A 144179-nucleotide genomic window follows, 5' to 3' on the forward strand; every position below is an offset into this window, starting at 1 on the left:
TCTCGTTATCTCCTCTTACTCGCCATATCTTAGTTATTCCTCCGAGATGTCCATAATGGTTTACATGATCTTCAAAGGACCAATACATATATTCACAGGTACCTCCAGGAGTACAGTATACCCATCTTCCTATGTAGCTCCTGGGGTTTCTTGGGTTCTCGATCTTCACTGATGGTGGGTCTAGATGGTTGGTGATTATTTGGGTGCGCAGCTTCTCCCTCTCCTGTATTATTACACCTGTATGCTGGCCGTCATCTGCTGGCATCAAGGGGTGCATTCCCACCATTTCCAGCAACTCGTCAGTAGTGCGTGCCTTCCGTGCCTTCCAAAATCTAATTATGATCAGGGTAGCTCCAGCCAATATAGTACAGCCCACTATTATTTTCAGTCCATCTGACAGCCAGGATGGCATCCATGACCATAATAGTGAAAACCAGCTCTTATCCTTGTTCACACCGTTGCTTTCATCCATCATTTTGGAGTGCATCTGGGCCAATTGCCAGTGTACCATTGTCAGCATCATTGGCAGGTATGAACGTGCAGCATGATTGTCCTATCCTTGCACAAACTCCTCCTTCCATTGCTGTGAGAAGGTCCAATACATATCTGTTCTGGAGTGCTACCATCCTTACAGCTCGCAGCTCCTCTTTTATTGCGTTGAACCCATTTACTGTAGAATTGATGGTCATCATTAGTTCCCATCTAGTTATTTGGAGCCATTTTGCGTTTGCGTAAGCCTGTAGTCCCGGGTGTATTATTGAGGAGAAGAACATTGCTGCTCTGCTAAATAGTCTGTGTTCTGGCGGTATTGATGTTAGTGCCGTTTCCGACCTTCCCCACAGGTAATTTCCTGTCAGTGGCTCTCCTTGTCTTTTTCTTCTATTTAGGACAGTGTCATTGCTGTTGGTCCTGTTCCCTTGCTCCTCCTGGAGTGGTGCAGATCTCTTTCTTCTCTTATCCCCTTCATCCATTCTAGGAAATTTCGCCACATTGACGTGCTTCTTAGGTACCACTAGTGATGGTACATTGACGTGTACCATTGTGCACACACCATTCCACAGGGGGGGCAGTGTATGGTATGCCTTTTCTCCACAGGCCCAATAATGGTCCATTATTACTGCTGTTCCCGCTCCCCCCTCAGGTAACTCCATCACACTTGCACACTTGCACAATTGGTGTTATATCCTACGTCCACCTCTCCTTTATGCTGGTAGCATACCTTGGGCGCAGTCAACGGTAGTATCGTTATTGGGTCTTCATCTTCTTCTACCCACGTGAGCATTGGTACATACTTGATCCACGTCGTCCAACATCGGTGATTGTGTGTCTCGATGGTTGAGATAGTTTCTTTTGTTACCATGTTGCTGCCAATCACTCCTATCTCCCAGCTGTTGTCCAGATACACCTTTCCTGTTATCGTCAGTAGCGGCCTCTCCCAGCATCCTTGTTTACCCGGAACTTCAGTGGCGTACCAATCACATGGTAGATACTGCAGTGTTACTTTCTTTGTTTCTCCTTTTGCAGGGCCACTTGTTATATATTTGAATGCTTCAGCATGTAAACTGGTCTTGTGATAACTCAAGTAGGTCTTGAGGAAGTTGTTTTCATATGGGTATGAGTCTCGTGTTTTCCATGTCATGTGCACTACAGTTCCTTGGAATCTTCCTTTCGTCTGGAACAGTGCCAAGTATATTATGCACTGCGCTATCTTCTCATTTATTTCTGTGGCAACAAATGTTCGTGAAGCACTCATGGCGTATGGTATTAATGAGCAGACGTAGCAGCTATCCTCAGTTGTCTGCTTACCAATGCGGGTCATGTGTTGGTACCATATGTTGTTTGTGACGTGTGCTGAATCTTGTACATAATTATCAATACCTTTATTGTCTGAGTATGTGCTGCGTTTAACTCTATTTTGCTTGGGTGCAATGTTACTACTACCACCTGACGTAACACCTGTTGCAGCAAGGAACGGGGGTATATTAGGTTTGGGTGCAGCAATAAAATTGATAGCACAGCTGTACTGCCAGACAGAGGCAGCCAAAAATCCGGTGATCATCAAAATCCCTATTATTTTTATTACAACTGCTAATCTCACCGGCATTTTGCTCTTACCTTGCTGCAGTCCTGGCAGCGTATTCTTGCGACGTTAAAGTTGCCCGCCTAAAAATTCTCAAAATGCTCGTTTTTAGATGTTAGTTTTGTTTTATTTAAGCTCTCCCTATCAAATAGTCATTCAGTGCCCAGGCGAAGAGCTGCTCCCACGCTACTCTAAGTGATCGGTCTCTTAGGACCGGCAAGTATGGGCGGATTTGGGGCATGTAATATTCTATGGCCAGGAGGAAGGTTGTGTAGTAGACACGTACCCTTCTTCTTTTTAGGTATGTTGGCCTTTTTATTTCGTATACAAATTGGTGTGACAATTCTTCTGGGTAATTATCGTCTGGGAGTACCATCTACGCCTGGACAGTGGACTTGTTAATTAGCTCTCTACTTAACAATACAATAATACGCAGTTCCTGTATGTGCGAGAGAAAAAAAAGAGAACATTCACGTGTTTACATGTGTATTTGTGCGAGAGAACATTCAGTTTATGTTGCAATTATACAATAATACGCAGTTCCTGTATGTGCGAGAGAAAAAGAGAACATTCACGTGTTTACATGTGTATTTGTGCGGCCAGTGGCTTTCAGTTTAAGTTACAACTGTCCTTGGGAGTCAATGGGCGGGGGGGGTTTTTTGCGCTCAGATGGCGGAAGTATTTTTACTCTTTGAACGTGTGACCATGGGGTGGGCAGTATAGGGATCACCCCTTTCTTCGTCAGTTGTTGTCTCTGGGGTAGCTGGGTAGTGACACGGTAAGGGAACAATTGGGTCGTTGTCTGTGGTAGAACTTCCTTCCGCTGTCGGGGATGTTGTTGCTGTTCTTCCAATGGACCTGTCGTTGGCGCTGGGGCGGGTCTGCAGTTTGTAGATCTTTACATCATGTAGGTGGTTCCAGGCACGCTTGTCCTTTAGTTTTACTGCTCTTGGTGATACGTCCTCTACCAGATGTGGGCCGGTGAACCTTTTGTCGTTCCACTTCCTATTGAAATTGCGAAGTAGCACGTGGTCACCTTTGGCAAGTTTGCACAAGTTCTCTTTTTTTAATTCTGTACTGGCGCCTTCTTCTTGATTTCTGGTGGTCCCGCCCCGCGTGCGCTCGAGCTGTTGAGACACAAACACAACACTAGTAATCAAAGACGACACATATTGATACATTTAATCACCTAGCACACTCGCTGAACTTTCGTGGTCAGTGAATGCCCTTGACGTTGGCGTTAGGGGAAGGCGCATTTGACGTCCAGTAACCACCTCGTGTGGGGTGAGGTGGTGGTCGGACCCTGGCCTGTTCCTTAATTCGAATAGGGCTAACGGAAGGCAATACAACCAACTTTTCTTTGTTGTTTGTTGTATCTTTGCAATTGCCTCCTTCAATACGCCATTCAGGCGTTCACATACACCGTTAGCCTGTGGGTGATATGCACATGCAAATTTGTGCTTTATGCTCAGCAGGGCTGTGATATGTTGGAACATTTCGTTTGCGAAATGCGGGCCATTGTCTGATCTTAACACCTCGCACACTCCCCACCTGGGGAAGACCTCCCTTACTAGGAATTTGGCTGCTCTAAATGCATCTGGGTGTGAACAGGGCCCTGCTTCAATCCACCTAGAAAATGGGCATACTACTACAATCATATACCTATTACCTTGACATATGTTGATCATATCAACATAGTCAATGTGAAGGTGCCGAAAAGGTCCTTCTGGCCGGGGTATGGTACCTCTTATCACTTTTAGGGTATGACCGGCCGTAAACTGTTGACATGTGAGACAATTGCTGATAAAATTTGACACATGAGAATTTAACTCGGGACAGAACCAATCTTCTCTAATTCGTGCTGCAATTATTTCCTTGCCTGTATGGGCTGGGTGATGTAATTGGCTCAGGGCGGTATTTAAAAGTACCAACGGTATTACAACTTTCCCAGTACCACCCTGGCGCCATAGTGCGTCGGTTGGTGACATTGTACATCCTCTTTTTACCCATATTTCCTTTTCGGCCACTGGTGCAGCCGCTTGTAATTCCATAATCTGTGTGGCTGGGAGATGGGTGTACCCTTCTCTTATTAACATCTCCCTAGCCATTCCCCTCCCTCTCCCTCTCTGTGAGTCTGTGGAGTTCCATATCTCACCAAAGTATGCAGCATATTTCGCATGTGCGTCTGCTGCTGCATTCCCTTTTGAGACGTGGTCTTCACCATTGGTGTGTGCGGTGCATTTTACTAGGGCTAGCTCTTGGGGGTCGTTTATTACTTCAATTAATTCAGCCAACAAGAGGGCATGTTGCACTGGAGTGCCATCAGCTCTCCTAAACCCTCTTCTTCTCCATTTTGATAGCCCTGAGTGGACAGTGGATGTAACATATGCACTGTCGGAATATATTGTTACACGTTTGTTAAAACTTTCCTTTAATGCCAATATTAGTGCAACTAGTTCTGCGGCTTGAGCAGAGTAATGCTGTGGTAACTGTACACACTTCATAGCCACACACACCGGCGCCTCCATCATTTTTACCACTGCTGCCCCAGTCCTCCGTATCCCATCTCCTTGATCAATAGTTGATGACCCATCAATAAACAAAAGCTCACCTCCCTCTAGTGCATTTTCTTCAACTCTTCTAGTGCATGAATATATTTCATTTAGTTTGGTGCAGTCGTGGGCGTAATCTCCCTCCTCAATTATTTCTGCTAGGAACCTTGCAGGGTTAACAGTGCTACATCTAACAATCGCTAGTTCAGCCCTAGACAAAATGATCTCATAACCTGATGCCCTTTGTGTCGTTAGTGTGGACTTGGGTTTATTCAATATTGCAAATAGTGCATGTTCCACAAACAGTGTAGTTGGACACCCCATGGTTATTGCTGATGCTTTTTCTACTGCAAAAGCAGCTGCAGCGAGACCTTGTTCGCAAGGGAAGTGGCCTAACATCACGGGGTCTAAGTGACCGCTGTAAAATGCTACTGGTTTATAGCCCATGCTTGTTTTTTGGGCCAATACTGCTTTCATTACTGCTGAGTCGCAATGTGAAAATATAAAAAAGCGTCGCTCATAGTCTGGGGATGCCAGTACTGGAGCTGTTGATATCGCGTCCTTCAATTCGTCAAATGCCTCCCTCATTTCCATAGTCCACCCCAACTTTTTCTCCCCTTTATTTGCTTCCTTCAAACCCTCAAGCAGGGGTCCTATGTATGAACTGTAATCAAATACCCATGCTCTACAGTAGTTGCACAGCCCCAGAAATTGCTGCAGTTCTCTCACAGTCTGTGGCATGGGAGTGCTTGAGATGGCCTGTGCTCTTTGTGGTGCAATCTTTCTTCCATGTTGGGATATCAGTTGGCCAATGTAAAGTACCTGTTCCTGACAGTATTGTATTTTTTCCATGTCTACCTTGTACCCCTTTTCAGCCAATATAGTCAACATTTTTAAGGAGTCCTCTCTACATTTACTTTCGTTTATAATGCAAATTATTATGTCATCCACATACTGTAACACTGTGCTTTCCACCTCAACGTTACCCAAATCCATCTGTATTACTCTATTGAAAATTGAGGATGATTCACAATACCCCTGTGGTAACCTGATATGTTTCCATTTTGTATTTCGGTAAGTGAAACTTGTCAAATCTTGTGAGTCGGGGTGTAATGGTATTGAGAAAAATGCATTTTTAAGGTCTATTACTGTAAATCGTGATGCTTCTGCTGGAATGCCACACAATATTGTGGCCGGGTTTGCTGTTACTGGATATTCTGCTTCTACTATGTTGTTCAAGGGCCTGAGGTCCTGTATGAAGCGCCAAGACCCCCCTTTAGCCTTGCGCACTGGGTACACAGCCGTGTTACATGGTGATTCTGAGGGGACCAATATGCCATTGTTTATAAGGGCCGTTATAGTTTCATATATGCCCTCATCTGCCTCTTTTGACAGTGGGTACTGCTTTACTCTTGGCAGTATGGCACCTTTTTTCAATTTTATCCGTACACCCCCTATGCTTTTTATGCATCCTACGTCATAAGGGCTAATGGTCCATAATGATTTGGGCACCTTTGACATATCCTCCTTAAAGAAAGGGACTGGGGTGCATGCAGGTGCCTCAAGTGCCATCGCAATTTTCTGCGCTATTTGTTTGTGAGCCACTCTTAGCCATATTTCTACACTCATCATGAACACCATTTCCCCCTCCTCCTTTTCTTCTGAGAACAGCTCCTCATCTGACACCTGGGTCAACCTACATCCTTCTGCTAGTGCTATCACTGCCCTCCATGCTCTTCCTTCTTTGTCTTGGGCGTGCACAGCAATATAATCAGCTGTTGCAATAATGCTCTCAATGTCCATTACAAACACCTTTCCTTCTTGTTCATTAACAGGTGTTTCTGGTCGGAACAGATAAGCTGCTGGCCTCCTCCATATTTTCCCTTCTATCCCTGGCATCCATGCAAATGCCATGTCTGTTCCATACTGGAATAGCTCGCCATCTACTGGTTCCGCCCTAATCGCTGTCTGTCCGCAGTATGCTTACATAATCTGTCGTGCTGCTAGCATGTTAATCCCTGGAGTAGAGCAAATTATACCATCCTCTGTAAAGGAGATCGTCATATTCAACCTATTCATTATGTCCCTCCCCAGTATATTTACTGGTGAGGCACTATAATACAAAAGTGGAACTGACAGATCATAATCTCCGATAGATAAGGGAACGTTATCAGTAAAAGGAACCAACCCTTTAGCCCCAGAAAATCCTTGGGTGTTCATGGCTTCGCCTGACATCTTAAATTTACCTTCCCTTATGCAAGACCGGGTTGCCCCGGTGTCAACAAGGAATGATTATTTTTTGTCACCTATCGTTACCTCTATGCGTGGCTCCTCCGCACTATTAGGTGTTACTGACAGGATGGGACACACCAAGGCCGTCTGTGGGCTGTCCTATTGGGGGTACAATGATTGGCCATTCCCTGTGTAAGGGTTGTGTCCCAAGACCGTCACCCTACCCAATTGCGTTTGTTGAGTTTGGGGTTGTTGTGTTAGCGCTACTTGTTGTTGTGGCAGTGGCTGTTGTTGTGTTATTTGTTGTTGTGGCAGTGAATATGTTTGTGGCTGTTGTTGCGTTATTTGTTGTTGTGGCAGTGAATATGTTTGTGGCTGTTGTTGCGTTATTTGTTGTTGTTGGTCACTACCTTGTTGTAACATCTGCTGTTGTTGTATGCCCTGCTGTTCTTGTGAGGGCCTAGGTTGTGCCTGTTCATTCCATGCTGGTGTTCCTGGCCTGACCCTACACGTACGTGACATGTGTCCTAATAATCCACAACTCCAACACACGGGTGGTTCCCTGCTTTGCCATGGGAAGCTCCCTGTGTTGTTCTGGTATACCGGTTGCCCTGTGGGGTAGGAATTTCCAAGTCCCCCCACCTGCTGTTGGGTATTATATCCGTATCCTCTCCCTCTCATAAATCCTCCTCTCCCCCTGTTATAACTATAATACCCAGCTCCTTGCATTGGGTACCCTCCTCCCATGTTTGGTGCGTGTAATTGCAGTGGCGGCACTTGCTGTATTATACTTTGTGGAGGTGCTATTTGAGCTGGATCTTGTGCAGCCACTACTTGTGTGGGGCTTTGGGCCATTGGTGTGGGAGTAGTTATTAGTGCCCCTTCCATTGTGTATTTAGTAAGTTTTTTCTGTACTAGTTTGGCCTCTTCTGTTTTCCTGTCCTCTTCCTTTTGTTTCATTTTTCCTTGCCATATCCTGCAGTGATGTACTATAGTCAGCTGTATTTCTGGCCAGGTTTTGCTTCCATTCCCACTACTTTCTTTAGTTGTTTCTGAACTCCTTCTGGGAGCCCTTGTACTAGTATATGATAAAATATGGCTGGTGTTTTATCCCATTGTTCTCTAGTTTCCATGCGCCACTTCTCTTGAATATCCTGGATATAATCAACAGGATCCTCATTCTCACGCATCTTACGGGAAGTAATTGCTCCTATGTCTGATGTGTCTGGGTACTGTACTCTCAGTGCCTGCCATAGCGCATGTCTGCAGTTTGCAAATGGCGCCCCATCATGCGATGTGTTCGTTATTGTTACCCCATTGAATCCCGCTCTCTTCCAAATGTCGTCCGCTCTATCCCCTAATATTGATATTAACAGGCCCTTCACATCTCCTACTGCTAGTTTCTGTCCTGCGGTGTGTTTTTCCATTTCATATATCCACTTACCCGCACCTCCACTTAGTGATGGGAGCCTACATTTTATATTTTCTTTATCCGTATGCTTCCAAGGTACATACTGCGGTCTAACCCCTCCTCTCTCCAACAGTGGCATTAAGTTGTGTCTTGTGTCACCCTTTACGTTCCATAATATTGAGTCCTCACACCCCTCCTCTTCCCCCGTTTCCTTTACCACTTCAAATTCGTCCTTACTACCCCTGCTCCTACCTCCCTCTCCGTCCTTTCCCCTTTTTTCGTCATTTCCTGTGTTTAATGTGGGTATGTTTATTTGTCTGTCTTGCCTGCGGCTAGGGAGGTCTCTAAGCCGACATTCATAGGGAGTCAATTCGTCCATGAAGGGCGCAAGCTTTATTGTGCGCAGCGAGCGTGTGGCGGTTGAGCATGTAGGGTGCGATGGGGGAGGGCGTGATGGAGATGGCGATGGTGTGGCTTCATGGGTTTGTTTTTCCACTAGTTGTTGCACCCCCTCCTCACTTCGTTCCAGCTCCTCCCTTCTCTTACTGATCCATGGCGAGTCTATGTTTGTTCTAGTGAGGTACAGCTTATCTAAGCTTTCCCTTTCACTCTTTCTTCCTCCCCTCTCTACTCCTTCTTCCTCCTCACTGCAAAAATCAGTCATAAATGGTATCCCCCACTCTGCCTTTTTCCCTTTTACTGTTACTGTTTCTAAGTCTATTAGCTCCATTTCTCCTCTTCCTTTGTTACCAACTGCTCCCCCTGGTGTTGATGTTGTTGCTACTTCTCTACTTCTATATACATCCCCCCATTTTTCACTCTCCCTATTTCTCCCTTCTCTTTCCCCTTCACTCCTCTCCTCCATCTCCCTACTATTTTCCTCCCTTTTCCTTTTTAGTTCCTCCATCACTTCGTTGCTCATCTGTTCCAATATTCTTTCATCCTCTTTCTTCCTTTCCCATTTCACCCTTTCTCTTTCTATTGCTTTCCCCTCTTCATATTTCTTAGCTGCCTCTGATAGTACCCTCCTCCTCCATATTTCCATTTCCCTTTCTTTATCTTCTTCTTCCTTCTTTTTTTCTCTCAGCACTACTCTTGACACCCTGTCTGCTGCTGCTTTTACCCTTTCAGCTTCTATCCTTTGCTCCTCATTTCGTTCCCTTAATTTGTCCAATTCGTCTTTACCCTCTTTCCTTTTCCTCACTCTCTCTTTTTCCTCCTTCTCAAGCTGTTTTATTAATTCATTCTGCTCATCCCTTAGCTTTGCCAATTTTTCCTCCAAAATCTCTTCTCTTTGTCGTAATAGCTCCTCCCCCTTCATCTCACTCTCCCTTGTACTATCCTCGTCTGTTCTCTTTACTACCTCCCTCTCTTCTCCCGTTAGTGAACCCCGTAATTTTAATAATATCTGTGCAGCTACCCACTCATCATGTCCTATCTCTACAATCTGCTCTTCTCCAATCCTCCCCTCCCCCACTGGCATCTTCCTATGAGCCACATATGGTGGAGGGCTGTATGCCGGGTTCGAGTATTCTTCAGCCGCCCTTAACTGTCCTTCTATTTCTCCTAATTCTCTTAAAGGGTACAACCCTCCTCCCTCTGTTTTCACTCCCGGTGTTATGGGTATCTCGTTGCTCGGTTCCTTTTTTATGTTGTCTAATTTATCAATCTTTTCTCCTCCCTCTCCTTCATTCCCCGTATTCTTTGTGCTTTCACACCCCTTTTCCCCATCCGTTCCTTCTTTCTTAATCTCCTTTTCTTCCGGTGTTTCCCCCATAGTGAACATTCCATTTGGTCCTGGTCGGGACCCCTGGAACATCCTCCATAAGTTAAACACCTCCACATGGCTCGCCAACTTCTTCCCCTTGTATGTATTGTGCAGATGGTTTAGCAGTGAATGTTGGGCATATGGATCGAAACTACCATTAGGCGGCCATGGTGTTAACATTTTGTTATCCGTCCCCTGGGTCCACTCTATGCTGTACTTAATTAATTTCTCCCTATGGGGTGGCAGTGTGGTGCATATGTGTTGTAGTGGGGTAGTGAGGGTGTTCCCCCACCCTCCCGACCCTGTCCCGTATGACATAGTGGTGCCCCACTTGTTACTCTTCCCTTCACTATCAGTTTACAATTTACAACCTTATATTGTTTACCTGGCCCCGTAAGTGTGGGGACTTACGACAATCCTTTGACAAATTATGCAATAATAATAAAAAAAAAAATAATAAAACACAAATATATATATATGTATGATTTTATATTGTATATTCCTCCCCCTACGGCCCCCTGCGGCCGAGGCGCACGCAGCCCCCTGTGGCTGCGTACCCCTTAAGATGATCTTATACAGTCGTCCTGATTCCTCGTTCTCCTCCCCCTTTTACACTTGCCGTGGCCGGCGTTCTCCTTGCGCAGCCACGCCCCTCTCCCCTTCTCCTCTTCCGATCCACTCGTTTATCGTTTATCTCCGTATCCGCTCCCTTATCATGTTTCTCTTCCCCACCACTCTCAAACCCAAAGTTCCTTGTGCTCGCGATATCCTATTAAATCCCTACTGGTGACGTCACCGATGTCTTGACGCTACTGGTACATTCTCATTATGAGTTTCAAAATACACTTGCAATCTACCCCCGCTAACCCTACAGCTGTCTTCCTGTCTCTCCTGGAACAAGGTAATCACATCAATAATATAATCGGACTGCGCACACTGCGTCGCCTCGCGTGTGATACGCCCCTCAACAGGAGGGCTTAACCAGCCAATTATCTTCCGTATTGGGCAACTATGCAACTAGCTACCGCCTACAGGGAAACGTCATCTACCTATCGAGTTTCTTGCTCGAACAATAGGGAACCTCGTCATCTACCTATCGAGTTTCTTGCTCGAACAATAGGGAACCTCATCTACTCATTGATCAATAAATGTCAAATCGTAGGAAACCACACACACCCACCCCTACACGTTAGTCGCGATTTAGGCCAATCAGTGTCTACGAGCGGCCACACGTGATGTTTTCGTGCTCCGCCCCCCTCTTTCGCGTGACGTAGCCGACTGCTCTCGCACTCGTCTCGTCACCATTCATTCCATTAGCAACACTCAGTTGTTAAACCTTCGCCGCGCATCTGTACAATACCTCCCTCCTCCCTTATTTACTTCCTCCCCCTCCCTCACAATTTCGCATTGCTCGTTGTGCGTGTCATGCTCACCAAGTTCTCTCGATGCAGGGCCGCTCGACTGCGTGCACCCCTCCAAGCGGCTCGCCACCTCCCCTCGTCTGGACCACGTCTGGACACTCGCCAACCGCGGGCGGGATACTTCTCAACCGGCTCCCGAGGGCCAATATCCGGATTGCGCTGTCCGGTCTTCTCGCAGCTCCGCGATGGTCCTGTAGTCCTCAGAAGGGGGCAACGGCAGAGGGGGCCGCGCCGCCGGGCCTCCTCGCAACGGGAGTGCCTGGAAAAAGTAAAAATAAAAAGTCGATCTTAAACAGATCTCAGCAGTGCCTCCAACTTGTCGGGGGGAAATCCTGCCGGGGTCGGCCGGGCCGTCCGCGGACCTCCAGGCAGGGAGGCCCCAACTCCTCCCGTGTATATCCCAGATGAGATGAGATAGAGTATGAGACGCACACAAGGAGAAAGGTGACTCTGCTGTTTATTAGACAAAACGGCAGGGATGGGTCAAGGAGCGTACGCGTTCGTCCTGACACACACACAATCGTGGGGCTCGCAGGCCCTTTTTACTGTATTATGACGCGCTACTTGCGTCACTTCAGAAAGTTAACAAAAAACCTATCGCCACTCTTAATTGGGTGTTCGAGTGGTAGGGTTAGTATAGCACACATATAGAGAATGATATTAGTGGACAAGGTGTAGTCAGGTGGTATATCTGGGTTGTCCCTACAATTAGATACATGAGAATTGTTACATGAAGACTCCTGAGGATTGGCTAATATTGCTGGCGTCAGTGATAAGAGCCCCATGTTCTGATTGGTGCGCCCGTGAGCTTCCCAGCCTGGGACCACCGTTGTTCCCAGCTCTCGGTGTACCTGTAAGTTGCAACAATGTTTCACTATGGGTACGTGCAGACAATGTGAGGACTTATTCATAGCTGGACGGCGGACCGCTCCCACTGTTGCAGATGTCCATTGAGCCTTTCAAGTGTATATGCCAGTGTCTCGTAGCGAGGGATCCAGACGCCTCTGTTCTCCTGGGTTTGGCATCTCATTAGGTTCGGCTTGGTCACGTGGGGAGGGACCGTGAAAGAGGCAGAATTCTGCACAATTAATATTGTTTTTCTACTGCGCGTCTGGTTTAATTTGTCGGTGTGACTTTAACGTTGGTGCGCGGAGTACGAGGTTGCAACATCGTGCCTTTGATGATTTGCTCTTGGAATGTGGGTTTGCAACATTGCGACCTTGGCTGGTTGCTTCGCCGAACTCATTCTGCAGGATCAGCAACTGACTCTTGCTTTGTTAATGTCCACGGGAGCTCTTGTTTGAGGCCTACTTGGGCCTGGTGCATAAGTTGTCCGTTTGGTGCACAGGTGCTTTAGGTTATAGGAGCATATAATTTCATGACCAGTATTGTGTCTTCATTATACTTCTCATGGCGGTAACTGGTTTCAAGAGAAGCGTGAGCAAGCTAGTAGAAGAGTTCATGACGCGTCTTGCGTTTCTGCATTCTGAAAGCCTATGTAAAAATAATAAAGATGCACGTCCGTGAATATGCCTGTCGCCTACGTCATAGCACTGAGTATATTCTTCGTGTAGGTTGGTGTGGGAATGTCCAGTGTGTACATTTGTACAGATGTGCTTCCCGTTGTCTAGGTCGTCATGGCATCTCTAACGACGTGTAGATTTTAGTCTAGTTGATCCGTGCCGCAGGTGTCGGCATGGCCAGTGCGGGCTGCTGGGCAGGCAGATGGACACATCCGTATGTTCCTGTACCAGGGTATCTGGTCGTCTGGTAAATGGACAAACTCTTCTCGTGGCGGGTGTCTGGGTCGTGACCCTCTAGGCCAAGCGCGAGAGGCGAAGGACGGGAGCCTGGTCTTCCATTCTCCCACTTCAGGTGAATGCATTAAGATCTGTTTAAAAACTTTGGCCTTCCCTCACAACAATGAGGGTGGGCTGCATGCCCTAATCACAACATGACAGAAACCATGGTAGACCCAATAACATTCTGAAAGATAGTTATGTAATTCCTCTAATCAGAGGAAACAAATATATTGTTTCTTTACATTTGAATTGAAGCCAATCGTGTTATTATCTGCCACTTTATGTAAGAACTGGCATGTTTGAACAAGAGCAGCCCTGTCCAAATGACAAAAAGGTGTCAGTGCTTTGTCTTGTTCATCAAAATATTACTAATGTTTCTGAATTCATGTGTTCTTCTACTATTGTTTAAATAATACTGCTGGGATGTTGCTGCATGCATGGCAATAACAATACTGAAAGAGTGACCAAGCACAGATTAAAATAAAATAAGATATTTTTTGAAAAAAACATACCTACCTATTTGTGCAGTTGTGCAGTAAACTGCTCTCTTTCCCAATGGTCCTGAATTCTGCCACTATTCTTTCTTGCATCTGACATCCAGCCACATATTTTTATGTTATTGATCTGTATACTGATTTCTTTTCTCTGCATATTTTCTCATTTTTCATAATGTGGTCCTTCGCATATTGAGGATTCAACACACCCGGACTAGGCTGCCCCATATATTGACTAAGTCTCCTATATTTATTTATTTGTGTGTTTATTTGTTTATGTATTTATTTTTGCATTAGTAGAGTATACAGAACCCTCAGTCATGAAGGCACTGCTTGAGCAAGAGGGAGGGAAGGGTGGAGTTGGGAGAATGTGGCAGGGAGGTGGGAGGTTGCAGCAGTACAGAATCAGGCAAATAATTGTTTGGTAGGAAAAACATTCACCTGTTAATAATGAAGTCATCAAAGAGTCAGTGGAATAAAATAGTTTTTAGTTGTCTTCCGAAAGGTCAGTATGCATTTTTCTGCACTCAGGTAGAGAGGTTAGTTGTTCCACAGTCAAGCAGCAATGACTGGAAAACTAGAACCTCCAGCTCTGGTGCGCTTGAAGCACAGTGGAGAGTCTGTGGCTGTAAGAATGTCTTGTGGGTCGGGATAAGCTAGTCTTAGAGATACTCTGCGACAGGTAGGATGGAGCTGAGTCGGGGAGACAGCGACAAGTAATGGAGAGTAGCCCCCCCTACAACTAAGATGGTGCTCTGCTCTCTATCTCACCAATCTAAAAGAACTGTTACTCTTTCACCTATCCTATCTCCCTCACTACGTCTGGAACAAAAAAGCTTTAGAAAACCCTTCTGATCTCTAATCCAGGCATACCTATTGCTGACACCTACGTCAATGCTACTTCAAGGCAGACTTTTACCAACATCCTCTTTTCTGTCCCCTCCCCAGACCTATGGACTCCCCACTTGGTCCCTACTCTCTACCCTTTCTCCTCTGCATCAATTAATGGTGGCAGTAGATGGGAAGTACTATAGACATTCTGCTCATCCTCTAGGTGCATCATTAATGTCTATCACCAAGGTTCTCAACCTACACTTCTCCTTCTTGACCGGTGCTTGCACTCTCTCATTAACTTCCTTCCTTCTTCTACTACTCCTCCTTCCCCCCCTCCTCTAACATCTCCACCACCTCCAACAGGAGTACGGTGCCCCTCTACTTCTTCCCAGAAAACTTTCAAAGGTGGTAATATGCTTCACTTAGCTACTCTGAATGCTCGTTTTGTTTTCAAACACTCTTCTGAAATCTGTCTCCTTCTTGAAGACCTTGACCTCAACGTCCTCACCCTTACTGAGACATGGTTCAATGCCAGCTCTGTCACTGCTCTTGACACTCTCCTCCCTGAGGGCTACAAACTCCTCTCCAAACCCAGGGCCAACTGGTGGAGTGGCCCTGATTTTCCCTCAGTGGGTCCCTGATTCTATCATACCTACTCAATTTTACTCCTCTTTTGAATGTCTCATCTGCAGGCTTGGAGTCTCTCCTACCCTCTCACGCACCCTTGCTACCAGCTACACCCCCACCCAGCCCTATCTCTCTCTACCTCTCTGAATCGACCAACATCATCACCTCCCACTTGACCTCCACTTCCAAACTCCACCTCCTCCTCTGTGACTTCAACATCTACCTTGACTCTCCTGAATGAGCCACTTCATTGTTCCATGACCTCTCTAACTCCTTCTCTCTTACTATTCTTCCTTCCGGTCTGGCCCACTCAGCCAGAAACACTTTGGAGGGCTTCATCTCTGGAGACATCCCTATCTCCTTCCCAGTCACCACCACCCTCTCCTGGTCAGACTACTACCTCCACTCCTCCCGCTTGGGGCTCCTCGGCCCTCTGTCCAAGCCACCTCCCGCATTGCCAGCCTCCTTCACTGTCATTTTACCGATGAAGCAAGTCTTAGTCTCTGCTTTTGCTACCACTTTCATCCCCCTCAAATCACTGCCTTCAACTCTTCCTCTGACTCTGTCCTTGCTAAACTTCATCTCTCCATCTCTAACACCCTTACCATCCTTGCCCCTGTCATGAGGATCTGCCTGAAGCCTGCCTCCAAGTGCATTTGTCTGATATAGCTTCTCTGAAACGTAAGAGCAGAGTTGCTGAATGGAAGTGGCAGACCATGGGTTCATCCTCCGACAAACTGGCCTGACGCTTGCTTCAAAGGCAATATAGTTTTTTTCTGTCAGCTCCAAGACGAGGGTCCACATCCAAACCCACATCTCATGAGCCACTAACAACATGGCTGAACATTTCAAAATCTGCAAGAAACTCGCCAATCCAATTGCAGTCTCCACCTCTATCCTTCCTTCCCAGTGTCTCTGCACCACTTTGGCCTCCCATTCCACTTCTAATACTCAGGACATCCTGTCCTCACTCTGCACCACCCCCATCTCCACTCCTACCACTGCTCGACTGCATCCCTTGGTTCCCCTCCATCCACCCCCACCCTCTCCTCCCACCTGCCCATTGCACTTGATAAGCTCTCTAAAGTTGTCTCCTCTATGAAGGTCTCATTCAAACATGTGCTCCCATGCTCTTCCAGAACCATTAAGGACAACATCTCCTCTCTCGCTCCGGCTCTTGATGATTTCTGTAGCCACTCGTTTGACCACTGGCTCTTTTTCTGCTATCCCTCAAGCACTCCCGTGTACACCTGCTCCTAAAAAAGACATCTGCTGACCCCTACTGCCCAACTAATTATCTCCACCACACCCTTCCTGGGTGTACTCTTGGAGAAGTTGGTCCTCCCCCAACTGTCCCTTCATACTGAACTTTTTGGTTGCGTCCATGACCATCAATCTGGATTACGGGCATCCAGAGGCACAGAAACCGCTCTCCTGAACACCCGTGAAGACATGCTCACAAATCTAGTGTTGTTATCATTCTCCTTGATCTGTCATCTGCCATTGACACAGTCAACCATTCTATCCTCTTAAAGTGGCTCTGTTATACCCTCAGCATCAGAGACCGGGCACTGGGCTGGTTGACTTCTTTCCTCACTAACCGCCATTCCCAGCTGCAACTGGGTCCTTTCTCCTCTACCGCCGCACTCTCTACCTGTGGTGTCCCCCAGGGCTCTATCCTATTGATGTGGCTCTTCAATATCTATCTTACCCCTCTTGCTCACCTAATTTCCTCCTTCTCTCCTAATTTCCAGTGTTATGCTGATGACACACAGCTCTCTTTCAAACTTTGCTCTACTACCTCGTCTTCCTCCTCTCTCATCCCTGATTGTCTAACTGCTATTCAGGCATGGTGTGTGGTTAATGATCTCTGTCTTATTGCCAGTAAGAAGGAGATTCTTCTTATTAGGACACCTTGTCAGGATTCTGGCTGACGGGTACAGGGCACAGGCTATTTCTCAGAGTATGCACTGTAGATTAGGAGAGATGCACTAGGTAATGCCTGCTTATAACATAAGCAGGGAAAATTCCAAACTGATGTGAGTTGTAAAAGGTATTCACAGCAACTACAGAGGCTGGAGCTGGCTGTGAGCAAAGAGACACAAGGAAAGCAAAGGCAAGCATATATACTGAGCAACACAGATTGATCAGAATAAAGGGTGTACTGGAATATGATAAGGGGTCTCCAGTGATTAGGGAAAGCCCTTGGGATCAGTACCAGCAGATTACTCTTAAACAATGTCATACAGCAGCGTCATGAGTTAGGCACGCCAAAGAGACTGATGTACTCATATGTTTTTCCCTTATCTGATCTGAACAGAGACCAACCCAGGGGTCACACTGTAAACTGATATAGAGCGGAGGCACAACATTGGACCAATATGTAATACAGGCGGAAAGCAGCATAGAAAGATATACCCAGGTACAGGACAGTTAGAGAAACACAGTACAAAGCAGAGACTGGAATATCAGGAGACACAAAACAAAGGACTCAGACAAGATAGGTCACTGCCAACTCAGCGAACACGAGAGGTTCAGGAAACTCAGAGTACGTAAGAAAAGGCACTAGAACAATTGACTGATGTCTGGTAATATCGCAGGCAAGGAACAAACAGGAAAACTTCTAGAGACTGGAAATGCAGAGAGAAAGAGAGGAAAGCTATGCAGAAATAGGACAAGCGTGGAAAGGTGAAATGCTTACAGAAAACAGGTTGTTTGCAGAAAGTTAGAAAGGCAGCAGAAATATCAGAACAGAACTGGAAGGCCTTAATATCAAAACTGGACATGTGCTATAACACAGCAACAAGGGCAGACAGGGTTTCACAAGTCAAAAGCTGGAAAATCAAGGAGAAAAGGTTCACAAACAGGCACAATGCAAAAGCAGACTGGAAAGGGTGCTGCAAGGCAGCAACAACAAACAGGATTCAAAAGTCAAAATCAGGGTATTCAGGAAAGATTCAATATTTGGTTACGAGAGCACAGAATGAACTCTCAGTGGAAGCAGTTGACTGAACAACTGCTTCCATTCAATGTCAGTTTATAAAGGCCCTCACATCCAAAATACCAACAGGGTGGAGCTGATTACAGTCTCAGGCATCTGTGTTCTATCAAGCCCAGCCCCGGCTCAGTAGCCTGCAGTAGTGGGTTGTAATTAAAGTATCTTGAACTCTTAACAGCATAGCCTGCAGTAGCTTGGAACAGGTGAATGCTATCAGGGTCTTTCCAGCACTTAGTAGCTTGCTGAAAACAAAGGTACTTGGTATGCCTCCCCCAGCACTATGCCTCTTAGACGGCATACATATACCAGAATGCATCTGCTGGTTGAACCCAGAATGGAACATGAAATTAGATTGATCCAAAACTGTAGTGATAAAAGAAGTACATGAATGCAGGGGCAGTTTGTAGGTTTTAACTTCACAATTATGCCATAAACGGAGTCTCTGAATGTGTACCTGCACCCTGTTTCTCTCCTACCCTCTGGCTGCCATCCTTGTGCCCTCTATCCTCACCATCCTGTTAGGCCAAACACCCTTTGGTCACCTTCCACTCCTCTCTCTCCTTCCCCCCTCACATCCTGGACCTTGCCAAGAAGGCCTACTTCCAGCCTCACCTGCTTAGAGGCATTCTCCCTTTACACACCTTTCCCCAGAAGCTGAATGTCTATAGAGCAGAGCTCTGGTCCTCTCTAGGCTAGAATACTGCAAGAGCCTCTTCCCCAATCTCCCCCTTTCCTCGATATGCCCCCTTCAGCTAATCCAGAATAGGACTGCAATACTTTTCCTTGGCCTCAAGTCCAGGGACTGTATCTCTCCAACCTTAGACTCTATCCACTGGCTTCCGGTGGCCACGAGGATCAAACTCAAGACCCTCTGAATCATCCACAAGACTTTCTCTGGCCTGGCTCCACACTATCTCCAACTTTCTCTCCCTAAATACCTTCCTGCTAGAGCCCTCTGCTCCTCCAACTCCAACTCTCTGATTGTCAAATGTTTCTCCAAGCAAAGAGTGGGGGGCAGGTCTCTCTCTTCAGCTGGCGCCTTTCTCTGGAAAATCCTCCCTGACCCTCTCAGACTTGAGCTGGAGCTCCTTAATTTCCAAAAGCTTCTCAAAACTCTGCTTTCCTCTACCTCTTTCCCTCTTTCCCTTTCCTGCTAACCACTGCACTGCCTCTGAGACTGGTGGCCTGGTCCCAGGCTACCAGGCCCTCTGCCCAGTCAACACCAGTACCCTCTCCACTCAGCACTGCCCCTGTGAGCCCCCTCCCTGATGGCTGTGCTTACCACTCTTGGAATTCCTCTGCCCAGCACTTAGACAGTTGCCTCCTCTTCTGGCACCCCTTGGCACTTCCCTCCCGGGCTCACCAGCACTTGCCCATACCTTGCTCAACCCCCCTCTCTATCTTATCTCCGGCACTTTTATTCACTACACTTGCAAGTCAGAATGTCACAAGTCCTATTAGGACCACATTTTTATATTTAAGGTTCTTTTTTCCATTGTATTTACTCCCCTTGTTCCCTCCCCACTTACCTTGTGGTGCTTGGAAACACCATTTTGTTGTATAAATGCCTAACAAATGCTCAATAAATAAATGGAATGAATAAAGTTGATCCTTTCTCTTAATGGGAGCCAGTGAGCAACTTATCTATGGGAAGTCACATGGTCACGTCAGGAGAGGCCCATGGCATCATGGATGGCATTGCTCTGTATGGTCTGTAGCTTGGTCCGTTCTGAAGTGCTTGCGAGAAGGGAGTTGCAGTAGTCAAAGCGTGAGCCTAAAGCCGCTCTGGCGATGGTTAGGTGGTCTTGTGAGGAAAGGGGGAGTTTAGTTGCATTCAAGAGTTTTGTAGTGAAGGCAGCTGATGAGGCAATTGCATTGACTTGGTGTTTCATCAAGGGCTTCAGTCGAAGTAGACGGCAAGTGTTTTGACTGCCTGTGAGAGAGGGATGGTGCAGGCGTCGATTGTGATAGTGCAGTAAGCAGGGTCGAGTTTGGCAATGCTGATTGGCAGACTATGATCAAGATCTCTGTCTTCTCAGCATTGAGCAGACGCCCCTCTCTAAAAAGAAAATGGCATGATAACCTGTTCTGTGGTTTTTCCCACTTTGAGAGTCTGCACCCATCGCTTTTTGCTCACTGTACTTTTCACATAGCAGGAATTACCATTTGCATATCAGTCTTTGTCCCGCCCACAAGGGCAGTCCAGCACCGAAATGCCAGATAAACCTCCTTTGAATAAGAGTACCAGTAGCAACCCCAGACACGTGTTTCAGCCTTTTTGGGCCTCATCTGTGAGTTGGAGCTGTGCCTCTCCGAGCAGAGTGAGCAAGGGGTCCATGTCGGGGCTCCCCCAGGTAACTTAGGGTGACCAACCCCAAGTTCCTTGCAAAAATAGACATGTGTCTGTGGTTGCTGTTGACTCACTACTCTTATTGAATTGGAGTTCAGATTCACTGCCCAACCATCAGGCTAGGTAATGGCTCTTGATTATCACATATACCACTAATTAAATATGTCCCCCTTTCATTTTGGATGGGTCTCTCTATATGTTGCTCTAAATGTTGTACCGCTCATTCTTCCCGCAATTCCTGAACATCTGTAGACACAGGTGTTACACTATCACATTCCTCCTCACTAAGCTATACATTCTTTAGGAATTTTCTCGAATTCATCCTGAATTGGTTTCTCCTGCCTTTTTAGGTAGCTTCCCCATATGAGTGTGCTCATTTCCTCCCCTTTCTCTTACCATCTGGTTCTGATCTTTATCAACTTGTGCCTTCCCATTTACCCCCTCACCCTTTCCCTAACCCCTTCAGTTGGATCTTTTCCTATGTTCTTCTCATCCCACACAACACTAGCATCCGTACCCATCTGCTTATCCAACATAACAACTGTGGGCTTCTTCACCATAGTGAGCCAGTTGCTCAAAATGTCAACTTTTGAAATTAAATTTAGTAGTAACGTGTGAACTTTAGCTTCATTTCTAATGTTATCATAGAGTTCAACTAAACACTTAATATGGTATTCAGTGCTGAGATGGAAGGTGATGTTAATTTGATTTGGTCATCTACGTCTCTTAGTGTATGATGCATTGTTCTATGTTCCGTCGTATCCGGACCTTGCGCCAAGTTGCTAGAGGAAAAAAAGGTCAATAAGATGTGAAGGTGATCCAGGTGTGGTTTCATAATTAATTGCTATGTGGAACCATCAAGTATTACAACATTCCTGTTTTTAACGGTTTATGCGGACATTTCCCTATTCTATCCTTCATGCTCTTGTTCAAGCTTGAGCTCTGACATGTGACAACCTATATTACCTACCCCTTCTAATATATGATGATCCATCAAGTTCCCACCACACCCCGTCAGACATGCCTGTGATGGCTCCAGACATTTAATCTCTGTGCTGGAACCTGCACGTGAAAACAGATCTGTAATTTTCTGACAACCTATGGGAGTTGGGCAAGCTTTGGCCACCCAAATGACATCAGTCCTGCAGTTCTTTACATCTCTTGCTGCTCCCTATGCTGTATCCCTAGTCGTAGCTGAAATGTTAGTAATGTCCTTATTTGCTGAAAATGTTACAGACATCGGTAATGGCTGCAAAATAAAATCAGCCACCTGTAAACTCAGGTCTGTGCAGATTACTTGCACTAACTCATCTTCTGAGTGTGTTAAAGTATGTTTCCTATTAGGGGACTTTAGTACATGCGCGGTAGATTCTATGTCCTTCATTCTCCCTGATCCAGCTGTTGCTGAAACCTAATTCTGTGACACAAAATTAAAATGGTTTTTCACCACAGGTGGGCCCATGCCTTTACCAGATTGGCTTGCGATATTTTTAGAGTTTAAATGACTTCTCAGTTTCTGAGCGTAACTCTTATCCGGCATGGGGAGAGCTCGAGGGCACATGCAAGGGCAAATACGTTGGACAAATCAATGCAAGGACAAGCGTTTCACAAAGTCGGAAATTTTCTTTTTAGCTGCACTGGCACGATAGCTAACAGCTCATCAGCTTGCCATCAATAACAATCTATCTGACTCCCCGAATTCCTGGTCAGCTTTCCGCCCTTTGCTACAATGCTCCTCAGCCCTCCTCTGCCCTCCTTGGACCACCGCAGACCACCAATCTCCGTGCCGTGCTCTGTGTGTGTGAGGGAGTTCTTTGTGATCCTTCCTTGTAGGTAGAGAGACTACTCTTCTACACAGGTAGAACTGGAAACAAGACCTCCAGCAGGTCAAAATCACCAAAGACCACCACTCACTGCTCACTCTCCGTGCCACGCTCTGTGTGTGTGAGGGAGTTCTTGGTGATTCTTCCTTGTAGGAAGAGAGACTACTCCTTTACATAGGTAGAACTGGAAAAAGACCTCCAGCAGGTCAAAATCACCAAAGACCACCACTCTCTGCTCACTCTCCGTGTTCAATTTAGATAGACTGGGAATCTTCTGCATGTTTTGCTGATATCTAAAGATAATATTGGACCAAGGAAAAAATTGCTAAAATCACACTTTATAAAGAATAAAGTTAATAATTGTGCAAAAGCAATGATTTTAATAATTAATTCAATAGATGAGGTTTTTATATATGATCTTGTGTCTTTTGTGAAACAGTCTATGGGTGCAGATATGTATTGTGTGGTAGTACGCTATTTTATGGAACTCCGTTTTAAAAGAAACTTTCTTTTTATAACATGTATTTTCTTTTTTGTGGTACATTTACTTTTATAATATGTATTCAATTGTTTATTTATGCTGGATGTTAATGGTTCATAACAAATGAGAATTGATTGACTGAGATAGACAGTCATGATTTGTCAGAATATTTTACTTGCATTGCAATGAAAACATACTGACCCTGGTCCTGTGGCAAAGCCTAAAGCACATTGGAATTTTTTTTTTTTTTACTTCAACAGAATGGGCCTTGGTACGACCAATTTAGCAGCTTTAGCAGATCAGAGGGTCCTGCAAGGAATATAGTTATTAAATGTTTTATACTGTGAAGAAGCAAGTTACCATAAAGGACTTTTTGAAACAACATGACTGCCTTGAATGTAATCTCTACTGTTATTTGAAGCTAATAAAGGCCATCAATGATGGTAGAGGCCCTTTCTTGAGAGGAAGCATTGAATATGGCATGGTCAAAATTATGCAGGAGCACCTGTAATTGTGAAAATACTTGCTTATGTGACATAGTGAGTAGGTGCAGTTATACTCATCTAAGAGTCAAATAGAACCCTGAAAGTGTTCACTTTATGTAAGGTTGGAATGGTTGATTAATGGTACTGTTATCGTACATAGATTATTAGAAGAGCCAAACACTGCCAGCTTAGTTTTAGACCTAATTGAGCTTAGACAGCTATTAATCACCCGTCTCTTGAAATAGTCAAGGGTGGATGACAATATCAGGTTGTTCTGGCTCTGGTTGTACCCAGGTTGAAAATATAACTGAAGATCCTCAGTGAAACATTGTTTGCATTTGTGTAATTTAGTGAGTAGGTTGTGAAGGCGTTTGGGAAATGTGATAAAAAAGGAGCCCTGCCGCATTCAGCCCTCTAACTTAGTAGACCTAGTTTTGCAACCATTTAGATGTAGTCTGATGTACCATCTTGAGAGATAGTATCAAACCAAGAACGTAGTGCTGAATGTGACACCTAGGCCACCACCCCCAGTCTATAAAAGATGTTGAGGTGATCCAAGGTGTGAAAGGCTAGAGCTGAGTCCAACATAATTATGATGGGACCCATGAACCAACAGTATTTCCTCTTTAAGGACTATTAAGGTTGATCTGTACACAAAGCAGGATGGAAGCCAGACTATATATGTTTTTTTTTCCTTAAGAGCTGATTCTGTTCCATGACGTTGAGAGGTGGCAACCTTCTCCAAGATCTTTGCCAGAACCAGTACATTGGCAATTGTGTGACATCCAGATTGTGAATCAGGTTCAAGTCAAGGTATTTAAACAAAGGTGCAATCTAAATGGAATTTAACTGAACTGGTAATCTACCCATTTCCAAAGAGGAACTGTTCTAGGAATGCTAGAAGTTCTTTGACACGTTCTTTTGCCATGAAGATGGAGCAGGGTTTCCCGGGAATTAAGTTATGTGCATGAATACGTGAATGTATTTATTAGCAATAAATGTTACGAAAAATCAAAAGAAAACAATTGAGGTATAACATGCCTTTTCTTGATTAGAAGATAATGGGCCTCATTACGACTCAGGCGGTAAGGGGTTTACGGCGGCGTAAACAGCGCCGACCCTTACCGCCTGATCCCGAGGTCCCTTAGCGCCATGGAGGTTTTAACACCTGTGTTAAAATCCATGGCGCTAAGGGACCTTGATGTTAATTACGCCACCGTAATTTACGGTGGCGTAATTAACGCCTTCCCCACTCCCATTATGCCCTATGGGGCAAAAATGGGAATGGGGAAGGGTAAATGGGGATTGGGGACTTACCGCCCCGCCAACCTCGGAATGGGGCGGTAAATCCGCCAACCACCATGACGTAAACGTAGTTTACGCCATGGTGGTAAAGGTACAACCCAGGCGGTAACTTACCGCCTGGGTCGTAATGAGGCCCAATGATCTGTAAAAGGCTGTTGAGCGTCCTTGGAGGTTTCAATGTTTTCATGAAAGACTTTTGTTATGAAAGAAACCTGCAATTTGTTTGGAGGCATTCCAGTATTATCGGGTAGGAGGGGACAGCAGTTGCTTTGTTTTGGAAGGTCCACAACATTGTAATAATTTGCTTTGCTGAATTGGAACCCTCCACAATCACGCTATTGCAATGTGATTCTTGATATCCACAATAGAGACCATAGAAAGGACCTCTCTTTTTCCAAGCATTTTATTTTCGTGAGGATCAAATGGGTTCTGTTAAACCAGAATTGGTGTACTGTCCCTGTGTTATGCTTAGTTATTATCAGAGGAGCTACTTTGGAACTGTACAATTGCATGCATTCAGTCGTGATAAGTAAAAGAGGAAGATGCGAAAAGGGTTCCCCAATATGGGGGTAAAGGTGTTCTGATCTAACTAGTTTGGAGGGGACATTTTTTCTAATGAGGTGTGGAGTGTTATTAGTACAGACAGGCTTATTGAGGATTATAGAGCAGTTGATAGCTTGGTGATCGGACTAGTCTATTCTGCTCTGAAATATACTTAGTGGATAGCCAGCCAAGCGTGCAGCCCTTAATATGTATAGGTGCTGTTGAGACAAACTAAAAGCTCATCATTTTCATTGACTCAAATACTTCTTGAGCCCCATTTTCGTCATCATTTTCAGCCCATAAATGAAAGCCCCCCAAACTGAGGCAGTGGTCTTAGGTAAAGGATATGTTAGGAAGAGGTAATTTAGGCCATCTGAAAGATGATCTGATCTTATTGCTCTTTGTTTGCTTACAGATTGCCTATCATAAGTCGAGAATGATTTCCATCTTGGTGCATGCCTTGTTCTGAGATCTGCAGAATGAGAGAAAGGCAAGCAGTTACCACGCCCCCCATTCATTGATGAAACTGAAATGTCTACCATCCTACTCTGGAATAAAGGTTCTGTTACTGGCTTTAGGACTTTCTTACATGTCACGACAGGCCTTGCTTTCATTGTCAACAAGACTAGGAATTGGGTGTACAACATTGTCAATGGTTCTCTCTTATTAACATTCAGAAGTTTCAGGAAAATATGTTTGGTTTTGTCTTTTTGCCAGTTACTAATCCTCCTCTGACATATCAATGTGCAGTTTATGGTGGATTAAGGTGACTTAGATGATGACTTTGGTTCTTCATTTCACTCTTCCTTGTACCTCTCTCTCTCTCTCTCTCTCTCTCTCTCGAGATTTTAAGTCATTTATGATGATCTCTAATAAATCCATACGCCTATATCGTCGCCTAGGTTTGCATTTTATCCAGAATAGATATTATCTCCACCCCTTGTTTCACAAGTCTTACCAATCCAATTACTATGCAAGCATTCCACCATTTTCCATAGACTATAAGCATGAGCAGGGGGGTTGCCATATTTTTAAGTTAGCCCCATTGTACCTCAATACTTTGCTCAGACTCCTCTAAGGAATCCTTTCCTCTGAGTGCATCTAGCCATGCACCATCTCTGGCTTGCATCCAATAAGTTATGGATTCTTGGTTCACGTCTCAGTATGGAAAAGCAAATCTCAAGAATGGTAATGAGCGCCAAATGCACCATCTTCCTCTTTTTGATCAAGGCAGATCAGTCTGTGCCCAGAGCTTTGTCACTCGTATCTGTTCTCTCATGGGTGTGGTTGGTATGGTCATTTTAACAATCTGGATTGAATCCCTGTTCTTGTAGATGCTCACTCAGACTTCCAATTAGGGATTTAAGACCCTTGAAAGAGCATTAATGGTAGTAGCAGTTGCCTTAGAAAGAGTTGCAGTGATCACTTCCAAGGTGGGTCCCATTAGTTCCACTCGATGGTAAGTTCAGAGAAAATGTACTTTCCTGAGCTGGGACTGTTCAAGGAGGGTGCCCATGGCAGCTACACTGATAAGGGGTGTGAGTAAAGCGTTCACAATGAAACACGACTCTCGGTCTTTTGACATATATAAAATAGTCACAAGAGTTCCCTGATAAACGGAAACATCTCGTCATCTGCCCCTCTCATTATTGAGGTCTCCATTTTGATTCTGTTGAGACAAAAGAAGTTTCCGTTCATCCAGTAGTTTACATTAGAGACACTTACCGTATGATATTCACTGATTAAACGATTAATTCTTTAGATAAATGTGAATTTGCATACCATAGTCGTATATTTGAAAGTACACCTGATGTTTTTCTGGTACCTTCGTAACTGGGCGCATGTAAACGTGGAACAGAAGGGGAAAAACCTAACAAATCTGAAACATTCTGACAGACACCTTTTGTATAGACAATTCTTCTGTCATACGGGGTCATCACGAGTTTGGCAGTAACCATTAAATGCAGAGGAATGCTATTACCGCCACATTTAAGGGTCCGCCAAATCACGGTTTTGCAGCATTTACTGGGAATTTGCCAATTTTCCGTGCTATTACCAGGCAGTAACACCGCTGGCAGTAATAGTGCCGAAAATTCCCCATTGGGTCCTTTGGGGAATGGGGAATCCCCCAATTGGGCCAAATGGGGAACTACCGATCCGCCAAACCCGTGATCTGGTTGGCGGTAGCGCTATTAGTATGGGTGGTATCCCTGCGGGAACACTGCTGGGATACCGCCCAGCTCGCGATGAGACCCATAGTCTGCACCTGGTGGCTTTGGCTGTGTAAAAGGGATTGGGTCAACGATAGGCCATTTACAGCTCAAACGTGTCGCTTTTACGTGAGGTAGCATGGGTTACAGTGTTCCATAGTCACACACAAGTCAATGGGCATCAGGGCAGCTTGGTGGTCTTCATTCAACGTGATTTATTTTATTTATTGGAAATTTGTATGGCGCCTATAAACAGTTATTTACAGGCGCCACAAGACAAAAGGGGAGCTGGGGACATGGGAAATCATAAGAATACAAAGACACAGACATGGTTATATTGGTCTTGTGACAATCCTACCGTGCAAGTGCATGACAAAGGTGATAAGTGCAAGGGGGAGGGCATAGAGGAAGAAGTGCAGAAGTGGGGGCCCCCATGGGTGGGGGAGGGCAAGTGCTAGTTGAGCCGAGGTGACAAGTGCCAGGGGAAAGAGGGGGTAAGGGAGGAGTGCAGTGGTCAGGAAGACTAAATTGAGATAGTCTGGGAAAGGGAGCCCAAAGGTAAATGCTGGCAGAGGATCCTGGGGGGAACTCTTGGGGGGTGGTCTGGTCTGAAGGGAGCAGGCCCCAGTCCAGCGGCAGATATAGAGTTAGCATGGGAGGGGGAGAGGGAAGGAAGAGTTGAAGAGAAAGGTCTTGAGAAGTTTCCGGAACTTAAGAAGAACGGGTTCAAGTTTGACGCGGGAGGGTGCCTGTTCCAGAGGGAAGCACCAGCCGAGGAGAGGGATCTACCTCCTACTTTCTGCTTGGAGACATGTTTGCCCTGCAGAGAGTTGGCACCAGAAGACCAAAGTGCTCTGGCTGGGAGGCATGAGCATTGTATCTCTAATACTAGCCAATGCAATCTTTGATTACCTTAAGCCTGGCTGCTGCTAGTGCAAGATAGTGTTTTTACCATATGTATGCCTCTTTTTCCCGGATTTGACTGGGATAAAGAACGTTGACATCACCCAATGAATGCCTTGTCAATTTGGATTTTCTTTGATTTGGGGGATAGTGATAATGGAACGTTTCATGTGGCTTTAGACAATTACTTTTGCAAGTCAGGTTTGTGAATTATAGGAACACGTTTGTTCACACATGAAGCTGGGTATGTTTCCACTGGCAAGCAGGAAGGGTCCATTCTTTGGAACAGTCTCAACAAACATTTCTGTTCCAACCCTTTTTGAAGTGGTAACTACTATGTTTGTGATGCATTTGTAGAAGTGTGTTACTTTAGATTAAATAACATCACACGTACCTTGTAGCGTTGCTGGACTGCACATGGGTAGTATTTGAGGGCCTCCTCAGGATGCAGAAGTGTTGTGGAGGTCCAAGTTGTGGCATGCATTGAATATATGACTTGAACAAGCAGAGAAGCAGCCTGTTCTGTGTTGAGTTGTTTAACAGATAGTGCCACTTCTGGACTACTGGCACACATTTCAGCCATATGACGTTCTTTGGACACTTTCACTTGGACTTAGACTGGCCAAATGTGCAATATACCACCAATATGTGCGTCCCTTGACATGTTCTCATATATTGGTCACAAATGTTCAATCATGTGTTCTTGTGAATGGCTTGAAAAAGTTGTGTGAAAAGTGTCATGTTCATTGGTGTGTTAACATCACTTTCTATAATCCGGGATGACAAGATGAGTAAGAGAATACTTTGTGTGCTTAGTTGCCGCATCCCTTCAGGGTGTTGCATCTCCATGATGCGGAGTAGACTTTTGTTAGGCTTGTGTCAGCCAGAGAAGAAGGCACAGCAATGTGTGATGCATATGTTAGCATAACAAGTGATGTGTACACTGATGCTGTGCTGAATTTTCCAGTTCTGGAAGATCTGCTCTCTTTCGTTTGGAGAAATGTGCAATAGTTTTGAGTTCTAAGGCACCAAGTGTATGTCTGGGTTGTTAAAACCCAGGTGTCGTTGCTTCTGTATTCTTGAAGGATATTGTTGGGCAGAAATGCTGGACTGCTGGTAACTTAAGCGGATTACCATGAAATTTTCAAAAATAAAATACCTACTGCAAAATGACCGAATTTTATTTGCTCAAATTATTTTTTTAATAATGCGGGGGAGACCCTCATAACCCCCCACCTCTTCCTACCTTAACCTACATCCTTACTCCACCCCATCTATTTTTTACAACACATCTACACAAATCCCTTACAAATTCGAAAAATATTGGGTATTTTCGAATTCGATCATTTCTGCAGACACCAACTTAAGCATTGGACTAATAGCAGTGCTAGTGCCAATGGTTGCTTCAGTGTCCTCCACAATCTCTTCAATGTGGTGCTGTTGGTGAACATTAATATTAGCTGGTTGTACATAATATTAGTCGTTGTAATGTAATGCAACGTGGTCTTGCATAGCGCTCTTCTGCCAATAATGTTGGCCTCGCTGCACATTGCTATGTGGAAAGGAGGGGTGGGTGTGTTAGTCGGATAGCGGGAAGGCAGGCACAGAAACCTTTGGTTTTGATGGATGCAGGTAAAAAGTACTGGTTACCTGTGGGTCGATATGAGTTGTTTGTTGATGGTACCGAATGGGCAGGTTGGCTAGATGGGTAGCCCCTGGATTGTGTAGTACAAAAACTGACAGCATGGTTGTTGATAGAAATTATACTCTAAGGATTGTGGTAGTTGTAGTGAAAAGTTTTTTTTCTGTTCAGGTGACCAGCAACCAACACCCCTCCAATAGCACAAGTCCTTCCCAAATTTGGGGAGAGGAGAGAACCATCTTTATGATTCTCCAAAGTGGGGCACAGTCACTCCGTGGCGCTGCCTCTGGCGGACTGAGTGTGCGCGCCTTAACCTTTCACGGGGTGACTGTGCCCCACTTTGGAGAATCATAAAGATGGTTCTCTCCCCTCCCCTAAATTTGGGAAGGACTTGTGCTATTGGAGGGATGTCGGTTGCTGGTCACCTGAACAGAAAAAAAACTTTTCACTACAGCCACCACAATCCTTAGAGTCTAATTAGTTACACCTGCTATAGAAAACACAGCCTCCCTGATGATTATTTGAGATAAGAAAGCGCTTGGAGGAGAACAGCTACAGACCACAGAACTGCAGCTGATGGGATTTAACCCTGTGAACACTGAGTACCTGTTTTGCAGCAGAAGGGATCTAACCCTGTGAATATTTGTCCATTTTGGGATGTGACCCAGCTATTTATTTAATTTTTGCAACAGGTTTAAACTGACCAGGACCGGGAGTGGGCGCCTCACCCTTCTTTAATTTTGCACACAATGCTATGAGAGTCCCGGGCTCCAGAGGCAGCACCACGGCGTGACTGTGCCCCACTTTGGAGAATCATAAAGATGGTTCTCTCCCCTCCCCCAAATTTGGGAAGGACTTGTGCTATTGGAGGGGTGTGGGTTGCTGGTCACCTTACCAGAAAACACTTTTCACTACAGCTACCACAATCCTTAGAGTCTAATTAGTTACACCTGCTATAGAAAACACAGCCTCCCTGATGATTATTTGAGATAAGAAAGCGCTTGGAGGAGAACAACGACAGACCACAGAACTGCAGCTGATGGGATTTAACCCTGATAGCACTGGGTACCTGTTTTGCAGCAGAAGGGATCTAACCCTGTGAATACTTGTCCATTTTGGGATGTGACCCAGCTATTTATTTAATTTTTGCAACAGGTTTAATTGACCAGGACCGGGAGTGCGCATCTCATCCTTCTTTATTTTTGTTCATAATGCTATGGGAGTCCCGGGCTCCAGAGGCAGCGCCACGGGGTGACTGTGCCCCACTTTGGAGAATCATAAAGATGGTTCTCTCCCCTCCCCCAAATTTGGGAAGGACTTGTGCTGTTGGAGGGGTGTCAGTTGCTGGTCACCTGAACAGAAAAAAACTTTCACTACGGCTACCACAATCCTTAGAGTCTAATTAGTTACACCTGCTATAGAAAACACAGCCTCCCTGATGATTATTTGAGATAAGAAAGCGCTTGGAGGAGAACAACTGCAGACCATAGAACTGCAGCTGATGGGATTTAACCCTGTGAGCACCGAGTACCTGTTTTGCAGCAGAAGGGATCTAACCATGTGAATACCTGTCCATTTTGGGATTTGACCCAGCTATTTATTTAATTTTTGCAACAGGTTTAACTGACCAGGACCGGGAGTGCGCGCCTCATCCTTCTTTATTTTTGTATATAAAATGCAATGAACATAACAAATATCACACTATTACATAACTAAGGGCATCTGATCCGTAGGTGAACCAAGATGCATGTTGAAGCTAACACTAAGTGAATCCAAAGTGGTAAATACATTAATGCTCATAATCTCTGAATTTGGCAGGTGGTCCACAACGTCTAACCGGACGACCCACATCAACGCAAACCTCTTCTAACATCCTCCTGTCTTTCCTTGCAGCCGCGCGCTCCACAACTGACTCATTCACACCTCTATCAGACTCCCTGTCCTTTTGAAAATCCATCCTCTCAGGGGAAAAATCCAACACATCACCGACCTCATCAACCCCACCTTCATTGGCATCCTTCTTATTTTTCCCAAGGACCACCACACGTCTCTTTCTCCAAGTCGAACCATCCTTCAACCGTACACACCCTCTCCCACATTTGGCCACCTTCCTGGCAGGCATAAATGCGCTACCCCCTTTCTGAACAAACCTGGGATTTTTTATACAAACTGTGTCACCCACCACAACTTGCAACTCCTTCCTATTGCTCTGGGCGTATTTCATTGCCTCCTGTCGTGCCAAAACCTTGCGATGTACACTCTCCAAATCCAATTCGCAGGGACCACCCCCTCCCATTGCCAAAGACCTGATGGTAGTTCTGGGTTTTCTCCCCCTCATGGGTTCAAAAGGGGACCTTCCCATGCTTACTGATGGAGTTACTCCGAAATAACCTCCTGCTAGTCCAGTCCATTCGCCAAAGCTAATTGTATGGCACCTTTAATGGTACCGTTTGCTCTTTCTACCAGGCCATTTGCACTGGGGTTATACAAATCAGTGCGATGGTGTTCCACAACGCACCGTGCCAAAAACTCATTCATGACTCCAGAGGTAAACTGTACCCCGTTGTCTGTAACCAAAACAGCAGGTACACCTTCCTTATCAAAGATCTTTTAAAAAAATGCAATGACACACTCAGAGGTGACTCTTCCAAATGCCGCCACCTCAATCCACCTGGAAGTGTAATCTACAAGAACCAGCAAAAACCTGCATTCTACCTGCAAGCATTCAAAAGGACCCATGATATCTAGAGCTACCTTAGATCAAACTGCAGTGGGAACCTCTACCGGATGAACCGGCTGGGGATAGACCACCTTGCTTTTATCGCTAATGGCACAAGCATGGCAGTTCTTCACCACTGCCTCAACATCCAGATCCATAGAGGGCCACCAGTACTCCTCCCGCAGCCTCCTCTTGGTCAATAAACGCCCTAGGTGCCCCACATGAGCCAATTCCACAATCCTACTTCTTAAACACGCCGGAGGCACCAACTTGGCACCTCTAGACACACCCCATGGGCCTTCAGCCAACTCATCCACCACTTGGATATAGCCCTTGCCTTCAGGTCTATCCTTGACCGCCTCCCAGCCCTTGCTGAGACCCTCTCTGATCCAACTCAATTCTATATTAGTGTCGCTCTCCGCATCCCACACATACTTATCCACAGTAGGAACGACACAAGCAATCTGACACTCCAATAGCTCCTCCTCCTCTTTCACAACCTCTCCACCCTGACAACTAGCCTGCTCCAGAAAAGGAAGCCGTGATAAAGAGTCAGCTACCACATTTTGTTTTCCGGGAATGTACTGCATAGAGAAATTGTATTCTTGCAATTCCACAAACCACCTAGCAATACTTGGAGATACAGCTACCACGCCCCGGGTGGAAAACACCTGCACTAGAGGCTTGTGATACGTCCTAACCACATATGGGATTCCCCAAAGAAATGTCCTAAAATGTTTTGAGGCCCAAGCCACAGCCAAAGCCTCCTTCTCATTTCCGGAATATCTTTTCTCAGCTTCTCTCAATGTCCTAGACGCAAATGCCACAGGTTTACGCTCCCCTTCATTCAATTGCTCCAGAACCGCACCCAGCCCCACCTCACTGGCATTCACAGTGAGTATGGTTTTGTATTTGGGGTCAAAGGACCTTAAACATGGAGCATTCTCCACATCATTCGTCACCGCCACAAACTCCTCATCGCACTTATCGGACCACACAAACCTAGCAGATTTCTTTATCAAAGCCTTCATAGCCTCGGTCATCTCGGAATAATTAGGTATGAATTTTACATAATACTCTGCTAGACCCAGAAATGCCCTCCACTGATCCTTGTTAATGGGAACAGGAGTATTTTTCAACATCAGCACCAGTCCTGCCTGTGGACTAACTCCTTCAGCACTGAGGGTATGACCCGAATACGTTACCTTGTCCACCCCCACCTGACATTTGGACAATTTCACTGTAAGACCCAAAGGGAGGGTTGCATGAGGTGGGGCCCTCCATTTGGGGTGGGGGGTGGCTGAGGGCCACCCCCGTTGCAGTACATCATTCGCTGCCAATTTAGGGTGCCTCTCAGCCCCCCCTAAAAAGCAGCCTATGAATTTGTATTATTTTTTTTGTTTACCCAACTTCGCTTGGTGCAGATGGCCACATTAGTGTGGCAATCTGCCCCCAGGGTGCCCAAACCCTACTGCCCCATCTATTGGGGGTCCTGCCCCACCTTTTGTGGTGGCCCTCTCCCCCCCACCCCAAATGGAGGTGGGGTGTACCTCACTCAGCCGTTTGTAGGAGGCCCAGGGAGGCCTGCATGAGGTGTCCCTGCCACCCATTTGGGGTGGGCGGGGGAGAGGGCCACCACAAAAGGTGGGGCAGGACCCCCAATAGATGGGGCAGTAGGGTTTGGGCACCCTGGGGGCAGATTGCCACACTAATGTGGCTATCTGCACCAAGCGAAGTTGGGTAAACAAAAAAAATAATACAAATTCATAGGCTGCTTTTTAGGGGGGGCTGAGGGGCACCCTAAATTGGCAGCGAATGATGTACTGTGACGGGGGGTGGCCCTCAGCCCTCGCCGACCCCAAATGGAGGGCCCCACCTCATGCAACCCTCCCTGGCGGAAGATAAGGGGGGCCCCACCTCTTGCATCCCTCCCTGGGGTCAGATGCCCCTTCCTAGGAGCAGATATCAGCCCCCAGGGAGGGTTGCATGAGGTGGGGCCCTCCATATGGGGTGGGGGGGGGGATTGAGGGCCACCCCCCGTTGCGGTACATCATTCGCTGCCAATTTAGGGTGGCCCTCAGCCCCCCTAAAAAGCAGCCTATGAATTTGTATTTTGTTTTTTGTTTACCCAACTTTGCTTGGTGCAGATGGCCACATTAGTGTGGCTATCTGCCCCCAGGGTGCCCAAACCCTACTGCCCCATCTATTGGGGGTCCTGCCCCACCTTTTGGGGTGGCCCTCTCCCCCCTCACACCAAATGGAGGTGGGGTGTACCTCACGCAGCTGTTAGGAGGAGGCCCAGGGAGGCCTGCATGAGGTGTGTCCCCCAGCCATTGGGGGTGGGGGGGGCACCCCAAAAGGTGGGGCAGGACCCCCAATAGATGGGGCAGTAGGGTTTGGGCACCCTGGGGGCAGATAGCCACACTAATGTGGCCATCTGCACCAAGCGAATTTGGGTAAACAAAAAACAAAATACAAATTCATAGGCTGCTTTTTAGGGGGGGCTGAGGGGCACCCTAAATTGGCAGCGAATGATCTACTGCAACGGGGGGTGGCCCTCAGCCCCCCCCCACCCCAAATGGAAGGCCCCACCTCAGGCAACCCTCCCTGGGGGCAGATATCTGCTCCTAGGAAGGGGCATCTGACCCCAGGGAGGGATGCATGAGGTGGGCCCCCCCCTATCTGCCCCCAGGGAGGGTTGCATGAGGTGGGGCCCTCCATTTGGGGTGGGGGGGTTGAGGGCCACCCCCCGTTGCGGTACATCATTCGCTGCCAATTTAGGGTGGCCCTCAGCCCCCCCTAAAAAGCAGCCTATGAATTTGTATTTTGTTTTTTGTTTACCCAACTTTGCTTAGTGCAGATGGCCACATTAGTGTGGCAATCTGCCCCCAGGGTGCCCAAACCCTACTGCCCTATCTATTGGGGGTCCTGCCCCACCTTTTGGGGTGGCCCTCTCCCCCCTCACACCAAATGGAGGTGGGGTGTACCTCACGCAGCCGTTAGGAGGAGGCCCAGGGAGGCCTGCATGAGGTGTGTCCCCCAGCCATTGGGGGTGGGGGGGAGGGCACCCCAAAAGGTGGGGCAGAACCCCCAATAGATGGGGCAGTAGGGTTTGGGCACCCTGGGGGCAGATAGCCACACTAATGTGGCCATCTGCACCAAGCGAAGTTGGGTAAACAAAAAAAATATACAAAATCACAGGCTGCTTTTTAGGGGGGCCAGAGGGCCACCCTAAATTGGCAGCGAATGATGTACCACAACGGGGGGTGGCCCTCAACCCCCCCCCCCCACTCCAAATGGAGGGCCCCACCTCATGCAACCCTCCCTGGAGGCAGATATCTGCTCCTAGGAAGGGGCATCTGACCCCAGGGAGGGATGCATGAGGTGGGGCCCCCCTATCTGCCCCCAGGGAGGGTTGCATGAGGTGGGACCCTCCATTTAGGGTGGTGGGGGTTGAGGGCCACCCGCCGTTGCGGTACATCATTCGCTGCCAATTTAGGGTGGCCCTCAGCCCCCCCTAAAAAGCAGCCTATGCATTTGTATTTTGTTTTTTGTTTACCCAACTTTGCTTGGTGCAGATGGCCACATTAGTGTGGCTATCTGCCCCCAGGGTGCCCAAACCCTACTGCCCCATCTATTGGGGGTCCTGCCCCACCTTTTGGGGTGGCCCTCTCCCCCTCGCACCAAATGGAGGTGGGGTGTACCTCACGCAGCCGTTAGGAGGAGGCCCAGGGAGGCCTGCATGAGGTGTGTCCCCCAGCCATTGGGAGTGGGGGGGGCACCCTAAAAGGTGGGGCAGGACCCCCAATAGATGGGGCAGTAAGGTTTGGGCACCCCGGCACCAGATTGGCACACCAATGTGACCCTCTGCACCAAGGGGAGTTGGGTTACCAAAGGAAAAAAATTAAAATGGTGGAACGCTTTTTAGGGGGGGCGGTGGGGCACCCCAAAGGGTCAGGAAATGTTCTAATGGGATGGGGCGTTGACCCCCTCTCCCCACCCGCAATGGAGTGGGTGCCAAGTCATGCAGCGCTCCCTGGGACCAGATATCTGCTCCTAGGAACGGACGCCTGAGCCCAGGGAGGAGTGCAGGACAGCCCCCCTCCTTATCTGCCCACGGGGAGGGCTACATTTTGCTGGTGTGACCGTAGGTAACACATGTTCTTTGTTTTGTTTACAGCTTTTTCTACCCGAGCAGCTGCAATGTTATGTGAGTACTGTTTTTTATTATTCTATGGTTAGGGCCCACTGTCAGTTGGGTGGGTGAGACTGGGGCTGGATTGTTGGTGGTGTGGATGGGAATGGGCCGTCTGGGCAGATCAACTCCAACTGTCCTGGAGTTGCGGCTGGGCTGCATTACAGCTTTTCCCTTCGGGGAGGTATTGGCACACTGCCGAGACTCCTTGGGGGGGAGAAGCTGCATCGCAGGACAGCCAGGGCTCCAGCAAAGTCGGCGGTAATATCCCTGGCCTTGGGCACCCTTCTCCCATGTGGGTCATTGCTGGTGGTTCTGGGTATTACATTCTGGGCCGATTTGCGTAAGTCAGACCTCTGTGGATTCCCACGGGTGTCCTCTTTTGGGAAATGCATGGGGTTCCCTGTTTTCCTTGCTGGCTTCGACACCCTAGGCCCAAATCTGTAGGTTGCCCACATGAACAAAATGGGCAGTGGCGAATGGCTTGGGGTTCCCAGTCGGTTACCCTTTTCCTTTTGCGCCCCCGGTAGGTGCACCCACACATGTGAGGTACCGTTTTCATCGGGACACGTGTGGGGACGCGGGAAGGTAGGCCACATGTTGTTGGCGGTGTGTTTCGGTGGGTGGCCAGAGCGAAATGTCTGAGAATTGTCTTCATTTCCGGCCAATTTCAGAGACATTTCCCTGTGTCCACTCACCGAAACACGTTGCCAACAGAAGATGTCATACCTTCTCGTGTTCCCACAGGTGTCCCGACGAAAAAGGTACCTCGCATGTGTGGGTGCACCTACCGGGGGCGCAAAAGGAAAAGGATAACCCGCTGGTAACCCCAAGCCTTTCGCCACTGCCCATTTTGTTCATGTGGGCAACCTACAGATTTGGGCCTAGGGTGTCGAAGCCAGCAAGGAAAACAGGGAACCCCATGCATTTCCCAAAAGAGGACACCCGTGGGAATGCACAGAGGTCTGACTTGCGCGAAGCGGCCCAGAATTTATTACCCAGAACCCCAGACAAAGTGAACATTGTGTTTTTTCCCCACCAAATATCACACTTTGTCGGGGATTGTGGCTAATAAAAACTGGGGCAATTTGCGCAAGGCAGACCTCTGTGGATTCCCACGGGTGTCCTCTTTTGGGAAATGCATGGGGTTCCCTGTTTCCCTTGCTGGCTTCGACACCCTAGGCCCAAATCTGTAGGTTGCCCACATGAACAAAATGGGCAGTGGCGAATGGCTTGGGGTTCCCAGTCGGTTACCCTTTTCCTTTTGCGCCCCCGGTAGGTGCACCCACACATGTGAGGTACCGTTTTCATTGGGACACGTGTGGGGACGCGGGAAGGTAGGCCACGTGTTGTTGGCGGTGTGTTTTGGTGGGTGGCCAGAGCGAAATGTCTGAGAATTGTCTTCATTTCTGGCCAATTTCAGAGACATTTCCCTGTGGCCACTCACCGAAACACGTCGCCAACAGCAGATGTCATACCTTCTCGTGTTCCCACAGGTGTCCCGACGAAAAAGGTACCTCGCATGTGTGGGTACACCTACCGGGGGCGCAAAAGGAAAAGGGTAACCCGCTGGTAACCCCAAGCCTTTCGCCACAGCACAATTTGTTCATGTGGGCAACCTACAGATTTGGGCCTAGGGTGTCGAAGCCAGCAAGGAAAACAGGGAACCCCATGCATTTCCCAAAAGAGGACACCCGTGGGAAAGCACAGAGGTCTGACTTGCGCGAAGCGGCCCAGAATTTATTACCCAGAACCCCAGACAAAGTGAACATTGTGTTTTTTCCCCACCAAATATCACACTTTGTCGGGGATTGTGGCTAATAAAAACTGGGGCAATTTGCGCAAGGCAGACCTCTGTGGATTCCCACGGGTGTCCTCTTTTGGGAAATGCATGGGGTTCCCCGTTTCCCTTGCTGGCTTCGACACCCTAGGCCCAAATCTGTAGGTTGCCCACATGAACAAAATGGGCAGTGGCGAATGGCTTGGGGTTCCCAGTCGGTTACCCTTTTCCTTTTGCACCCCCGGTAGGTGCACCCACACATGTGAGGTACCGTTTTCATCGGGACACGTGTGGGGACGCGGGAAGGTAGGCCACGTGTTGTTGGCGGTGTGTTTCGGTGGGTGGCCAGAGCGAAATGTCTGAGAATTGTCTTCATTTCCGGCCAATTTCAGAGACATTTCCCTGTGGCCACTCACCGAAACACGTTGCCAACAGAAGATGTCATACCTTCTCGTGTTCCCACAGGTGTCCCGACGAAAAAGGTACCTCGCATGTGTGGGTGCACCTACCGGGGGCGCAAAAGGAAAAGGGTAACCCCCTGGTAACCCCAAGCCTTTCGCCACTGCCCATTTTGTTCATGTGGGCAACCTACAGATTTGGGCCTAGGGTGTCGAAGCCAGCAAGGAAAACAGGGAACCCCATGCATTTCCCAAAAGAGGACACCCGTGGGAATGCACAGAGGTCTGACTTGCGCGAAGCGGCCCAGAATTTATTACCCAGATCCCCAGACAAAGTGAACATTGTGTTTTTTCCCCACCAAATATCACACTTTGTCGGGGATTGTGGCTAATAAAAACTGGGGCAATTTGCGCAAGGCAGACCTCTGTGAATTCCCACGGGTGTCCTCTTTTGGGAAATGCATGGGGTTCCCCGTTTCCCTTGCTGGCTTCGACACCCTAGGCCCAAATCTGTAGGTTGCCCACATGAACAAAATGGGCAGTGGCGAATGGCTTGGGGTTCCCAGTGGGTTACCCTTTTCCTTTTGCGCCCCCGGTAGGTGCACCCACACATGTGAGGTACTGTTTTCATCGAGACACATGTGGGGACGCGGGAAGGTAAGCCACGTGTTGTTGGCGGTGTGTTTCGGTGGGTGGCCAGACGAAATGTCTGAGAATTGTCTTCATTTCCAGCCAATTTCAGACACATTTCCCTGTGTCCACTCACCGAAACACGTCGCCAACAGCAGATGTCATACCTTCTCGTGTTCCCACAGGTGTCCCGACGAAAAAGGTACCTCGCATGTGTGGGTACACCTACCGGGGGCGCAAAAGGAAAAGGGTAACCCGCTGGTAACCCCAAGCCTTTCGCCACAGCACAATTTGTTCATGTGGGCAACCTACAGATTTGGGCCTAGGGTGTCGAAGCCAGCAAGGAAAACAGGGAACCCCATGCATTTCCCAAAAGAGGACACCCGTGGGAATGCACAGAGGTCTGACTTGCGCGAAGCGGCCCAGAATTTATTACCCAGAACCCCAGACAAAGTGAACATTGTGTTTTTTCCCCACCAAATATCACACTTTGTCGGGGATTGTGGCTAATAAAAACTGGGGCAATTTGCGCAAGGCAGACCTCTGTGGATTCCCACGGGTGTCCTCTTTTCAGAAATGCATGGGGTTCCCTGTTTTCCTTGGTGGCTTGGACACCCGAGGCCCATATCTGTATGTTGTGCCGGTCGGCAGAATGGCTGAGATTCCCCTCTGCAAACAGACTGGGGGTTGCTTGCGTTTTCGGCTTGCCCCTTGCCAGCCAGGTAGGTGCACCCACGCATGTGAGGTACCGTTTTCATCGGGACACCTGTGGGTACGCGGGACGGTAGGCCATGTGTTGTTGCGGGCGTGTTTCGATGGGTGCGTCGAGCGAAATGTGCGGAAAAAGCGTTTTTTTCCCCACATTTCGGACTTTGGGGGCTGTCTGGGTAATAAAATCTGGGGCGATGTGCGCAAATCATACCTCTGCGGATTCCCACGGGTGTCCTCTTTTGGTGTCCTCTTTTCGGAAATGCATGGGGTTCCCTGTTTTCCTCGGTGGCTTGGACACCCGAGGCCCATATCTGTACGTTGTGCCGGTCGGCAGAATGTCTGAGATTTCGCTCTGAAAACAGACTTGGGGTTACTTGTGTTTTAGGCTTTCCCCTTGGCGGCCAGGTAGGTGCACCCACACATGTGAGGTACCATTTTCATCGGGACACCTGTGGGAACGCGTGACGGTAGGCCATGTGTTGTTGGGGGCGTGTTTCAATGGGTGCGTCAAGCAAAATGTGCAGAAAAAGCATTTTTTTCCCCACATTTCGGACTTTGCAGGGCTGTCTGGGTAATAAATTCTGGGGCGATGTGCGCAAATCATACCTCTGCGGATTCCCACGGGTGTCCTCTTTTCGGAAATGCATGGGGTTCCCTGTTTTCCTCGGTGGCTTGGACACCCGAGGCCCATATCTGTACATTGTGCCGGTCGGCAGAATGTCTGAGATTTCGCTCTGAAAACAGACTTGGGGTTACTTGTGTTTTAGGCTTTCCCCTTGGCGGCAGGTAGGTGCACCCACACATGTGGGGTACCGTTTTCATCGGGGCACCTGTGGGAACGCGTGACGGTAGGCCATGTGTTGTTGGGGGCGTGTTTCGATGGGTGCGTCGAGCGAAATGTGCAGAAAAAGTGTTTTTTTCCCGACATTTCGGACTTTGCGGGGCTGTCTGGGTAAAGAATTCTGGGGCGATGTGCGCAAATCATACCTCTGCGGATTCCCACGGGTGTCCTCTTTTCGGAAATGCATGGGGTTCCCTGTTTTCCTTGGTGGCTTGGACACCCGAGGCCCATATCTGTATGTTGTGCCGGTCGGCAGAATGGCTGAGATTCCCCTCTGCAAACAGACTGGGGGTTGCTTGCGTTTTCGGCTTGCCCCTTGCCAGCCAGGTAGGTGCACCCACGCATATGAGGTACCGTTTTCATCGGGACACCTGTGGGAACGCGGGACGGTAGGCCATGTGTTGTTGGGGGCGTGTTTCGATGGGTGCGTCGAGCGAAATGTGCGTAAAAAGCATTTTTTTCCTGACATTTCGGACTTTGCAGGGCTGCCTGGGTAATAAATTCTGGGGCGATGTGTGCAAATCATGCCTTTGCGTATTCCCACGGGTGTCCATTTTTCGGAAATGCATGGGGTTCCCTGTTTTCCTCGGTGGCTTGGACACCCGAGGCCCATATCTGTACGTTGTGCCGGTCGGCAGAATGTCTGAGATTTCCCTCTGAAAACAGAATTGGGGTTACTTGTGTTTTAGGCTTTCCCCTTGTTGGCCAGGTAGGTGCACCCACACATGTGAGGTACCGTTTTCATCGGGACACCTGTGGGAACGTGTGACGGTAGGCCATGTGTTGTTGGGGGCGTGTTTCGATGGGTGCGTCGAGCAAAATGTGCGGAAAAAGCATTTTTTTCCCCACATTTCGGACTTTGCAGGGCTGTCTGGGTAATAAATTCTGGGGCGATGTGCGCAAATCATACCTCTGTGGATTCCCACGGGTGTCCTCTTTTCGGAAATGCATGGGGTTCCCTGTTTTCCTCGGTGGCTTGGACACCCGAGGCCCATATCTGTACATTGTGCCGGTCGGCAGAATGTCTGAGATTTCCCTCTGAAAACAGAATTGGGGTTACTTGTGTTTTAGGCTTTCCCCTTGACAGCCAGGTAAGTGCACCCACACATGTGAGGTACCGTTTTCATCGGGACACCTGTGGGAACGCATGACGGTAGGCCATGTGTTGTTGGGGGTGTGTTTCGATGGGTGCGCCGAGCGAAATGTCTGGAAAATGTGTTTTTTTCCCCACATTTCGGACTTTGCGGGGGTGTCTGGGTAATAAATTCTGGGGCGATGTGCGCAAATCATACCTCTGCAGATTTCCACGGGTGACCTCTTTTCGGAAATGCATGGGGTTCCCTGTTTTCCTTGGTGGCTTGGACACCCGAGGCCCATATCTGTATGTTGTGCCGGTCGGCAGAATGGCTGAGATTCCCATCTGCAAACAGACTGGGGGTTGCTTACGTTTTCGGCTTGCCCCTTGCCAGCCAGGTAGGTGCACCCACGCATGTGAGGTACCGTTTTCATCGGGACACCTGTGGGAACATGGGACGGTAGGCCATGTGTTGTTGCGGGCGTGTTTCGATGGGTGCGTCGAGCGAAATGTGCGGAAAAAGCGTTTTTTTCCCCACATTTCGGACTTTGCGGGGCAGTCTGGGTAATAAAATCTGGGGCGATGTGCGCAAATCATACCTCTGCGGATTCCCACGGGTGTCCTCTTTTGGTGTCCTCTTTTCGGAAATGCATGGGGTTCCCTGTTTTCCTCGGTGGCTTGGAAACCCGAGGCCCATATCTGTATGTTGTGCCGGTCGGCAGAATGTCTGAGATTTCGCTCTGAAAACAGACTTGGGGTTAATTGTGTTTTAGGCTTTCCCCTTGGCGGCCAGGTAGGTGCACCCACACATGTGAGGTACCGTTTTCATCGGGACACCTGTGGGAACGCGTGACGGTAGGCCATGTGTTGTTGGGGGCGTGTTTCGATGGGTGCGTCGAGCGAAATGTGCAGAAAAAGCATTTTTTTCCCCACATTTCGGACTTTGCAGGGCTGTCTGGGTAATAAATTCTGGTGCGATGTGCACAAATCATACCTCTGCGGATTCCCACGGGTGTCCTCTTTTCGGAAATGCATGGGGTTCCCTGTTTTCCTCGGTGGCTTGGAAACCCGAGGCCCATATCTGTATGTTGTGCCGGTCGGCAGAATGTCTGAGATTTCGCTCTGAAAACAGACTTGGGGTTAATTGTGTTTTAGGCTTTCCCCTTGGCGGCCAGGTAGGTGCACCCACACATGTGAGGTACCGTTTTCATCGGGACACCTGTGGGAACGCGTGACGGTAGGCCATGTGTTGTTGGGGGCGTGTTTCGATGGGTGCGTCGAGCGAAATGTGCAGAAAAAGTGTTTTTTTCCCGACATTTCGGACTTTGCGGGGCTGTCTGGGTAAAGAATTCTGGGGCGATGTGCGCAAATCATACCTCTGCGGATTCCCACGGGTATCCTCTTTTCGGAAATGCATGGGGTTCCCTGTTTTCCTTGGTGGCTTGGACACCCGAGGCCCATATCTGTATGTTGTGCCGGTCGGCAGAATGGCTGAGATTCCCCTCTGCAAACAGACTGGGGGTTGCTTGCGTTTTCGGCTTGCCCCTTGCCAGCCAGGTAGGTGCACCCACGCATGTGAGGTACCGTTTTCATCGGGACACCTGTGGGAACGCGGGACGGTAGGCCATGTGTTGTTGGGGGCGTGTTTCGATGGGTGCGTCGAGCGAAATGTGCGTAAAAAGCATTTTTTTCCTGACATTTCGGACTTTGCAGGGCTGCCTGGGTAATAAATTCTGGGGCGATGTGTGCAAATCATACCTCTGCGTATTCCCACGGGTGTCCTCTTTTCGGAAATGCATGGGGTTCCCTGTTTTCCTCTGTGGCTTGGACACCCGAGGCCCATATCTGTACGTTGTGCCGGTCGGCAGAATGTCTGAGATTTCCCTCTGAAAACAGACTTGGGGTTACTTGTGTTTTAGGCTTTCCCCTTGGTGGCCAGGTAGGTGCACCCACACATGTGAGGTACCGTTTTCATCGGGACACCTGTGGGAACGTGTGACGGTAGGCCATGTGTTGTTGGGGGCGTGTTTCGATGGGTGCGTCGAGCAAAATGTGTGGAAAAAGCATTTTTTTCCCCACATTTCGGACTTTGCAGGGCTGTCTGGGTAATAAATTCTGGGGCGATGTGCGCAAATCATACCTCTGCGGATTCCCACGGGTGTCCTCTTTTCGGAAATGCATGGGGTTCCCTGTTTTCCTCGGTGGGTTGGACACCCGAGGCCCATATCTGTACATTGTGACGGTCGGCAGAATGTCTGAGATTTCGCTCTGAAAACAGAATTGGGGTTACTTGTGTTTTAGGCTTTCCCCTTGACGGCCAGGTAAGTGCACCCACACATGTGAGGTACCGTTTTCATCGGGACACCTGTGGGAACGCGTGACGGTAGGCCATGTGTTGTTGGGGGCGTGTTTCGATGGGTGCGCCGAGCGAAATGTCTGGAAAATGTGTTTTTTTCCCCACATTTCGGACTTTGCGGGGGTGTCTGGGTAATAAATTCTGGGGCGATGTGCGCAAATCATACCTCTGCAGATTTCCACAGGTGTCCTCTTTTCGGAAATGCATGGGGTTCCCTGTTTTCCTTGGTGGCTTGGACACCCGAGGCCCATATCTGTATGTTGTGCCGGTCGGCAGAATGGCTGAGTGTTGGGATTAGTTTCTTATGACTGTGTAAGGTCATATTAACTTTATGCAAGAAAAGGTTCTATGTATTTACTTTATGATGTAACCCGATTCCATGGTGTTATGTAGATGTGTTCCATTAGAATGTTGTTTATGTTTGCTTTTGAATGAGGCGCAGTTGGAGCCAGCCTCTTGAGGAGGGCGCCTGCTGTGTCATACGGTCTTACCTTTTAAATAAATATTCAGCCATAAATTGCGTCCAGCCTTTAACTTAACATTGGCGACGAGGCTACGGCACCCTGAGGACCTGCGTGTGTGCGCGGTTTCGTTTCCCGTTTCCTGCAGTGCCGGGCCTGGATTTCCGACGCTTCCCTCCTCTGACACAGCGGGCGAGAGGCTGGCGGAGGGAGCGGCTGTTCTTAGTGTCACGAGTGAGTAATCTGCGACTTGCACTTCGCTGCTTTTGGGGCATATTGGAGGGACACGGCAACGCTACTGCTGCAAGGCTCGAGACTTCCTTGCTCACGGAAGCTCGTGCCGGCGACGCGTATTTTTTTTTTTTCCATTCTTCGTGGCACAAGAGGGTTGCTACAACACGCCCACCACCCGCGTACTACTCTCCAGCCCCTATTGTTACGTCACGCCTGACCAAGGCTGTCATTGGCTGATCTCGCCTCATGATAAAACCCCGGATCTCCCTAGTGACATTCAGCATGCTGGAGCATTATTAAAGGAATCACGTTCACCGAGCCGTTTCCTTTCCCTGAGCACCGCATAACTTTGATGTTTGTTTTAAATATTTCCCATTGACTGCCACAACCAAAATAAAGAGGATACTGGCAGTTTTGAAGGAAACTGAAAAGTAGTCAACAAAAAAAAAAAAAAAAAAAACATAATAAGAGAGAAAATTAGTTTTGTGTTTAAAGTGATTCATGCAGTTTAAAAGACATTAAAGAGGATTTGAAAAAGGGAAAGGAGAACACCTTGGTGTTCACACTGCTCAACCCACCTTTTCTAAGTTCAATTGCAGTGGCATTAATCACACACATACCAGCCATTGGTCTTTATTGGGAAATAAAGTGTCTTGTCTCCTGATCTAAACATGACCGCCATCCCACCTCCTCTCCCTTTTGTGAGCGAACCAGGCCGTCCTGCCATTCCATGGGATCGATGGAAAGACATTTTTGAGAATTACTTGGTGGCCATGGGTGGAGACAGATTTCCCGCTGCACGGAAAAAGGCTCTCCTACTTCATAATCTGGGCACCGAAGGGCGCAGGATTTATGATGGTCTTCCTAGAAATCGTGATCTGGGAGCGGGTGATATGGATGAATACTCTTTTGCCCTTAAACAACTTCGAGACCACTTTGAGCCAAAGAAGAACATCAGTTTCGAGCGGCACAAGTTCTTCCAGAGAGTTCAAGAAAAATCGGAATCTGTTGAATCTTATGTCGCCTGTCTCAGATCATTAAGCTATACATGTGAGTTTGAGCAATTGACAGATTCGCTCATCAGAGACCAGTTGGTCAGATGCACCAACAATCCTAGAATTCAGGAGAAGCTACTTGCAAAGGACATGGTCCTTCAGGAGGCAATCGAAATGGCAAGAAGTATTGAACAAACCTCTGAGTACGTGAAGGAACTCAAGAATGACAAAGCTAATGTTGATCAAGCCTCAGTGTGTGTGGTGGATCAAAAGAAGAGGAGTAATTACTCTACAACAAAGAGAGGAGTGTGGAACGGAAAAGGGATATGTGTTCGTTGTGGCAGCTCCAGGCATGGAATGAATTATCCCTCATGCCCGGCCAGAAATGCAGACTGTTTTAGATGTAAAGTGAGGGGCCATTTTGCAAATGTTTGCAAAAACAAGTCAATCAACTGTGTGGAACCCAAATTTGGGAATGGTGAGGAGCTCGACATCAAGACAAGATACTACGGTCATCAAACACCTGCCATTCAAGAGATGACTCCTAAGCACGTCTTCCAGATTTCGGAAGTATCCACAAATACCAAAGGCCCGGTCGACATGTTCCGGATTGATGGTATTGAACTCTCAATGAAGGTAGACTCTTGTTCACCCTGGTCCATCATATCCAGGAACACTTTGAGAAATTTCCTCAAAAAGGATGATGCTGTTATCCTGCCCACCAGCATTAGAGTATGTGGATATGCCAACTCTGACATAGATATCGTCGGCCAATTCTCTGCAGAAGTACGCTACAAGGGAAGGAACTGTCAAGCAATCTTCCTGGTGGCAGAGAAGGGAGCTTCCCTACTGGGTTGGGAGGAACAGAAAAATTTGGGAATAATAGTACAAGCCAGTGCACCTGTTCCAGTTTCCATTGCCGAAGTGGGGGATTTCTGGACGAAGGAATTTCCCGAAGTTTTTTCTGAAGGACTTGGCAAACTCAAAGACTTTGAGCATCACATTAGACTGAAAAATAATGCTCAACCTGTTGTGCATAAGGTTCGTCAAGTTCCATTGAAGATGAGGGCACAACTCAAGGAAGAACTGGACAGTCTGATGGTCAAAGGGGTTATTGAACCGGTGACAGCTACAGAATGGCTGTCCCCCATCGTTTTAGTTACTAAGGCCAATGGAAAAATGAGGTTGTGTGTAGACTTACGCAGTCTTAATAGGAACATTGTGGTTGAGAGACATCCCTTGCCGATAATTTCGGAAATTCTGTCCACTCTAGGGGAACCCAAACTATTCTCCATTATTGATTTGTCTTCTGCGTACCATCAGGTGCCGTTGTCTGAAGAATGTCGGCAATTAACAGCATTCATTACTCCTGAAGGTGTTTTTATGTATAAGCGTATGCCCTTTGGTTTGGCCTCAGCGGCATCTGTTTTTCAAAGAGTGATGGAAACAGTGCTGAAAGATCTTAGCAATGTAACGGTATTTCAAGATGACATTCTTGTATTTGCCAGGAACGAGGTTGAGCATGATAAGGCTTTAAGATCTGTTTTACTTAGGCTTAAGGATGCTGGCCTAACGGTACAAAGAGAAAAATGCAAAATTGCCATGTCAGAAGTTGAATATTTGGGACACAAAATTTCTTGCAATGGTATATCTCCTTGAAAGTCCTTGGTGGACAGCATTGTGAGTGCTCCACAACCCCTTGATAAGGAACAATTACGATCCTTCATGGGGTTGGCGGAATATTATCACAAATTTGTTGATGGGTTCTCTAATATTTCATCTCCATTGAGAGATTTACTGAAGAAAGGTTCCAGATATGTGTGGACGGATGAATGCCAGGAAGCCTTTGTTAAAATCAAAGAGGGCATAATTGAAGCTCCTTCTTTAGGTGGGTTTGTGTCTGGAAGGAAGACTGTTCTTGCTGTGGATGCGAGTATGTTGGGGCTTGGGGCCGCTCTTTTTCAATATGAAGGGAGCATTGAACATGTAATAGCTTTTGCCTCCCGGCCACTAAGGGGGGCGGAGAGCAACTACTCGGTGGTGGAGAGAGAAGCGCTAGCTGTCTCGTGGGCGGTAAACCACTTTAAATTCTTTCTATGGGGCCAATCTTTCATTGTAAAGACTGATCACAAACCTTTGGTTCAGTTGCTGGGCAGTGCTGACTGGACTAAGGGCTCGCCCAGAATATCCCGGTGGATGGTTGAATTATTGGCATACGATTTCAGAATGGTATATGTTCCTGGGGATGAGAATGTCATTGCTGATTGCCTTTCAAGACTACCCAGTCAGACCAGAGATTCGGAGACTGCGAATGTGGAGTCTCCTATCAGTATATGTGAAATGGTGCAGAATGCAATAAGTGAACAGGAATGGGTGTCTGCTGACAATCTTGATGAAGTCTTGGGCCAGGTAAAAATTTGGGTCAAATCAGGTTGGCCTAGAAAGGATCTGGTGGAGCAGAAATTTGATGCTTTCCATAATGTCAAGGAGGAATTAAATTTGACAGAGAACGGGTCCCAGCTCAGAAAAGGGATGAGAATAATACCTCCCTATGGAGTTAGATCCAAACTTGTAGACATAGCTCACCAGGGTCATCTGGGGATGGGTGGCACCAAAAGACACATAAGGCAATCGTTTTGGTGGCCAAGAATAGATAGTGAAGTGGAGAGATCTGTCAGGAATTGCAAGGAATGTGAAAGGAGTGATAAAACTAAAGTTGTTAGAAACACATCCTTAAGGCCGGTTACTGTCCCAGTAGAACCTTGGAGGAAGTTAGCGGTAGATTTGATGGGACCCATTCAGGAGTTAGGCGAAGACTTCAAATATATCATTGTTCTGGTAGACTATCACTCTAAATGGGTTGAGTGGAAACCCATAAGAGAGGCAACCACGTCCCAAATGATCTCTTTCTTTGAGGAAGTTTTCTACAGAGAGGGGTTTCCCTCTGAGCTTATCTCAGACAATGGGGTCCAATTTTGTTCGGACAGAATGGTGGAATTCTTTAAAAGATACTCCATTAAACATTACAGAACAGCGTTGTACCAACCCAGAGCAAATGGTTTAGTGGAAAGAATGAATAGGTTCCTTAAGGGTGGTTTGCAGTTGGCAATGGCATCGGGGTTGAAGTGGCAGATGGTTCTTAGAGAAATGGTCTGGAACTACTGTGTAACTCCACACTCCATTACTGGTGTTTCTCCTTTCTCATCTCTCAAGGGTAGGCACCCGGGGACAAAACTATGTCCGGGTTGGCTTGATCTAGCGAGGAGTGTGCATATTGACAGAAAAAAAATCATGGACCTAGTCAGGGAGTCCCAGGATGATTACAAAGCTCGTTTTGATAAAGATAAGTCTGTTGGAGGAGTAAATTGGTCTGTCGGGGACTGGGCTTACATCAAAAATCCCAGAGTGTCTCCTAAATGCATCACGAGTAAATTTATTGGTCCCAAAAGAATTGCAGTCATAAGGGGAAATGTGGTTATAATGGAGGGTGGTGAGTGTTGGGCAATGTCTAGACTTGCCAAAAGCAACAAGACTGCTACTGAAGGAAGTGAATTATGGGACCAGGATTTGTCTCATGAGATGGAAGAAGATCCAGTGTCTGGACCACATGAGGACAGAGTAGAGGACACTGAGAGTGACCGCAATAGTAACATTGATAGTGGTCTGAAAGAGAGCAGAACCAGAAACAGACCAACCAAGCTTAACGATTATTACTTGGGTTAAATGCTCCTTATTAAAGGAAGGAGATGTGTTGGGATTAGTTTCTTATGACTGTGTAAGGTCATATTAACTTTATGCAAGAAAAGGTTCTATGTATTTACTTTATGATGTAACCCGATTCCATGGTGTTATGTAGATGTGTTCCATTAGAATGTTGTTTATGTTTGCTTTTGAATGAGGCGCAGTTGGAGCCAGCCTCTTGAGGAGGGCGCCTGCTGTGTCATACGGTCTTACCTTTTAAATAAATATTCAGCCATAAATTGCATCCAGCCTTTAACTTAACACTGAGATTCCCCTCTGCAAACAGACTGGGGGTTGCTTACGTTTTCGGCTTGCCCCTTGCCAGCCAGGTAGGTGCACCCACGCATGTGAGGTACCGTTTTCATCGGGACACCTGTGGAACGTGGGACGGTAGGCCATGTGTTGTTGCGGGCGTGTTTCGATGGGTGCGTCGAGCGAAATGTGCGGAAAAAGCGTTTTTTTCCCCACATTTCGGACTTTGCGGGGCAGTCTGGGTAATAAAATCTGGGGCGATGTGCGCAAATCATACCTCTGCGGATTCCCACGGGTGTCCTCTTTTGGTGTCCTCTTTTCGGAAATGCATGGGGTTCCCTGTTTTCCTCGGTGGCTTGGACACCCGAGGCCCATATCTGTATGTTGTGCCGGTCGGCAGAATGTCTGAGATTTCGCTCTGAAAACAGACTTGGGGTTAATTGTGTTTTAGGCTTTCCCCTTGGCGGCCAGGTAGGTGCACCCACACATGTGAGGTACCGTTTTCATCGGGACACCTGTGGGAACGCGTGACGGTAGGCCATGTGTTGTTGGGGGCGTGTTTCGATGGGTGCGTCGAGCGAAATGTGCAGAAAAAGCATTTTTTCCCCCACATTTCGGACTTTGCAGGGCTGTCTGGGTAATAAATTCTGGGGCGATGTGCACAAATCATACCTCTGCGGATTCCCACGGGTGTCCTCTTTTCGGAAACGCATGGGGTTCCCTGTTTTCCTCGGTGACTTGGACACCCGAGGCCCATATCTGTACGTTGTGCCGGTCGGCAGAATGTCTGAGATTTCGCTCTGAAAACAGACTTGGGGTTACTTTTGTTTTAGGCTTTCCCCTTGGCGGCCAGGTAGGTGCACCCACACATCTGGGGTACCATTTTCATCGGGACACCTGTGGGAACGCGTGACGGTAGGCCATGTGTTGTTGGGGGCGTGTTTCGATGGGTGCGTCGAGCAAAATGTGCAGAAAAAGTGTTTTTTTCCCGACATTTCGGACTTTGCGGGGCTGTCTGGGTAAAGAATTCTGGGGCGATGTGCTCAAATCATACCTCTGCGGATTCCCACGGGTGTCCTCTTTTCGGAAATGCATGGGGTTCCCTGTTTTCCTTGGTGGCTTGGACACCCGAGGCCCATATCTGTATGTTGTGCCGGTCGGCAGAATGGCTGAGATTCCCCTCTGCAAACAGACTGGGGGTTGCTTGCGTTTTCGGCTTGCCCCTTGCCAGCCAGGTAGGTGCACCCACGCATGTGAGGTACCGTTTTCATCGGGACACCTGTGGGAACGCGGGACGGTAGGCCATGTGTTGTTGGGGGCGTGTTTCGATGGGTGCGTCGAGCGAAATGTGCGTAAAAAGCATTTTTTTACTGACATTTCGGACTTTGCAGGGCTGCCTGGGTAATAAATTCTGGGGCGATGTGTGCAAATCATACCTCTGCGTATTCCCACGGGTGTCCTCTTTTCGGAAATGCATGGGGTTCCCTGTTTTCCTCGGTGGCTTGGACACCCGAGGCCCATATCTGTACGTTGTGCCGGTCGGCAGAATGTCTGAGATTTCGCTCTGAAAACAGACTTGGGGTTAATTGTGTTTTAGGCTTTCCCCTTGGCGGCCAGGTAGGTGCACCCACACATGTGAGGTACCGTTTTCATCGGGACACCTGTGGGAACGCGTGACGGTAGGCCATGTGTTGTTGGGGGCGTGTTTCGATGGGTGCGTCGAGCGAAATGTGCAGAAAAAGCATTTTTTCCCCCACATTTCGGACTTTGCAGGGCTGTCTGGGTAATAAATTCTGGGGCGATGTGCACAAATCATACCTCTGCGGATTCCCACGGGTGTCCTCTTTTCGGAAACGCATGGGGTTCCCTGTTTTCCTCGGTGACTTGGACACCCGAGGCCCATATCTGTACGTTGTGCCGGTCGGCAGAATGTCTGAGATTTCGCTCTGAAAACAGACTTGGGGTTACTTTTGTTTTAGGCTTTCCCCTTGGCGGCCAGGTAGGTGCACCCACACATCTGGGGTACCATTTTCATCGGGACACCTGTGGGAACGCGTGACGGTAGGCCATGTGTTGTTGGGGGCGTGTTTCGATGGGTGCGTCGAGCAAAATGTGCAGAAAAAGTGTTTTTTTCCCGACATTTCGGACTTTGCGGGGCTGTCTGGGTAAAGAATTCTGGGGCGATGTGCTCAAATCATACCTCTGCGGATTCCCACGGGTGTCCTCTTTTCGGAAATGCATGGGGTTCCCTGTTTTCCTTGGTGGCTTGGACACCCGAGGCCCATATCTGTATGTTGTGCCGGTCGGCAGAATGGCTGAGATTCCCCTCTGCAAACAGACTGGGGGTTGCTTGCGTTTTCGGCTTGCCCCTTGCCAGCCAGGTAGGTGCACCCACGCATGTGAGGTACCGTTTTCATCGGGACACCTGTGGGAACGCGGGACGGTAGGCCATGTGTTGTTGGGGGCGTGTTTCGATGGGTGCGTCGAGCGAAATGTGCGTAAAAAGCATTTTTTTACTGACATTTCGGACTTTGCAGGGCTGCCTGGGTAATAAATTCTGGGGCGATGTGTGCAAATCATACCTCTGCGTATTCCCACGGGTGTCCTCTTTTCGGAAATGCATGGGGTTCCCTGTTTTCCTCGGTGGCTTGGACACCCGAGGCCCATATCTGTACGTTGTGCCGGTCGGCAGAATGTCTGAGATTTCCCTCTGAAAACAGACTTGGGGTTACTTGTGTTTTAGGCTTTCCCCTTGGTGGCCAGGTAGGTGCACCCACACATGTGAGGTACCGTTTTCATCGGGACACCTGTGGGAACGTGTGACGGTAGGCCATGTGTTGTTGGGGGCGTGTTTCGATGGGTGCGTCGAGAAAAATGTGCAGAAAAAGTGTTTTTTTCCCGACATTTCGGACTTTGCGGGGCTGTCTGCGTAAAGAATTCTGGGGCGATGTGCGCAAATCATACCTCTGCGGATTCCCACGGGTGTCCTCTTTTTGGAAATGCATGAGGTTCCCCGTTTTCCTCGGTGGCTTGGACACCCAAGGCCCATATCTGTACGTTGTGCCGGTCGGCAGAATGTCTGAGGTTTCCCTCTGAAAACAGACTTGGGGTTACTTGTGTTTTAGGCTTTCCCCTTGGCGGCCAGGTAGGTGCACCCACACATGTGAGGTACTGTTTTCATCGGGACACCTGTGGGAACGTGTGACGGTAGGCCGTGTGTTGTTGGGGGCGTGTTTCGATGGGTGCGTCGAGCGAAATGTGCGGAAAAAGTGTTTTTTTCCACTCTTTTCGGACTTTGCGGGGCTGTCTGGGTAATAAAATCTGGGGCGATGTGCACAAATCATACCTCTGCGGATTCCCACGGGTGTCCTCTTTTCGGAAATGCATGGGGTTCCCTGTTTTCCTCGGTGGCTTGGACACCCGAGGCCCATGTCTGTATGTTGTGCCGGTCGGCAGAATGTCTGAGATTTCGCCATGAAAACAGACTTGGGGTTACTTGTGTTTTAGGCTTTCCCCTTGGCGGCCAGGTAGGTGCACCCACACATGTGAGGTACCGTTTTCATCGGGACACCTGTTGGAACGCATGACAGTAGGCCATGTGTTGTTGGGGGCGTGTTTTGATGGGTGCGTCGAGCGAAATGTGCAGAAAAAGTGTTTTTTTCCCGACATTTCGGACTTTGCGGGGATGTCTGGGTAAAAAATTCTGGGGCGATGTGCGCAAATCATACCTCTGCGGATTCCCACGGGTGTCCTCTTTTCGAAAATGCATGGGGGTCCCTGTTTTCCTCGGTGGCTTGGACACCCGAGGGCCATATCTGTACGTTGTGCCGGTGGGCAGAATGTCTGAGATTTCGCTCTGAAAACAGACTTGGGGTTACTTGTGTTTTAGGCTTTCCCCTTGGCGGCCAGGTAGGTGCACCCACACATGTGAGGTACCGTTTTCATCGGGACACCTGTTGGAACGCGTGACAGTAGGCCATGTGTTGTTGGGGGCGTGTTTCGATGGGTGCGTCGAGCAAAATGTGCAGAAAAAGTGTTTTTTTCCCGACATTTCGGACTTTGCGGGGCTGTCTGGGTAAAGAATTCTGGGGCGATGTGCTAAAATCATACCTCTGCGGATTCCCACGGGTGTCCTCTTTTCGGAAATGCATGGGGTTCCCTGTTTTCCTTGGTGGCTTGGACACCCGAGGCCCATATCTGTATGTTGTGCCGGTCGGCAGAATGGCTGAGATTCCCCTCTGCAAACAGACTGGGGGTTGCTTGCGTTTTCGGCTTGCCCCTTGCCAACCAGGTAGGTGCACCCACGCATGTGAGGTACCGTTTTCATCGGGACACCTGTGGGAACGCGGGACGGTAGGCCATGTGTTGTTGGGGGCGTGTTTCGATGGGTGCGTCGAGCGAAATGTGCGTAAAAAGCATTTTTTTACTGACATTTCGGACTTTGCAGGGCTGCCTGGGTAATAAATTCTGGGGCGATGTGTGCAAATCATACCTCTGCGTATTCCCACGGGTGTCCTCTTTTCGGAAATGCATGGGGTTCCCTGTTTTCCTCGGTGGCTTGGACACCCGAGGCCCATATCTGTACGTTGTGCCGGTCGGCAGAATGTCTGAGATTTCCCTCTGAAAACAGACTAGGGGTTACTTGTGTTTTAGGCTTTCCCCTTGGTGGCCAGGTAGGTGCACCCACACATGTGAGGTACCGTTTTCATCGGGACACCTGTGGGAACGTGTGACGGTAGGCCATGTGTTGTTGGGGGCGTGTTTCGATGGGTGCGTCGAGCAAAATGTGCAGAAAAAGTGTTTTTTTCCCGACATTTCGGACTTTGCGGGGCTGTCTGCGTAAAGAATTCTGGGGCGATGTGCGCAAATCATACCTCTGCGGATTCCCACGGGTGTCCTCTTTTTGGAAATGCATGAGGTTCCCCGTTTTCCTCGGTGGCTTGGACACCCAAGGCCCATATCTGTACGTTGTGCCGGTCGGCAGAATGTCTGAGGTTTCCCTCTGAAAACAGACTTGGGGTTACTTGTGTTTTAGGCTTTCCCCTTGGCGGCCAGGTAGGTGCACCCACACATGTGAGGTACTGTTTTCATCGGGACACCTGTGGGAACGTGTGACGGTAGGCCGTGTGTTGTTGGGGGCGTGTTTCAATGGGTGCGTCGAGCGAAATGTGCGGAAAAAGTGTTTTTTTCCACTCTTTTCGGACTTTGCGGGGCTGTCTGGGTAATAAAATCTGGGGCGATGTGCACAAATCATACCTCTGCGGATTCCCACGGGTGTCCTCTTTTCGGAAATGCATGGGGTTCCCTGTTTTCCTCGGTGGCTTGGACACCCGAGGCCCATGTCTGTATGTTGTGCCGGTCGGCAGAATGTCTGAGATTTAGCCATGAAAACAGACTTGGGGTTACTTGTGTTTTAGGCTTTCCCCTTGGCGGCCAGGTAGGTGCACCCACACATGTGAGGTACCGTTTTCATCGGGACACCTGTTGGAACGCGTGACAGTAGGCCATGTGTTGTTGGGGGCGTGTTTTGATGGGTGCGACGAGCGAAATGTGCAGAAAAAGTGTTTTTTTCCCGACATTTCGGACTTTGCGGGGCTGTCTGGGTAAAAAATTCTGGGGCGATGTGCGCAAATCATACCTCTGCGGATTCCCACGGGTGTCCTCTTTTCGAAAATGCATGGGGGTCCCTGTTTTCCTCGGTGGCTTGGACACCCGAGGGCCATATCTGTACGTTGTGCCGGTGGGCAGAATGTCTGAGATTTCGCTCTGAAAACAGACTTGGGGTTACTTGTGTTTTAGGCTTTCCCCTTGGCGGCCAGGTAGGTGCACCAACACATGTGAGGTACCGTTTTCATCGGGACACCTGTGGGAACGCGTGACGGTAGGCCATGTGTTGTTGGGGGCATGTTTCGATGGGTGCGTCGAGCGAAATGTGCGGAAAAAGCGTTTTTTTACCCACATTTCAGACTTTGCAGGGCTGTCTGGGTAATAAATTCTGGGGCGATGTGCGCAAATCATACCTCTGCGGATTCCCACGGGAGTCCTCTTTTCGGAAATGCATGGGGTTCCCCGTTTTCCTCAGTGGCTTGGACACCCGAGGGCCATATCTGTACATTGTGCCAGTCGGCAGAATGTCTGAGATTTCGCTCTGAAAACAGACTTGGGGTTACTTGTGTTTAAGGCTTTCCCCTTGGCGGCCAGGTAGGTGCACCCACACATGTGAGGTACCGTTTTCATCGGGACACCTGTGGGAACGCGTGACGGTAGGCCATGTGTTGTTGGGGGCGTGTTTCGATGGGTGCGTCGAGCGAAATGTGCGGAAAAAGCGTTTTTTTCCCGACATTTCGGACTTTGCGGGGCTGCCTGGGTAATAAAATCTGGGGCGATGTGCACAAATCATACCTCTGCGGATTCCCACGGGTGTCCTTTTTTCGGAAATGCATGGGGTTCCCCGTTTTCCTCGGTGGCTTGGACACCCGAGGCCCATATCTGTACGTTGTGCCGGTCGGCAGAATGTCTGAGATTTCGCTCTGAAAACAGACTTGGGGTTACTTGTGTTTTAGGCTTTCCCCTTGGCGGCCAGGTAGGTGCACCCACACATGTGAGGTACCATTTTCATCGGGACACCTGTGGGAACATGTGACGGTAGGCCATGTGTTGTTGGGGGCGTGTTTCGATGGGTGCGTCGAGCGAAATGTGCGGAAAAAGCATTTTTTCCCCACATTTCGGACTCTGCGGGGCTCTCTGGGTAATAAAATCTGGGGCGATGTGCGCAAATCATACCTCTGCGGATTCCCACGGGTGTCCTCTTTTCGGAAATGCATGGGGTTCCCTGTTTTCCTCGGTGGCTTGGACACCCGAGGCCCATGTCTGTATGTTGTGCCGGTCGGCAGAATGTCTGAGATTTCCCTCTGAAAACAGACTTGGGGTTACTTGTGTTTTAGGCTTTCCCCTTGGCGGCCAGGTAGGTGCACCCACACATGTGAGGTACCGTTTTCATCGGGACACCTGTGGGAACGCGTGACAGTAGGCCATGTGTTGTTGGGGGCGTGTTTTGATGGGTGCGTCGAGCGAAATGTGCAGAAAAAGTGTTTTTTTCCCGACATTTCGGACTTTGCGGGGCTGTCTGGGTAAAAAATTCTGGGGCGATGTGCGCAAATCATACCTCTGCGGATTCCCATGGGTGTCCTCTTTTCGAAAATGCATGGGGGTCCCTGTTTTCCTCGGTGGCTTGGACACCCGAGGGCCATATCTGTACGTTGTGCCGGTGGGCAGAATGTCTGAGATTTCGCTCTGAAAACAGACTTGGGGTTACTTGTGTTTTAGGCTTTCCCCTTGGCGGCCAGGTAGGTGCACCAACACATGTGAGGTACCGTTTTCATCGGGACACCTGTGGGAACGCGTGACGGTAGGCCATGTGTTGTTGGGGGCATGTTTCGATGGGTGCGTCGAGCGAAATGTGCGGAAAAAGCGTTTTTTTACCCACATTTCAGACTTTGCAGGGCTGTCCGGGTAATAAATTCTGGGGCGATGTGCGCAAATCATACCTCTGCGGATTCCCACGGGTGTCCTCTTTTCGGAAATGCATGGGGTTCCCCGTTTTCCTCAGTGGCTTGGACACCCGAGGGCCATATCTGTACATTGTGCCGGTCGGCAGAATGTCTGAGATTTCGCTCTATAAACAGACTTGGGGTTACTTGTGTTTAAGGCTTTCCCCTTGGCGGCCAGGTAGGTGCACCCACACATGTGAGGTACCGTTTTCATCGGGACACCTGTGGGAATGCGTGACGGTAGGCCATGTGTTGTTGGGGGCATGTTTCGATGGGTGCGTCGAGCGAAATGTGCGGAAAAAGCGTTTTTTTCCCCACATTTCGGACTTTGCGGGGCTGCCTGGGTAATAAAATCTGGGGCGATGTGCACAAATCATACCTCTGCGGATTCCCACGGGTGTCCTTTTTTCGGAAATGCATGGGGTTCCCCGTTTTCCTCGGTGGCTTGGACACCCGAGGCCCATATCTGTACGTTGTGCCGGTCGGCAGAATGTCTGAGATTTCGCTCTGAAAACAGACTTGGGGTTACTTGTGTTTTAGGCTTTCCCCTTGGCGGCCAGGTAGGTGCACCCACACATGTGAGGTACCATTTTCATCGGGACTCCTGTGGGAACATGTGACGGTAGGCCATGTGTTGTTGGGGGCGTGTTTCGATGGGTGCGTCAAGCGAAATGTGCGGAAAAAGCATTTTTTCCCCACATTTCGGACTTTGCGGGGCTCTCTGGGTAATAAAATCTGGGGCTATGTGCGCAAATCATACCTCTGCGTATTCCCACGGGTGTGCTCTTTTCGGAAATGCATGAGGTTCCCTGTTTTCCTCGGTGGCTTGGACACCCGAGGCCCATATCTGTTAGTTGTGCCGGTCGGCAGAATGTCTGAGATTTCGCTCTGAAAACAGACTTGGGGTTACTTGTGTTTTAGGCTTTCCCCTTGGCGGCCAGGTAGGTGCACCCATACATGTGGGGTACCGTTTTCATCGGGACACCTGTGGGAATGCGGGACGGTAGGCCATGTGTTGTGTTTGTGTGGTTTTCATAACGTTTTGACCCATTTGCTGGTGCCCTTTGTCTCACAACCCTTTCTTTTCCCAAATGTGACCTACATTTAGTCGCTGCTTTATCCACCATACACTTTTGTAACCTGCACAAGTCACCTACCCTTGAAAAGGTCTGCCTGTGCTCTTTCAAAAAATGTATGGCTGCCGTTCCTCACCACTTTGGTTTTCCCAATTTACACATGCTAAGTGCGTCTGGTCAGGCCGTGAGCGTAAAACTCTTGTGTACCATGGCTCAGTGTTTGGCTTGTGGTATTGCTTGTTTTGTAAAAACACTACAAAATTGGTATGCTCTCCTAACTGCAAGAGTTGGGGGAATGTAGCGGAGCATTGCTTTTCTCAAAATTCATAGAAGCCATTGCCGTACCAAGCCAACCATGTCCAACACATACCTTTTTTTTCAGTCATTTTCCCGCTTTTCCCCCTTTCAATGGCAGTTTCCCCTACCTAGTTGTTGCCTGACCTATGCAAATCACCCCTTCCTAAACTTGGAATTTTGTCTACTTTTCAGAAATATATGCCTTTCTGTCCTCCAATTTGGCTTTCCTGCCCTTTTCTTCCATTCCGTTCATGCATGTCCAATTGGCAAAAATGGCAAAAATCGCCTACCACTAACAAAACGGTTGATAACCACATCAAAATATTTTTTTCCATTTCCACTCAACATGTTCCTGAAAGCCACGACATTGGGGAACTCAGCACAGAAAACCATTTGTTCCTAGCTCTTACAAGGAAAAAACCACAGGCTTCTTTGTACATCATTTTATTGGCATTTTGTGAAAAAAACCAAAGTTTTCGCACTTTTTCCTTATTTTCTCTCACCCCCCTACAGCAACCTGGGATTCCGTTACAACCGCCTACATGTGGGAAAAAAAGGAGCCAAATTTGGCCGAGATATCTCATGTAACAAAAAAGTTACAAGCCATTGAATGGCCAAATACCAAAATCACCAAAATAGGCCCTGGCACTGGGGAGAAATACCATGAATAGCATGCAAACTGTTGGCCTGAGTGTCCATATGATGCACACAACATTGTTTGGGGGCAGGGGGACTGTATGCTGGGGTGTTGGTTGCGGGTGGATGGCTGGGGGACTCTCTGCTGTGGTGTTGGTGGTGGGTGGGTGGAGGTGGGACTGTGTGCTGGGAATGTAGTTTGAAAAATCTACATAAAAAACATTGAACAAATAACATGTGAGGACAGTCACGATTGTGTTCTTGTGCTCTTTATTCACACTGTGCAGGTTGTGTACTGGGATAGGTCAGGAAACTAAAAGTAATTGTCTATTAGCGCTTGTTGTGCCAATCTCCCTTCCCTCACTTCATCGCTGTGGGTGACTAGCCTGGCTCCTGCCTCATAGTCATCCTCTCCATCTTCCTCTGGGTGTGGCCTGTTAGCATTGGGGTAGAGGCACATTCTTTGTTAGGCAAATAATATGGAGCATAGCACACACCAAGTCTATTTTGCCTACTTTGTCTGGGGCATACATCAGGGCCCCTCCTGTGTGGTCCAGGCACCTTCAGGAGTCCAAATGTGCCCTCTATGCAAACGCAGGTCTGCCTGTGGGCATGGTTGTAGGAAGTCTCATGTGGTGTACATGGGTCACGCACAGTGGTCATCAGCCATGCCAGCTGTGGGTATCCAGAGTCACCTGCATGGGTGTAATACAGACATCAGTCATTTGTTTCATGGATGGGTTTGCAGTCTCAATGTGTACAGCAATTGTTAGCTGTGGGCATTCTTGTGTGCATACCAGCCAAGCAATGTGTATGGGTGTTGGGTGTGCATCATTTGCATATCATGCCATTGATTACTTGGGGTGCAGTCAATGGCTGCTATCACAATGGGCAGTTGTGTGGTGGAATAAAAGTGGGACTTCATGTCATTCACCTGGCCCTGGGTGGTGGGCAGAGCGGTTTGTTGGTTGACAAGGCATAGAAGGGCATCCAGCACCTGACCAAGGCCTGCACTGAATTTTGACTGTGCCATGCCATGCATCATGGCCACAAAGTACAGGAAAGTGCCTGTCCCAAGGAACTTCAGGACTGCCACCAGCATCACCAGTGGGGGCACAGCTGTGCAGATGTTAATCATGCTCCCAATGTCTTCATGTATTGCGGCCAGCAGCTCAGTGATGGTCTCCCGGTCCAGGCGGTACTCAGTTACCAACTGGGTGTCACTGAGGGCCCAGGCTGATGGCCTGATGCTGGGGATGGGGTTTCACCTTGCTGGGCCTGCTCTCCTCCTCATACTCCTCCTAATTTCACCACTCCCCTGTACTCCCTGTGCCTTAGCCTGGGTGTCCTGAATCAGAAGGGCCAGGTGCAGCTTGAGCAACTGCCAGTCCCAGCTTGCATCAAATAATGGCAGCATGGTGTTGCAAACAGTGGGTCGGTCTTATGTAGCCCTCTGGTGTGCATTGTCTGCACCTTTGGCTTGAGTCCTGGCACCTGGGTTCGTTTACCTCCAGCTGGAGGCAGGGGGTAATTCTCAGCTGTATTAGCACCCGTTTTTTCAGCAGTAATACTGTTGATAATGCCCTTGTGATACTGCTGTATTTGCGCTTTGTGTGGTTGGTGCTATTAGCACAGGTTGTAATAGCGCCGGCGGTAATAGCACTGGTGCCTTTTTGGATCGCGATCCGTCAGAGTGGTATTGGCGGTGCTAATACCATTAGCACCGGTTTTATGGGCTACCGCCCAACTCATGATGAGGCCCTTGCTATCACCTGTATCCACCATGAAAATGAAGGGTCTGTTGCCTATCTCCATACCCAAAAGGGTTCCTCTTCTGGGTCGGCAGTGACTAACAGTATTGGGCATGCAAGAGTTCTCTTTGGGCTGTCCTAATCTGGATATGTGTTTGTCCTTGGGAAGACAAAGTGGTTACCCCCTGGCACACTTGCCTCTTGGTAATAGTTAACAGTACCATTGGGGACTGCATTACTGTTGGGTATTTGAGATACCTGTGGCGAGGCAGGATGCGTGGCATATGCCCATTGGCTGCTGGGGACTGGCACTTGAAGCTGCAGGAACTGTGGAGGTGGGGCTATTTGAGACAATGATTGTGGGGCCCTGTACACAACTGCAGCAGGGTTGAGACGATAGGGAAACTGGTATGGGACTGGTGCTCCTGGAGCCTACAGGGGCCTCTGGTTATACCCACTTCCAAACCTACTTCTACACTCTCTCGATAAATGTCACATCCTCCCACATGTCCAAAACTGCCCAGTATTACCCCCCCCCCCATTGGCCCCATTCCTCCAAATCCTCCTCTTCCCCCACTGAGCCCTGAAAATTCCCCTTGTCCATGCTGGTGCCCTACCTGGGGCCACCCTTGATATTGTGGTTGAAAGCCACTATTCAATGCATATCCTCCTGCCCATGCAGGGGCTGCTCTCATGTCTGCCTGTTCCACACTATTTTCTGTCTGTGCGTCTTGCAGTGCTGCCACTTTGGCTTCTTCCACTGATATTTTTGCAAACTTCTTTTCTACTAGTTTTGCTTCCTCTATCTGCAGTCGTTGGGCTGTTTCCTTCTCTTTTTATTTCAACCGTTTACAGTGATATATCATTTTAGACTGTATTTTGTCCTATCCCTTCTCCTCTATCCCCACAATCTTGTTGAGTGCTTTCTGTAATTCTTTGGGAAGCCCCTTCTTAACCACAAAATAGAAGAATGGGATTGCCTATACCATGATTTGCCTATTTTCTGCCCTTCACATACTGAGCGGGGTCTTCATCATCATCCATCGTGCACTGCATGATGGACTGGAAATCTGTGGTATCGGCATAGGCACAGCAATATCCTGCTTTCACCCATATATCATCAGCCAGGTCATACAATTTGGCAACAAATACACGTTTCAGATCACACATGGCCAACATAATACCTGCAGTTTGTTTTTCAAATGCGTAAATCCACTTCCCCACCCATGCAGTGAGAGACAGCAGTGTTTTTATTAAATTATTTGTATCCATGTGCGGCTATGGAATATACTGACACCTTACTGGTCCTTTATGCAATAAGGGAACTGAGTCCCTGTCACCTTTTTTTTTCATCTTTCTATTCTCTGTCAGTTACCATTGACCAAAGCAATGCACCCAAACATATTCCTCAACCAAGGTCCCCATAAGCTCTCCATTCAGGCAAGATCATGGGTGGATCTTCCCTTTCTCCTAGTGAGTCTACTGTATCCCATTCATCCTCTTCTACGTCCCCTCCTCTCTCATCCTTGGACCGACTGTCCCATAATCCAGGCTTCCCACTCATTGCCTTCCTGCCCCGCTATCCTCCTTCTCTATCTGTATGTCTCTGATGGCGGTACTGTCAATCCTGAAAAATATGTTCCCTGCTCTCGATTCATCCAGCCCCCCCAGGGCCTCTTGTCCATCCCTTATGTCCATCACAACCTTGCCAACTCCTCTTGTCTTCTTTTCAACGCTTCCTCAAACTATTGCTGAGGTTTACAATCCTGCCCTCCATGATCCTGTTCTCTTGTGGCTACAGATGTTATTGGGTTGGGGAGATTCTGATATTGGTCCAAGGAGCACTGAGGGGGTTCTGCAGTAGGGGTAGGGACGTACGCAGGGTTTGTGTACCCTGACGGTGCCCTTGTAGGGTAGCACCCTAGCGGTATCTTTATGGATCATGATGACATTTGCTCTGTGGGTTTTCTTGTTACATGGCCAAGGGCATCTGCACTAGGTGTGGCTGTGGGGATGCATACTGTTGGGGACCCTGCTAATGTCTTTGTCTGTTCTGTGGTTGCTTCCTCCAAATCTTCTACCATCTTCCACAACTCTAACACTTCTTTTCTATTTTTCAACTTCTTCCCCTTGCATTTAGAGGCCAAGAACATATGCATATGACCCATAACTTCCCTGTTATTAGTTCCCTGCTTGGGCCAAGATTGAAACAGCAGTCCCTTTGTCTCTGCCTCTCACTCCTTGTGGTACTTTAATATTTTCCCCTTGTACAGAGGTAGGACAGAACACACATACTCTAACGGGGTAGCAGGCACCATTTTGAGCAACACCCCCCCTTGTTGTCAACTTCATTTAACCACCAAATGCACTCTCTGAGGCCTGAACCAGCAGCACATCTAGCACCCCATTGCCCCACCCCAGATACCCCCCCACAACACCCCATCTCTCACCTAGCCAGTCACCCTCAATACCATTACCCGAACCCCTTTCCCCTTCCCCATCACTTGTTCTTCCTGCAATCAGAGCACACACCACTCCTTCCACTCCCGCAAATGTCTCACACCACTTGCCACCACTTTTGCCTCACGCAACTCCACAAAAATTTACCACCGACCTGGACCCACCTTGGTCCACACCAATACAATATAAAAACACAATGAAAAACTACGATGTTTCATTCCACCACCCCTTTATATCGGGAATACAGATTTCAGGCCGACTCCATATATGGAGCATCTACCTCTTTTCCATTTCTTCCTTAAAGATGCAGCACTGTCTTCTTCCCTAACTCCGAAAGGATCCCGTTACTCCATTATGTCCTTTACTCCATATAATAAACAATACAAAATTCAAAAACCACCACATGGTCTTTCCACTACCTCTCCCACACCTCATTTGCCACATCACAAACTATTCCTCAACACTCACGCTTATCCCCCTTGACCTTCCCCAGGCTGTTCTCTCCTGCAAAAGGTGCATTTACTTCTTCATGTTCTCCTGAGCTCCCCCATCACAGGGTCCCACCAACAGCCTTCAAAATCCAGGAGCATAGCCCCGCTACAAAGAAAAATCAGGAATTCTGGCAACATGACTCCTGTAAACCACTCCAGCTTGTGCATACAGCGACTGGTCGCTGCAGGTGGGCCCAACCCCTCTAAATGTGCGGCCAGGAATCCTCCATTTCTGCAGAAAATCGGGGACCATGTCGGAATCACCAGATTCTACAGGGCGGACCACCGGCAACCAGACAAGGAATTGACAATCCTCTAAGGAAAAAGACTAGGTGCACCTCTTGCACATATAGCAAGGATTTATTTCACAAATAAAGAAAATAACATGTCAGTAGGGGCATTCAAACCGGACTGTCATGGAGCGCACTGGTTAGTTCAATACCGAGCAATACATTTTAAATGAAGCTGTTGTCACACATGATGAAAGCAATATACAGTACTAATTCCTTGAGATCACTGGGCACCCTCTTTAGACATAGCATCTGCTCCATATGGGATACCAGGTGATTGGTTATCATTACTTTGAGCCAGCCCCCATCCACATGGTCTCTGTTCTTGTTATTGTTGAGTCACAGAGATGTGATTCGATGCCTAATTGAGAATGCTTTTCTCCCCACAAACAACTCACATGATGTGCACCTGGTAGTCATAGATGAGCTCTGTGGATACTCTCGAGGTCAAATTGGCCCTCTGAAATGTGAGGCACTTCTTTGGATCCCAGACAAGCAGGTGCCCCACCATGCCTCCATGGTACTGACATAGCTTTGTTATCCTCAACCTTTGCAACTCGTAGTACAAATCACAAGACATTGTACTCTATGCTTCCCCCTTGGCAGCAACCTCCTCCGATGTCTCGGCAGGATAGCTCCATGGCAACGTGCTTGCCTTGGAAGCAAGACGACACAGAGCAACACAGGTTCAATCCCCGGGTCCGTGCATAGAAACCTCTGGGTATTAAGCGCGTTACAAATAACCAATCATTTCAATCATATCATGGACCGTCACCTCGCCTCTGCCAGGACCACACTAATCAGTCACCTTCTGAGGGATTTAAGAGTTTGAATGGTGGGCGGCTTGTTGTTCAAATAGAGTGACCAGTACCATGGGGCCACCAGGACCCTAAATCTGAAAGGAGCTGTTTTGGCAGCCTGCGACCTCTACTCTGGCTCCCAGGAGATTGCCCTTCAGGGACAGGCACAGCCCTGTTCGTGCTTGGCTATTCAGATTCCTTTCTAGTTGTATAAGGCTACCACGTGAGACAATGGGATGTTGTATCTATTTGGTGTGAAGGACTTTCAGTCAGCCGCCTGAGCTCAGACCAGGGATGGGAAACATGTATCAGTCCTGAAATGCAAGGGTGTAGTATTGCAAATGATGGGACTTGGCCTCGATCTCAAAAATGGCAATAGTTCAACACTTATTGTTGCAGGGCTGAAATGGCTCTCCTATTCTCCATCACTGTGACCTATAATATTCTGTCGCCCCTAGAGGGCATCCTACTACCCCCCTACAATCATCCTTCTATCTATGTTATCATATGTCCCTAATACATGTGTCTCAATCTAAATCGCTCTGGGGACAGGGGACTTGGATATGCATCCCGACACAGCGTAACAGAAATAATGTCTTTATGAAGGCAGAATTACTTAAAAAAGAAACAACTTCTTTTTGAATCCCAACGGCTCTCACCACCTCATGACATGTAAGCCTCCAGGCTGGAAGCCTCAATGTCATGGGGTGGTAGGGAGTCTGTGACTTCAATAATAAATTGTTTATTTTTGAAATCACTCTGCCTTCATGAAGAAATTATTTCCATTACGGAACCGCAATGGAAATAATGTCTTCATGAAGGCAGAGTGACTTCAAAAAGAAACTATTTATTTTCGAAGTCACAGGGCTCCCTGCCACCCCATGACATGTAGGCCTCCAGATTCTCTGTACATTACAGGAACACACGTTCTTGGCTGCAGCAGTGAGCTGAAGACCTTGTTCCGGACCAACGGATTCAAAAAGGTAAGAAAATGTATCTTGGTTAAATGTGTGCACATGCATGTAAGTATGTGTGTTTATGTATATAATGTAATGTGTGTGAATGCATGATGTAAGGTGGCTGTGTGTGGGTGTGTGTGTGTGTGAGAGAGTATGTGAAAGTGTGCACATGTAATGGTATGGGTGGCTGCGTGTGTGTGAGTGCATGGTGAATGGTGTGTGTGCTTGTGTTTAATGCCTGGATTACTTATTGGTAATCTTCATTACTCCTAGTCCTACTCTTCCTCATCCCAGTACGTGTGTATGAGGCACCTTGCCTCATACATAAGCACTTGGATGAGGAAAAGGGATGTGGAGGTAATTCTCGGCAGAGGAGTTGATTTTGGGGGTTGGGGTATGGGTGGCAGGGAGAGAGGGCTGGGGGCGAAGACTGCTCTAAATCGTAATGGTCACCCATGTCCAGGCTAAGCAGGCATGATATGTGTTATCAGTGGCTAGACAGGCATTTTAGCACAGCCAGCCTAATAATTTCTTACTTTGACATTGTATATTTTTATGGGCATTTGGTGCAACCAGTTTAGGTATTTCTTAATGTGGCAGGGCATGTGTTACTGTACTATGTTATTGCGTGTCAAGACTGGTCTACATTGTGCAGCCAGTTGGACATGTTTTCATTGTAGCATGGCATTTTTAATAGGAAAGCATTACATTAATTAAAGAATTAATGTTCCTGTACACTGTTAGTGACTTGCATGAATTGGGATTTTTGGATTGATTGGGATTTTTGGATTGGTGTTACCCTACAAACCAATTGCGAACGCTCTGGCTTTTTAGCCAATTTTACTCAGAAAGTGTACTATATAATGTAGTTAAAACACATATTTATCTTTCTGCTAGTGCAGTGTGTGGTGTGCCCTGTCCCAGCAGCTGCATGATTTTGTGTATTGCGCAAACGTGGTAGTCTAGGCCGGGCCAGGGTGTAGCTTGACCCGTGATTTTTTGCCGAGGCTCAGCATGGCTTGCAGGGGGGGCCCAAAAATGTTGTGCTACACCACTGAACAACCTCCTGCCGCTCTGAAAATGTCCTGAGCTGAAAAGGAGCTCCACCCACGTATTCCGCTTGAAGCCACCTGGTTGAACTTTTACAACCATTTCAACAGATTTGGCTGTATTTCGAATCTGGTCTAACCACCCTAAATTCGGGTATTTTCAAGGTTTGTGTGGAAATGTTCTTCAAGGCCTACTCACAGGTGGGATTCACCTTACTTCGTATTGAGTGTGATGCGGAAGAGGGGCGTGTGGGTAACGTCATTTGGATTGTCTCACTCCCCCTTAACATGTATGCAATACACCATGACACCATCCATGAATATAGTGGGCCTCCAAGCCTGTCCAAGCGTGTCTACGCCAGGGAAGGGCTGCTACCTCGGGTTCATATCTTGTTCTCAGGGCTTAAGAGGATGCCAGACTGCTCTTATCTTCAGCATTTAATAGGGACGTGCATAACCAAGTCTCATTGACAACACACTCATTTTGAAGAGATTTTTTTGAGCCACGGCATGAGCCTAGGCAATTAAAGAGCACTTCAACATGCTCTTTAACTTGAAGTTTCTATGAAACATGTTTGTAATATGACCTGCAAGTACAGCCACTTCCTCTATTAGGAGGAACCTGTCGTTGAAATGCGATGCTCTGATATCAACAAGAGCTCCCTGCCTAGAGTTTGCTTTGGATGTCCTCGCTTGAACTGTAAAACGGGTGCGGGGCACAGCCATATCAGGTCGGGCAACGTTCCAGGCCGCTCCTTCACAAAGGAGTATTTGGTTGGGAAATATGAGTCATTTATGGCCCGCTGATAATGTCTCTAAATCTGTTATGTATGATTACATCTAAGAACTGCCATATCATGCCTTCCACTGATAACCACAATTCATCAGGCAGACTTCAAACATCAGTAGTTATCTCTGCTTGACTTGAAGCCCGAGCTGACTATCTGCTAAGGAATAGAAAAGCAGAGATAATATTTGTAAGACGGTTTTTCAGTTACGCAGTTAGTGATCTGTCTGCTTCCCATCTCCTCCTCCCCCACGCTCACAAGCACCTGTGCCACACGGTGAAGAGTGAACAAGTTCACACGTTTAGTTGTCAAAAGTAAAATGATTAAGAGAAAGAATTGCACAAAGTCATGCAAGACTGGCGCCAGCTAAGTGCACGTCCACGTTAGCACAAACATGTAGGGCAGAGCAACAACAAAGAAAACAAGCACTGGCAATGCCAACATTTTTGGATTTTGTTTAGGCATCGGATAGGCACTTGCCAGGTAAGGCCCTTGTGGTATTAATTGTCCATTGATGGTAGCAGCATTTTTCAAAATGGTGCAAGTACCTTGGCATCTAATAGCAGTGACTGGCACATGTGTGATACTTATACACATGTCTTATACACATGTCTAGACTATTGGCTTAAAAAATGCTTGATTTTAACAGGAGAATTCAGTGTGGGGCCCACATCGTGCTTATAAATCGAGAGACTGAAGGCAGACCTTGTTAAGACATTGTTATTACTCCACTAGCACACTTACAACGCCAATTAAGTCATTAACTCTCAGAAGACCGCTTTCAGAAAGCACTGACAGGTACTTGAGAGCAACATTTGATGGGAAGTCTTCAATAAAAAGTGCTCAAAGGAGTTCCCATGAGGAGGTATTTGGGGTGGGAAGGGGCAGGAACTGGGTGGGAATGGCCATTGGAATTAGCATGACCATGGGCAGACAATGGGCCTCATTATAAGTTTACCGGTCCGGTAACAACGGTACTTTTAAGCTTGCCGGTACCGGCGTTACCGGACCGGCAAACTACGAGTTCTGCTCGCGGGTGCATTTCTGGCCGCCAGGTCTGACCTGGCAGGCGTACCGGCACCCGCGAGCAGAGCATGTCGGATGCACAGGCACCATTCTGAATGGTGCCGGTGCATCCGACCCTCCAATTCCCATTGAGCCCTATTGGGCTCAAATGGGAATGGGGAGCATTTTTTTACCGGCACCTGCGAATGGGCAAATACCGGGTCCGGCAGGACCGTAATGACCCGGTAATTGCCCATTTGCGGGCGCCGGAAAATTTCGCAAGTTTGGCAGCAGCCTGCCGGTTTTACCGGCAAGGCTACCGCCAACCTTATAATGAGGCCCATTGTGTGGAACATTTCCTTAACGACACTTACCAGCTTTTTGTCCCTCCTCATATGCCGCTTCTCCCTATCTGTACTCTAATTCAATTGTTTTGGCTTGTAGGTGGTGCTAAAGTGCCGCCTAACTGCTAAACTAAATAGGTCAACATTTGCGAATCATAATCTGTGGCTTTTGCTGACAAATTCTTGAGCAGGAGCATATTCATGTTATCATGTGTGTCAAATGTTGCATTTTAAAGCACAATGTCCCGGTTACGGTGATAAAAACGAATGACCTCACAAATATTGCTCCTTTCAGCCCGTAGACAATTGCTGACAGTGGGGGCTGCAGAATCTCTTCAGCCATTGCTCCCTTCCCCTGTAGGCCAGCCCCAGCCTGCCTACATGCAATGGTATTCGGCAGGAATGCAATCCCTACAGAAAGCGATGCACCTAGCCTATATACATAGCATATGTAGATATTCATGTCACGCATACGTTTTAGTCCATGAAATGGCGGCCAGCAGTCTCAGGATTGTATCTCACTGCCTTCTGGGATTTTGGTTTCTAGGATACCCACTGTATATATTGACCGGCCAAGTGCTCTCTCCCAGTACAATTATTGTTGTTATTGTTAAAATAAACCAAAGGAACTGAGCACCCGCTGTGCTCATAAAGCTGTGACTGTCCAGCTGTGTCTGGACAAAGGCGGCCTTCTGAAAACACTTTAAGCAGATACCTTTGTAGTCGAATACAAAGCGACTTGATTCACATCTGTTTGCACCCATGGTTTAAATTTCCTCTTTATATCAAATATATAAACCTTTTTATACAAATATTGTAATGCTGCTCACAAGAAAGTCGAAAAAAAGACCTCAGGGGAGGTTAAAACAACATACAGACTGAACTGGAAAAAAATGCTAAACAAAATAAAACAACTTAAAAGCATTTCAAACAAAGAGAGGTTTATAAAAAAAAAAAAGATGTCTGCTTTGGCCGTATTGCCTTTATCAGTACCCCACCAGCAACACCTTCCACGCTTTAAATATTTAATGTGAAATCCAATGATGTGTGAGGCTTACAATATGCCAGAGGTGCGTTATCTTTACAGTTCTTAGGACAGGAATATTCATACCATTTGATTTTGCAGTCCTGGACGACGGCATTTCTCCAGGTGCAAATACCCGATTACTTTTGCATTGCTAATTATACAATTCCTCAGGGTGAACAATGTCATTAATCTGATTACATTATTTATAATCTGGGAAAAATACATCTCATTGGATTTTTGATATGTTATTACGGATGCCTTAGCGTGGCGCGGGGTGAATAACACACCGAATAATTCTGCTGCCGCGTGATTAATAAAGATTGTCAAAAGTGCCACGAGCTACAGAAATTCAAAGCAGTACCCCTTTGCCCCTCCCATCCACGTCCGGTCCTCCGCAAATCAGTGTCTTTGTTCAGTCCCAATCTTTATTTCTCCAAGCTTTTGGGCATTTGCCATTTTGATTGTATATAAAGTCATCATGAATGTTTAGCACTTTCTCTGTGCTACTTCCACTAAAACACATTTTATAGCATGCCTTGCGACGAAGCAAGTGACACTAGTTGCAGTGCCCTATCATTTTGCCTAGGCCTAAACATGAATGAAATGTTGCAGAAAATTAAGGACACTACTGGCCAGAGTAACCAGTGATCGAGTCGACCGCACAAAAACCCAAACCAGAGGCCAACACAGTAATCAACTTCTGGTTCTCAGAAACAAAGACCGAAGGCACACTGTCACTCCTTTGTTAAGTCATCATTGTGGCAGCCCATGACGCAATGGTGCAATCCCATTACACCATCTTCAAAACCACACCACAGTCGGGACAGTTACTCAAAGCTGCCAATCAGTTCATTGTCACATCTCTACTAATGTTAATGTTAATTTTTAAGGATATTTGTACCGCGCACTATAACCACTGGAGTGGTCCTCTGGTGTTCTGGCAGCTCTGAAAAAAAAGGGAGGGGTGGGAGGTGAGTTAGTCGGAACAGGCTGGATAAGTGCAAGGGAGCAGTGATGTGCTGTTGGCTGCCTTGGCCCGGAAGTCCGTTGGCTGGGCTTGGGGTGTTTAATGGTCGGTAGCCGTTGTGTGCTGTTGTGTGGGTCTATGTGTGGTTTGTTTTGTTGTGCCAGTGTAGTTACGTTTGTGTGGATTGTTGTGCTGTAGACTTGTGGTTGTGTTTGTTTAGAGTGTGAGGGGTGTATGCAGAGGGGGGAATTTGTTAGTGGGTTGGTTAATTGGTTAATTGGCCTCGCTGTCTGGAATCGAGGCTCTAAACTTCTGTGTTCTCTTCAGGTGGGGTTGCGTGAGCATCTCTACGTCTACGTCCAGATCTGGTGTTATTCAACGCTCGCAGTCCCTTTCCCATTTGGCATCCACTCACATTCATGACCTTGCCCAAGTTGGGCACCAGCCGCCTAAGTGGCACCTGTTTGTATGTGGGGCAGGCAGGTTTTTGTACGTCCCTTTAGATATGGCCCAGAGAGCGTTCCCAACTAGTCGGTGCGCGGCATCGGTCAGCCAGGGTTACTCCCTCTATATGTTGCGGCAGATCAGCATTCATCCTCTTAATCAGTTGCTCATGCAGGCTACCTCTCCTAGCTCCTTTGGCACGTGGCAAATGCCACCGCTTGCAATTATGGCCAGGCAGCATCTGCCGTCATTCTCAACTCCCTTCGGTTAGTGGTCCTGCAAATGTCCAAAGCTTAGTTGGAGTGTGGCAAGTGCTAACGTTCACCCAATCTTATACAAGTATGATCTGTAGTAGCAGTTATGGAGCGGGTAAGGTTGTTAGCTGGAAGTTGGCCAGTGATGCTGATTTCTGTCCTTATGGGTGTTGTTTGTGTTCTGTTTGATTTTGCGCCATCTCTCTTGTGGTAGGGTTTCTTTATTTTGGTCAAGATGTTGTCGTTGTCGTCCTCAATTTGTCATCTTTTTCTTTTTTGATTCTCGTTTGATAGTTTTGTTTTTTCAGTTTGAGTCTGTGATGTTGAAGACCCAGGTTTTTTGTGATTTTCTGAATTGTAGGTGGTCTTTGGTGTTTCTTATTTCTTTCGGGAGGTTGTTCCAGGTTTTTGCGCCTAGGCGGGAGAAGGAGGCACCCCCTAGTTTTTTCTTAAGGTATGGTTTTTGTTCCAGACAGATTTTTTTGCTTGATCTGAGGAGTCTCGTTGGCTTGTAGATTGTTAATTTCTTTTGTAGGAATTCAGCTACTTGTCTGCTGATTGCCCTGTGTGTTATGCACATTGTTTTGAAGGTGATGCAGTGTTTGACTGGGAGCCAATGCAGTGTTTAGGGCTGGAGTGATGTGGTCTCTTCTGGATAGTTTGAGTAGCAGTCTTGCTGCTGTGTTTTGGATCCGCTGTAGTTTCTTCAGGATGTATTCTGGTATCCCGAGATAGAGGCTGTTTGCAAAGTCGATTCTTGACCTGAGAAACATATTTGGGTCACTGAGATTCCAACAATAAGCATCCGTTTGCAGGGCTGCAGTGGAACTTCAAGACTCAGATGAAAATCACCAGTGCACAATTCCATGCACACAAAGACGCCATCAGCATACACATAAGTATTCCGACTCACCCCGCCACCCGCCCAATAATGAACAGAAAAAGCACTGGTCTCAGTGTGACATCATCTACTAAAATAAGCAGACCACGCATGCTGCACAGGTTTCATCTACTTGTGATCTACGACACAGTGGACTCCACCATATTTCAAAACTTCCCAAAACATTTGCTCAACATCTCACCTCCTTCACTGAGGAGGTTCTAGGGCTTCATGCCTGACCCTAGCATGTAGGTGACTAGGAAGCCTATCATTCAAATCCAGACCTTTGGAGTATAGAGTCTCTCAGTGCTCTCCACGCCCCCCTACATTTTAACATTTATGTCAATCCACTCATGATCCTACATGCAAATATCAGCTCCACTTCCACTCCTATGGTGTTGGTATGCAAATCTACTAAGTGACACAGGTCACCAAGATCAATTTGCAATCATGCCAAATGGACTTAGAACCATAGAAAACTGGTGAGGGCCAAACAGCATCATGCTCAATTGTCTGATAACTGAAATCATAGACTTTGACTCACCTAACCTATTAAAAGAATTTCGATAACTATGTATGCCACCTAACGTCCTATGTCGGAGAAAAAATATCCTATAAAAAGGAATATACACAACTTAGAATTCATCTGGGATGCCAGCTTCTGCATGAATTCTCAGTTCGGCATCATAGTCAAATCTGCATTTTTCAAAAGTAGCGACTAAAAATAAAGTTTTATTGCTTGATTGGGAGATCCAAATTGTGCCAACTATCAGAATTGTGAATGAAACTCTTACAAGTCAGATGAGTATACAGCTGGTGATTTAATTGAAGATTATCTTGGAAAGTCAAATGATCAAAAAATCTATGGTTTAATGGTAAAGTGGTTTTATTGCCACTTCAAAAGTTCATTTTGGTACTTCCTCAACTTCCTCAAAATGATTGTTCCATTTCACAAGTACATTTTGATAGTTTCTCAAAACTGTGTTTAGAACATCTTTGTATTTGTTCAGAAGTACATCTTGATATCTCAAAGTGATAGTTCCATTTAAAAAGTGCATTTTATGAATTCCTCAAATTGTCACTAAAGTGAATCATCAGGAGGTTTGTTAAGTATTTCTAGAAAATGAAAAAAAGAGGAAAATAGGATAGTTTTTATTGTGATGTTTACTACTTGTTTAGAAGTTCACTTTGCTATCTCAAAGTTATTTTTCCATTTCAAAAGTGCATTTTGTGAATTCCTCAAATAAAGCTTTCCTACATGCCAACAGAAAAAAAACAAATGGTGAAAGGAGCATTTATAAAGTCAAATCTGGACTACTGCAATGCCCTCCACTCGGGCCTGACTGACTATCAAAACAAAAGGGTACAAAAAGTTAAGAAACTCCGGGTAGGCCCATGTTTGGCTTAAGGAAAGGACAACCAGCCACCATCTAGTCAAAAAGTGTGTATTTGCTTTCAATTCAGGGTAGGCATTCCTTTAAGATTGTGTGCCTGGCATACAAATCCCTAGTTGGCACCTTGCCATGCTACTTAGAAGCAATGATCAAAGACCAACTGCTTCCTAATCTCAAAATGGCCAGCAAGACACAAGGTGCCAGCAACAAAACTGTTTGCTTCAGTTTATGCTTTGCTCCCAATACATTATCAGGGTAATTCATAGAATTTCGCAGAAAAGTGTCGCAAGCGGCTGGCGCAGAGTGTCCGCGTGTGATTGTCTGCGCCAGGCACGTGCGCTAAAACCGATTTCCGCGCACAGCGTATTCATGGATTTTAGGCTCCCAAACCAGCCGTGGCGCAGAGTATCGCAGCGACCCTGCAGCAGCGCCAGTAACGCCCCCAAGAACGCCCTCGCGCAAGGAAAAGCCATCAAAATCGCTAAATCATCGCAAAGGGCTGCGCTAACCCTGGACCAGTTTACAGGGCTGCCAAACAAGGAACGCAAAGCGGGTAACGTGCATATCAGGGGTACGCGTGAAGTTATACACGCGATTAGCCATGCTGCCAGGGTACGTGTATTTCAGGGGTGCGCGGGAAGTTCAACACGCGATAGTCCAGGGAACGTGTATTACAGGGGTACGCGGGAAGTTCAACACGCGATTGTCCAGGGAACGTGTATTACAGGGGTACGCGGGAAGTCTTACATGCGATTAGCCAGGGCACGTGTAATACAGGGGTACGCGTGAAGTTATACACGCGATTAGCCAGGGTACGTGTATTACAGGGGTACGTGGGAATTATCACACGCGATTTGGCTGGGTACGTGTATTACAGGGGTACACGGGAAGTTCTACACGCGAATCGGCTGGGTACGTGTATTACAGGGGTGCGCGGGAATGATCACACGCGATTTGGCTTGGTACGTGTATTACAGGGGTGCGTGGTAATGATCAGACGCGATTTGGCTTGGTACGTGTATTACAGGGGTGCGTGGGAAGTTCTACACGCGATTGGCCAGGGTACGTGTATTACAGGGGTACGTGGGAATTATCACACGCGATTTGGCTGGGTACGTGTATTACAGGGGTACACGGGAAGTTCTACACGCAATTCGGCTGGGTACGTGTATTACAGGGGTGCGCGGGAATTCTCACATGCGATTTGGCCAGGTACGTGTATTACAGGGGTGTGCGGGAATTATCACACGCAATTAGGCTGGGTGGGTCCTCACAGGTGTTCCCTGTACACCCTCCACGGCCCCAGCAGGCAGCCCACAAAACAGGGGACTACCCTGCACACCTGCTCATGTCCCCCTGCACCCCCAGCCCCCAGCAGTGCAGGGTCACCCTCCACCAGGCCCCCACTCATGTCTCCCACCACCCCCACCCCCCAGCAGTGCAAGGGCACCCTCCACCAGGCCCCCACTCATGTCTCCCACCACCCCCACCCCCCTGCCACCATGGGCAGCCCCCACCAGGCCCCCACTCATGTCTCCCACCACCCCCACCCCCCTGCCACCATGGGCAGCCCCCACCAGGCCCCCACTCATGTCTCCCACCACCCCCACCCCCCAGCAGTGCAGGGTCAACCACCACCAGGCCCCCACTCATGTCCACCTGCACCCCCACCCCCCAGCAGTGCAGGGTCACCCTCCACCAGGCCCCCACTCATGTCTCCCACCACCCCCACCCCCCAGCAGTGCAGGGTCAACCTCCACCAGGCCCCCACTCATGTCCCCCTGCACCCCCACCCCCCAGCAGTGCAGGGTCACCCTCCACCAGGCCCCCACTCATGTCTCCCACCACCCCCACCCCCCTGCCACCATGGGCAGCCCCCACCAGGCCCCCACTCATGTCTCCCACCACCCCCACCCCCCAGCAGTGCAGGGTCACCCTCCACCAGGCCCCCACTCATGTCTCCCACCACCCCCACCCCCCAGCAGTGCAGGGTCAACCTCCACCAGGCCCCCACTCATGTCCCCCTGCACCCCCACCCCCCAGCAGTGCAGGGTCACCCTCCACCAGGCCCCCACTCATGTCCCCCTGCACCCCCACCCCCCAGCAGTGCAGGGTCACCCTCCACCAGGCCCCCACTCATGTCTCCCACCACCCCCACCCCCCAGCAGTGCAGGGTCACCCTCCACCAGGCCCCCACTCATGTCTCCCACCACCCCCACCCCCCTGCCACCATGGGCAGCCCCCACCAGGCCCCCACTCATGTCTCCCACCACCCCCACCCCCCAGCAGTGCAGGGTCACCCTCCACCAGGCCCCCATTCATGTCTCCCACCACCCCCACCCCCCAGCAGTGCAGGGGCACCCTCCACCAGGCACCCACCCATGTCTCCCACCACCCCCACCCCCCAGCAGTGCAGGGTCACCCTCCACCAGGCACCCACCCATGTCTCCCACACCCCCACCCCCCAGCAGTGCAGGGGCACCCTCCACCAGGCCCCCACTCATGTCTCCCACCACCCCCACCCCCCAGCAGTGCAGGGTCAACCACCACCAGGCCTCCACTCATGTCCCCCTGCACCCCCACCCCCCAGCAGTGCAGGGTCACCCTCCACCAGGCCCCCACTCATGTCTGACACCACCCCCACCCCCCAGCAGTGCAGGGTCAACCTCCACCAGGCCCCCACTCATGTCCCCCTGTACCCCCACCCCCCAGCAGTGCAGGGTCACCCTCCACCAGGCCCCCACTCATGTCCCCCTGCACCCCCACCCCCCAGCAGTGCAGGGTCACCCTCCACCAGGCCCCCACTCATGTCTCCCACCACCCCCACCCCCCAGCAGTGCAGGGTCAACCTCCACCAGGCCCCCACTCATGTCCCCCTGCACCCCCACCCCCCCGCAGTGCAGGGTCACCCTCCACCAGGCCCCCACTCATGTCCCCCTGCACCCCCACCCCCCAGCAGTGCAGGGTCACCCTCCACCAGGCCCCCACTCATGTCTCCCACCACCCCCACCCCCCAGCAGTGCAGGGTCACCCTCCACCAGGCCCCCACTCATGTCTCCCACCACCCCCACCCCCCAGCAGTGCAGGGTCACCCTCCACCAGGCCCCCACTCATGTCTCCCACCACCCCCACCCCCCAGCAGTGCAGGGGCACCCTCCACCAGGCACCCACCCATGTCTCCCACCACCCCCACCCCCCAGCAGTGCAGGGGCACCCTCCACCAGGCCCCCACTCATGTCTCCCACCACCCCCACCCCCCTGCCACCATGGGCAGCCCCCACCAGGCCCCCACTCATGTCTCCCACCACCCCCACCCCCCAGCAGTGCAGGGTCACCCTCCACCAGGCCCCCACTCATGTCTCCCACCACCCCCACCCCCCTGCCACCATGGGCAGCCCCCACCAGGCCCCCACTCATGTCTCCCACCACCCCCACCCCCCTGCCACCATGTGCAGCCCCCACCAGGTCCTCACAATCCCCAATCATGTGCGTAATGGTCAGCCTCCACAGCCAAAAAGCCCTACCAAGTAACCCATTCACCCACATGGAAATGAAAACACATGTTACACCCCCAATGTTCATGAAGCAAATGAACCCATGTCCGTCACACACAGATTTTCAAATTGAATGGGAAAACACACAACATGACATGCATGAAACCAATGAGATGAAACCACACAGTGAACAATGGAAAAAAAAATGTATTGGACAAAAATACGAATGGTAAAGAAAGAAAAATAACTACAATGTAAATGTGAAAAAATAAGCTGCATGTCCGCATAAAAACACAAAAGTAGAAAATCAAATCCATAAAATTTTGTCCAAAGTGAAATGTAAAAACTCTCCATGCAACAAAGAACTATGTACAAAAATAACAAGGGTCCATCATCACAACTGAACTAAGGAAACCTCCTAAAAAACCTACCTAAATATCAACTATATACAAAAAGTGGAGCAGTGTCCGTCGACTCCAAATCATAAGAAAAAACAAAGGAAACCTAAAACTAAAGAACTATATACAAAGGCGGCGGGCAAGTCCAGCGGCTCACTCAGTGGTGTTCCGGGCCAGGGCATCATCGAACTCCTGTTCGATGTCCCGGAGGCGGTCCAGTTCCATGGCCCTGAGGGTCCGCAGGGACGACGCCGTGTCCTCCTCCAACCCCCTGCGGATTGCCTCGAGGCACTCGGCCCGCCTCAGGGCCCTCCGCATGGAGTTCTCCGCCCTGACCATTGTGAGCCGCGCCTCTTCCGCCCGCCGCCGCTCCGCACCTATGGCGTGGCCCAACCGCTGCCACACGGAAGACACTCTCTGTCCTGGGTCCTCCTGCCCTCCGGCCGATGCCTGCCCCTCCGATGTCGAAGGCCCCGAGCCTTCATGGCTCCCACCATGTTGCTACTGCTGCTCTGCCTCTGCCCGTGCACTGCCTCCTGCTGCCTGCACATACTCCGCCGGCTGGGGTGCAGTTGTTGATGTGGCCACCCCTGCTGGACGTCCGACTCCCGACTGTGGCAGGGATGCCTCCTCCACCAGCCTGGCCGCACTGTCAGAGGCAGCTCCACAGGGCACCCAGGTGACTGATGGGTGGGAAGATGGCACAGAGGACGACTGGCGCGTAGGGGGTCCAGTTGAGGAGGGGGTCGGAACAAGCCCCATCAGACGGAGGAATCCGGTCTGGGTGACCTGTCCCAGCAGGCTGACGTGGTCAACGAGCCATTCGAGATGACGTGCAGTCTCTCCATGAAAAGACTGCAGGTCACCTCGCATGGCCCGTTGACGCAATGCCACACCAGCCAGGACAGGCTCAACCCGGACCTGGATAGCCACGTCCGCAGGCAGAGGAAGGCCAGTTGACGTCAGCTCATCCCCTGCCTGGAAACGGGTCTGGACGTAGGCATCCCTGCTGGTGCAAGATGATGCAGGGACAGGATCGGGGACAGGATTGCACACAGGCACCTCCGCGGCGGCCTGTGCTGCCTCCTGTCCCTGGTCCTGGACTGCACCACTAGCACCAGTGGGATCCCCACCTCCAGACCCCGTCTCTGGTGCTTGCACGGCCTCCTCCTCCACCAGACCCCCCACCAACCTGGATGACTCCGTGCCATCTTCCCCTGTTGGGCCCTGTGGGGTCCCAGCTGCCCCTTCTGCTGCCGAGGAGTCCAACTCCAACCTCCGCCTCTTGGACCTCCCCCCGGCAGCTGCGGCCTGGGACGCGGCACCGGACTCCTCACTCCCCGACGAGATGACAACACGGGAGGGGAGCCGGGCCTTGCGTCTCCGGCTGGCGGTCGGATCCCCGCCGCTGTGCTCCACAGCACCTTCTCCGCCCTCTTCATCAGTTGACGCTGCAGACAGGGAGAAACAAAACACAGGCATCAGGGCACTGTACAATGGACACATACACACATGACAATTGCACATGAGTGGCATTGGCAAACCTCAGACATGTCATCACAATCCCCAACACACATGTCATTGCAACTCGCACACATGAGCCATACCACAGCCATATCGCAACTGCCACCACCATCCATACACATACAACAGCATGAGCAGCCAAAGGTGACCCAGACATCACATGCAACACAGGAAGTGCACCACACATGTACACACACCACCACACTTGCATGCATGTGTACACCTCTGCCAAGTGTCGCACTGTTCAGACGGGCATCCATGTCACATCTGCCAATCAGGTTTACACATACCGCAGTCACATGCATCCATGTTGCATCACTGTTGCACCCTTGTCAAATACACACACATGCACATGTACACAGTGCTCATACATGCAGCCCAATACAACATACATGCGTGACATCACGGACATGTCTACTTACATACACATACATACAAACATGTGTGCACGCACAACTGCATTTGCCATGCAAGCCTACACACACAAGCACCATCCATGTCTCACACATTACAGTCCTCGGATGTGTCAGCCCCACGGCCATGTACACCCCCACCCATACTCGACCCCATACAAACAGATGTGCAACCTGCACAATACCGAATAATCACCACAGGCACTGCTCACAATCAGGATGCATGTACACTCACCGCTCGACTCCAGACGGGTCTGCTTCTCCAGGACCTGGACGTGGAGCGCTGGGGATATGCGTTCCAGGACCCCCATCTGTTCTTCCGACAAGTGGCCCCGGCGCCCCTTGGCATCCGTTGCCTTCAAGAGGCGCCGGGCCTTGTTCAGGGTCCTGGACCTGAAGTCCTCCCAGCGCTTCCTGACATGTTGTAAGTCCCGGACTGCCACCCCCTCCGCGTTGATGGCAGTCACGATGTCAGTCCAGATCCGAGTCCGTCCTTCCTTGTCGGCGCGGGAACTTCCGAAGAGGGCATCATACTGCCCCAGGACTTGCTCCACCAGGACACCAACTTCGGTGGCACTGAAGCTGGTGCCCCTCTGCCTCTCTGGCCGGGGGTTGTCAGTGGTCACAGATGGTGTTTGCCCCGACATGACAACCCCAGAGGCAGGAGTGGGTGGGCAACTGGGTCCTGGGGCTGGGCTGTGGAGCGATGGAATTCCAGTCGGGAGTCTTCGGTACCAGCAGGGGTGGTCACAGCAACAGCACCCCTGGCTGATGTGCAGGCAGCAAATGGCAGTGCACGTGGGCAGCAGGCAGTCAGGCAGCAGCAGATGGTAGGTGGGAGCGTGCTCGGGCTCTGGGGGGCAGTAGTTCGGCCTTCTGGGCAGGAGCGTGGTCTTCCGTGTGCTTACGCGTGGCCAGCTTGGTACGGAGTGATTTGGCACGTGAAAATCCTGCACGTCAGCGTGAAAATCGAGGAAAGGCCCTTAGCGCGTAAGCGCGTCAGCACGCATACGCGATTCTGTTGGACCAAAGGCCCTCAGCGCGTAAGCGCGTCTGTGACGTGACCCGCACGGGTGTTTCCCACACAGCACGTGATGACAGAGCACACGTGGAAAGACTGCACGTCAGAGTCTCATCGCGTGTGATTGGTGGAAATGGCCCTACACGCAGAAGTGACAAAGCGTGTAATTGGTGGAAATGGCCCTACATGCACAAGTGACAAAGCGTGAAATGGCCCTAGCGCGTACACGCCGCGTAAGTGACGCTGGACGTGTGGGCCTGTATAAAAGGTACGCGTAGAACACCACTTCCTTGTACGTGCTTTTCGTGGAGAGCGAGTGGGTGAATTCTGTACTTCTTGTCGTTTCACACGCGATTTACTTCACGGCGTTTCAAGTTCGTATTCCCTGTTACCTCTGACAGCTTTTTCTCTTCTTTCGCTTTTACTGGTTTACCTGGGCCTGTTCCCTCAAACAGTGTTCCCTTCTACTGTTGTCCTGTCTCCTCAGACAGCGTACAAATCTTCTTTTGGCGGGGGTGTTGCCAACCAAACGTGCTCCTTTTACACGCTCGTTTACCAGGCAGACGGTGAGTCACGCACGTATCTAACATCTGTGCTTGCCCCGTGTGTAGCCTACCCCTTCAGAGGTCATTCTAGGCTGCGTGTGACACGCATACGTTCATTCTTGTGTTTCTGGGTGCCACAGCGTAGTGCAGGTTTTTCTTTCTGCACACGTGGTCTAGGAGGGGTTGCGTGCACGTCATCTCCCTTTTTTGGGCCTCCTGTGCGTTGCGTGACCCGTCATCTTTCCCCAGGGGTTACATTCAGCCTTGCTAGAGCAGTAGGGTACAATTACCATCTGGTACCCAACCCCTTTGACCCCCAATTGCCCAGGACAATAGTCTACATCCACTCCGATACGCACATTAACATCAGTGCCATGGCTGGGAGGCGAGGATTCCGTAAGGGTGGCAAAGGTGGAAGAGCCACAAGTGGTGGCCGTGGTGGATCCGGTAGGGGACGTGGTTGTAACTTGCAGGGTGAGCCTGTCCCCCCATGTGTGGAGGACCAGTCACGGGCACCCATAATCCCCCCCCACCCCCCTCCCATTGAGGCTGATGTGGCTGACACCATCCATGCTCAGCCCTTGTTGGACCAGCCCATTGTGGCACCAGACCTGGCTGACTCCATGGCTGACTTCCAGGTCAGCAGGGCTACGACACGTGCGCTTGTGCACGTTGATGCCATCATGCCACGTGGATCTGGGGCAGCAAGGTCATCTGCTGCACCAAGGAGGCAGGGCGGAGAGGCTGCAGGGGCAGCTGCGGCTCCATCCACCCCAGCCCTCACACACCCAGCCAGGACAGTGTCGGTCCTAGTCCATGCTGCTGACATTCCCCCTGACACCATCACACTAGAGCCAATGCCTGCACCAACTCCCATGCTGAGTGTGCAATCCCACACTCCTGATACAGAGTCCACCAGGGCTCCTGCCCCTAGTGTCCAGAGCGGCGCAGGACACTCAGGATCACCACCACCTTCCAAGCGGAAGAGGAAGAGTGCTCGTCCGGCACAGGCTGATGCCCCAGACACGGCTACACAGTCCGGCCAGTCCAGGAAGCCCAGCTTCACGGATGACGAACTGAATGCACTTGTCGAGTATGTGTCCGGACATGACAACGAGATGGTCATTGTTGCAGGATCCAAGACCACACCTGCACAACGCCAGGCACACTGGCAGACCGTTGCGGACATCGTAAGTGCCCTTGGAATTGTGAGGCGCACAGCCAATGATTGCTATAAGCGCTGGAATGACCTAAAGCGCAGGGCAAAGAGTAAGCTGGCCTCAAGTCATGCCGCAACTCTAGTGACTGGAGGTGGGTCTCCAGTAGTAGACATGGAACTCACTCCACATGAGTCAGTCGCTGGGACCTACGTCACGGAGGAACAGATCCAAGGCGTGGGAGATCTGGCTGATTACGAGGCATTGTCCGGTGAGTGCACATGCATGTGTGTGTCATCCATGTGCATGGTGTGTGTGTGAGGGCTTCTGTTTGTGTGCCAGGTGAGAGTGTGTGCGCCTGAGTCATATGGGTCAGCCATGTGCTTCATGCAATACTTCCTGCGCAGCTGCATTTGGCCATAGCAGTATCCCTTCTGCCAACAGTAGACATCTAGCCCAACTGCACGCCAGTTGCCCTTGAAGTGTCACCTTGCCACAACATATTTGCTTATTTTTCACTGTTCATTCAGTCAGTTTGTTTGCATTCCACCACTTTCACTAGGCATGTCGCTGTCCACTAGTCACATGTCTGACATGGGTATGGTAAAGTGGAGTGACTTTGTTACCTGGATATCATTTGTACACACATGTCCCTGTGCAATTGGACCATTTCAGACTGGCAGCTCCAGGTGAAAAATCTGACCTGTTAGAATTAGAAAAGCAATTACATGCGGGAACTGGACTGAATGAATAGGTGCTGCCCTCCTCTCCATCTTCACTCAATAGCAATGGTACATGCCATCTGTGTGATGGCATGTGTGTTTCACCTGGCAATCACAGGCCAATGTGTGATGCCACTGCCAGGCAGCATGCAGAAAATGTGTTCATCTTCCATCTTGGTGTCATCAGTGTGTGCCATTTGCCTGCACTTCATACGCAGTGAGGGTGCATGCATGGGAGGGTTTTAGTCATGTGGGACATGTGTCAATCAAGTACTGGTTCTCTTGCTTCTCAGCCCTCATTGTGTGCCATGGTGCTAATGCCTGTTTCCATTTCTTTGTTTTCATGTCTTTGCAGGGGAAGACGCACCTGATACTGCTGGGGTTGTGGAGATGGTGCAGACCCAGGAGGGGTCCGAGGGCCGACCAACCACCAGTGAGGGACGTGGTGTGGTGGTGGGGGAGAACCCACAAGTGCTGCAGGTCGTGCTCTCAAGGGGTGTCTCTGGCTGCACCTCCCCCGAGCTGTACTCAGGTGTTGATTCGGATGAGACCTACGTGCCGTCGCAGGTGAGTGCTCCAGGGAGGGATTCTGTTCTGTCTCACCCACCTGCACCAGGGTCAGAACCCTCCATGGGGAAGTCAGTGTTGGCAGCTACGCCTTCGGTGGTTACGGATGCAGGGTCACACTCCGCGACATCTGATCCTGTTCCTGGGCCAGCAGATCAGAGGAGGAATGCAGTCCTGCAGCCTCAGGCAGTGCCGGCACAGCAAGGCGCAGTTCGCCTTGCCCCAGACAGGTGTGGTGCCCGCCGACGTGGTGGCCGTACGCCACCCGGCAATACCGCATGGGAGCAATCCATTTACGGTATGGCAACCCAACAGGCTGCATCATCCGAGATGATGGCTCAGGCCATGGATAGGGTGGCCACTTCCATTGTCCCCCCAGAAAGGCTGATGGAGCGACTAGAGCAGGCAACCGACTCCATCTGCCAGTCACACAGGGAGGACATGTTGGGGTCCAACAGGGACAGGCGGGCGGCACTGGCGACTCTGCAGGAGGCCATCTCCATTGAGTCCCAGGGCCACAGGGAAGCCCTGAGGCAGGAGCTCCTTCACCTCAGGACGACTCTTGTTGAGCTTGAGGCTTCAACACACCAAAGGACAGAACAGCAGCTGGAGCGTCTCACCCGTACGCTCTCAGCTGAGATGCAGGCAACGAGGGCGGAGGTCCGGGCATCCCGTGAGTTGTTGCATGGGGACCTCCGCACACTCATCCTCCAGAACCAGACCTACCACACCCGCATGCTTGCAGCCATGGAGGAGCAGACTAGGGCCTTGCGTGGGCTGCCTCCCATAGTGCAACCACCTCCGGATGCAGCTGCACAGGGTGATAATAGCGACAGCAGTGATACTCCCACAATAGGGTAGCCGTGTGGGCCATGAGCCCATGGAGGTGTTTTATCTTCCCAGGATCCACGCAGGTGGGTTCTGGTGTGCATCCTGTCCTCAGACCTCCTGGGTGGCCTCCCCAACCCCCCCGGGCCCATCAATGTCCATTTTTGATTGTTTCTTATTTTTATTTTTATTTTGATTTCTTTTATTCCCAATTTTTTTGGGACAATCTGTTGGCTTCCGTGGTTCCTGTGGGCATACGCTGCATTGTGGCTGGGCACATGCAGGCTTGTAATGTATTTGGTTCAGATGCTTGGGTTTGAGTCACACACACCCCTCCTGCTTCCCGTTTCCATGGGCTTGCAAAGGGTGTGCCCAAGTGACGGTGAATTACACAGTGACGTTGGACTCCCATGAGCTGTGTGGGCAGTCTGTAGTCAATACTGTGTATACATTCCTAGTGCATATTGCTGTTGTGTTGTACACTGCATGTTGCATTGATGTGTAACTCTTCTTCTGTGTCTACCTCCCAATTTGCAGGTCCCTTCCTCATGTCCACACAAGGACCTCTAGTCTGGAGATGGGGTCCATGTTGGCAGCAGTGCACCTACAACTCTACATGGCGACAACACTGCACAGTTGGTAGTGGTGGGAGTGCAGGCATTTCCAGGTGGTGAGACTACTAATATGTAACATTTGTGATGTCATGTTAATGGTAGTACGTGCTCAAGTATGTTGTTGGTCCGGCATTGCTGTGAGCATTTCAGGTGTTGCAGGTTTCTAATAGTGCCACTGTACATAGTGAGACTGATGTCATGTTGTGGGGATTACTTTGTTTACCTGCAATTAGCATGACATGGCACGGTGTGTCGTGTGGCGGTGCTGGGGTTGGGTTGGCTGACATGGCACTGTCCTCTTGTTGCATTTTGCAAGTGGGTATTCATTTTAGCTGCTTCAATGTGTAACTTCACAAAACTGCATTGGTGGTGTCTGTGTGGGTAGGGATGCACACATTGTGACACTTCCAGGTGAACAATCTCAGGCTGACATGGTATTCCCGGTTCATTCTCCAGACATTCAGGATCAGTGTCAGGTTGAGTCATCATTGATTGTCAGATGGAATGTGCCAGGGCAGTGTGCACTCCACAGGGGTGTGATTTCTATGTGAAGTAATTAGCCACTAGCTGTGTACGGGCTGCCTCCCCCCGTGCCCTTTCCCCTCCCATGCGCAGCGGCTGTGCATGTGGTTGGGGATGTGGGGCCACCACCATGTCCACGGCCAGGCCCGGCGTGTTGCAACGTTGTGCAGGACACATGCTGCCACTATGATCCTGCACACTACTGGGGGAGCGTATAACAGCTGCCCGCCAGAACGGTCAAGGGAGCGAAAGCGTGACTTTAGCACTCCGAATGTGCGCTCCACTATGCCCCTGGTTTTAATGTGGGCTGTGTTATATCTTACCTGGGGTGGCGTGGTGGGGTTCCGAATTGGCGTCATCATGTGTGGGCTGAGAGGGTAGGCACTGTCCCCTGTGGAGGTGGTGATTGGTATCATTGGTGGGGTTGTGACCTTGCTCAGTATCCAACATGCATGCATGTGCAGTGGCATACATACTCACCAAGCAGCCATGTATCGCCATGCCGCCCAGCTTCTAGGTCCCGGCTTAGGGTGGACATTCGGTAAATGAAGCTGTCGTGGGTGGAGCCGGGATAGTTGGCATATACTGAGGTGATGATTCCCTTGGCATTACATGCTACCTGCACGTTGATGGAATGCCAGTGCTTGCGGTTCCTATAGATGTGCTCAGATGCCCTGGGGGGACGTAGAGCCACATGGGTGCAGTCCATGGCACCTAGCACTTTGGGGAATCGTGCCACAGCGTAAAAATCCAGGGCGGCAGCATGCCTTTCTGCAGGTGTTCTGGGCAGGTATATGTGCCTGCGGACTGATGGGCGTGCAGTGATGATGTTCAAGACCTGGTGTAGGCAGCGTGACTGGGTGGCCTGTGACACCCCACCCACTATGGCACTTGTCCGCTGAAATGATCCAGTGGCTAAGAAGTGCAGTACATTGAGGACCTTCTCCAGGGGGCTGAGTGCTTGGGAGCACAGGGTGGGTGATGTGAGGTCATCCTCCCACTCACTCACCAGGTCCAGTATAATGTGTGGTGGAAACCTGTACCTCCCATACACCTGGTCATCACGCATCCCGAAAAGGCTGGTTCTGGGTGTGAATATTCTGGCCCTGACTATCCTCCTCCTCCTCCTTTGGTAGTCCACTGCCACTGCTGCTAGGAACGGTATGTTCATCCTGGCGTCTGAGCTTGTTATTGTTAAAGTCCACAAATTTATGCTTTGCGCGTGTTCTAGGCGAGCGTGTGACCCGCGCACCCCTGGAATCCAGTTCCCAGTCCAATAGCGTGTGGAAATTCACACGCACCACGGGATACAGCGTGTGACCCGCGCACCCCTGGAATCCAGTTCCCAGTCCAATAGCGTGTGGAAATTCACACGCACCACGGGATACAGGTTCGCTGACGTACTTGCGTGTGTAAGTGCCCGCGCACCCATTAAATACACGTACATAGGCCAATCGCGTGTACGCGCACTTTTGTCCAATTACACGTGATGACACTCTGACGTGCAGTATTTCCACGTGTGCCCCGTCATCACGTGCTGAGTGGGGAACACCCGTGCGGGTCACGTCAAAGATGCGCTTACGCGCTGAGGGACTCTGGTCCAATAGAATCGCGTATGCGTGCTGACGCGCTTACGCGTTAAGGGCCTTTCCTCGGATTTCGCGCTGACGTGCAGGATTTTCACGTGCCAAATCACTCCGTATCAAGCTGGCCACGCGAAAACACACGAAAGACCACGCTCCTGCCCAGAAGGCCGAGTTACTGCCCCCCAGTGCCCCGAGCAGCCTCCCACGTGCCATCTGCTGCCTGCCTGCCTGCCTGCCTGCTGCCACCGTGCCCTGCCATTTGGTGCCTGCACATCAGCCATCTGCAGGGGTCCAGTTGCTGTGTCCACCCCTGCTGGAACTGAAGACTCCCGACTGGGATTACATCGCTCCACAGCCCAGCCCCAGGACCCAGTTGCCCACCCACACCTGCCTCTGGGGTTGCCATGTCGGGCACTTCCACATCTGGCACCAGTGGCAACCCCAGGCCAGAGGGGCAGAGGGGCACCAGCTTCACTGTCACCGAAGTTGGTGTCCTGGTGGAGCATGTCCTGGGGCAGTATGACGCCCTCTTTGGATCGTCCCGCGCCAGCAAGGAAGGATGGCAGAGGATCTGGGCCGACTGTGTGGTTGCCATCAACACGGAGGGGGTGGCAACCCGCGACGTCCTGAAGATCAAGAAGCGCTGGGAGGACTTGAGGTCCAGGACCCTTGTGAAGGCCCGGCGCCTCGTGGAGGGGGACCGGGGCCGCATGAGTTCCATCCAGATGAGGGTCCTGGAACGCGTACGCCCAGCGCTCCACGCCCAGATCCTTGAGAGGGAGGCCCGTCTGGAGTTGAGCGGTAAGTGTCCAAGCATTACTGTGTGAGACAGTGCATGTTGCGGTATGCTGGTTCTATGATACTTGCCTGTATGTGTGCCATAGGCCATGTATGCATGTATGTGTGCAGGGACATCATGGTAATGCATGTGCGACCAGTGATGTGTGATCCACATGGTTGTTGCATGTGTTGAAATGCCGCATGGGGAGCCCTATGCAGATTTTGAACATGAGAGCATGCCAGTCTCTGAACCTGGACATGGGTGGGGGTGAGGGATGGGTGCTGATGCCAGGTACATATATGGTAGCCATGTCTGTGTGCCTGACCTGCGTGTCTGTGACTTGTGCATGCCATGGATGCATGACACATGTGTGTGACAATGCACAGATTCAGTGAAGCAGCCAAATTACCCTTGTATCCGCTGTGTTTGGTGTGTTTGGGGCCAGATGGATGTGACTGAGGTGAAGTGTGTGCATGTGATAGGCATGAGCCATGATGCATGTGAGTTACATATCATTGAATGTTTCAAGAGTCCATTGGACATGCATGGAAATGTCCATGGCATGCACCATGCCTGTTACTGTGTGTGTTTTGCCTGGACTGACTCATGTGTTGTGGAGGGACATGATGGAAGTGTACTTTGACAGTGGTGCTCATCTGCTATTGCTTCCTGTCTAGGGGACTATTGTACAGTGCCCTGATGCTTGTGTTCTTTGTCTCCCTCTACGCAGCGGCTAGTGAAGAAGAGGGCGGAGATGGCGCTGTGGAGCAAGGCGGCGGGGATGCCCCCACGGCTGCAGCGGAAGGGGTGGGTGAGCCCCCACAGGGGCCTGCTACGGTGGGAGACGGTGAGGAGCCATCCAGGTTGGTGGTTTGCACAGAGGAGGAGGAGGCCGCCACTGGAGCACACATGGGGCCTGGTGGGGGCATCCCTGCTGGTGCAAGTGGTGCAGTCCAGGGCCAGGGGCAGGAGGCAGCACAGGTCACCGTGGAGGGGCCTGTGCATGTCGCTGTCCCTGACCCTGTGAGTGCACCACCATGCACCAGCAGGGATGCCCCGTCCCAGGCCTGTCCGCAGGTAGAGGGGATGTCCATGTCACCTGACTCCCCTCCACCTGCGGACGTGGGAACCCCTGGCCGTGCGGAGAAGGTCCTGATTGGGGTTGCGATGCGCACGGCTGTGATTCGTGATGCCGTGCGTGCTTCCCGGGAGGAGCACGCACGTCATCACAAAGTGCACCGTGCCGACGTGGCCCAATTGGGATCGGCCATGTTCGGGGGTTTCCTGCATGTGTTGGCCAATGTGGCGGCCCTCTCCTCCTCTGTGCAGGCTATCCACCAGTCGTTCCCCTTGCCGTCTTCCAGCCCAGATGCCACCAGGGCCCCCTGTGGACCTGCCCCGACCAATGCAACCAGCTCGGTGGGGATCCCACCCCTGCCACAGTTGGGAGTCGGAGGTCCAGCAGGGGTGGACAACACAGCAACTGGACCCCAGCAGATGGAAGATGTGACAGCATCATCAGGCAGGGCACGTGCACGACGGCGTCGGTGGTTTCCATCAGCCTGGATGCCGTCGTGCTGGCAGAGGCAGTGGCGTCGGAGGCAGCAGCGGGCTCGACGTGGGAGGCATCATGGCTCGGGGCCATCAAGATCAGAGGGGCAGGCATCGGCCGGAGGGCAGGGCAACCCTGGGATGGTGGTGTCTTCCGTGTGGGAGCAGTTGGTCCAGCGGATAGGTGCGGAGCGGCAGCGGGCGGAAGAGGAGCGGCTCGCCATGGTCAGGGCGGAGTTCTCCATGCGTCGGGCGTTGAGGCGGGCTGAGTGCCTCGAGGAAGCTCGCAGGGAGTTTGAGCTGAACATGGGGTTATCCCTGCGAGACCTCGGGGCCAGGACAGAGTCCCGCCTCCAGGACATCGACATGGAGTTCGATGATGCCCTGGCCAGCAACATCAACAAGTGAGCCGCAGGACTTACCCGCTGCCTTTGTATATAGTTATATAGTTAGTTAGTGTTAGGTTTCCTTTATTTGTTTTTATTATTTTGGACCGCTCGGACAATGGCCACTTTTTTGTATATATTTTTTTCATTAGGTAGTAGTAGGTTTCCTTTATGGTGTTGGGCTCATGGACCCAGGTACATTCCTGTATTTAGTTTGTTTTTTGAAGGAAAATTTTCTTTTTTTCATTATTGTGTTCACCATGTGGAAATGGTTTTTCATTCTTTTGCTTCTACTTGATATTGCTTTGGTCAACATTTGTTTTTGTATTCCTTTTTCGTTTTTTGATTTTTACTTTTGTTCTCCAACATGGACCATTTATTTTATTATCCACATAGTTGTATGTTTGATTTGTTTACTTATTTTTAATCTTTAATACATTTTTTATTTTTACTTCCACTTGTCTTATTTTGTCTTTGGTTTCATACATGTCATGATATGGGTTTTGACATTCACTTGCAGCCATTGAGTATGTGTGTGTGACGGACATGTGTTCATTTACATACTTGCCATTGGGGTTGTGTCATGTAATTGCATTCACTATGTGGGTGGATGCAATCCTTGCCTGGGTGTTTGTGCTGGGTATGCTTCCCATTACTGCCATGATTGTGTATCGTCAGGACCTGGGGGCAGGGGGACATGGGTGGGGGCCTGGTGGAGGGTGACCCTGCACTGCTGGGGTGTGGGGGTGGTGGGTGACATGAGTGGGGGCCTGGTGGAGGCTGCCCCTGCACTGCTGGGGTGTGGGGGTGGTGGGAGACATGAGTGGGGGCCTGGTGGAGGGTGCCCCTGGTGGCTGGGGTGTGGGGGTGGTGGGAGACATGAGTTGGACATGGGTGGGGGCCTGCTGGCAGGTGCCCCACAGTGCTGGGGTGTGGGGGTGGTGGGTGACATGAGTGGGGGCCTGGTGGAGGCTGCCCCTGCACTGCTGGGGTGTGGGGGTGGTGGGAGACATGAGTTGGACATGGGTGGGGGCCTGCTGGCAGGTGCCCCACAGTGCTGGGGGGTGGGGGTGGTGGGTGACATGAGTGGGGGCCTGGTGGAGGCTGCCCCTGCACTGCTGGGGTGTGGGGGTGGTGGGAGACATGAGTGGGGGCCTGGTGGAGGGTGACCCTGCACTGCTGGGGTGTGGGGGTGGTGGGAGACATGAGTTGGACATGGGTGGGGGCCTGCTGGCAGGTGCCCCACAGTGCTAAGGGGTGGGGGTGGTGGGTGACATGAGTGGGGGCCTGGTGGAGGCTGCCCCTGCACTGCTGGGGTGTGGGGGTGGTGGGAGACATGAGTGGGGGCCTGGTGGAGGGTGCCCCTGGTGGCTGGGGTGTGGGGGTGGTGGGAGACATGAGTGGGGGCCTGGTGGAGGGTGCCCCTGGTGGCTGGGGGGTGGGGGTGGTGGGAGACATGAGTGGGGGCCTGGTGGAGGGTGCCCCTGGTGGCTGGGGTGTGGGGGTGGTGGGAGACATGAGTTGGACATGGGTGGGGGCCTGCTGGCAGGTGCCCCACAGTGCTGGGGGGTGGGGGTGGTGGGTGACATGAGTGGGGGCCTGGTGGAGGCTGCCCCTGCACTGCTGGGGTGTGGGGGTGGTGGGAGACATGAGTTGGACATGGGTGGGGGCCTGCTGGCAGGTGCCCCACAGTGCTGGGGGGTGGGGGTGGTGGGTGACATGAGTGGGGGCCTGGTGGAGGCTGCCCCTGCACTGCTGGGGTGTGGGGGTGGTGGGAGACATGAGTGGGGGCCTGGTGGAGGGTGACCCTGCACTGCTGGGGTGTGGGGGTGGTGGGAGACATGAGTTGGACATGGGTGGGGGCCTGCTGGCAGGTGCCCCACAGTGCTGGGGGGTGGGGGTGGTGGGTGACATGAGTGGGGGCCTGGTGGAGGCTGCCCCTGCACTGCTGGGGTGTGGGGGTGGTGGGAGACATGAGTGGGGGCCTGGTGGAGGGTGCCCCTGGTGGCTGGGGTGTGGGGGTGGTGGGAGACATGAGTGGGGGCCTGGTGGAGGGTGCCCCTGGTGGCTGTGGGGTGGGGGTGGTGGGAGACATGAGTGGGGGCCTGGTGGAGGCTGCCCCTGCACTGCTGGGGCGTGGGGGTGGTGGGAGACATGGGTGGGGGCCTGGTGGAGGGTGCCCCTGGTGGCTGGGGTGTGGGGGTGGTGGGAGACATGAGTGGGGGCCTGGTGGAGGGTGCCCCTGGTGGCTGGGGTGTGGGGGTGGTGGGAGACATGAGTTGGACATGGGTGGGGGGCTGCTGGCAGGTGCCCCACAGTGCTGGGGGGTGGGGGTGGTGGGTGACATGAGTGGGGGCCTGGTGGAGGCTGCCCCTGCACTGCTGGGGTGTGGGGGTGGTGGGAGACATGAGTTGGACATAGGTGGGGGCCTGCTGGCAGGTGCCCCACAGTGCTGGGGGGTGGGGGTGGTGGGTGACATGAGTGGGGGCCTGGTGGAGGCTGCCCCTGCACTGCTGGGGTGTGGGGGTGGTGGGAGACATGAGTTGGACATGGGTGGGGGCCTGCTGGCAGGTGCCCCATAGTGCTGGGGGGTGGGGGTGGTGGGTGACATGAGTGGGGGCCTGGTGGAGGCTGCCCCTGCACTGCTGGGGTGTGGGGGTGGTGGGAGACATGAGTGGGGGCCTGGTGGAGGGTGACCCTGCACTGCTGGGGTGTGGGGGTGGTGGGAGACATGAGTTGGACATGGGTGGGGGCCTGCTGGCAGGTGTCCCACAGTGCTGGGGGGTGGGGGTGGTGGGTGACATGAGTGGGGGCCTGGTGGAGGCTGCCCCTGCACTGCTGGGGTGTGGGGGTGGTGGGAGACATGAGTGGGGGCCTGGTGGAGGGTTCCCCTGGTGGCTGGGGTGTGGGGGTGGTGGGAGACATGAGTGGGGGCCTGGTGGAGGGTGCCCCTGGTGGCTGGGGGGTGGGGGTGGTGGGAGACATGAGTGGGGGCCTGGTGGAGGGTGACCCTGCACTGCTGGGGTGTGGGGGTGGTGGGAGACATGAGTGGGGGCCTGGTGGACGGTGCCCCTGCACTGCTGGGGTGTGGGGGTGGTGGGAGACATGAGTGGGGGCCTGGTGGAGGGTGCCCCTGGTGGCTGGGGGGTGGGGGTGGTGGGTGACATGAGTGGGGGCCTGGTGGAGGCTGCCCCTGCACTGCTGGGGTGTGGGGGTGGTGGGAGACATGAGTGGGGGCCTGGTGGAGGGTGACCCTGCACTGCTGGGGTGTGGGGGTGGTGGGAGACATGAGTGGGGGCCTGGTGGAGGGTGCCTCTGGTGGCTGGGAGGTGGGGGTGGTGGGTGACATGAGTGGGGGCCTGGTGGAGGGTGCCCCTGCACTGCTGGGGTGTGGGGGTGGTGGGAGACATGAGTGGGGGCCTGGTGGAGGGTGCCCCTGGTGGCTGGGGTGTGGGGGTGGTGGGAGACATGAGTGGGGGCCTGGTGGAGGGTGCCCCTGGTGGCTGGGGGGTGGGGGTGGTGGGAGACATGAGTTGGACATGGGTGGGGGCCTGCTGGCAGGTGCTCCACAGTGCTGGGGGGTGGGGGTGCAAGGGGACATGAGTTGGTGTTCATTAGTTCAAGGAGACATGTGCCTTTGCTGGGGGGCATGCCCATGTTGGGTGGGCTGCCTGCGGGACATGACCAGGGATGCAGGGTAGTCCCCTGTGGTGTGGGCTGCCTGCAGGGGCCGTGGAGGGTGTACAGGGTACACCTGGGAGGACCCACACTGTCAAATCACATGTGGAACTTACCGCGCACCCCTGAAATACACGCGCCCAGGCTATTCGCGTGTTATTCGCGTGTGGAACTTCCCGCGCACCCCTCAAATACACGCGCCCAGGCCCGATCGCATGTGAAACTTCACGCGAACCCCTGAAATACACGTAGCACGCTCCCCCAGGCCCGATCGCGTGAGGGACTTCACGCGAACCCCTGTAATACACGTAGCCCGCTCCCCCAGACCTGATCGCGTGTGAAACTTCACGCGAATCCCTGAAATACACGTAGCACGCTCCCCCAGGCCCGATCGCGTGAGAAACTTCACGCGAACCCCTGAAATACACGTAGCCCGCTCCCCCAGGCCCGATCGCGTGAATAACTTCACGCGAACCCCTGTGATGCACGTACCCTGCTGAAATCGCATGTTAGACTTCCCGCGCACCCCGGTATACACGCACACGTATTTTTTGTCAGCGGGTGTCCGTGTTTGTGGGTACCCCTTTGCACGTCATTTTTCCTGGAGGGCCACAGTATGGGACATTCATCATGGCAGTATATAGGTGCTATTTGTTGGCGCACCTTTTGGCGCACATTTCTTACAGCCGCAGAGACGCTACCGCCTGCTTTTTTTGTGGCGGTCGTGTTTGTGCCTGTGCGCTGGTTTGAGCGTGCGCTTTTTTCCCCTATTCTATTCCATGAATACGTGTTGTAGGCGAGCGTGTGGGCGTTCCGCGCACTTGTGCCCTGTACTTCCCCCGTGACGCCCACGTTTTGGCAAGTTGTTCCCCATTCCGAGTGTTACGCCCGTGTTCCGCCTACTTTTGTTGCGTGCGCCGCGCTATGTGCGAATTTCGCTGTGGCCTGTGCGATTTTCGCTGTGACCTGGCGCACGCTGTTAGATGGCCTGTGCGCCAACGTGCGCCGCGCACTTTTTTATCGCACATACGCTGGTTTTCTCGCGCACGGCCTTCCATGAATCGACGTGCGCTGCTTTTCGTGCGATTTTCGCAATTGCACTGCGATTTTCGCTATTCCACTGCGATTCGCACGTTTTTGCCCACTTGCGCCGCGCTAATTATTCCATGAATCGGCCTGTTTGTTTCTACTACTAATACTTCCACCACTACTGAAACAGCTACCACCACTACTAGAGGATTTGCTGCAATTTCACCCTGCCACTGGGAACACCTCCCAGAAACATTAGACCCGCTCCAGTCTGATGTATTTCAAGGCAAAAGTCAGGACCCATCTGTGCTAATAAGACACCCAAGAAAACAAAAGATAGAATCTGCCAAAAGCACTGGGATATAATGGGTTAGTGCTGTTGGTGTCCTATAAATAAGCATTATCACACCTCAATGTGATGCATAGTAGGTAGGTGGAGTAGTCTAAGGTATACTAGGCCTTATTATGGTGTGGTACAGTTCGGGAAACTTTTTTTTGAATCACCCTTGGACCTCTGTGACTTCATATAACATAACAGTAGTAGAGTGTTGCATTGGTGCGTGCAGAGAACGAAGACAATGAGTTCCCCTACTTCGTTTGTAGTAAGTGAAAAATGGTATCTGCACCCATCTATTACTGCGCCTCAGACTGTCGACGACACACAATTTTGTATCTTTTCTTAATATATTTATTGATTGCCCATATGGATGACACGTGTTTCGGCACCCTACGTGTGCCTTTTTCAAATCCGGGCTTTAACAAACTTTCAAACTTTCTATATACTGAAAACATAAAGATCAATAATACGTCAAAAAAAACATTTAACATATGTTTTTACATTGTGATTAGAACAAATCATTGTGCATTCATAATGGAAACAAAAAACATACCATCATAATGCCCAGTTTTGGTGGCAAACCTTGTGATGGGTATGTTTGAAGATCTGAACATTTATACCACCGAAACATACAAGCAACATGTTGTTAATTGGATTAGGTATATAGATGATGTGCTACTTATTTGGAAAGGTACACCGCAAGAACTTGAACTTTTCAGATTTGGAAAGGTACACCGCAAGAACTTGAACTTTTCAGGCAAGAAGTTAACAATAACGATCTGGAGATTGAATTCCTAAGAGAATGTAACAATATGGAGATAAACTTTTTAGACTCGAAACTAAAACGTACCGTAAAAGTACGGAAGTTAATCATTTCATTTCAACCCCCACCCACAACCCCACTCCCCAACCCTCTTCAAATCAAGCTGAACTGAACAGACTTTGGCCACTGCTGTTTTGTTATTTTTTTATTAGTGTATTATTGGTTAAATATAACCTTTAACACAGTAAAAATTAAGAAAAACAGTATAACTTTCAGAAAATACAGAACAAAATATCTTAGTTGCACGTATACTTATTAAAAGAATAAATAAAACTTCTTTGGATTTCATCACTAATGTTTAATGTAATAAAATAAAAATTCCTTCATATTATTAACAATTTCGGTCATATGTAAAATATGGTAAAATGCATGACTACATTTTCTCCTGTGCTCAAGTAGGCCCAAAATTGGTCATTGTGAATACAATTCAAATCATGCACTAGTACTGTATACCCTTTTTCAAATCAAACTGAAAGGACATTACAATTTATAAGTAGATGTCTAGGAGTCTCTAAATACCTCTTACATAGTCTACAAAGTTGGTCCTTGTTTAAAATATCATACCAAGCACCTGTTTTTTGACATTGTGGGAAGTTGGTTCAATCTAAAGCACATTATAAAGTGTCTCACTTTAGCATTTTGTACATTCTTTATGTAGATACAAGAGATATCCACAGGGAATGATTGCACTGTGTACTCCATATAACTAGATTTAGTTGATCATTTATTAATTCGAGAATTTTGAACCCAAATTGCAGCTTTTTAAAAATGTCCTTAAATTTTGAAACCAGATAATACATTGGAGTACCAGAGAAAACCTATTTCATTAATAAACATAGGAATTTCATTAAACCAAGGTTTTAAAATGTGTTGGTTTCCATTAAAAACTTATTTTTCCATAAAATAGGAATAAATAGATTTGAAATTATTTCGATTCATTAACACTTTTAGATCAAAAACACAAATGGATATCATTTTTCATGTGGTGTGAGAAATAAGGCTTAGTTCATTAGACATATCTTCCCCGGGTACTTACTGAGATCCAAGAGACATCCTCCACAATTTACCTTCTAATACACTCGGCCAGGCATTTTATTTTGCAGTATATACCTCAAGACCATACAAAATGCATGGCACAATTCATGTTTTGTACAGTTGTTAAAAGCCTTCTATTGAGTGACCACCCATTTCTGAATAAACAATCTAATGGCCTTACATGTAATGTTAGTTTTATTCATTATGGCATTGACAATCATTTCTCTATCCATGGAATTTGTTATACGCACACCAAGATTAGGTGTAACTGGTTGCCAAGTTTTTTTTATTGTCCTATTACATTTCTTAATGCTTCTTCTGTTTTCTTTAATTGTCATTACTTTTGTTTTAGACAAGTTTATAATTAATCCTTGGTTAGTCGAACATTGCTTCAAAGCCATACGACTGTGCTGGTGACCTATTGCAGTTTAGTCAAGGATCGCAATGTAATCGGCATATGACAGCCAGGCAATCACGTCTTGTGATTTCTCGGAGGATAATATCTACAGTTCTTCAACACTACCCCTATATCGGCTATACATATATTGAACAAGACCAGAGCCAATGTGCAGCCCTGCTTTAACCCAACATTTACCTCTAACTGGTTCTTTAGAGTACCTTCCTGATTTATTCTAATTTGGACCTAATTGTCCACCTAAAAACGTTCTCAAAATGTCAAATCTGGGGATGTTAATCCCATTCCTCCCTCTTTTTCCATAAAATGGGATGATTTCCAAGTCAAATTCTTTAGTGGAATCAGTAAAACAAATATACAAAGCATTAGTCTTGGACATCAGGGTAGTTCGGATAAAATAAATGAAAGTCCAAAGATTCAATACAGTGCTATATCCCTTTCTAAAACCTGATTGTTGTTTACTAAATATACTGATTAATATAACTGAATAGCAATTGGGAAAAGATGTTTGCACTTGAATCTATCATAGCTAATATATGATAATTTGCAGGGGATTCTCTTGAACCTTTTTTATGAATCGGTATTAGCAGAGATCTATTCCAACTTGCTGGTATTAATCCTGTAGCAATAATCTTCTGAAAAATAGTGTATAATGTGCAGGCCAAAACATTAGGTTTTTCTTTGAATAAAACATTTGGAAGACCATGTGGGCATGGTGCCCGGGAATGTTTTAGCCCCTTTATTATATACTCTATGTCTTCCTCAGTAAAATTAAAAATGCTTTTATCATTTATGTCCCCGTAATTATTGTATATATCTGGTATATTCTTGCAATAGTATAATGTCAGGATATCAATTTTCCAGGTTTCATTAGCAATGGGATTAATTTCTCTCTTGCCCATATGTCTAGAGTTATGCTAGAATTTACACATATCTTTGCCCTTCAATGCTGTGTATATAATCTTCCATTGAACAGATGCTGCCATGCCTTTATGCATTCTGTGCCATTTTTTGGAATCTCAGTCTCAGTTTTTTTATATTGCATTGTTGAGTCAGAAAGTCATTACTGTTTTTTCTGGCCCACCAAATTTATTTGTTCAATTGTGTTTTCTTGTTAGCAATACCATGGTCATAAACATTGTTATGTGTTTTATTGTTTACGGCTGGCTTTCTTTGAGTATTCTCCATCTTATCAATCAGAGTATATATGGTCTGGTAATAATCCTCTATGCTTATACATTTGGGTACATTTTCTTTAATAAGTAAATCTAATAGAGTGGTATTAATTTTGTGTAGATTACTATACATCTATTTTATTCTGTTGTCCCTGTTATTTAGACGGACATTTCCAGTTATCTGCTCTTGCGTTTGCTTTAGTCCACTATCAAGAGAAAATTCAACCACAACATGATTACTCAAGCTGTTTGGAATACGCACAAAAGTGTTCACATTTGCAAAACCAGAATCATTAGTCAGTACAAAGTCAATCCAAGAAAATTGAGTGCCATTAGTTCATGTATAAAATAAATCTTTGTTTCCAACATGTATCATTAGTAGCAATTGGTAGTGGATACATGAAAGCCAGGTATTTGAATCATTTGTCATCCCCTCTTCCTCACTTCTGATATCCCACATGAAATGGTCATTTTGTATTTAGAAGTAGACTTGAGAAATAATAACTTTCCTGCTAGGAAAGGAAAGACATCTGTAATTTAAATCTCCCGTTTCATAGTATTGACCATTTGACTGTATACTTGACCATACCTCAAGCAACAGTTCTATTTGCGCAAATATCGACACAGATTTACTTTTGCCCACAGGGTTATATACATTTATCAATAGCATTAGTATTTTGTTTCCATTAACTGACCTTTCAATGGTAGTTGCCAGAACATACTCTGATTGATATCTGGGTAGGAATTATTTAGCATTCAAATGCATGGCAACAGCGGTGATCAGCCTAACAAAGGGTTGACCGCTTATATTTTTCTGGGCTTGCCTTTGAAAGATGACATATCCATACATAAACAAATTCTGCATTAACTATGTTTCCTGCAAGAGGGTTATGTCTGAGGAAAGCAAGTAATGCAGACCTAGTGGGTTATCTGTAAAGGATCTAAAGCCCCTCGTGTTGCAAGATCGGATAGTAACTTGAGCTGTTTCAATATGATAAAGTCAGTCTACCCCATCAATTTCTGAGTTTTCTGGATTTTATAGATTGCAGCTATTAGAAATGTTAATCTTAGATTGTATTGAAGAGCATACCTTGGTAACAATATCTTTAATAACATCCTCAGACAAGTGTTCTCCAGAAATATCAGTCACAGTTTTCTTTTTTATGTTATGCTTTTCTATGGGCCTTGCCTCTTTCACAAATTCATACTCTAAATTTAAGAAATTGGTGGCTTGGGTCATAATCAGTTCTGTAACAATAGGCGATACAAGGTGTATAAGTGACCAATGAGAGTCCCAAGGTGTTTGGGGGATCTCTACCAATATGAGATCTTGAGATGTAACCAGGTCTGAATTTGATGTATCAGTTCAAGTACATTAGTCAGATTTAAAAATGGAGTAGCTGATGTGGCATAGAGATCAACAATCGTTTTATTTTTAGGGGCGTGGCCAGCTGCAGTGCGATGTGGACGTGAGTCCCTGAAGCTCCTGGGACCGCTGCACAAATCCTGCTCAAACAGCCTGCTATCTGTGGTTTTATTGCTGCAAAATAACCCTGCTGAGAGCCACACACCTAATGAGCAGACGAACTGAAAACGAAGCCCGGAGCTTTCCACGTAACTGAGTTAAATCGCAGAGAAAGGCTTGTAGCGGTGTCGGCGAGCGAAAAGCAAGATGGCCACAGTCCACGTCCAGAGCCTGTGACGCTGTGTGAGGGGGAGACGTGCCACATGAGACGCCTGTGACGCGGCCTCCACTGTACCAGAGGAAAGCTACAAGAAAGAACCTCCACGGGTGATTGTGCTGCCGTTGCCTGTCCCCACCCGTGTGATACCCTGTACACATCTGTGTCACTAGCGGGTGTTCAGCAACGGTGAACTGGGTCTTGGAGGTGGGTGCACGTGACCTGATAGAAGGCACACCAAAAAGGAGCTGCACCGCCAACATCTTAGTGCCCGCGCGGCCTGAGGTACTGCGCCGGACAGACGCAGACCTGCCACTGCCTCCGGCCGCGAGATCCGGTGGCATTGTGGCCTGGGGAGGTGCGGGGGGGTTAGCCCCATCTGGAGAACACGCGGTAAAGATCGGTGGGCCGCAGCTGGGTGCGATCTACACTTGCTGTGGAGCAACATCCATCGGGGCAACAACCCGCTGCACACAGCGAAAACGACCCTCCGCATTGACTGGTATCAGCCGAGCACATGATGGGCAAAGATAAAGCCAGAAAGACAGTTACCCAAAGCAGAATCTATCAATATACTGCAACACCAGAGGCTGAAAGCTCCACATCCCTTAAGGATATCATGGCTGCAATAGACGCGTCGCGGGCATCCATGGTGCAAAAAATGGATGGAATTAGCATGGACGTCTCCCTTCTCCGGCATGACCTGCAAAAATTGACATCACGCACAGGGGAAGCTGAACAGCACATTTCTGGAGCAGACGACGGGCTACGAAATATGGAACAGCATATAACCTAGGCCATGTCACGCATCAAAACATTGGAGGAGCGACTCGATGAGGGAGAGGGTCGATCTAAGCGCAACAATGTCCGCATACTGGGCCTGCCGCAAAAAGCGGAAGGGCCGTGCATGGAGCTATTCCCAGAACAATGGCTCTCTAACCTGTTCGAACCCAAATCATTCTTAAAATTTTTCTCCATTGAACGGGCCCACCGTATGCCATCTGGACCACCTACACCAGGCTTACCACCGCATACGGTGATTGCAAAACTGTTGAATTACAGGGATCATGACGCATTACTGCAAATGGCCCGTACGAAGGGAACAATCACACACAACGGTTCTCGCATCACCTTCGTTCCGGACTACAGTAGGGAGGTCCAGAGGCCACGTCAATCCTTTGACCAACTCAAGAAACACCTCCAAACTAAGAATGTGAAATATGGCCTCATCTTCCTAGCGCAGCTAAAAATATAGCACCAAGGCACCACTGCATCTGTGCATTTTACAGATCCAAAGGACGCATGGAGATGGGCAGAATAACACATTGAAGGCGACTGGGGGTAGCGAGATTGAGAAACAACCGGAGGCCCAGACCACCGCCCGAGCGGGGATTGCCCACCCTGCCACCAATAGAACAAGATCTGGACCCACAGTTGCCACCGGTTTAAGATCACAAAACAGAAAAGGTACCATCCTAATCTGACGTGAACAAATTTACAACATTCTGTTGGCTCAACAAAAGTCACATCACGCAATTCTGAGCCCCACGTATCGACTTAAGTTTGAGCGGTCCAGGGGACAGGGGACAGGGAAAGTTCCCCCGGGACCCCCCCTCCAGACACTTACACGTTCCAGTCTATCGTGAGTTTATGTTTTAGAGTGAGCAGGTTGTCAATTTGACAGCTGCTAAATGTTGTTCGGGCGTCAGATACTTCAAGTTGGGTGGAGTGTGGGGTGGGGGGTATGTTGGTATTCTTTTTTAGTTCTGTTATTTATGGGTCTATCGAGCAAGGCACAACTCCTCAAAGGGGGAAAACACACAAAGACAACACAAACATGGCCCCACTGGGGATAACGTATCCTGTAAGCGAACCCCCTGCTCCCTCATGTTTGCACAGTCGACAGCAGAAGCCAGATAGCACGAGTCACTCATGGTGCATGTTATGATGTGTGACATTCCCACCCCAAGTTGTCATGGCCTCACATAGCAACACCACTTGAACTCTCCGGTTCATGACATGGAATGTCAATGGGCTAGGTACCGGTATAAAGAGACATTTGGTCACACAATTCCTAAACAGACACAAGCCAGATGCAGTATTCCTAACCGAAACTGACTTATCGGGCACAGAATGCAATCTGTTTAAGTGCACAAATTATCGAACTGCAATACATGCCGGCTTCACTAGGGGCTCAAGGGGCATGCTCATATTAATACACAAAACACTCCCACTCCAATTATCCAGCGTCACTCAGGACACAGGTGGCAGATATGTATACATCACGGGGACGCTATGGGAACAATCCATTGCAATGCTGGCAATCTACGTGCCACCGACCCTGCTAACCCCATTGCTCACTGATATCTCACCCCTGATCACCGGGGACACATCTGACATCATGATTATGGGAGGGGACTTTAACAAGGTCATGGACATAGAAATGGACCGCACACACATGCGAGGCAGGAACCCCAGCATACGCACCAAGCTGGCCGCCTTTGCCAATGCCTTGGGCCTACGGGATGTTTGGAGAGAGCTGTACCCCCAGGGAGTACTCCTTCCACTCTGGAGCACATGCCTTGCTTTCGAAATTAGACTACTTTTTTCTCCCTCTGGTGGACACCCCGCCAGGGTGGCATCTCAATAACTACTACCTGGGCTTCCCGGATCTGGTGGAACGAATCCAAACAGCCACGAAATCCTACTTTGAAACAAACACAGGAACGGTAGAAGACCCAGGAGTGCTATGGGAAGCATATAAATCAGTGTTGAGTGGAGAAATCATCACCTGGACCACTGCCCATAAAAAGGCACACCTTGCTAAGCTACATGAGGCAGAGAGACAGGCAAAACATGCGGAAGAGAACCATCTGTCGCAGGATCGGCCCGAAACACAACGGGCACTCTTGCTCACTCAGAAGAGTCTCCAAAATATAGCCCTAGATAATGCCAGACAAGCACACAGAGCAATGCGCGCTAGGGTTTATGAGACAGATGGGGAACAGGTGCAACTGGATCTAGGTCACCTGGCCTAAGCCCCGGCCACCTGGTGCCTTCCTGCCTGCCGCTCTTTTTCACCACTTAGCAAGCCCCGCCCACCTGGTGCCTTCCTGAATCATGCTGTTCCCATCTTCATCTTGTATCCTAGCTTTCAACATTATGTTTTACTACTGACTTCTGCAATTGTATTCGCTCCCCACTCTTGCTTCTCTACTCTTTTTGACTGCTTACTCTCTGTTCTCTCCTCCTTTCCCTTCTCCATTTTCCTATCTCCTCCCCTTACTTTCTTCTATGCACTTACTCTATCAGAATTGTCCCTGGACCCAATATGATAGCAACCTCGTCTGTTTCCTCCACCCTCTCATTACTGTTTTTTACTCCCCAGGCCGCCTCCAGCACTATCTGAAGTGTTGTCAGGCCTAGTATCATAGTCGCTTGTTTTGTTCCTCCCCTCCCTTTCTGCACCCCTCTCCCTCACCTTTTGTTTTTCTCCGGCTCTACCAGAAATGTCGTCAGGCCTAGTACGGTAGTCGCCTGTCTGTTTCCATTTCCTTCCCACTCCCTCCCTCCCTTCCTTATCTATGTCTTAGCTCTTGCACTATCTGAAATGTTGTCAGGCCGAGTACGATAGTTAATTTCACATCCTCACTGTTCATGGCCTGTAAGAATGTAATTGTATTTTCCCTTGTTCCCTCCCTTGCCTTGAAGCGCTTTGAAACACATTGTGTATAGGCGCTATATAAATAAACTATCATATCATATCATATCATATCAGACCGGTGACAAGGCCAGCAAGATGCTCGCCTGGTTGGAGTGGAGGGACGAGGGGCACAGTCAAGTTAGACGGCTCAGCCCGGAAGACTCTGACCCTCTGCTAACAGATCAGGAAATAGCAGGTGGCTTTGCCACCTTCTACGCTGACCTCTACAAAACACCTGCCTCCCTTGCAGAGAATACAAGTCTAGCGAAAGTCACTCTCCCCACCCTGAACAACGAAGAATTGGAACTCCTTGGAAAAGAGATCTCGGAAGAAGAAATTGTGGCAGCAATGTCAGGGCTTCAATCAGAGAAGACTCCAGGCCCAAACGGCTTCCCAGTGGAACTGTGGACGAAGATAGGCCCAGGGGAGCTAGCCCCACGTATGTTACACATTTACCAAAGTGCCTGTGACCAGGGCTCTCTAGCCCCCGACCTTAGAGAAGCCACCATAATAGTGATTCCCAAAGCAGGCAAACCCCCCGACAAAGTACCTCCTACAGACCCATCTCTCTCATAAACAGTGAAACCAAGATCCTTGCGAAGGTACTAGCTGACCGATTACAACAGGTCATCCCGTCTCTAATTCATCCAGATCAATGCGGCTTCATGCCACAAAGATCATCCCGCATGAATATCCACAGACTACACTCGGCCCTGGAGAGAAGAGGCACCCTCCAGAGCCCCCTCACCCTATTAGCCATTGACTTCGAAAAAGCATTCAAATCAGTCTATTGGGAGGCGATTTGGGAAATAATGCACTGCATGGGCTTTGGACCTCACTTCACAAACTGGGTCAAACTCCTTTACAGACTTCCAAGGGCCACAGTGAGGGTGAATGGTTGGAATTTAGACTCCTTTGTACTAGGCAGAGGAACCAGACAGGGCTGCCCCTTGTCGGCAATGATCTTTGCCCTAGCGATTGAACCCCTCGCAGTACTGCTGCGTACCACAGCGAGGTGGAGTGGCTTTCACTGTGCAGATGATTGGGAAGATAGAGTCTCATTATATGCAGATGACCTGCTGATATATTTAAATGACCCGATTAACTCCTGTGCCGTAGTGACACACTTGTTAGAAAGATAAGGTTACTTTAACGGACTATATTCCATACTATTCCCACTGGGTAAGGTGAACAAAACAATACCAACAAACTGCCCTTTCCATATTGAACTGACACAATTCAGATTCCTGGGTATACAAATTACAAAAGACCTTAGGGAATATACACCCACAAACCTGTACCCATCATAACACGGTTCGCTGAAGACATCCAACACTGGGTCTCCCTACCATTAACCCTACTTGGCAGAGCAGCTGCCATGTGCGATATGCCTGAATACACACTGATGGAACGCAATGTAGTTTCCGAACAAATTAATCATAAGGTCACCTCTATCATGTATAACGTCATCACCTCTTTCACCACAACTGAACTGGCAAGTCTAAAGGCCAAATGGGAATGGGAGGTGGGGATAATCCTGGCAGAGGAGTGGATAACCGCTCTAATGTACCCCCGGGAGATTGCGATCTCATCTAGATTTAGACTCATACAGCTTAAAATCCTCCACCGTGTCTACTACCCAAGAGTGACACTCTTCCGCTGGGGCAGGATATCGGACTCAAACTGTCTGCGCTGTAAACTTGAAGAAGGTACTTCTATGGGAGTGCAAGCATATTCAACGCTACTGGCAAGCATGTTGCAATGAACTGTCAAAGATTCTAGGTAAAACAGTCCCCAGGGAACCAAAGCTTTTGCTGCTGGGAATAGAGGACGAAATTGAACTGACAAGATACGAAAAACTATTCATGTCAACTGCCACAGCAGTAACGAAGAGGAGCATTGCTCAATTGTGGGGCTCAGAGGTGGCACCCACCCTCGAACAATGGGCCATGGATATAGACATTTGTATTGCAATGGAGTACAGAGTTTACGCTGCAAGAGGCTGCCCTGAAAAAGCAAAGAGGATCTGGCAGAAATGGGAGGACTATCGATAACGTGTCCATCCCCTACCGGATAACCTGAGTCTGTGAATACGTGTCAACTGTGCAGAGACTATTGTGCCGATACACGCCATAGATGTTTGCTCTTGTTTTACAATGACCCCTTCTTTTTCTTTTCCCTCTCTTTGCGGTTAGTTGTGAATGTTGTGTTTGGAGAGCTTCTTATACGGCTCTCTCAGTTGTTGTAATGTTTATTTAACCTTGTATGAAAATTCAATGAAATGTTTGAGCGAAAAAAAAAAACAATTGTTATAATTTTAGATGTAGCATTCATTGCTTTTGAGGATAAGACCTCCAAGTTTTAACACTTTACCTTTATCTTGAGTGACCAACTTAGCCTTTCAGATTTGTTCTGTTGCAAAGCCTGTAAATCGGGGCTCACTACTAGATGCAATAGGACCACCTGAATAACAGGTTTCTTTTTGGTATATCCTAATATTTTTAATAGATGCAAAGAAGCTATATCTAGCTAGATCACATTCAGGTAAAGTTTCCTTGAGAGGAGGTCTATTATTTTTCATCTGCAAACCAGGAATAAATCCCATTTCTTGAGACTTAAACGGAACGATTTCAAATCTTTTGTTTGTTTCTTGACATGAGATATTTTTTGGGAAGATAGAACCCAGTGCTTCTGTTGCTTCAGTAGCTATAGAGTTGTTCTTATTTCCCAGTGTTTTTTTATGTTAAGTGGTTTCGCTTATGGGTTCTCTTTTTCCAGTGATACTTGGTTTCGCATTATTGACTGAAATAGAAGAGATTTGAGGATCCAAATTACTAGTGCCATTCGTACCATACATTAAGCCTGATTGATCCTCATTTATGCAAATTTCAACCTTTCCTTGTGGGCATACGTGTTGCAGAGTCTGGGCATCTTGGATTACGATTATCTGTATATATGGAGTTTCTACTTGACATAGGTCCTCGTTTCCATGTTCTTGCCCAGAGATCTCTTACGTGGATTTCAACTAACTTAGATAGTTCTTGTTTTATAAGTTGTTGGTCTTTGTGGTCTTTGTGTAAATTATGAAATGCGATTTGGGTATGATTAGAACTGCAGATTCTAATCGTGGGTCATTAATGGATGATGGGTCCGAAGAAGAAAAGCTTGATTGATGTCTTGGAGAAGAAGCATAAGTGTTAATTGCAATCTGAAAAAGAAAATCTGGTGTTTTAGCCAATTTAAAATGTGTTATTATTGAATTGTCTTGATCTCCAATAGATATATTATTTCTTTCTGCATTCGATTCTGTTTGCAAACTTAGACATTGGTCCTCATTACAAGATAGGCGGTCCAGTAATAATGATACCGGTAAGTGAATACCGGGAACACATACCAGACTGGTACATTGCGACCTGTGATGCTGGTGCTACCGGCAACTGCAGGGACCCGCAGTGACTGTGTAGCGCCTTCCCGGTATGGGCGCGGCACGCGGCAGCCATGCTAGTAACATTGGCATGCCGCAAGGAAGCGATCATTACGAGCTGCATTGACATGCACCTACCGGCTTCCAGATGCCGGTAAGAATGGTCAACATGATGCCGGCAATACGGGCATCGCGGGACAGGCGTTAATAGCAATCTGCTGTGTCCCAAACTACCATAGGTCCACACAATCAGCACAGGTGGAGGCAATGGAGTCAGGCACAGCAAAAAATGAGTACACCCACACACCACACCCCTTCCAAGTCCAAAATGATACCACTAGCAGTTGCGATACAGGGGCTGGAGGACATGCCTGCACTGCTACTACTCCAGCAGGCACTAAACCAGGGAATGCAGAGGAGATGCAGGAGGAGAAGGAGGGTGTGAATGTGCCAGCACATACCACCAGTGCACAATATTTCTGATGTACGGGGGTACACAAGGCACTTGGAATGTTGAACACTAGGCACTGTTGACAAATTCACACACACTCAATAATAAATGTCCAGTCATGTGTTCTTCATATGCACACCAGTTGTATTAAGGAAATGTGAACTATGTACATAAAACAGGTATAAATGTGGACCAAACCCCTTTGTATTCCTACAAAGTGCCCCTCACCCACCACCCCATCCCTCAATTCCCACACACACCCACACCCCCAATCCCATCCCTAAACTCCCCCATACACTCATGCCCCTCAACCACCATCCCCATTCCTCAACTCCCCCACACACCCATGCCCCTGCACCCAATCCAAGTCCAACCAGACTCCCTCCTGCATGTATGTCCAGCTACTGTTGGCCCATTTTGGATGGAGGGTGTTGCTCCTCTGGCCGGCGTATGCTGCATAGCGACCTACGCACCGTGCTCGTCTGGGTCGCGTTTGCCGGGGTTGTGCTCACCGATGGTGGGGGTTGTGTCTCAGCCGGTGCAGCATGCTGTTGGGCCAGGGTGGCGGCCAACTGTGTGCATACCTGCGTCACAGATTCCATGCCTTCGCGCACCCGCCTGGCGATGCGGTAAACAGCAAAGGTGACTGCCTGGGAGTTGTAATGACTGGCCCGACGTGTGGCTTGCCCATCTGCGAGGTCTTGTCTCACCATATATCGTGCATGGCCTGCTGGTGCTCCTCCATGCGGCCCTCTAGGTCCCGTATGGTGGGTCCAGCTGGTGGTTGCACGGGAGGTGGAGTGGGACTCCTTTGAGGGCTGAATACATCTCCAGGCATTTCATCCCCAGAGCTGCAACCACCAGACCCATGTCCCAAGAAGTGCTGTGGTGTGGGTGGCAGGGATGGTGTTGCCTCAATGTCCACAGACATGGATTTGCCTGCTGTGTCTGCCTCATCCTGTTGCCTGTCCTCCTACGCGCTATGTAGGGCAGATTGAGCCGCCTCACCTAGGTCACTTGTGGCCGCTGACTGCGGCCACAAGTGCCTACATCGCTGCCGGCTGTAGAACCCTTGTCTACATGAGGTGTCTGCAGTGGGGCAGGGGTTTTCTTGTTCGTGGCCTTTGGGGCTGGTGTGCCTTTTGGCATGTGTGCCATGATGGCATCAATGTTTCCTGGCTGGGGCACATTACCAGGTGTCGGAGCTGGCTGGTCCTCAGGTTCTCCAGCCTTTGGGTCTTGTTTGCCGGGCTGCTGTAGCTTGGGAGTGGTGATTCACCTCGGGCCAACCCTTGACATGGACGGCCTGGTGCCGTCATCATCCCCTCTTCTCCTGCGTGCTGGTGTTGGCTTGGTTTTTGAGGTGTGTCCGGCATTACTGTCTGATCCTGTGCCTGTGGGGGATGGAGAGGCAGGGCATGAGTCATCGGTGAAGGTACATACTACATATATTGATGTCTGTACATTTTGAGTCCTGTGCATTGTCATGTGCATGTTGGAGGGGCAGCCATGGTGCTTACAGGAGTTGGGGGTGGGGTGCAGTGTCTGTGCATCCTTCTGGCGCAGCCATGTTCTCCATGCTGTCTGTTGGGTGGCCTAAGGGTGTGTCGTGGATTACGTGCGGTAGACATGCCTCAGGGTCTATGTGCCATGTGCTGTGTAGTTGGGGCTCAGGTGTGCACTCGGTAGTGGTGATGTGTGCACCATGAAATGAGATGTCACAGTGGTGAGGCCTGCATCTCTACGGTGATGCATATGTGTGTGTCTGCATGCAGATGGTGCTTGTGTTTGCAATTGACGACTCATGTGGTTTGTGTCAGTGGTGTTGGTTGTGTGTTTCCGTGACAGGCATGTGGCATTTCTGTTAGGGTAGACTTTAGATTGGAGGTGATGGGCAATCTATTTGCTGTCATCTACTTGCCATTTGGACTCCACCATTGTATTTGGGGTTTTGTGTGTGTGTGTGTTCACTTTTGTATTATGCTAACGGTCACTCACCGTCATCAGCCGATGATGGGGCTCCCGTCTCAGCATGCCCGACTCCTTCGATGGCCTACATGTCAATCACAGAGCTGTACGTTTCCTCCCACTGTGCCAGCTTGATGGGTGAGGATGGTCAGCCACCTGTTGCCTGGGCCTGGCTACGTTTGGCTGACAGAATGTTGTGGACAAGCAGCCGCAGATCGTCCCACCTTTTATGACAGTCTTTTACACTGCATGGGGTTGTCCCCACTGCAGAGACCTTCTGGGCCACCTCCTCTCAGATGCGTTTCTTTTGCATTTGTGCGGCACAGTGCAGGTCTGAGCAGAACACCACATCCGCATGCTGGACCAGGGTGTTTGCATGCATATTTAGCTTGTCGTCGCTAAACTGTGGTTTGCGCTGACGAGGTGTTCCTTTGTGGGTTGTCTGAGTCATTCGCTAGCAGGCAGGGTTCACAGCTTCTAATTCCAGGTCCTATGGGCAAGTGATTGCAATGGATTGTGTTTTTCAAGATGGCCGCCAGAGCATTTCCGTTCCGGCGCAATGACGTTGCTTCCATTACCAGCACTTCCGGTGACGGTATGAACGGCACAGTTCGGTCCAGCATCTAGGATGCGGAACCCGTGTCTGCAGCATGGATCATGCCGCTATCGGGGGTTCGGAGTGCCTTACCGGCATGCCGGTGCATTGAAATGTTTTACTGCACGACTCGTAATGAGGCCCATGTAGACTTAAAAGAGAATTATTGTCAATTGAATTTTCTAATAACACATTATGATCAATGATTGCTTATTAATGGTTTATTCAGGAATGTTGGAAGTAGACAACTCGACAATAGCAGCCCTCATTGATGGTTTGAGGAAAGCAGTAATATTTCCTCTGTCATTCTCTACAATCCCATTCATGTCACAGATGGTACTCATGATGCCAACCGCAATCGACTCTGGTTGTTCATTCAGTTTCTTGCAGTTCCTCTATTTTAAATTACGACTTTCAGTTAAAAAGCAAGTGCAAGCAGTGTGTTTCTTAGTATGCAATGAATAATTGCGACTAATAGCTGGCATTTCAGTGAATCGTAATGAAGTTACAAGTAAATGCCCAGCGGTCACAGTCCCAATAGTTCCATTACCACAGTCGTTAACTTACTGTAGCTGGATGCCAGCTCTATTTATTCAAGATTATGGTAGTGCTTAAGTGCCCACGGGCCAAGGAGCTACGAGGAACCAATTTCCACAATATTTTTAGCTGAGGCGGCAGACTCGCCCTAACCCTCCTGATCTAATTTAAATTGATGGGGGCATGCGGGCGGTACACCACTGGTTAAAGACACAGAAGGTTGTGGAAAGAAGAGAAGAGTCATTAAAGGCTATCTGTATGATCTGGCATACTTCACTTGCCACTTAGATTTGGCGTTTTGGCAGTGATTGAGTCAAAAGCAGCTCTAAGGCTACACCACAACACTGTTTAGGGCACCACAAAACTTACGGAAGCAGGGGCTCACCTCCCAAAAAAGAAATAAAAAAAGAAAGAGCACATGTTGCTCAATCTTCTCTGCTGGAATTGGCCAGAGGCTACCCCCAAACCCGGATCCGGGTCCCGCAAAAGGGGACTTACCTGGCCATTCCGACCTTGGAGGGCACGGTAATTCCCTTTCATGGGACCCGTTACATCCCCATAGGGCTCAATGGGAATGGGGAGGATGGTAGCAGCAGTATCGTTCATAACAGTACCGTTGCTACTATCCTGGTCTGCTTGCGGGTGTCGCTGTGCACGCCTGGTCTGACCAGGTATCCAGAGCAGCACCTGCGAGCAGACTTGGAATGTTGTGGCATGGCAACAATGGCACCGCAACACTCCTAATGAGGCCCACTGTCATGCTTCATAAGCTAGAGGAGAGGGCCTAACAAATGTGCAGCAGATTCACCAAGTGCCCCCTAGTACTACACAGATCTCCGAATTAATTGAGGACCCAAAAAGGCTAACCCAGAGTGTCCAGGGAACACTGCAGGATGCTGTCTGCACTCGCGTGACCCGTATCAGACCTTGGTCAGGTTTTTACCTCATGCTGGGGATGGAGTAGAATGCTACACTTACTCTGCGTGGCACTCAGAGTCTTCGTCCTGGTACAGAGCACTATCTGCCCACTTGAGCGCCTCCTATCGATGCAGCCCAGCTTTGCCTGGCAGCCGCCAGCAGTTGGCCGGCAGCCTGCAACTTCACCAGCTCCACCTTCTGCTTCTGGTTAGAGGAAGGGACCCAACGGCATCAAACTGCATTGTGCATGCATTGTCTGTATGTCTCAAAGCACTTGCAGCCATTTCCGGCATCCCTCTGACTGCTGTGTCTGTTTTCTTAGTCTCGGGTCATTAGAAACAGAAGTGTAAAATATATATTTGCATGGGATATGACTTTGGCACAGTGCGGCAGCTCAGACTCCACTGATTTGTGCTAACTTACCATTTTTGTATTTTTTTAGCACTAAATCTTCAGACAAGTAAGTTGACTTGCCACTTACATATCATCATATTAACAAGTAGCTGTTTTCGGGGTGAATTAGATTTACAGTGGCAGGCATTTGCTATGCATTCATCCACCTCGCTCTCTTGCCAGACATTATTTCAGTTTAAGTGATATCAAGACAAGAGGATGAACAAAAATGATAGTTTTCGACCGACCAATGACGCTGATCATCAAATAATGTCTAGTTTACATTTGTGTATATCAATGTGTGATCATAGGAAAGGGACGTGATCTCATCTGAAGGTGATTCATGAACACCTTAGCTTCAATGTTATTCGGAATTATCTTTGACCTATCACTACACCCTGCCTTTAATAAATAGATGTCTTCAATCAGACTTGTAACTTTACTTTTCTTTATTGAACTTATAATGCACCACAATGGACCCATAGGCATGATGGCGCAGACAAGAGAAAGAAGTACTTTTCTGGGATATTCTGTTTCACTCATATGAGTTAAACTGTTATAGAATGATACCAGTTGTAGCAATATAGAATCTGTGCAAGTGAAATTCCCTTGTGTGAACTCTACGTATGTACAAACAGCAGTAGCAACAGCTGAAATGCAATGCATATTGATTTGCATCTGTGTTAATGCTATTTGATTATATGTTATTGTGCAATTTCACATGCTCAAACTGTACTTGTGCTTCATCAATTTGTAATAACACTGCCCTGTGTATCCAATAGGGGTTGTAATATTCAGATAAAGGAGAAGTGAGTTTGAAGACTGGTCCAGATGCCATAGATATTTGACAATCCAAAATGTGGCTTGCAGAGTCAAGTGGAGTCCGATTAAAAGCTCTTATTTCCAGAGTTTAGTGAATCACTGTTCATGAATGAGAGTCATATAGGGTTTTATGGTGATGAGGGTTTTAAAGGTTCCTATGGCTCTTGGTAGAGTTCCAAAGGGGATTCATACCTTATTCAAAATATTCACAATTTAAAACTCGTCTCTAATGTGCTGTGCTAAGTCAAACAACAAGCAGAACTTACCTTTTTGAAGCCGGATCTGCACTCTCCTGAATATTCTTGGTTGCTGGGCTTCACATATTGTTCTTAGCAGCTGGAATGCATGGAACATAGTAGGATATTCCATTTGAGCTAAGTCACACATTCCACTACGCCACCTTGTAGCCATTGCTGGAAGTTCACCTCCAGTTCAGAGCCACACCAGCAATGCATTGTGGGAATGCAAATATGTACTGTGATAAAGTTCAGATGCTGGTTAAGTGGTGGTATGCAATTTGGTGCCGGATGTAGTAGGATGTTGGAGTCCCAATGTCAATGATTCACATGTTGAAGGCCTGTTGGAATAGGTTAGCATTTAGGGATTTTCTGAAAGATGTCTATAGCCATTGGGCCGTATGAGTTGAATTGAATGCATTCCAGATGGATGTGCCCTGCAGGCTAATGGAGTTGTCCTCTGAATTGTATCTTGGTACAGCACAGGAAGTGGCTGGACTCACAGTTTCGAATGTGGAACTGGTTGTTGCATCAGATCTTGCATAGATGTTGATCCCATACTCCAATACGCTGTCAAATGATACACAGACTGTTGAATCATGAATTTCATTATTGAGGCCAATGGGAGCCAAACGAGTGTCAATAAGGCTAGGACACTGATACAGTATTCTTGAGACTCCAACAGATATTGTGATTCTTTGATTCTAAACTCTGTGTAAGTTCCTCATTTATGTTTTAAGGATACATTTGAGACAATAGTTATAATATTCCAATCTAACTAGGATCAGGATCTGGTGACTTCCACTCACTCATTTGAATCAGCCAGAAGCAAAACCCCGCAGAACATGTTCTGTTGAAATCTGAGGCACTATACAAAGGTGCAAACCTTTGGCACAAACCAAAGCTCAGAACCAAAGATACCTCACAACATTTTGTGATGGTTTGGGACCTCTCTAAAGTATTGGACATGAATGTGTGGCTTTTTACTTAAGAATTTCCCACTCCTAGCACCTCAGTCTTCAAGGTGCATAGGTACAGTTAATCCCAAACAGATCCCCCGAACAAACACACTAGGCAGGCATACTGAACAATTATACACTTGTTGTTTAGCATTAATTGATGATGGAGTGTATACCCCTGATGAATTTCCAATATACAAAGTCTGAATAAAGTGGTTGTAAGGAATGAAACATGTTGGGATGAATGTAGCGAATGATATGAGTGATAGAGATTGGATGTTTGTAGCATTAACAATTGAACTTTTAAATATGTTTCAGTGTTTACCGGCTCTCTCCAAGATATAAGAGTAAAAACATAGAGATCTTCTATTGATTAGAGAAAGCGGAGAGTAACATTGATTATGCACTTTAACAATCAATCAATGTAATCTTCTAAACATAATGTTTTAAAATACATATTTTTTTTAAAATAATAAAAGATATATATGTTTCTATCTATATTGTTCTATTTCAGTAGTGAATAAGAGAAATTGGCACACTAATGAGAGTTGAATTAGTGTAAACCTGTCAAGACAAAGGGCCACCCAAACACCTTAGCTGTACCAGTATTTAGTGTTAAGAAGGGATAGTTTGGTGAGGTCCTGATAAAAATCTCCCTCCCGTCTCTATATAATTGTTTTGAGGATTATATAGGTAGCAATTACAAATTCAAGTTAGTATTTTCAGTTAAACAGAATACATAGTAAAACACAGTGTGCGTATTAAAACAGTATCATGTTATAGGCAAACGCTTCCCACAATTAACCTAAATGTACGGCCTATCCTGGGAGCTAAACTCTGGAGATTATAATATAATAACGGGTGAGGAAAAGAGAACCCTAGCCCTCAATAAAGTATTGCTGAATTTATATTCAAGACCCGGCATGCCAACACATGAAAAGTCACTGTAATCCCCACAAACTGTTAATACACATGTAGACCATATACTCAATAGAGTTTCTACATGGTGTAAAAGGGGTAAACACCCAAAAGGCCCCCAAAAGTGTGAATAGATTTAGACTTACATTATCAGACAGGAACTCTCATTAAGCTCTAAAAAAGGAATGTTGCACCTCTAAACACGTGTGTATAGGCACATCATAAATAATATTTCAATCAATCAATCAATTGATACAGTGGATCCACAGCTAGAAACACTACAGTAATATATTCCTACTAGCTGTACCTGGCATAACATATGCTGTTATAGCATATCTTGAAGGTCAATATCGGTCGGTAATTCATAGGGTCACTTCTGTCCAATTTCTTAAATTCCACTGATCACTTCCAGGAAGGACGCGTAGGTACCTGTGACTTTTTAATGGTTATTGAAAAGGCTAAACATGTCAGATGGAATGAGAGGTATGTGCGGTCTAAGAACAGTATCTAAGTTCCATCGATTACACAGGCCTCCATGATGTGTCTTTAAAGACATGTAATTGTCAACCTTGTTCCCATGCTGAGTTCCTGTGACGGGATACAAATGTGTAATAGCATAATCACAGCACCTTCTTTCAGTTTTAGCTCATGAGGAGACATTTGTCCTACAGCGTTTCTCACTTTAGAGACTGAAACGTTGAGCTCGTAATTTACTCACGATTGACACTGGAACCGCCATGCCCTGTGTGAAGAGAAGTGAGGGTGGAAAGAAGTAACTTCCGAACGTTTGCGATGGTGGAAGGTGAAGGTGACTGTGTAGAACCATGCTCATTCTGTTTGTTGAAATGGTAACTGCTGTTGAAGTGGGTGCACTTTGCCATTTGGACAGCAGAGGGCAACCTAACACTAATAAATTACATCTGTATGTTGAAATGATTGCTGTTGTGGAAGTGGGTGCATTTTGGCAGTCGGACAGCAGGGGGCAACCTAACACTGATACATTGCATCACCTGAGTACAGAACCATACCTAACCATTTTATTTAAATTGGTATCGATTGCAGGTGCTCAGTGCAATGATGTCATGCATTTGATGCAGAAAATCAGGTGTAATTGCTAAAATTCCAGCCTTTAGAATAGAACTCCAGCGATGGAGGGAGGTGGGGAGTTGCCAGGAAAAAGTTTAATGTTCAGTTGGGATCCTTCAAACATCACCCAAGATGGCCTTGGAAGAAGCAGAGGCAGATAAATCGTGGTCCACCACTCTTCTGGAAACCAGAGACTCCCTAACGAAAGGTGCTATGTGCCAGAAAGTAAAATGGGATAAAACATAGGAACATCTCAGAAACAGTCACATCATGGGTAAACCAGTGAAGCTCAGAACCAGGAGGAGGAAGAATAATGCACAAAGGGCATCCATTAACCAACAGAAGAAACCATAGCAAACCTAGTTTGGCCAATCCCAGTACTACAATTCAGTAGCACAGCTTTGTAGCAAATACTCCAGCCATTCAGCCAAGAATCAACCGATTTCAGGAATGCACCAGGTCTCCCCTAGATATCCATATTCACTGCTATGCTTGCATACGCCAGTCCCCTCTTCCCCCCCATCACACACCATGAAAATCCACAAAGGTTTTTGGCAGTCAGCCATTGAGGCTGGACCATAAAAAACACTAAAACCTCAGGTGTGCCCACACTGGATATGTACAGTGGCTGGCAGTCTAAACCAGTCAGAACCATTCAAGAGGGTGCAGTGCTGGTATCAAGGTAAGCCTGTGTTTGCACAACTGCCATTGTAAACATGCCTTATGGTCCACACAAACAAAGGGGTGACCAGGAACAAAATGGTCAAGTTGGACTTAAATAAATGCATGGTTTCCTAATGCAGTAAAACGCTCTATACTCATTGTGAAACCAAAACGAAAGTACATTCTCTTCCAGCCTAATACACAACCCAAGTGTGCAGGCTGAACACATGCTCTCTGGAACCTTCTAGTGGGTTGGAAAAAGGGAGGTGGTGTTTAATTGGCATGTGACATCACAGTCAAAGGGAAGGCATTTTCTTACATTTTCTGTATCCAAACATACATCAGCGGGCAGATCTCAGAGGCTGGTTTAAAAAGTATGTGCAGTGTAATGAAAGGGGGCTGTCTCTCTTTCTGGGTTGTCTCTCGGTTGTCCTGGGCTGTCTCTCAAAGGAGTTTGCCAGGCCATTTGTGCTGAGAGGGGAGTGAAACAGGTAAGAAGATTTCCAGTGCGGGCTCTATCCAGGCAGACTTGTGAAGAGAGATTCTCACCACCTGCAGTCCGAGGGCAAAAAGAACCAAGCATGCTTTAGGTGAGATCATAATGTAAGTGAGGTTTACGGGATGAATGTTTTGCTTTGTTACATGCTGATGAGCTCTTCTATTTGCACTCATAAGCGTAGATAGTTTTATGTGTTCTCTTTTGGCTGCCAAAGACAGTTGATACATTCCAAAGTCAGTTATAGCAGTGTTCTGGTCATCTATCGCAAAAAGGGTGTTTGGAGTCCATTGTGAGAAAAAGCTCCTTAACGTGGGGGAAGCATTGCAAATGAAATATGTTTGCAGCTATGTTCTATTTCATTTTTTAATCATAGGAAATGTCATGGGAAAACTCAGTACATTGTACATGTTTATTTCTCATAAATTCGAATTGCTCATAAAGTATGTATAAAAGAAATAAGTCAGCCTTGGTTTATTTGTAATGTGTCCCGTTTACGTTTTGTCTTTAATTATGTCTTTTTAGCTTTATCAATTTAGAGGTGGTCTCAGGAGGAGCGATCAGTTAAGCCGTACCCAATTAGAATTGTTACTCTTATAGAATGTATATGTAATCACCACGACTAGTCAATCCCCATTCCCCGTAGGTTTTGGTGACTAAGATTACAGTATGATGTCAGTTATGACAATTGTTGAATATATTTTATTTTGTAACCTCTGAGAGCTTCATAAATGGAATATCCATATGCTGTTCCTGCTTTATTTTGATGATAGTAAAGCTGGGCATTGCCTTGCACTTTGCCTACTTCCATTATTTAGTCTGGTTTTGACTGACTCCAACCAGGGGCTTTCCTGGGATGTCTTAAAATTCTATTCCTAGCTGCTATTAGCCATTAAACTTGGCAGTTCTTAAGTTAGAAATCTGGAATATGTTTTGCAGGAGAAATTAAACAAACTCCCAAGCAGAGAACACTGACTTCAAAACTGTAATATTGAAAAATTAATCTGCTATCAAATAAATTGTCCCTTATCATTATACAGATATGTAATTACTGGCAACCTTCTGTACATTTATTTTATGTTCCAGGCTTATTGAAGCATCATGCCCCCACACCTTCTCAAATATTAGCCCTCTCTGTTTTACCGACTAGTTTATCCCCTTCTCTGTTTGTGCTTTATTTGTTACCCCCTTTTTGCTCTTCCTCCACTCCATTCCCTTGTACCTGTTTTAGAAGACTACTGCCTGGAAAACCCTGCCAGGAGCATAAGAAACCACTTTTTTTTTTTTTTTTTTTACAAACTAAGGCAAAAGGATAATATTACAATGGTGTGATGGTGCAGTATAAAAATCGGCACAACATAACAAAACATAATGGAAGAAGGGAACATGTTGCTAAAATACATAGCGAAACCTTTGCTCATTTTTAGGAAGTCATGAAATTGCACAATTGACATTACTGACATACAACCCAACTGTTGGTATTAAAGTGTTTCTGAGTGTGTAAGATTCCCAAATCACCTTTTCCCTTGCCTGTGAGTCTGTTTTGGTGCAAAATAATTTGTACATTGAAATTAAAGCCCATTCTGTCTATTTGAAAGAAGGCTTTATCCGCACTTTGGGCCCGAAGACTGCGCAGTGGTGTACAAAGTGCAGGTTGTCCAGTAAACTGTGCTGTTTTCCCAAATGTATCTGTGTTCGCCCTACTGTCACCTGTTCACCCTAACTTGGTAACTGCAGCTCAGGAAAGTAGTTAGGAAGGGGTTGTTTAACTGGAGATTATTACCAGAGGAAACAACCAACTGCTTAAGGGGGGGGGCAGTCTCCAATATACCCTAGGAATCCTCAAAGGTTGCTGCCACTGCCCAATTACTGCTTGGGCAGCATATTCAAGGCTGTACCCTCAGCAGGGAACAAGAATACTGAAAGGCACACTTACTGGAAGTGTGTCAGAGTTCTGCCAGTTAATCCTACGAGAGAATTGCCTGTTCATGGCCGCTCAGGGATAAGGGGCCATTAAAGCAATATGACCCGAGCGGCGGAGGTTTTTCCGACTCACGAAATGCCCAGGGGCCCATAGTTATAGCCCCCGGTAATGCCCCCGCCCTGAGGGTCATATTGCTTTTAGTACCCCGGCCTGCATGATTTGAAAAAAAAAAAAAAAAACAAGAAAATCGCCACTGGTAAAGGGAAAACAGAGTCTGTTTTCCCATTCCATGGCAGCCATCGGGAGTGGACGCGCTGGAAACAGAAGTGTTCCCAACACGTCCGTTCCGGAAAGAAGACAGAGAAGAAGGTAAGTGGGGTTGGGAGGGAGGAGGGAAGAAAAAAAAAAACAACATACCTGCATCCCCGACGATGGAAGCCTCCAGCCGTGTAGAGGCACGGAGTGGGGATGGCCCCGCTCCGAGTCTCCACATGGCTGGACGCTGCCATCGTCCCCCGCTGGGCACAATGGAGCAAGAAGGAAAGTGTGGTGGGGAAGGCAGGGAGGAGGGAAAACAAAAAAAAAGAAGCCTTACCTGAGTCCCCGGCAGGGGGCAAAGGCAGCGTCTCAGCCGTGGGGAGGCTCAGAGCGTGGATGGCCCCGCTTCGAGCCTCCTTATTGGCTGACTGGCTGCCACTTCCCCCGCCGGGTACAATGGCCTTGGAATCCCAGCTGAGGGATTCCCGGCCGGGTAATGCCTCGGCTAGGGCCAATCAGAATGGTTGTTTCATTCTGATTGCGCCCTTGCCGGGTACTAATTGGTGTTAATCTCTGGTTGCATTGATGCTTGTTTTGTTGGCTTGGAGCCTGAAAGATTCCCTCCACACTCCTCTGTGTTTTGAGGTGGCCTTACTGTGTCATGAAGTGCACATAAGCAACACCCATGCCATAGCCGTATGGTAGCAGTCAGGTAACATACACAGCCCACTGCACAGCAATCCTGAGCAGTGCCATGACTGCACTCTCAGACAATATACTATCAGAATGTTACACTATTTCCTCCTCTATCTGTGTGCAAGGCATGCAACATATTCTGGAAATGTTGACAAGCAGCTGACTTACTCTTTTGTTCCCCAACTACATTCAGCTTTCACAAAGTCTATTCTAGATGTGCCCTCTTGGCTTGGTAGCCTTCAATTGCAATTAAGGAGTTTACCAGAAGGAAAAATGTAAAAGGTAATCCAAGGTCAGAAAATTCACCACAATTTAATGGGGTGGCTGTAGCAGAACTTGGACCCATCAAGAAGTCAAATACTATGTGCTATTATTGATCTGTTGCCCCTGTAAACTGTTTCACAAAGATCCTTCAAGGCAAAAACATCTTTAGAAAATTCCTTTGTTTCTGCAATCTTGATCTATGGTTTTCAATAGTTCTAATCTTACCCAAGCTATCGCAAAACATTAATTTGGCCCTTATACCTCACCCATTCCTGTTTCTAGCATTTCAACCGCTATCCCTTATGATTACTTTCTTCCTAGGTATTCTCCTCTACAGACTAGGGTCTCGCCCCAGGCAGGGGCACAATACAGCAACCCTGCAGACATGCCAGGTTCTCTGAGACCACTAGAGTGGAGATTTGGTGCAGTATTGCAGTATGCCTGCCTGGTAACATAAATATGAAACAGTCAAGATGTGGGCCCATCAGATTACATTTTAGAAAAGCAATAACAGAACCAAAACAGACTACTTTTTAAATAGCACAGCCAATACATCAATAGTAGCAAAAATGACTTAACCCTCCAGAAGAATGTCTGAGTCTTTCAACTCATCAATATAGATCTGTATCAATGTTCAAGAGCATTGTATTGTATTGAGCTGAACCTTTCTCGGTCCCTGGACAGCCTTCAAGATTATTTTCAGAACAAAATCTCTCATTTATAAAATCACATATACCCTTATGTATTTTCTCTGCATTGTATTACTTTTTAGGGATCGAAGAATGACAATTTGCTTTGGAATTTGGTTTGCCGCAACCCGCCTCAAGACTCTTTGACTGTTTGGAATTCACCCATTCATAGAACTCAAAAATCCAAATAGAAAGGACGCGCATATGTTTTGACCACTCAGTAGGCTTTAATGTGTGCATACCCTGATTGAGATGCTTTGCATCTCAGTCAGTCATGGCCGCACTTGGTGCACTGCGTCCAACCTGTCAATTTACAGGCAGAATTCCTGGATGGATGGAGCTGAATCAGGTTCACAATGCACTGATCATCCTCCACTGGTAATCATTGTGTAACTCCTGTGTTCCCAGATGACCCACTGCTAAAGCACGATCCTGGTTTGTCTGTAATAGTTTGCTCTTAATAATTACATTAACAAAAAAAAAACATAGTAAAAACTCCTACTCTGTGTGGAGGCTCCACATCCAAATATTTATCCCAATAGACTACATGCACACCAGGATACAACAACTCATAACTGCAGTGTTTTTAGTACCTTATATTCCCTGTCTGACTTTCACATTTTTATCTTTACTATTGTCCCAGTAAATTTGACAGCAATATTTGAATGGTTTCTTTTGTTTGTATTCCTTTTTGTTTCTCTCTGTCTTTATCGTCACGTTTTTGTCTCATTAAATTGCTCTTTCATCGACCAGTGGTGGAAGTAGAATAAACGAACTAGTGGCACTCTGACAGCATCCAAACAAAGTAGAAATTGGCTGGTTTAAAATGTGCAGAGGAAGGGCGTGAAAGGGACAGTGTGGCGATTGACCTGGAATGGAGTAAAACTAAGGTAAAACGAACCCCTGAAGTGGAGTAGGTTGTCCCCATAGCATGGTGTCATATGGCAACCCTTGTCCCTTGTGGGGTGCTCTTCCGGTCCGTCACCCCTTTGGCCCTTAGTCCCTAGCTCCCTGGTAAGTGACTGTCCCCTGGTCCTTAGCTCATTTGTGAGGTTGCTCCTTTGGTCATTGATTTCCTGGTGAGCCACCATTGAAATGAAACTGATGCAAACGCTTCCTTTTTCTGTGTGCTATTCCTGCTTAAAGTACACTTTGAAAGCCCCAAACTACCATGTTTGCAATCAAATGCGGCACATATTGGAGTGAGGTTTTGTAACAATAACTGTTTCAAAACCTTTCTACTTTCCAGGCAAACCAACAACACATCTTGATACACAACTCCTCCTCAGAAACAACACAGGTTATACAACACAACATACACTACCCAAAGGCACGTATCTGTACAAAATGTCCCTAAGAACCACACACAGCCACACAGATCAACCACTGATACACCAACACAACATCCATTCATTCAACAGCACTCTGTAGACACCACAGACAACCACTCAAACTTAAGTTAGCAACCAGGAGGGCAAATTAGCCGCTCCTCCATACAGCTTACACATTATCTAAATCTCACACTCCACATAGAGATCTATCTTTTGCACACATCAACATGTTTACTTTGTAACATTATAACCTTGTCCTGCCCCCCAACCCCCGCTACAATGAAAGGCCCCTACCCCACCTCTTGAAGGAAGATTCTGAAGCTCCAAGAAAATGTGATAAAAGGCAGAAGGCTTGATATTTAAGAAAGAATACCACAGCATAACAGGGCATATCAAAGGGTTTCACTCCTTCACCTGTAGGGCAGCACTCTGGGTGACCCCAGCAACAGGGGAGGACATTAATGTTGCATCTACTGCAGTCCGTCCTCCATACTAGAATCTCTGGTGCACTGACTGGCCGATGAAACTATGCATCTGCCTCTAAAATCATGTGAAATGACACTGCGAGAGCGTCATTGCAACAATAATGCAAGTCTAGTTGATGGCCCTTGAGGCCACTAACAGAGGATCATGAGGTGACACCATTTGCCCCAAAAAAAGAATAACAGTGTAGCTTTATTTTCCACATTCTGAATGGAAAGCTAGGAGTCCCTGAATGCAAGATAATGCAAACTCGAAAGAATTCCTGTTTAACTCCATTGTACTTTCTGCATTTAAATACACACACTTAAATACGTTATTTAGTAAGGTCACTTTGGTATAAAGATGCTTTGCCACAGACTTCCAGCTCATTGACATGCATGATGTAAAGAACATTTGTCTATTGACATAAAAGCAAACCTTTTTTTTCCCATGTCAAGCTAGTAGACATCATCAGGGTAATTCATAGAATTTCGCACAAAAGTGGTGCACGCGGCTGGCGCACAATGTCCCCGTGCGATACACTGCGCCAGCCGCGTGCGATAAAATCCATTTCATCGCACAGCGTATTCATGGATTTTAGCCTCCAAAACCAGCCATGGCGCAGAGTGGCGCAGCGACCCTGCAGCAGCTCCAGTTACGCCCCCAAGAACGCCCTCGCGCAAGGAAAACCCATCAAAATTCCCAAATCATCGCAAAGGGCTGCGCTAACCCTGGACCAGTTCACAGGGCTGTCAAACAGCAAACGGCAAGCGGGGAACGTGTATTTCAGTGGTTCGCGGGAAGTTTCACACGCGATTGTCCTGGGTACGTGTACATCAGGGGTGCGCGTGAAGTAACACACGCGATTCCTTCAGGACACGTGTATTCCAGGGGTGCGCGGGAAGTATCACACGCAAAATCAGCAGGGTACGTGTATTTCAGGGGTGCGCGGGAAGTATCACACGCGATTCCATCAGGGTACTTGTATTTCAGGGGTGCGCGGGAAGTATCACACGCGATTCCATCAGGGCACGTGTATTTCAGGGGTGCGCGGGGAACACTACACGTGAATTGCCCGTGTGGGTCCTCCCAGGTGTTCCCTCTACACCCTCCACGGCCCCTGCAGCCAGCCCACACCACAGGGGACTACCCTGCACCCCTGCTCATGTCCCGCAGGCAGCCCATCCACCATGGCCATGCCCCCCAGCCAAGCCACATGTCACCTTGCACTACTGATCAACAACGCATGTCTCCCAGCACCCTCATCCCCCTGCACTGTGGGGCACCTGCCAGCAGGCCCCCACACATGTCCAACTCAGGTCCCCCTGCACCCCCACCCCCCAGCACTGTGGGGCACCCTCCACCAGGCCCACACTCATGTCTCCCAGCACCCCCAACCCCCAGCATCCAGGGGCACCCTCCACCAGGCCCATACTCTTTCTACCACCCCTCCACCCCCCAGCAGTGCGATTCGCCTGTGTACGTGTATATCAGGGTTGCGCATGTAGTCTGACACGCAAATTCATCAGGGTACATGTATTATGGGTCCGCGTGAACTTCCACACGCGATATCAGCAGGGTACGTGTATTACGGGGTTCGCGGGAAGTTCCACACGCGATTGCCCTGGGTACGTGTATTTCGGGGTGCGCGGGAAGTTCCACACACGATTTCAGCAGGGTACGTGTATTCTAAGGTACGTGGGAAGTACCACACGCGATTGCCCTGGGCACGTGTATTTCGGGGTGCGTGGGAAGTTCCACACGCAATTTCAGCAGGGTAAATGTATTCCAAGGTGCGCGGGAAGTTCCACATGCGATTGCCCTGGGCACGTGTATTTCGGGGTGCGCGGGAAGTTCCACATGCGATTGTCCATGGTGCATGTATTTCGGGTTGCGCGTGAAGTTTCACATGCGATTTCAGCAGGGTACGTGTATTCCAAGGTGCAAGGGAAATTCCACACGCGAATCCAGCAGCCTACGTGTATTCCGGGGGTGCCGGGCAGTCCTACACATGAATCGGCCGTGTGGGTCCTTCCAGCTGTTCACTCGACACCCTCCACGGCCCCTGCAGGCGGCCCACACCACAGGGAACTACCCTGCACATGTCCCGCAGGCAGCCCATCCACCATGCCCATGCCCCCCAGCCAACCCACATGTCACCTTGCACTACTGCCCACCAACGCATGTCCCCCAGCACCCCCACCCCCCAGCACTGTGGGGCACCCTCCACCAGGCCCCCACTCATGTCCCCCTACACCCCCACCCCCAGCACTGTGGGGCACCCTCCACCAGGCCCCCACTCATGTCCAACTCATGTCCCCCTGCACCCCCACCCCCAGCAATGTGGGGCACCCTCCACCAGGCCCCCACTCATGTCCAACTCATGTCTCCCAGCACTCCCACCCCCCAGCACTGTGGGCCACCCTCCACCAGGCCCCCACTCATGTCTCCCAGCACCCCCACCCCCCAGCACTGTGGGGCACCCTCCACCAGGCCCCCACTCATGTCCCCCTGCACTCCCACCCCCCAGCACTGTGGGCCACCCTCCACCAGGCCCCCACTCATGTCCCCCAGCACCCCCACCCCCCAGCACTGTGGGGCACCCTCCACCAGGCCCCCCCTCATGTCCAACTCATGTCCCCCTGCACCCCACCCCCAGCACTGTGGGGCACCATCCACCAGGCCCCCACTCATGTCCAACTCATGTCTCCCAGCAACCCCACCCTCCAGCACTGTGGGCCACCCTCCACCAGGCCCCCACTCATGTCTCCCAGCACCCCCAATCCCCAGCACTGTGGGGCACCCTCCACCAGGCCCCAACTCATGTCCCCCTGCACCCCCACCCCCAGCACTGTGGGACACCCTCCACGAGGCCCCCACTCATGTCCAACTCCCAACTCATGTCCCCCTGCACCCCCACCCACCAGCACTGTGGGGCACCCTCCACCAGGCCCACACTCATGTCCAACTCATGTCTCCCAGCACCCCCACCCCCCAGCACTGTGGGCCACCCTCCACCAGGCCCCCACTTATGTCCCCCTGCACCCCCACCCCCCACCAGTCAGGGGCACCAGCCAGTAGGCCCCCACACATGTCCCCCAGCCAACATGTCATCACAATCTGGATCCCTGGGCCTTATGGGCAGCCTCCAAATGCCAAACACGAAACCAAGTATTGCATCCACCCACTTAGAAATGGCAATTAAATGATACAAACCCAATGGCAAGTTTGTAAATGAACACATGTCCCTCACATACAAACAATGGGTGTCAGTAAATGTCAAAACCCATATCATGATATGCATGAAACCAATGAGATGATACTGCACATTGAAGTTTTAAGAAAAAGTATGTATTAAAAGCAACATAACTTGAATCAAAAATAAACAAACGAAAATGGGAATTAAAAAAAAGAAAGCAGCATGTCCGTAAAATAATGTAAAACCACAAATCATAATCCAAAGGAAAGGTGTCCAAAGTCACAGTTCACAAAAGTAAATCCAATGGAAAATTAAAATCGAAAACCATTGCTCCATGGGTAAATTATAAAAAAAATAGAAAATCCAACAGTCAACTATATACAGATAAACAATCCAGGGTTCATGATCCCAACAGAAGAAATGAAACCTATCTAATAACACTACCTAATAAAAAAAACTATATACAAAAATGTGGCCCATTGTCCAAAAGATCAAAAAAAAATGCTAAACCAAAGGAAACCTAACACTAACTACAGAACTATTTACAAGGGCAGCGGGCCAGTCCGACGGCTCACTTCGGGATGTTCCGGGCCAGGGCATCATCAAACTCCTGCTCAATGTCCCGGAGACGGTCCTCCTCCATGGCCCCGAGGGTCCGCTGGGCCGTCGACATGTTCACCTCCAACTCCCTGCGGATTGCCTCGAGGCACTCGGCCCGCCTCAGGGCCCTCCGCATGGAGTTCTCCGCCCTGACCATCGTGAGCCGTGCCTCTTCTGCCCGCTGCCGCTCCGCATCTATGGCGTGGCCCAACCGCTGCCACGCGGAAGACACTTCCCGTCCTGGGTCCTCCTGCCATCAGGCCGATGCCTGCCCCTCCGATGTCGAAGGCCCCGAGCCATCTTCGCTCCCACCTCGTTGCTGCTGTGCCTGTGCCCGTGCCCTGGCTCCTGCTGCCTGCACATCCTCCACCGGCTGGGGTGCAGTCGTTGATGTGGCCACCCCTGCTGGACGTCCGACTCCCGACTGTGGCAGGGATGCCTCCTCCACCAGCCTGGTCAGAGGCAGCTCCACAGGGCACCCAGGTGACTAATGGGTGGGAAGATGGCACGGAGGACGACTGGCGCATAGGGGGTTCAGTTGAGGAGGGGGTCTGAGCAAGCCCCATCAAACGGAGGAATCCGGCCTGGGTGACCTGTCCCAGTAGGCCGACGCGGTCAACGAGCCATTCGAGATGACGTGCAGTCTCCTCATGAAAAGACTGCAGGTCACCTCGCATGGCCCGTTGACGCAACGCCACACCAGTCAGGACAGGCTCAACCCGGACCCGGATAGCCACGTCCGTAGGCAGAGGAAGGCCAGTTGTTGTGAGCTCATCCCCTGCCTGAAAACTGGTCTGGACCTAGGCATCCCTGCTGGTGCAAGATGATGCAGTGACAGGATCAGAGACAGGATTGCACACAGGCACCTCCGTGGCGGCCTGTGCTGCCTCCTGTCCCTGGTCCTGCACTGCACCACTAGCACCAGTGGAATCCCCACCTCCAGACCCCGTCTCTGTTGCTTGCACTGCCCCCTCCTCCACCAAACCCCCCACCAACCTGGATGACTCTGTGCCATCATCCCCCGTTGGGCCCTGTGGTGTCCCAGCTGCCCCTTCTGCTGCCGAGGAGTCCAACTCCGACCTCCGCCTCTTGGACCTCCCCCGGCAGCTGCGGCCTGGGACGCGGCACCAGACTCCTCACTCCCCGACGAGATCACAACCTGGGAGGGGAGCCGGGCCTGGCGTCTCCAGCTGGCGGTGCGATCCCCGCCGCTGTGCTCCACAACACCTTCTCCGCCCTCTTCATCAGTTGACGCTGCAGACAGGGAGAAATAACACACAGGCATCAGGGCACTGTACAATGGACACATACACACATGACTGTTGTACGTGAGTGGCATTGGCAAACCTCAGACATGGCATCACAATCGCCAACACATATGTCATTTCAACTTGCACACATGAGCCATACCACAACCATATCTGAACTGCCAGCTCCATCCATACACATACAACAGCATGAGCAGGCAAAGGTGAGCCATACATCACATGCAACACAGGGAGTGCACTACACATGTACACACACCACCACACTTGCATGCATGTGTACACCTCTGCCAACTGTCGCAGTGTTCAGATCGGCATCCATGTCACATCTGCCAATCAGGCTTCCACATCCCGCTGTCACATGCATCCATGTTGCATCACTGTTGCACCCTTGTCAAATACACACACATGCACATGTACACAGTGCTGCTACATGCAGCTGAAAACAACATCCATGTGTGACATCACGAACATGCCTACTTACATACACATTCATACAAACATGTGTGCCCACACAACTGTATTTGGCATGCAAGCCTACACACACAAGCACCATCCATGTCTCACACATGACAGCCCTCGCAAGTGTTAGCCTCACGGTCCTGTACACCCCCACCCATACTTGGCCCCATACAAACACATGTGCAACCTGCACACTACTGGCACATCACCACACGCACAGCTTACAATCATGATGCATATACACTTACCGCTCGACTCCAGACGGGTCTGCCTCTCAAGGACCTGGACGTGGAGCGCTGGGGATATGCATTCCAGGACCCTCATCTGATCGTCCGACAAGTGTCCCCGCGCCCCTTAGCATCCGCTGCCTTCAATAGGCGCCGGGCCTTGTTGAGGGTCCTGGACCTGAAGTCCTCCCAGCGCTTTTTGACATGATGGAATAGTCGGACTGCCACCCCCTCCGCGTTGATGGCAGTCACGATGTCCGTCCAGATCCGAGTCCGTCCTTCCTTGTCGGCGCGCAAACTTCTGAAGAGGGCATCATACTGCCCCAGGACTTGCTCCACCAGGACACCAACTTCGGTGGCAGTGAAGCTGGCGCCCCTCTGCCTCTCTGGCCAGGGGTTGTCAGTGGTACCAGATGTTGCAGTGCCCGACATGACAACCCCAGAGGCAGGAGTGGGTGGGCAACTGGGTCCTGGGGCTGGGCTGTGGAGTGATGGAATCCCAGTCGGGAGTCTTCGGTTCCAGCAGGGGTGGTCACAGCAACAGCACCCCTGGCTGATGTGCAGGCAGCAAATGGCAGGGCACGTGGGCAGCAGGCAATCAGGCAGCAGTAGATGGCAGGTGGGAGCGTGCTCGGGGCTCTGGTGGGCAGTAATTCGGCCTTCTGGGCAGGAGCGTGGTCTTCCGTGTGCTTACGCATGGCCAGCTTGATACGGAGTGATTTGGCACGTGAAAATCCAGCACGTCTGCGTGTAATTCGAGGAAAGGGCCTTAGCACATAAGCGCATCAGCACACGTATGCGAATTCATTGGCCCAAAGGCCACCAGCGCATATGCGCGTCTGTGACGTGCGTGCGCGGACATTTCCCTGTACACGGGTGCATGTTACACGTCCAATGACTGCACGTTAGAGTGTCAGCTCGTGTAATTGGAGGATGGGGCCTTAGCGCGTAAACGCGGAAGTGATGCTGGATGTGTGGGCATGTTTAAAAGGTACGTGTAGAACACCATTTCCTTGTACGTGCTTTTCGTGGAGAGCGAGTGGGTGAAATCTGTACTTCTTGTCGGTTCACACGCGATTTACTTCACGGCGTTCCAAGTTCGTACTCCCTGTTACCTCTGACAGCTTTTTGTCTTCTTGTTTTTTTCCTGGGCCTGTTTCCTCAAACAGTATTCACTTCTCCTGTTGTCCTGTCTCCTCAGACAGCGTACAATTCTTCTTTTGGCGGGGGTGTTGCCAACGTGCACACGTGAGTATTTTTCACACGATTTTTCCTGGCAGATGGTGAGTCGCGCATGTATTTGACATCTGTGTTTGCCCAGTGTGTTGCCTACCCCTTCAGAGGTCAGTCTAGGCTGCGTGTGACACGCATACGTTCATTTTTGTGTTTCTGGGTGCCACAGCGTAGTGCAGGTTTTTTTTTCCACGCACGTGGTCTAGGAGGGGTTGCGTGCACATTATCTCCCTTTTTCGGGGTGCCTGTGCGTTGCGTGACCCGTCATCTTCCCCCAGGTGTCACATAAAGCCTTGCTAGAGCACTAGGGTACGAATTCCATCTAGTACCCTATCCCTTTGACCCCCAATTACCCAGGACAATAGTTTACTGCAACTCCCAGACGCACAACAACATCAGTGCCATGTTTGGGAGGCGAGCACGCGGTAAGGGTGGCAAAGGTGGGCGAGCCACAAGAGGTGGCCATGGTGGATATAGTAGGGGACGTGGCCAGGACTTGCAGGGTGCCCCTAGCCCCCCATGTGTGGGTGACCAGTCAGGGACACCCATGCCCCCCCCCCTGGTTGAGGGTAACGTGGCTGACACCATCCCTGCTCAGCCCTAGTTGGACCAGCCCATTGTGGCACCAGAGCTGGTACTGGGTGACTCCATGGCTGACTTCCAGATCAGCAGGTCTAGGCCAAGTGTGGCGGTGCACGTTGGTGTCACCAGCCCACGTGGATCAGGGGCAGCTATGTCATCTGCTGCCCTGAGTAGGCAGGGTGGGGAGGCTGCAGGGGCAGCTGCGGCTCCATCCACCCCAGCTCTGAGTGTCACAGCCAGGACAGTGTCGGTCCTAGTCCATCCTGCTGACGTTCCCCCTGACTACATCACACTTCAGCTAATGCCTGCACCAAGTCCCATGGTGAGTGTTCATTCCCACACTCCTAGTCCACAGTCCACCGGGGCTCCTGCCCCTAGTGTGCAGAGTGGCATAGGACACTCAGTATCACCACCACCTTCCAAGCGGAAGAGGAAGAGTGCTTGTCCAGTACAGGCTGATGCCCCAGACACGGCTACACAGTCCGGCCGACCAAGGAAGCCCAGCTTCAATCAGGTCGAACTTGATGCACTTGTGGAGTATGTGTCTGCACATGATAGCGAAATGGTGATTACTGCAGGATGCAAGACCACACCTGCACAACGTCAGGCACACTGGCAGACCATTGCGGAACTCATAAGTGCCCTTGGATTCGTGAGGCGCACAGCTAATGATTGCTACAAGCGCTGGAATGACCTTAAGCGCAGGGCAAAGAAAAAGCTGGCCTCAAGTCATGCCGCAACTCTAGTGACTGGAGGTGGGTCTCCGGCAGAGGACATAGAACTCACTCCACATGAGTATGTTGCTGGGACCTACGTCACGGAGGAACAGATCCAAGGCGTGGGAGACCTGCCAGATTACGAGGCACTGTCCGGTGAGTGCACATGTATGTGTGTGTCATCCATGTGCATGGTGTGTGTGTGAGTGCATCTGATTGAGTGCCAGGTGAAGGGGTGTGTGCCTGAGTGGTTTGGGTCACCCATGTGCTTCATCCAATACATTCTGCGCACCAGGATTTGGGTGTTGCAGTATCCCTTCTGGCAACAGTAGACATTCAGCCCAACCTCACGCCAGTTGCCCTTTAATTGTCATCTTGCCACAACATAGTTGCATGTTATTCTGTGTTCATTCAGGCTGATTGTCTGCATTCCACCACTTTCACTAGGCATTTCTCAGTCCTATTGTCACATGTGTGACATGGCTAGGGTACATGCCATCTGTGTGATGGCATGTGTCATGTATGTGTATTGGACATGCCAATCACAGGTCAATGTGTGATGGCACTGCTAGGCAGCATGCAGCAAATTTGTTGGTCTTCCATCTTGGTGTCATCAATGTGTGCCATTTGCCTCCCCTTCATACGCAGTCACAGTCATGCATGGGAGGGTTATAGTCATGTGGTACATGTGCCAATGAAGTACTGTTTCTGTTGCTTCTCAGCCCTAATTGTGTTCCATGAGTCTCAGGCCCGACCGGGCACCAGTGAGGGACGTGGTGTGGTGGTGGGTGAGAACTCACACTTGCTGCAGGCCGTCATCTCAAGGGGTGTCTCTGGGTGCACCTCCCCCGAGCTCTATTCAGCTGTCTATTCGGATGATGAGACCTATGTGCCGTCGCAGGTAAGTGTTTCTGGGAGGGATTCTGTACTGTCCAACCCACCTGCACCAGGGGTAGAACCCTCAATGGGGATGTCAGTGTTGGCAGGTCCGCCTTTGGTGGTTACGGATGCAGGGTCACACTCCGCTACATCTGATCCTGTTCCTGGGCCAGCAGATCAGAGGGGGAATGCAGTCCTGCAGCCTCAGGCAGTGCCGACACAGCAAGGCGCAGTTCGCCTTGCCCCAGACAGGTGTTGTGCCCGCCGACGCGGTGGCCGTACGCCACCTGGCAATACCGCATGGGAGCAATCCATATACGGTATGGCAAACCAACAGGCAGCATCAACTGAGATGATGGCTCAGGCCATGGATAGGGTGGCCACTTCCATTGTCCTCCAAGAGAGGCTAATTGAACAACTACAGCAGGCAACAGACTCCATTAGCCAGTCACACAGGGAGGACATGTTGGCGTCCAACAGGGACAGGCGGGCGGCACTGGAGACTCTGCGGGAAGTCCCAGGGCCACAGGGAAGCCCTGAGGGTGGAACTCCGTCAGCTCAGGGCAACTCTGGTTGAGCTTGAGGCTTCAGCTAACACGAGGACAGAACAGCAGCTGGAGCGGCTCACACATATGCTCTCAGTTGAGATGCAGGCAACTAGGGCGGAGGTCCGGGCATCCCGTGAGTTGTTGAATGGGGACCTCCGCACAATTATCCTCCAGAACCAGACCTTCCACACTCGCATGCTTGCTGCCATGGAGGACCAGACTAGGGCTTTGCATGGGCTGCCTCCCATAGTGCCACCACCTCCTGATGCAGCTGCAGACGGTGAGGAGAGCGACAGCAGCGATTCTCCCACAATAGGGTAGCCGTGCAGGCCATGAGCCCGTGGAGGTGTTTTTTTTTTTTTGTTGATTTTTTTATCTTGATTTTTTTGACAGTGTATTGCCTTGTGTGGCTCACGTGGGCATACACTGTATTGTGGCTGTGCACATGCAGGCTTGTCCTGAATTTGGGTCAGATGCTTGGGTTTGTTTGACACACACCCCTCCTGCTTCCCATTTCCATGGGCTTGCAAAGGGTGTGCCCAAGTGACATTGACTTACACGGTGACGTTGGACTCCCATTTGATGTGTGGGCAGTCTGTAGTCAATACTGTGTATACATTCCTAGTGCATATTGTTGTTGTATTGTACACTGCATGGTGTATTGATATGTGCCTCTGCATCCATCTCATCCTCCTAATTTGCAGGTCCATTTCTCATGTCTTCACAAGGCGGTCTACTTTGGAACTGGAGTCCATGTTGTAAGCAGTGCACCTACACTCTTGCGTGGCGCTAACACTGTATAGTTGGAAGTGTTCAAAGTGCTGTCATTATCAGGTAGTGAGGCTACCAATTTTTTAAGTCCATACTGTCATGTTTATGGTAGGTTGGAGGTTGTGTAGGTGATTGGTATTATTGGTAAGTATTTGGTAATGTGTGTTGTTGGTCCTGCATTACTGTGAGCATTTCATGTGTGGCCAGTTTCCATTTGGGACACTGTAGTTGGTGACACTTGGGGCATGTTGTGGGGATTAATTTGTTTGCTCTCACATTGCATGACATGCCATGGTGTGTTGTGTGGCCATGCCTGGGAGGGGTTGGGTGACATGGCACTGTTCTCATGTTGTATTTTGCAAGTGGGTATTCATTTTTGCTGCATGGAAGTGTGTCTTTTGATGACACTGCATTGGTGGTGTTTGTGTAGGTAGCGATGCACACATTGTGACACTTCCAGATGAACAATCTCAGGCTGCTATGGTTCTGACAGTTGACTGTCCCTTAATTCATCCGAATTTTCAGATTGAGTCATCATTGATTGTCAGATGGTATGTGCCAGGGCTGTGTGCACTCCACAGGGGTGTGCTTTCTATTTGAAGTAATTAGCTACCAGCTGCGTACGGGCTGCCTCACCCCGTGCCCTTTCCCCTCCCATGCGCAGCGGGCGTGCATGTGGTTGGGGATGTGGGGGCACCACCATGTCCACAGCCAGGCCCCGGCGTGTAACAACATTGTGCAGGACACATGCTGCCACTATGATCATGCACACTACTGGGGGAGCGTATAACAGCTGCCCACCAGAACGGTCAAGGGAGCGAAAGCGTGACTTGAGCACTCCGAATGTGTGCTCCACTATGCCCCGTGTTGCAATATGGGCTGTGTTGTATCTTACCTCGGGAGGCGTGATGGGGTTCCGAATTGGCGTCATCATGTGTGTGCTCAGAGGGTAGGCACTGTCCCCTGGGGAGGTGGTGATGGGGATCATTAGTGGGGTATTGGCATTACTCTGTATCTGTCATGCATGCGTGTGCTGTGGCATTTCTACTCACCAAGCAGCCATGCATCGCCATGCCGCCCAGCTTCCATGTCCCGGTTTAGGGTTGACATCCTGTAAATGAAGCTGTCGTGGGTGGACCCTGGATAGTTGGCATATACTGAGGTGATGATTCCCTTGGCATCACATACTACCTGGACGTTAATGGAATGCCAGTGCTTGCGGTTTCTATAGATGTACTCAGATGCCCTGGGGGGACGTAGAGCCACATGGGTGCAATCAATGGCACCTAGCACTTTGGGGAATTGTGCCACCCTGTAGAAATCCTGGCTGGCAGCCTGCCTTTCTGCAGTTGTTCTTTGCAGGTATATGTGCCTGCGGACTGATGGGCGTGCAGTGATGATGGCCAACACCTGGTGTAGGCACCGTGACTGCGTGGCCTGTGACACCCCCCCCACTATGGCACTTGCCCGCTGAAATGATCCGGTAGCCAAGAAGTGCAGTACATTGAGGACCTTCTCCAGGGGGCTGAGTGCTTGGGAACACAGGGTGGGTGATGTGAGGTCATCCTCCCACTCACTGACCAGGTCGAGTATTATGTGTGGTGGAAACCTGTACCTCCCATACACCTGGTCATAAGGCATACCAAATAGGCTGGTTCTGGGTGTGAAGATTCTGGCCCTGACTATCCTTCTCCTCCTCCTGCGGTATCCCACGGCCACTGCTGCTAGGAACGGTATATTCATCCTGGCGTCTGAGCTTGTTTGTTGTTTGCGTACTCTTTTATGCTGCGCGGGACGTGCGCCTGCTTCATGCTGGCGTACGTGTTTCAGGATTGGACCTTTTATTTTTTGGCGTGTTGTAGGCGACCGTGTAAATCTTCCCGCCCACCCCAGGAATACACGTAACACGCTCTCCCAGGCCCAGTCACGAGTAAATATTCCCGCCCACCCCTGGAATACACGTACCCCACTCTCACAGGCCCAGTCGCGTGTGGAACTTCACGCACACACCGAAATACACGTACCCTGCTGGTATCGCATGTGGAAGTTCACGCGGACTCATAATACACGTACCCTGATGGAATCGCGTGTGAGACTACCCGCGCACCCCTGGAATACACGTACCCAGGCAAATCGCATGGCGGGGTGGTGGGGGTGCAGGGAGACAGGAATGGGGGACTGGTGGAGGGTGTCCCTGGATGCAGGGGGGTGGGGGTGCAGGGGGACAGGAGTGGGGGCCTGGTGGAGGCTGCCCCTGGATGCAGGGGGGTGGGGGTGCAGGGGGACAGGAGGGGGGGCCTGGTGGAGGGTGCCCCTGGATGCAGGGGGGTGGGGGTGCAGGGGGACAGGAGTGGGGGCCTGTTGGAGGGTGCCCCTGGATGCAGGGGGGTGGGGGTGCAGGGGGACAGGAGTGGGGGCCTGGTGGAGGGTGCCCCTGGATGCAGGGGGTGGGGGTGCAGGGGGACAGGAGTGGGGGCCTAGTGGAGGGTGCCCCTGGATGCAGGGGGGTGGGGGTGCAGGGGGACAGGAGTGGGGGCCTGGTGGAGGGTGCCCCTGGATGCTGGGGGGTGGGGGTGCTGGGAGACATGCGTTGGTGGTCAGTAGTGCAAGGTGACATGTGGGTTGGCTGGGGGGCATGGCCATGGTGGATGGGCTGCCTGCGGGACATGTGCAGGGGTGCAGGGTAGTCCCCTGTGGTGTGGGCCGCCTGCAGGGGCCGTGGAGGGTGTAGAGGGAACAGCTGGGAGGACCCACACGGCCAATTCACGTGTGGGACTCCCCGGCACCCCCGAAATACAAGTAGGCTGCTGGATTCGCATGTGGAATTTGCAGCGCACCCGGAGTACACGTACCCTGCTGTAATTGCGTGTGGAACTTCATGCGCACACCGAAATACACGTACCCTGCAAATTCGTGTGTGTAACTTCCCACGCACCCCAAAATACACGTACCCAGGGCAATCGCATGTGGAACTTCCTGCGAACCCCGTAATACACGTACCCTGCTGGTATCGCGTGTGGAAGTTCACACGGACCCAAAATACACGTACCCTGATGGAATTGCGTGTGAGACTGCCCGCGCACCCCTGGAATACATGTACCCTGGCAAATCGCACGGCTGGGGGGTGGGGGTGCAGGGAGACAGGAGTGGGGGCCTGGTGGAGGGTGCCCCTTGATGCAGGGGGGTGGGGGTGCAGGGGGACAAGAGTGGGGGCCTGGTGGAGGGTGCCCTACAGTGCTGGGGGGTGGGGGTGCAGGGGGACATGAGTGGGGGCCTGGTGGAGGGTGCCCCTGGATGCAGGGGGGTGGGGGTGCAGGGGGACATGAGTGGGGGCCTGGTGGAGGGTGCCCTACAGTGCTGGGGGGTGGGGGTGCAGGGAGACATGTGTGGGGGCCTGGTGGAGGGTGCCCCACAGTGCTGGGGGGTGGGGGTGCAGGGAGACAGGATTGGGGGCCTGGTGGAGGGTGCCCCTGGATGCAGGGGGGTGGGGGTGCAGGGGGACATGAGTGGGGGCCGGGTGGAGTGTGCCCTACAGTGCTGGGGGTGGGGGTGCAGGGGGACATGAGTGGGGGCCTGGTGGAGGGTGCCCCTGGATGCAGGGGGGTGGGGGTGCAGGGGGACAGGAGTGGTGGCCTGGTGGAGGGTGCCCCTGGATGCAGGGGAGTGGGGGTGCAGGGGGACATGAGTGGGGGCCTTGTGGAAGGTGCCCTACAGTGCTGTGGGGTGGGGGTGCAGGGGGACATGAGTGGGGGCCTGGTGGAGGGTGCCCCTGGATGCAGGGGGTGCAGGGAGACAGGAGTGGGGGCCTGGTGGAGGGTGCTCCTGGATGCGGGGGGGTGGGGGTGCTGGGAGACATGAGTGGGGGCCTGGTGGAGGGTGCCCCTGGATGCTGGGGGGTGGGGGTACTGGGAGACATGCGTTGGTGGGCAGTAGTGCAAGGTGACATGTGGGTTGGCTGGGGCGCATGGCCATGGTGGATGGGCTGCCTGCGGGACATGTGCAGGGGTGCAGGGTAGTCCCCTGTGGTGTGGGCCGCCTGCAGGGGCCGTGGAGGGTGTAGAGGGAACAGCTGGGAGAACCCACACAGCCAATTCACGTGTGGGACTCCCCGGCACCCCCGAAATACAAGTAGGCTGCTGGATTCTTGTGTTGAATTTTCCGCGCACCCGGAGTACACGTACCCTGCTGAAATTGCGTGTGGAACTTCACGCGCACACCGAAATACATGTACCCTGCAAATTCGCGTGTGAAACTTCCCGCGCACCCCGGAATACACGTGCCCAGGCCAATCGCATTTGGAACTTCCCGCGAACCCCGTAATACACGCACACGCTATTTTTCACACAGCGGGTGTCCGTCTTTGTCGGTACCCCTTTGCACCTCATTTGTCCTAGAGGGCCACTGTATGGATCATTCATCATAGATGTATATGGGTGCTTTTTGTTATCGCACATTTTGGTGCACATTTATTTCAGGCGCAGGGACGCTACCGCCTGCTTTCTTGTGGCGTACTTGTTTGGCCCTGTGCGCATCTTTGCCCGTGCGCTTGTTTGCCCTATTCGATTCCATGAATACGAGTTGTAGGCGAGCGTGTGGGCGTTCCGCGTACTTGCCTCCTGTACTTCCCCTGTGACGGCCATATTTTCACGCGTTGTTCCCCATTCCGAGTGTTACGCCCCGTGTTCTGCCTACTTTTGTGATGTGCGCAGCGCTATGTGCGATTTCGCAGCGGCCCTGGCGCATGCCGTTGGATGACCTGTGCGCCGGCGTGCGCCGCGCACTTTTTCAGCGCACATCCAATATTTTTCTTGCGCACAGACTTCCATGAATCGATGTGCGCTGGTTTCCCTGCGATTTTTGCACTTTTCCTGCGAATCGCACGTTTTGGCACCTCTGCGCGGGAATTTTTGGCGCACATTAATTCCATGAATCGGCTTGCATGGCTCTAACTACTCTTTAAAAGAGAGCTTTATTGTGTTACTCAATTTAACTGTTTAAGGAGCAGATTCAGATTTGTTAGCTAATGGGAGCTGTGCAGGCTCTTTTAGTCGGAAAAGTCCCATCACAGTGCCAATATCCTAGACATCCATGCACATATTTCAAGTCGAGGGTACATGCGGGTGGATGGCATCTGGCAATGATTTTCAGTGGGTGGACACTGCACTCCTGGGTATTTTTGATGTCGGAAGGAAATACATTGTCACGTGCTCCATTTAATTCATTCAACTGTTAGGGGACGTTATGAATAGACACTACCTTACAAGGCCACGTGTAGAAAGTGCAGTTAACACATGTAAAATAACTTGCATTGGTAATGTTCTGCTCATGAATTGTTTTTTACAGATTATTGGGTTAAAGTAGCATAGTTTGTATACTTTGTGGAAATGTTACAGAAACATATACTCTCACCAGTCGTTTTTCGTGTGCTGATGTTTAATTTTCTGAAAGGTTAATGATCATTTCACCTGTTAACTTTCTTCCATTTGGAAAGTGCCAATTGAATTATATTTGCAGATTTCACTTTGAATGTTCCATGACATCACGTTCCATTGTGGATGTCCATGAGTCTCCCCACTTTTTTCTTTGGATCTTGGCCCTATCCATGCAAAAGGCACTACTGATAGAACATGAAATGCCTTTTGTGTGCGTGTGTTTGTGTGTGTAACAGCCTGGTTGTGGTGTGGTAAATGAACACTGCTTAAAGGTGAATAAGCCAAGTAATAAAAGCAAATACATGGAGACAGTGAGCACCACTGCGTCTTCAAGTCAAACTAATGCTAAATTTGTCTCAGGAAAGGAGTAAGAAAAGGTGACAACCTTTGATCTAAAGGCAGGTGCTTTATGTAATTCTACCACCACAATGTTTACTTAAACTCCTTCATGTATCTTTATTTTTAACACTGACCTGCATCATGTTAAGGATTCCAATCGGGCGTCACACACTGGACCAAGACACTTGGTCTTAGCCTGGGTTGTGGTGCTCAATAGGAATGCTTTTTCTTTAATTTCAACTAATTCAAATTGAGCCGGTACCCGACCCGTCTCACACCCCCTTCTACAAATACCCCGGGTCACTATGGACCATGAACAAAGCCGGTTGGTGAAAATACAATATATCTTTATTTTTAGAATTCACAAAAATCACACACATTTTAATATTGGGCAGCAATCACCAATGGGGTGATAATGACAATGGAAATGGAAGTAATGCACTTGGTAGACCTTCTAGTAAAACATATCCAAAGCACAAATGAATAGTAGCACTTTTTGAATTAGGATAGATAGCACCCAAGTTAAGGTTTCCTCCTGCAATGTTCCCACAGATAATTGAATTCTGAGTGGATAGAAAGAAGCAGCAGGTAGTCAGGGATAAGAGGCAGCAAACTGAATCAAAATCCTCACAAAATAAGAGGCAAAAACACTTTGTAAGGGCCTAAAATGAAATAATTAATTATATGTATGTTTAAGTAAGGATATACATATGTTTTATCACAGTATCAGGTATGTTATATCACTATCAACCATAAGGTAAGGTATCACAAAAACATACAGTTCACAAAACAGATTGAAATTGAAAACCCAGTGCAGCTGAAATCACACATGGAAAAGTAGCATTTTTCTAGTTTGCAGTTTTAAATGCCAAAACGTTTTTTAAAAAAATGGGTGAAAAACACTGAGTTGGATTGCGGTTTTTGGCCAGGGGGATAGATGCACAGCACAGGGACAATATAGAAGTGAAAGGAGGGCTTTAGCTAGTGAATTGAGAGAGATTTGGAAGGTAGAATGAGTTTTGTTTTTAGGAAAATAGAGCAGTTCAAAAGATAAAATCATTTTTAAAAATGAAAGGCAAATTTTGCTTAAACTAAATTATTTAGACTATATTGTTAAAGAAAACCAGGGTACGTTCAAAGATTGATTTGTGATGTCAACCTTTTATCGCCGGGTTCAGATCTATGTAGGAATTAATTTAAATTACTCCAAATATTACTAATACATTACAAAATGAGATGAAGGAAAGAAATGCACTAACACTAGGAAACAAGAACAGGTGTACATAAAATTAGAACAGTCTATACAAGTTATCAGGGTATGGATAGGGTTATTTAGAGAGTGGAACAAAGACAACCGTCAAGATGGGGTAGAGTATGTGTTATGGGATGGGGAATACGCACAGTCTGCTCTTAAATTTGGGATTAGGAACAGTCAACCAGGTTCTGGACTCCAGGGCTAGGGTCACCAGGTAGCGGTGGACTCTCCTAGTAGAACAACAGCTGGGCCTGCCTGGTCATGGGATCACAATTACAGCTGGATGGCAGGGTTGCAGCGGGCATGCTATTAGTGGGTAAAAACCAGTCAGGTCTCAGGATGCTTCCCAAAAGAATACCACAGCTTTTCCCTTTGGTTATTGGGATTTTTAGTGGGATTTCTGGATTTAGGCCTTGCTGGGATGGCCCGCAATGGTTTGGCCTTGCAGTGCAATCTGGAATCAGCTATGCTTTGGGCTTGCAGTGGAATCTGGAATCAGCTGTGGTTTGGGCTTGCAGTGGAATCTGGAATCAGCTATGCTTTGGCTTTGCAGTGGGATCTGGAATCTGGCTAGATTAATGTAGAAGATAAGAACAGAGCAAATGCTCTGTCAGCCACCCTTTTTATAGAGCATGGTGACATCATAAAATTATATGGTAGGGTAGGCTTATCTAAGCATGCCTCTAAACAACTGGAATGTTCAGGGGTGATAGTTGCTGCCTTCCTCTCAGCTGGTTGGGTTTCAAGGGCAGGATGTCAGATTTATGATGTGAGTTTTACAATGTCCAGAACCTCCCACAGTTACTTTAGCTAAAATCCAGTTTTGCCATAAATGGCACATGTTTACATTTGGGGCATCTTAAAAAATTGCATAAATAGGTTACATATTTTCTGAGAGCATGCCAGTCCAACTCTACAGTTTGTAAACATTGGGCCTCATTACGAGGTAGGAGGTAGCCATGGTGCTATTAGCACCATGGCTATCCCCTTACCATATTCCGGGTCCGGGTTCCCGAAATAGGGACTTACCGGGTCATTCCAACCTTGGAGGACCCTGTAAATCCCCATTCCGGGAACCATTCCCCATTCCCATTCGAAACCCCATAGGGGTCAATGGGAATGGGGATGGAGCTAATAATGGTACCGCAGTTTGCGGTACCGTTATTAGCTCTGAAGTCCCTTAACGTGTCCCATTCATGACGCCTGGTAAAACCAGGTGTTAAGGAAGGGACCCGCTAAGGGACCTCGGAATAGGGTGGTAAGGGATTACCGGCACCGGTGTCCTTACTGGTGCCGGTAATCCCTTACCACCTACCTCGTAATGAGGCCCATTGTTTTGCCCTTCTAATCAATTTTAGTAATTTTTAGTGTGAAATATTCGGCCTAAAATTATATAACTTTATACATGTTTATGGATTATCATTAGGCATATCAGTATTGATTTTCACATTGGCATCAGATACACTTTCTGTGGAATACTCAATTCTTTTCCATTTCTGTTCCCTATATGGCATCAAAGGCTACATCTTAAATAATTAAAACCCACAAAATTACATTAAAACTGTTAACGTTTTACATTCCTGCAAATTTCAGTTGCAAAAATAACCATCTTCAAAGTTTCTTAATAAAATATTCTTTTGAAACAAATGGGCATTCTTTGTCCTTCACTGGGACCCTTTTTTTCTCTTCAGCTACCACCAACTGTCAATTCAGCCCAGTGTGGGGAGGGGGTTTCCCAGTTTGATTGAAGGTTTATGGCCCCCTCCTCTTCACAGGTTGGTGTCCCAGAAGTTTCATTGTAAGAGGCTTCAGCCCAGACAAAAGTCTCCCAAGGTAGCAATTAGAAGTTGCGTGTTCTGGTATCTACTTTGAGAGGCCTTCTGTTGCTGGCAACCCCCAAGCAGAAACCTGTTTGGCGCTGATTTCCAACATGTAGCCCATGCAATTTCATTCCTTATTTTATTTATTTTTGTTATAAATCAGAATAAAGCCTAAAGATCTCCCATACATGTTTCACAGCACAAATCCCCTTCACATTGCTAGATCAGGGCTGGACCTTACCCAACATACACTTTTTAAAAAGTGTTTTTCTTGTTTTGTAAAAGTACATTTAAACATGTGGTGACTGCTGACATTGTCCTTGCAAATTTGGTTTTTCTCTTCCCTCTTAATTCCCATATTGTTTTGTAGCCAGGTTAGTTGCTTGTATGCAGCAATTTGTCTGAACACAGATGCACTGAAATTGACATAGGCCCAGAGAGCCAGGGCCTCTTTGACACATTGATCTTTGATAATGATAATTAAGAATAAAACAGACATTTTGGCAACTTCCTGAGTCAGTCTTCTTATTTGGTGTGAGAAGTATTCTCCATCCCATCCATCGTACGATGTGTTGCTTCATTTAAAAGGACCATAAAGGTTCACACGTATAACTCAGTGGAAAGATTAAAGACAATGCCCCATTTGCCCATGTCAGGTTGAGATGCTAAACCAGATCTTTTTATCATATTGCATTCTGGTGCATATATACATGACTTTATAGTCAGAAACTAAAACTACAATTACAGTACAAGAATACCAAATTAAATGTACTTAAAGAAAGTGTTTGAACACACAAGCCCTTATGCCCCAACTGAAGGGCTCTGTCTCTGCATATTATTAAAACAGTGCAAATAAGCAACAACGGGTTAGTCCTTTGACTCTAAAACATTCTCCCACACTGTTCGGATATTTCCAGGAATACAAATGGACATGAAAAATTTGTCTTAGTGACATCTAGTTGTC

Source organism: Ambystoma mexicanum, chromosome 6p (genome assembly GCF_040938575.1).
Source record: "Ambystoma mexicanum isolate Mex_15411 chromosome 6p, UKY_AmexF1_1, whole genome shotgun sequence".
NCBI classification, from domain to species: Eukaryota; Metazoa; Chordata; class Amphibia; order Caudata; family Ambystomatidae; genus Ambystoma; species Ambystoma mexicanum.